At 43.8% G+C, this 144,179-nt stretch overlaps 4 protein-coding genes and 2 pseudogenes across 4 annotated transcripts; all 6 read left to right on the forward strand.

Moving 5' to 3' along the window:
• The first annotated feature begins 3,860 nt into the window (after positions 1-3,860).
• Positions 3,861-55,076, forward strand: LOC139311762 (zinc finger protein 107-like; annotated as a pseudogene).
• LOC139311759 (zinc finger protein 500-like) lies at positions 22,406-24,992 on the forward strand. Its single transcript, XM_070936263.1, has 3 exons — positions 22,406-22,413; positions 22,573-23,158; positions 24,156-24,992. The coding sequence occupies exons 2-3, from the start codon at positions 22,655-22,657 to the stop codon at positions 24,375-24,377; spliced, it is 726 nt and encodes a 241-aa protein (XP_070792364.1). The 5' UTR covers positions 22,406-22,413; positions 22,573-22,654; the 3' UTR covers positions 24,378-24,992.
• LOC139311758 (zinc finger protein 202-like) lies at positions 44,321-48,373 on the forward strand. Its single transcript, XM_070936262.1, has 3 exons — positions 44,321-44,867; positions 46,247-46,373; positions 48,225-48,373. Exons 1-3 carry the CDS (start codon positions 44,352-44,354, stop codon positions 48,371-48,373), a joined length of 792 nt encoding a protein of 263 aa, XP_070792363.1. The 5' UTR covers positions 44,321-44,351.
• An 11,368-nt stretch (positions 55,077-66,444) lies between the features above and the next one.
• Positions 66,445-117,549, forward strand: LOC139309844 (zinc finger protein 721-like; annotated as a pseudogene).
• LOC139311761 (zinc finger protein 558-like) lies at positions 77,421-86,508 on the forward strand. Its single transcript, XM_070936266.1, has 4 exons — positions 77,421-77,583; positions 77,777-77,889; positions 84,331-84,413; positions 86,346-86,508. Exons 2-4 carry the CDS (start codon positions 77,790-77,792, stop codon positions 86,487-86,489), a joined length of 327 nt encoding a protein of 108 aa, XP_070792367.1. The 5' UTR covers positions 77,421-77,583; positions 77,777-77,789; the 3' UTR covers positions 86,490-86,508.
• A 5,746-nt stretch (positions 117,550-123,295) lies between the features above and the next one.
• On the forward strand, positions 123,296-129,456 carry LOC139311740 (zinc finger protein 420-like). Its single transcript, XM_070936230.1, has 5 exons — positions 123,296-123,717; positions 123,982-124,084; positions 125,610-125,648; positions 127,018-127,144; positions 127,331-129,456. Exons 1-5 carry the CDS (start codon positions 123,296-123,298, stop codon positions 129,454-129,456), a joined length of 2,817 nt encoding a protein of 938 aa, XP_070792331.1.
• The last annotated feature ends 14,723 nt before the right edge of the window (positions 129,457-144,179 follow it).

The raw sequence follows: 144,179 nt of genomic DNA on the forward strand, positions 1-144,179 counted from the left end.
AAGGAAAATCCAGAATATTGAAAGGAATCGAATTTCCCCAATGGGAATGTTTCTCAAAGGCATCCAATTTGTTTTCAAAACAAAAAGTTACCTCAGAAATTGCAGAAGTGGGGAAATACAGGTAGTCCTCGACTTACGATCACAGTGAGTTGAGCCCAAAATTTGTTACTATGGGGTCATTAAAAGATGATGATGATGATGATATGTATTTTGGTAGAAACATACTGTGGTAGTACTGTAACTAAAGACTTGGCAGTTATATTAAATAAAGAAATAAATAATGTTTAAAATTGTCAAGGCAAATAGTTTAGGTTGCCAGCAAAGCAACCTAAAGGTTAAAGTAATACTTCAGAGATAAGTAGGCACAAAAGAGTATTTCTGAAATTAAAGACTACAAATTCTTTATTATTCAACGGAAACACTGAAATATCAATTTCTTGATAACTTCTGAAACACACTATTCTATGACAGGAGAAACATAAACCATTGGATAAACAAATATCAATATACATTCTTAAATTTTGTGATATAAAGTTGATATTAAAAAATAATCCAGCCTAAAAATTCTGGAACAGAGTTATATAAAATGTATACTCTTTTAACTGGGTACATTATCTCAGGGATCTATTAAATTCAATTCTTCCATTTGAACTCAACTGTTTACTAATTATTTTTTCTTCATATGCTTGATTAGATGCTAACAATATAAAAATAAGTGTGAAAACCCTCCACTCTTTTGCCTATCCCAAATCTTTTCCTAAACAGCTGAATTGGATGATATCTGAAACCTGATGTTTTGTACTAAGGTAATTTATTTTTTCATGCTTACAAAATAATTTTTTTCAAACAAACAAACATCCAAGTCCCCAATCATTTGAATGGCTGCTTTTGAACTTTGCCTATTTTTATAGCTAATCAAGGAAACAAGCAGCTATTGCATTGCATTACATTTTCTTCCAGTGGCCTCTGAATGTGGTTGGTCAAAATAGTTTCTCTTAGATATCCAATTGTGGGTTATTATATTAAAAAAGAAATTGGTCCATAAATTTAACACAGTGCCTGCTCAATAAATGTACCTGTGTATCACATAGCAATAGACTTACATATCCTCTATAGGGCTTTACAGCACTTTCTGAACAGTTTATAATGTCAACATATTGCCCCCAACAATCTGTGTCCACATTTTTACTGACTTCGGAAGGATGGAAGACTGAGTCCTTGAGCTGGTCAAGATTGAACTCCTGGCTGTGAGCAGTCAGCCTGCAATACTGCATTCTAGCCACTGTGCCACCATTGCTCCTATACATGTGTGGGTGTTTGTGTGTGGGTGTAAATCTGTATGTGTGTATATGTATGACATCCCAAAAAGGATTAGGATTAAGGGCTGGCTAATGCTCAACTATATTCACACATATGTACATAGCCATTTACACCTCTTTCCCACTCATATTTGTCTGTTCCAAACAAAAGGTAAGTCAGCATCCCCAACTAAACTCACAGATAATGATTAGGATTTTTTAAAAAACCCTAAAAACCCCTTTAATAAAATCTGGGGATCCCTTATCTTTACCAGCTGGGATTACATTTGAGACTATGCTTATTAGATGGCATCAAGTCCATTCTTCCTGAACCTACTACAGTCATTCAGATTGTTACAGTCACACTACAAGGCTAGTTCAACCTCCCGTTGTATGCAGATTCATCATCGTCTTGAATGAGACCAATCAATGTTTTATTCTCTTGGGGCAAGGGAGCCATCTCTAGTTTGTATTGCTCTCCAACATGCCCCATTGACACTTATTGTTGTTCCGGTTGTTCTTTATTGGCCAAGTGTGATTGGACACACAAGGAATTTGTCTTTGGTGTAAAAAAACATGTTTATGGCACTTCCTGTGGTAAACTTGTGATGTGGTTGAGTTTATTGTGCCAGACATATAAATGTGTTTCTGTGAGGACATGTGCAACTTTTCCTTGACTTATAACAGTTCATTTAGTGACCGTTGAAAATTACAACAGCACTGCAAAAAGTGACTGATGACCATTTTTCATACTCATGACCATTGCACATCCCCATGGACTGGGTGATCACAATTCAGACATTTGGCGACTGACTCATATTTATGACGGCTGCAGTCTCTGGGGCTTCATGTGATTTCCCCTTTGGTGACCTGGCAAGCAAAATCAATCGGGAACTAGATTCATTTAACAACCGTGTTACTAAGAAAACAGCCGCAGTGCTTCACTTAACAACTATGGAAGAAAGGTTGTAAGATAGGGGGGAAATTCAGTTAAGAACTGTCTCACTTAGCTGCAAAAATTTGGGCCTCAATGGTAATCATAAGTCGAGGATGACCTGTCTAAACTCAACTAGGTCTAGAATCTTGTCAGCCTTGCAAAAGCAGCTGGACCTGCAGGCGAAAGCCACAAGAAAACCCTATGAAAAACAGTCAAAGGAAAGAAAAACCATAAAAAACACCATAATCTGTGGGAGAAAGACCTGAGTTTTAAGGACAGACCCGTCTGCCACGCTGGCAGCCCCGAGGGATCCCTTTTGCTCCCGACGGCAAACGCAAAACTAGAGGAAGAACCGATTTCGGTTTCAGAAACTCGACGGATCGCGGACTGGATGGAAACGGGGCAAAGACTCGCTCGTTCGCACAACTGGCAGGCGGGATCCACGAGGGGGCGCTGTCAGGAGAGCAAGCGCTTCCCAACTCAGCCCAGCCTAGCGGGGAAGGAGGAGAAGCGAGTCCTCGGAGGAGAGGGAGGGGCCCATCACTCTGGAGGCCTCTAGGAACAATGCCTTTTTCTCTAACCCTTAAGATTGGCAACAGAAGAGTGCGCAGGTGCGAAGCTGCTCTCCAACTCAAAGGCGAGGGCGGTGCTGCGAGGTGGGTGGAGCCTGGAATCCCGGGCGGGTGGGAGGAGTATGGAGCTGGGCACTTGATCGCTTGCAGCCCGTCGACGGATCCAGGTGAGGAAACTCGGGATTTTTCAGCCATAAAAGGTTGGGAGGGAGCGAGGAAAGTCAGGCAGAGCTCCGTCTGGTTCAGCTCAGCCTTGCTTTCGCTTTGCAATTCCCAGGACGTCCCTAATTGCAGACGCCCCGCGGGGTTTGCAAAGCGCTTTCTTGCTTGCCTCCCTGGAAGGACGCATTCAACCTGCCAGCCTGGGACTGCTCCACCTCAATTCTCCACACACACCCCACCCCATGGCCCCCTTTCCCACCCTTGGTAGGCCTCGTGGCTGGCTGGTGCGAACCTTGTCCTGCAGGAAGGAAGGCAACACCCCCCCCCCCCCCGAAGTGTCTTGCAATGGGTTTTCCTGTGCAAACTATCAGTTTTGGGTGGAGGTGCTGGAGAAAGAGCCACAGCATTTTGGGGGTGCTGAGAAAAAGCCAGAGCGTTTTGGGGATAGGGCTGCTGGAGGAAAGACCAGAGTACTTTGAGGGGGTGGGAGTGCTGGAGAAAAAGCCAGAGCATTTTGGGGTCCCCACACTGGACCTGAGCTGACTGCCGAGCATTGGAGGTATCTCCAGCTTGGACTTTTTTGTGTTCTTTGGAAAGTTACCAGGGTGTTGTGGCAAAGAAGGTCATAAAACAGGCCAATATTCACTTAACAACTGCCTTAATTCACAACATAAATTTTGACCTCAATTGTGGTCCTATATCGAGTCCTACACGTACTTCCTTTTTGAAAAGTGATTGCATGTGTTGCTGGTGTGTGTGGGTGTGTTTACAGCAGTCCTTCCGTTAAATGTTTGTGAACAAGAACATCCTATCGACGTCTACGAAGGCAGCGCTCTTTTTTTTCCTCACTTTTTCTTTTCTTTTATTCGTTTCCCTTAGCTTGAAAACTGAAAACATTTATTTATTTTGCTTTGTGGGAGGATTCTTATCGTTTGAGGATCAAAGTCCCACATCTCCCGAAATGGCTCACAGTGGCTCTTCTTGCCATTCTGCTCCTCTGACCGAAAGTCCTTTTGCAAATCCAGGACAGACTTCGGATGGATGTGAACCAGCGTCTTGGTACACCCCAAAAACTGGCTCACGAGACCCAGAAGGATATAGATCCCGTGTTGCCTTGCTTGGCTCTACTGAGAAGTTCTGGGGAAGAATGAGGAAGGACAACGTCCTGCAAGGAGAAACCACCAGATGGGCTGGAGAACATCAACTTTGCCGGGAGTTCATATACAAAGAGACCGAGGCACCTCGAGAACTTTGCACTCGCTTACACCGTCTTTATCGTCGATGGCTGAAGCCAGAGAAAAACACGAAAACTCAGATGTTGGACTTGGTGGTCCTGGAGCAGTTCCTGGCCGTCCTGCCCCCAAAGATGGAAAGCTGGGTACGAGAGTGTGGAGCAGAGACCAGCTCCCAGGCAGTAGCCCTTGTGGAAGGTTTCCTCCTGAGCCAAGCAGAGGAGAAGAAGCAGGGAGAAATGCAGGTGAGACAAAAATCATGGTGCAGCTAATCCTCGACTTTCAACAATTCATTTAGTGACCATCCAAAGTTACAACAGCATTGAAAAAAGTGACTTATGACTATTTTTCATTCTTGGTCGCAGTAGCCCCATAGTCACCTGATCAAAACTCTGAGGCTGTGGCAACTGGTTTGTATTTATGATGGTTGCAGCATCCTGGGGTCACACGATCCCCTTTTGTGACCACCTGACTAAGCAAAGTCCATGGGGGAGCCAGATGCACTTAACAAACATATGACTAAGTTAACCCCTGCAGTGATTCACTTAGCAACTGTGGCAAGAAAGTCATAAAATGGGACAAAATTCACTTGACAAATGTCTCACTTAGCAACATAAATTTTGGGCCCAATTGTAGTTGTAAGTTGTACACCGCGTGAGAAGCAGTGCTGCTGAATTTTTAAATACAATAACTTCTGGGCACCAATAAGATTTTTCATATAATTATTGAAAAATTCTTCATCACTGAAATAGTTCTAGTGGCCTTTCCTATTGATTTCTCAGGATAGAATCATTGACTTACAACCTTTCGTTTAGTGCCTGTTCATAGCTATAACAGCGCGGAATTTTTTTTTCACAACTATGATCATTGCAGCATTCCCATGGCCACATGATCAAAAATTCAGATGCTTGGCAACTGGCTCATATTTATGATGATTGTGGTGTCCCAGGATCATGTAATTTCTTTTTGCCACCTTCTGACAGAGTCCACGGGGGAGCCAGATTCACTTAACAAACATATTACTAAGTTAACAACTGCAGTGATTCACTTATCAACTCTGGCAAGAAAAATTGTAAAATGGAGCAAAATTCACTTAGCAGTCGCCTCAGTTAGCAATGGAAATGTTGGGTTCAATTGTTGTCGTGTATCGAGGACTACCACTTTATAATTCCATGGTAAGACCACACTTGAAATACTGCAGCCGGTTTTGATCGCCATGATATAAAAAGAGATCTTGAGACTCTACAAACAGGGCAGAGAAGAGCGACAAAGTTGATTAGGGGACTGGAGGCTAAAACATTAAGAACAGTTGCTGGAACTGAATATGTCTAGTCTGATGAAAAGAAGGATTAGGGGTGACATGACAGCAGTGTTCCAATATCTCAGGGGTTGCCACAAAGAGGGAGTCAAACTATTCTCCAAAGCCCCTGAATAGAATAGATGGAAACTAATCAAGGGGAGAATCAACTTAGAACTAAGGAGAAATTTCTTACAGTGAGAACCATTAATCAGTGGGACAACTTGCCTCCAGAAGTTGTGAATGCTCCAGCACTGGAAGTTTTAAGGAGAGATGGGTACAACTATTTGTCTGAAATGGTCTAGGGTTTCCTGCCTGAGCAGGAGGTTGGACTGGAAGACCTCCAAGGTCCCTTCCAATTCTGTTTTATTCTACTTGTATGTGAGAAGCCCTCTCTTTTTAGAGTGAACTTGGTTGCTGCGGACCATAAAATCTTCTTCCCTCTTTTTCTTTTGACAGGTTCAGAATCCCTTCATGGAAGTGGATGCTCAAAACTCCCAACCACACGGAGACGTGTCATCTCTATCTCAGGAACTGGCCTTCGAAAGGATCTCCCAAGAAGATCCAGCTCAGATCACATCCGAAAGTAAAAAAAAACAACGGTTCTATATTTGTTATATTTTTATATTGGTGTACTCCACAAGGAAATACTGTATAACATGGTGCAGTTCAAAAGAAACATATTACGAAATATGGAGGCAAAGTACTGAGTATGTAGACCACTTACAGAGGGCTATAAAAGCACGATGAAACCGTATGCAAGTCTAAGTGCTGTTGGTAGTCCTATTGCTAACTCCACAATTGAGCCCAAACATTCTAAGCAAGACAGTTGTTAAGTGAATTTTACCTCATTTTACGACTTTCTTTGTCACAGTTGTTAAGTATCTATGGAGATTCTCAGTCATCCAGGTCATGGTTGTCCCAAAGTTGCAACTGCCTCTTGAAAAAGCAACTTTGGGACAGTTGTGAAGTGAATTACTGCAGTTCTTAAGTTAGCAACATGGTTGTGAAGTGAATCTGGCTTCCCCATTGACTTTGCTTGTCGGAAGGTCGCAGGCGATCACATGACCCCAGGACACTGCGAATGTCATAAATACATGCCAGTTGCCAAGCATCCAAAATTTGGTCACAAGAGCCTTTGTGGCGCAGCAGACTAAAGTCCTGTTAAGTAACACCAGCTGCCTGGAATTACTGCAAGTGCAAATCTCACCAGGCTCAAGGTTGACTCAGCCTTCCATCCTTTCGAGGTAGGTAAAATGAGGACCCGGATAGGCAATAAGCTGACTTTATATAAAAAAAGAACACCACTTGGGGGGGCCGAAAGCCCTACTAAGCAGGTATATACAAAAGTATGAAAGCTATTGCTTAACACATTGTAAGCCGCCCTGAGTCTCCGGAGAAGGGCAGCATATAAATCGAACCAATAAATAAATAAATACAATAAATAAATAAATGACTACAGGGATACTGCCACGGTGGTGTGAAAAATGGTCATCAGTCACTTGTTTACCTGCCGTTGCAACTTCAAACAAATCACTAAACGGTATAGGTTTCCCTTGTTTCTCATTCCTCCTGGATCCTATGGGGGTACAGATTACACCCCACGTCATTATTTCGTACTATCAATCGGGGGTTCCCTATCAGCTCACTCCCCAATATGGAACTTGGAATTAATATTTCCTTCCGATGATGCTCATTGTCAACATAAAAACTGTTGAGGAAGATTATTGGGGGTAATATGTTGATTGTAACCCGCTTAGAGAGCTGTAAAGCACTATGAAGCGGTACATAAGTAAGTGCTATTGATATTGCTTACTTGCAGTCCCACTTGTGTGAAAGAATGCTCCTTTTAATTTTTGTGTGTATACACACACACACACACAAACACACGAAATTATGGTATAGTTTTGCTCGAGAATGCAGTAGGAATGTTTTCAAAATGTCTTCTTCAATTTCTGTCTTATCAGGGAATGGAGCAACCCTGAAGTTTCCTGCAGAAACACCTTTGCTTTGTGGTGGAACTGAAACTGCTGTTGTCATTCCAACTCAGGTAGGAGGGATGAAGCTCGCCTAAAGTGTTAATACCACTTTATAATGCCTTGGTAAGAAAAACACTCGGAATATTGCATCTAGTTTTGATCACCACAATATAAAAAAGATGTTGAGATTTTGGAAAGAGTGGAGAGAAGAGCAATGAAAATGATTAGGGGACTGGAGGCCAAAACATACGAAGAACAGTTGCAGGAATTGGGTATGTCTAGTTTAATGAAAAGAAGGACTAGGGGTGACATAGGCCATCATGTGCAATAAAGATGATTAGGAGCATCATAGCATCAAGTTGATTAGAAGCACCTAAAACATATAAGAGGCCCCTTAGATATATATTTACTCTTTGCTGCCACAAAGAGGAGGGAGTCAAGCTTTTCTCCAAAGCACCTGAAGGCAAGATAAGAAGCAATGGATGGGAAAATCAAGGAGAGAAGCAACCTAGAAGTAAGAAATTTCCTGACAATGAGAACAATTAACCAGTGGAACAGCTTTTCTTTAAAAGTTGTTTGTGCTCCATCGCTGGAGGTTTTTAAGAAGAGACTGGACAACCCCATTTCTCTGAAATGGTAAAGGGTCTCCTGCTTGAGTGGAGGGGTTGGACTAGAAGACCTCCAAGGTCCTTTCTAACTCTGCTATTTTGAGGAGGATTCTTTTCTCCTTCAGTGTCCAAATGTGGTTTTGACAAGGAGCATTCCAAAGCAAGCTGGATTTGTCTTCCAAAGTTAGTTCCCTTAATTTGCTCCCTTCTAGCCATTTTTTTTCAGAGTAGGAGCAGTTTCCTGGAATCATCTGAACATTGCTGGCATCTCATGCTTCTAGAAGGCCTTTTCCAGCAACTTCATATAGCTGTTGAACTGTGTGTTCCTGTCAGAGACAACATAAGGAAGCTGTTAATGTATCAACTAGGATTGTCCAAGCACTGTGTTGAGGAAGTCACCTTCCAGGAAGCCCTGAACACTCTGATCAATGGTGCATCCAAGATTCATCCCATCAATTGTTCCAGAACCTACTGTTTGCTAGCAACCAAAACAAGTTTTAAAATCCTGCAGAATGAGTAATAAGAATAAAACATTTATTCAGATGTATTTTCAGTCAGAAACTTTTGAGTTTTGTCAGTTTTTTTCCCCAGGAAAGTTATCTGGAAAAACACTTACTTATACCAGACATCTAGTGGAATTTGCGCAGTAGAAAAGAGAACTGGGATCTATTTCCACTGGTTAAAACATGGAAACAAGACTTAGTTCAGGAGAAACGATTTTCCAGAAAGGAAAAGAGATCCAATGCCTATCCCACCAGCTGATCCAGAAAGATATGAGGGTTGTTATCACTGAATGAGTTTGGAGATCCTAACTCCTAAATCAGGTGATCCTCGACTTAGAATCATCCATTTAATAGAATGGAATCAGAATAGAATAAATGGAATGGAATGGAATGGGAATAGGATAGGATAGGATAGGACAGGACAGGACAGGACAGGACAGGATGACAGGACAGGACAGGACAGGACAAGACAGAAGAACAGAACAGAACAGAAGAGTTAGAAAGGACCTTGGAGGTCTTCTAGTCCAAACACCTGTTCAGGCAGGAAACCCTATACCATTTCTAACCAATGGTTGTCCAGTCATCATCATCTTTTAATGACCCCCATAATCCCTTGCAGGGTGGAGTCTGGGCAACTGAATGGAGCTGAGTGTTTACTAGCTGGACTCCCTTCTTGTTGCCAATGTGGAGTTCTATTTAGCAGATATATTCTCATTGTGCCCAGAGAGAGATGGTTGTCCAGTCTCTTCTTAAAAACTTCCACTTAGATCATTCTCAACTTCTGGAGGTAGTTTGTTCCACTGATTAATTGTTCTAACTGTCAGGAAATGACAGTGAGTAACAACAGTACTGGAAGAAATGACTTAGGACTATGTTTCACATTTATGACCGTTGCAGCATCTCCATTGTCGTGATGAAAATTAGGATGCTTGGCAACTGGTTTATGTTTATGACGGTTGCAATGTCCTGGGGTCATGTTATCCCTTTTGCAAATTTCTGATCAGCAAAGTCAAGGGGGAAGCCAGGTTCACTTAACAACCATGTTTTTAACAATTGCGGCAAACAAGGTTCTAAAATGGGGCCAAAACTGACTTAACAACTGTCTCGTTTAACAACAGAAATTTTGGACTCAATTGTGGTCATAAATTGAGGACTACCTGAACTCTGTGAAAATTGCCCAGAGTCACTCTGAGATTTGGGATGGGAGGTATCTATACTTGATAAATATTTATTTGTATGTGTGTGTGTAATTAAATAATTAATTAATTAATTAGATCTCAATCTCAGAGTGCTCTTGGGCGATTTTCAGGTGGTACAAGTAATCCTCAACTTACGACCTCTAGTACAACTTGGAACTGTACATTAAGAGGGATTTTTTTTTCAATTTCAGAATCACATGTCATTTGAAGATATAGCCGTATTTTTTTCCGAAGAGGAGTGGGCCCTGCTGAATCCTGATCAGAAATTGCTGTACAGGGAGATCATGTTGGAAAATGCAAGGAATGTGACCTGCATAGGTAAGTGTCAGGCCTGCCTCCATTCAAAACCCAAGAAGGAAAACCGTTGAATCCACTGAAGTAGAGAAGAGGTACTTTTACTGAGTTTGAAATGATAACCCTGAAGGAAAGGCAAGATCTGAGCCAAAAGGCGGGAAAGGTACATATTGAAAGTTTTCCCAAATCCCTCCTCCCAGGGACCCAGGCTGAATGTCCAATCCCCATCCCACATAGTGTCATGTGGGACACATCTTTAGGTGTTTTCGTCCATCTGGAGTTACAGGGCGGTGGTTGGCCTTGACTGGATGTAAACAACTCCATTCAGCAGCACAATAATTCCGGAGAGCAAACCTCCCTTTATATTCAGGTGGGCCTTCTTCACACCAGCTCACTTCCCAAACCCCAATGCCATGCCCTCCCTCCTTGTTACTATGGCAGGTAGTCATACAAACATTTATTTAGTGACTGTTTGAAGTTACAACGTCAGGTAAAAAAGTGACTGAAAATTTTTTCACATTTACGACTGTTGCAGTATCCGTACAGTTGTGTGGTCAACATTCAGACGCTTTGGCAACTGGCATGTATTTATGACGGTTGCAGTGTCCTGGGGTCATGTGATCACCTGCGACTTTCTGACAAGCAAAGTCAGTGAAGCCAGATTCACTTCAGAACCATGTTACTAACTTAACAACTGCAGTAATTCACTTAACAACCATGACAAGGAAAGTCGTTAAAGGGAACAAAACTCACAACAATCGTTTTGCTTAGAAATTTTGGGCTCAATTGTAGTGTTAATGATAGCACTTAGACTTATATACCACTTCATACTGCTTTACAGCCCTCTCTAAGGAGTTTCAGAGTCACCAACTTACCCCCAACAATCTGGCTCCTCATTTTACCGACCTCAGAAGGATGGAAGGTCAGGTAACCTTGAGCTGGTCAGAATCAAAAGAGTAGGGTAGGGTAGGGTAGGGTAGGGTAGGGTAGGGCAGGGCAGGGCAGGGCAGAGCAGAGCAGAACAGAACAGAACAGAACAGAACAGAACAGAACAGAACACCACTGTCCGCTCCCACAGAGGGTCTCCTCAGGATGCCATCGGCCAAAATATGTTGGCTGGCGACACCCAGGGGGAGGGCCTTCTCTGTGGGAGCCCCTGCCCTTTGGAATGAACTGCCCCCAGAAATGCATAAGATCTCCGATCTCCGTGTATTTCGCTGTGCCCTCAAAACCTTGTTGTTCTGCCAGGCCGGGCTATCAATGTAAAGATTTTAATTGGTTTTAAATATGGGATTTTAAATTTGGGGGTTTTATAATTGAGCCAATTATTTAATAATTTTAATTATTTTTAAATTTTGTCTGTCTTTTTGCTTTTAATCAGGCTGAACACTGCCCTGAGTCCTTTGGGAGAAGGGCGGTATAGAAATTAAATAAATAAATAAACAAAACAAACAAACAAACTTCAGACAAATGGTTATCCAACATCTTTTTAAAAATTTCCAGTGTTGGGGCATTCACAACTTCTGCAGGCAAATTGTTCCACATTAATTGTTCTCTCAGGAAATTTATCCTTAGTTCTAAATTGCTTCTCTCCTTGATTAGTTTCCACCTATTGCTTCTTGTTCTACCCTCAGGTACTTTGGAGAATAGTTTGACTCCTCCTTCTTTGCGGCAACCCCTGAGATATTGGAACACTGCTATCATGTTTCCCCAATCCTTCTTTTCATTAAACTAGACATACCCAGTTCTTGCAACCGTTCTTCATATGTTTTAGCCTCCAGTCCCCTAATCATCTTTGTTGTTCTCCTCTGCACTCTTTCTAGACTCTCCACATCTTTTTTACATCATGGCGACCAAAACTGAATGCAATATTCCAAGTGTGGCCTTACCAAGTCATTATAAAGTGGTATTAACACTTTACCTGATCTTGATTCTATCCCTCTGTTTATGCAGCCTAGGACTGTGTGGGCTTTTTTTGGCAGCTGTTGCCTACTGCTGGTTCATATTTAAATGATTGTCCACTAGAACTCTAAGATTTCTCTCACAGTTACTACTATTGTGTAGTATTGAGTGTTTTGAATTGAATTGAATTTTGAATTGAGTGTTGGCAATTCCTGCCAACTTGGTGTCATCTGCAAATTTGATGAGTTCCCCATCTATCCCCTTGCCCAAGTCATTGATGAAGACATTGAAGAGTACTGGGCCTGAAACAGAGGCTTGGGGTACCCCACTGCATACTTCCCTCCATATAGATCAGTGGTCACCAACTGGTGGTCCGTGGACCACTGGTGATCCGCGAGAAAATGTTGGTGGTCCGCAGAAAAATTATTTGCATTTTTTATATTGCACTAAATCAGGGGCCCTCAAACTATAGCTCCTGGGCTAGATACGTGCAATGAATGCTTGTGTTGCTGCAGAGAGTCCACCTTTGGGGTCTTTTTGTGCGGGTTCGATGGGGGCAGAAATTCCGACTCAGGGTCTGCTTCGGCCTCCTGGTGTGGGGTTTTGGGCAAAGGCTGGAGGGAAGTGACACTGGTGGCAAGGAGCCAGAGGGCCTCGTTCCAGTGGGACTGCATCATGGCCTGGAACTGGCTTACCATCTCAGCCTGCTGATGTACTCTTCGACGTCAATGAGGTGCTTCTGCTGAGCCTCCTCCTTGGCCAGATCCAAGTTGAACTGACCTGTTTGGCCAACTCTTTTTCGTGGTGGCTGCTTAGCTCCAACAACTGCTTTCTTTTGGGGCCCTAAGGAGCCCAGGTGGGCAGGTGAGGAGAAACTGGGAGGGGAGAGGCGAGTAGAGGCCGGCGAGGTGCCCCTCGATGTGAGTGACATCGAGTTGGCCATGCCCACCCAGTCACGTGACCACCTAGCAATGCCCATCCAGCTAGTCATTAGGCAGATCAAATTAGTGGTCCACGGGATTTAAAATGATGAATTTAGTGGTCCCTGAAGTCCAAAAGATTGGTGACCCTGATACACATGCAGTTCCATTGAGGACTACACATTGAGTGTGGTTGGTCTACTGGCAGTCAGCAGAATTAGCCTGCAATACTGCATTCTAACCACTGCGCCACCAGGGCTCATAAATTGAGAATAACCTGTAATGTTCAAATACAGGATGTGGCAATAGAGCTTGATCCCTGAGGGTGCCTTAGCTTGGGCTTTGAACATCTCATGAAAGTCACCTCTTGGTTTCTTCTTTTTGTCGCAATCAGGCGAAAGGTGGGAGAACGAGGACTCTAAGAAGGAGATGATAGAGCACTTGCCAACAGTCAACAATGAAATTGGAGAAAGGATGTTCCGATGTCAGTGGGGAGTCCAAAGTCCTGAGGAAAACCAGCTAAATGGAGAGCCAGAGAAAGCCCTCGCTTTTCATTGTGGAGATAACAATGCGCTCCAGGCTGAAAAAAATCACCAAGAAACCGGAATGTGTCCAGGCTGTGGAAAAATATTGAAGGAGGAATCAGGATTGTGTGGATATTGCAGAAGGCTGCCTGTCGAGGCACAACATGAAAACAGGGAACGGGCCTTTCCTCTTACTTTAGATCAAAATATATCGCTTGGGGAGAAATTATATAACTATGTGGAATGTGGAGAGAGCTTCAGCCAGAGTAGCCATCTCAGTAACCATCAAAAGAGTCACGTCCGGGAGAATCCATATCAATGCATGGATTGCGGGAAGAGCTTCCTTCAGAAAAGTCACTTTATGACCCATGAAAGGATCCACCAAGGAGAGAAACCACATCCATGCTTGGAGTGTGGAAAAAGCTTCATTAAGAGAACTTACCTCACTTCTCACATGAGAATCCACAGCGGGGAGAAACCCTATCAATGTACGGAGTGTGGGAAAGGCTTCTCTCGGAAAAGCAACCTTGCTTCCCATAAGAGGATCCACACAGGGGAGAAACCATATCAGTGCCTGGAGTGCGGAAAGTGCTTCTCTCAGAGAAGCAACCTTGCTTCCCATAAGAGGATCCACACGGGGGAGAAACCGTATCAGTGCCTGGAGTGCGGGAAGCGCTTCAGTGAAGTAAGTCATCTCACTACCCATAAGAGGATCCACACAGGGGAGAAACCATATCAGTGCCTGGAGTGTGGGAAGCGCTTCAGTGATGGAAGTCACCTCACTTCCCATAAAAGGACCCATACAGGAGAGAAGCCATATAAATGTCTGGAGTGTGGGAAGTGTTTTAGCATGAGCAGTTCCCTGACATCCCATAAAAAGACCCACACGGGGGAGAAGCCATACATATGTACGGAATGTGGAAAAAGCTTCATTACGAGAAGTTCCCTGACTTCCCACACGAGAATCCATACTGGGGAGAAGCCATATCAATGTCTGGAGTGTGGGAAGAGTTTTAGTGTAAGGAGTTCCCTTAGTTCTCATAAAAGGATCCACACGGGGGAGAAACTGTACAACTGTGTGGACTGTGGAATAAGCTTTAGAAATAGTAGTTCTGTGACTTCCCACAGAAGGATCCACATGGGAGAAACCATATGAGTGCACAGACTGGACAGAACTTTGGAGACCCCAGTTCTGAGGTTATGATCCTCGTAAAGAAATGTTAGAATTCTTTCTATGCCAAATATGATTGGATACGAAAGGAATTTGTCCTTTTCCACACAAGGAAATGTCATGGAAGTGGATCATGGGCTAAAATAAACTGGTGTGGTTGAAGGAAGGAAAACCAGGAATTATTGCCCGGTATCCCTCTATCAGGGAGCTGGGTGGTTAAGAAATTGGATGGATGGATGGATGGATGATGGATATATTATCTTTTCATTTCATTTTTTTTTTAGTTTTAGTTTTAGTTTAGTTTTATTTGATTTATATACCACCCTACTCCCGAAGGACTCAGGGCGGTGAACACAAGATAAAACACATAAATACAAAATTTAAAAGCAAAATAAAACCGAATTAAACAATTTGGCCTAAGACAGATTTAAAACACCCCAACAATTAAGCAGAACAGATTAAAATTTACATTTTAAAAGGGAAAAAGGGAAAGTTAGGCCAGGCCAGCCTGATGGAATAAAAAGGCCTTGAGAGCACGGCGGAAGGTGCACAGATCCGGGATCCTCCGTATCTCCGGGGGGGAGCTCATTCCAGATGGTAGGTGCCCCCACAGAGAAGGCTCTTCCCCTGGGGGCAGCCAGTCGACATTGTTTGGCCGAAAGCACCTGGAGGAGCCCCTCTCTATGAGAGCGTACTGGGCGGTGGGAGGCTACTGGTGGCAGCAGGCGGTCCCGTAGATAACCAGGTCCTAAGCCATGGAGCGCTCTAAAGGTGGTAACCAAAACCTTGAAGCGCACACGGAAGACCACCGGGAGCCAGTGCAGCTCGTGCAGGAGAGGTGTTACATGGGAACGCCATGTCGCTCCCATAACCACCCGCGAGGCCGCACTCTGCGCCAGTTGGAGCCTTCAGGTGCTCCTCAATTTTATAAGATTTAAGATGATAATATGGGGGATGACATCAACTGTAAGTTGTAATTCTTGGAAGAGTTACAACTAATTGAGTCTGTCATTTATACCTCAATAATTGTCTGGTTTGGCATGGCAACCAAACAGGACAGCTACAGATTTGAACGGATAGTTGCGGAAAAAACAATCACAACCAACCTGCCTTCCATTGAGCTGTACACTGCATGAACCAGAAAGAGGGCTGAGAAAATAGTTGGTCTCACAATAATGGAAGTCTAATTCCAGCAAGGATCTGGCATTTATAGCTATGTCTCCTGCTCATTTGTGAATGTTCCTAGTCAGTTTTGCAAATGAACTATGGCGTGGGGGCACCTTCCGTAAATGTATTATATGAATGTATTTAATAATAATAATAATAATAATAATAATTTTATTTCTATACCGCCCTTCTCCCGAAGGACTCAGGGCGGTGTACAGCCTATTTAAAAACACAAACAAAACAATGATATAAAATTTAAAATAATTAAATAAATGGCTCAAATTTAAAACCCCAATAAATTTAAATACCCCAATTTAAAACTATTGTATTGATAGTCCGGCCTGGCGGAACAACAGGGTCTTCAATGCGCAGCGAAACACCCGGAGGTCAGATATCTTACGAATTTCCGGGGGCAGTTCATTCCACAGGGCTGGGGCTCCCACAGAGAAGGCCCTCCCCCTGGGCGTCGCCAGCCGACATAACTTGGCTGACGGCACCCTGAGGAGACCCTCTCTGTGGGAACGAACTGGTTGGTGGGAGGCTATTGGTGGCAGAAGACGGTCTCGGAGGTACCCGGGTCCTATGCCATGGAGCGCTTTAAAGGTGGTAACCAACATGGGTTACTCATGGGCAACTTTAGATTAAGCAGGGGTGTGTTGGGAGAATTTCCGAGTCCCTGAGTCTAAAGTACCCGTTTAAAGGGCGTTTGTGTGTGTGTGTGTGTCTTTGTGTGTGTGCGCAGATCAGAAGCTTTTTAACTTCTACCAACCCTGTGACCCCAATTTCAATAATAAAGTGCAGGCCTTTATCTCAATTCTCTCTAGGCCCATGATGACGAACCTATGGCAGTGTGCTGGAAGTGGCACGCATAGCCATTTTTCCAGGCACATGAGCCGTTGCCAAACTTACCCGAAGCTGTGCATGTTTGGCACACGTGCGCAATTCAAGGGACCCAGCTGGTCTTCACAGCTCTCCTCTGCATGTTTGTACATGCGTTCAAGACGACAGGCATGCAGCGTGTGCTTGCGCAGATCACGTGTACATTGCATGCACATGCGCAAATGGTGAGATTGTGCAGTGTGCGTTGGGGCGCGTGCATGAAAGCTGCATGCGAAAGGTCTGCGCATAGATGGTGCCGTTGCGCACACAGCACATGGGGAGGAGCTGTGCATTAGCACATATAGCCTGCGAGCGCGCACAGTACGCGAAGCATGTTCCTGTTTGGCACTCGGTAAGTAAACGGTTCCCCACCACTGCTCTAGGCATTCCATTCCCTTGTTTTTTTCCTTGCCAAAATAGACCAATCTTTGCCCATATTTCATCTTAAACCAGGATGGGTAATCCTAGAAATAGAAAGCCAATGCATGAAAGTCAGTACTACAGGTAGTCCTCAACTTACGACCACAATTGAGCCCAAAAGTTCCGTTGCTAAACGAGACAGCTGTTAAGTGAATTTTGCCCCATTCTACAACTTGCCACATTTGTTAAGTGAAGCACTGCAGTCGGGAAAACTCCGGAGACAGCCTTGGAAGAATGAAACGGCTTTCTTGCTCGGTGCCGGTGGAAAAGAGACGGATCCGCCCAAGGCTTTTCCTCGCCGGGGACCTCGATCCCAAAAAAGGCCGGAGAGCCGCGGATGCAGCTGCGGACACGGACAACAAAGGCTCCGGGCATATTGGTTCTCTTCAGGCTTTCCAAGGGTTAAAGAGAGCGAGTTCTTCTCTCTAGAAAGACAATATTGAGGAGTGGGGACCCTTCCGGCCCTCCCTTTCGCTGTCCTGGCGGACTCCCCTCAGGAGAAAAAAAAACGCCTTTGAGGCATCTTGCGAACCTTCGGAAAAGAACCGTTGGAAGGGGCGGGGCTACGATTTCCCGCCTGTCTGTGAGGAAGAACCGAGTGACAAAGACGTCCTCCTCTTCTGGTAAAATAACAGTAGTAATATTACAATACTAATTTAATTAAAAAATAATAGTAGTGCCGAGGGATTCTGCCCTAAAGTCCTTTTCAAGGGTAGGACTTGAAGATACGGTACTAGCAAACAGTGTCCCTGAGGAATAGTGGTCTAAAATTGAGAAACGATGATTGCTGCGACATCTCTGAGGAGAAGCTGTGGCCGTCCTGAAGGAAAGAAAAATCCAGAATATTGAAAGGAATCGAATTTCCCCAATGGGAATGTTTCTCAGAGGCATCCAATTTGTTTTCAAAACAAAAAGTTACCTCAGAAATTGCAGAAGTGGGGAAATACTAATACTAAGAATATTTAGAATACTAATTCTAAGTCCTCGACTTAGAATCACAATGAGTTGAGCCCAAAATTTGTTATTATGGGGTCATTAAAAGTTGATGATGATGATGATGATGATATGTGTTTTAGTATAAACACGCTGTGGTAGTACTATAAAGACTTGGCAGTTATATTAAAAAAATAAATAATGTTTAAAAATGTCAAGGCAAATAGTTTAGGTTGCCAACAAAGCCAATGATATGGTTAAAGTAATACTTCAGAGATAGGTAGGCACGAAAGACTATTTCTGAAATTAAAGTCTGTACAAATTCTTTATTATTCATCCGGGAAACACTGAAAAATCAATTTCTGGATACCTTCTGAAACACACTATTCTATGACAGGATAAACATAAACCATTGGATAAACAAATATCAATATACATTCTTAAATTTTGTGATATAAAGTTGATATTAAAAAATAATCTACCCTAAAAATTCTGGAGCAGAGTTATATAAAATGTATATTCTCTTTTAGCTGGGTAAATTATCGCAGTGATCTATTAAATTCAATTCTTCCATATGAACTCAACTGTTTACTAATCTTTTCTTCATATGCTTGATTAGATGCTAACAATATAATGGTTAGGAAATTTAAATAAACCCTAAAAACCCCTTTAATAAAATCTGGGGATCCTTTATCTTTACCAGCTGGGATTACATTTGAGACTATGCTTATTAGATGGCATCAAGTCCATTCTTCCTGTACCTACTACACAAAGATATTAGCCTCCTTGTTGTAATTTGAAGCTCTCCCAAAAATTTCCTGTAATCGCCTTCATCTGGCCCATCTCTTTTATTCTTTCTTTTCCCCTTCCTTCACTCATTTTTTAGTAATCATTAGTAATCATAATCCACTGCCTTTCCATTTTGACATTGTGATAAAAAAAATGGAACCACTGAACTTCTTTCCACACTACAAGTCTGTAAATGGCCACTCCTTCAAGTGGCTCTTTTTATGAGATGTTCACTCTTCTGAATAAAGCTCCTTCAGTGTTATATGCTGGTAGGTTGGTTCTCCATTGGGTGGATCGTGTTATAAGAAGAGAGGGAAGTGCTGTTTCTTTCCACACTCCTGGCACTGATATCATTTCTCTCCCATGTGGATCCTCTTATGGACAGTAAGGGAACAACCGGCCAGGCCAAGCCGTGCCACTGCAGAGCCTGCGGCGCTTTCCCTTCAACCTGGGTGGTGGCACTTACCTAGGCGGGCCAGTGCTGGTAGGTCGCCACACTTGTAGACGCGCAGCTGGAGTGGAACATGGTGTGGGTAGAGAGGCCAATACAGCAATAGGCTTACCGGGGCCGCCTTGCTCAGCTTTGCTGCCTTTGTGCACTGTACATGGAAGGGGCCGCGGCCGCTCTCACCACCCTCACTCCCTGCTTGCTTGCAGATATCCAGCTGCCCAAAGCAACCCTGCTGCCATTTGCTTTCGTTTCGTGGCGGGAGAAGGAAGAAAGCAAACAGCAATGGCTCGGCAGTGCTCCGGGAGGGCAGGTGGACCGTGAACGTTCTGGGCCTTATGCACGTGCACATGCACACGTGAATGTGCTGCACTACCGCCATTCGCCTTCTTTCTTCTCCCGTTGTGAAACGAAAGCGAATGGCAGCGGGTTGCTTCGGGTGATTGCTTCGGGTAGGCGGAGGTCTGCAGCCAGCCGCGGAAGGAGGGTGGCGAGAGCAGCCCCTTCCAAGCGCAATGCAGAGGTGGCGGGCAAGGGAGTGCCAAGATGAAGAGCTACCCGCAATGGCGGATAAGTGCTACTGCCCAGGCAAAAGGGAAAGTGCTGCAAGTTCCGGGGTGGCACGGCCGGGCCTAGCCCTCTCCCCGCACGGGGGCCAGTGACTTCCACCTCTCTTGATCCACTTCTTCACCAGCAGGAAGCGGCGCCGTGGCTGAGCCTCCTTCCCCAGGAGCGCTGGATTCCGCAGGCTGTGTTCCTAGAGTAGTGCTGGCAGTCAGAGAGAGCAGGCAGGTGGCCAGGTGGGAAGCCAGTGGGCTGCTTCAGAGCCCCAAGCCCCTCGGAGCTGGGAGGGGTGGAAGGCGGCCTTTTCTGCAGCATCCCTGTCCCCTCTATGGATCACCCTGCAGGTGGGGGGGGGGCTCTGTCTTTGTAGAAATGGGACAGGTGGTTTGTACAGTGAATTGGCAGGGAGGGATACACAGCCCACTGGGATGGAGAAGGCTCCGAGGTTCACTTGGGCACTCAAGGCAGATGGCGGAGGGAAACTCAAAGTGCTCCTGGCTCTAACAGTGGGTGAAGTGATGTCAAGTTTGCCACGCCACACCCACCTGGTCACATGACCACCAAGACACGCCCACAGAACCAGTAGGGAAAATTTTTAGATTTCGCCACTGCCCACAACATCTGAAGGCAAGCTGTTTCACTGGTTAATTGTCCTGACTGTTAGGAAGTTTCTCCTCAATTCCAGGTTGCTTCTCTCCTTGATTAATATCCATCCATTATTTCTTGTCCTGCCTTCTGGCGCTTTGGAAAATAAATTGAACCCCTATTCTTTGTGGCAGCCCTTCAAATACTGGAATACTGCTATCTTGTCCCCCCCTAGTTTCTCCAGACTAGCCATACCCAGTTCCTGCAAAAAAAACTTTTTACATTTGAATAGAATAGAATAAGAATAAGAATAAGAATTATTAGAAATAAAATAGAATAGAATAGAATGGAATAGAATTTTATTACCCAAGTGTGATTGGACACACAAGGAATTTGTCTTGGTGCATACGCTCTCAGTGTACATAAAAGATGCGTTCATCAAGAATCATAAGGTACAACACTTAATGATAGTCATAGGGTACAAATAAGCAATCGGGAAACAATATCAATATAAATCAAGGATACAAGCAATAAGGTTGCAGTCATTAAGATTTTCCGGTCACACCATAAGGCTAGTTGTTCAACCTCCCATTGTATGCAGATTCATCATCATCTTGAATGAGACCAATCAATGTTTTATTCTCCTCTTTTGGGGCAAGGGAGCCATCTCTAGTTTGTGTTGCTCTCCAACATGCCCCATTGACACTTATTGTTGTTCCGGTTGTTCTTTATTGGCCAAGTGTGATTGGACACACAAGGAATTTGTCTTTGGTGTAAAGCAGTGTTTCCCAAACTTGGCTATTTTAAGATGCATGGACTTCAACTCCCAGAATTCCCCAGCCACTATGCCTCGTTGAGGAATTCTGGGAGTTGAAGTCCATACATCTTCAAAGGGTCAAGTTTGGGAAACACTGGTGTGAAAAAACATCTTTATGGCACTTCCTGTGGTAAACTTGTGATGTGGTTGTATTTATCGTGCCAGACATATAAATGTGTTTCTGTGAGGACATGTGCAACTTTTCCTTGACTTATAATAGTTCATTTAATGACCGTTGAAAGTTACAACGGCACTGTAAAAAGTGACTGATGACCATTTTTCATACTCATGACCATTGCACATCCCCATGGACTGGGTGATCACAATTCAGACACTTGGCGACTGACTCATATTTATGACGGCTGCAGTGTCCGGGGCTTCACGTGATTTCCCCTTTTGTGACCTTCTGGCAAGCAAAATCAATCGGAAATCAGATTTCATTTAACAACCGTGTTACTAAGAAAACAGCTGCAGTGCTTCACTTAACAACTATGGAAGAAAGGTCTTAAGATGGGGGAAAATTCAGTTAAGAACTGTCTCACTTAGCTGTAAAAATTTGGGCCTCAATGGCAATCATAAGTCGAGGATGACCTGTCTAAACTCAACTAGGTCTAGAATCTTGTCAGCCTTGCAAAAGCGGAGCTGGACCTGCAGGCGAAAGCCACAAGAAAACCCTATGAAAAACAGTCAAAGGAAAGAAAAACCATAAAAAACACCATAATCTGTGGGAGAAAAACCTGAGTTTTAAGGACAGACCCGTCTGCCACGCTGGCAGCCCCGAGGGATCCCTTTTGCTCCCGACGGCAAACGCAAAACTAGAGGAAGAACCGATTTCGGTTTCAGAAACTCGACGGATCGCGGACTGGATGGAAACGGGGCAAAGACTCGCTCGTTCGCACAACTGGCAGGCGGGATCCACGAGGGGGCGCTCTCAGGAGAGCAAGCGCTTCCCAGCCCAGCCCTGCCTAGCGGGGAAGGAGGAGAAGCGAGTCCTCGGAGGAGAGGGAGGGGCCTATCACTCTGGAGGCCTCTAGGAACAATGCCTTTTTCTCTAACCCTTAAGATTGGCTGTAGAAGAGTGCGCAGGTGCGAATCTGCTCTCCAACTCAAAGGCGAGGGCGGAGCTGCGAGGTGGGTGGAGCCTGGAATCCCGGGCGGGTGGGAGGAGTTTGGAGCTGGGCACTTGATCGCTTGCAGCCGTCGACGGATCCAGGTGAGGTAACTCGGATCTTTTCAGCTATGAAAGTGTTTAAAAGCAGTGTCTTCTCTGTCTTCCGTTAAATGTTTGTGAACAAGAACATCCTATCGATGTCTACGAAGGCAGCTCTCTTTTTTTCCTCACTTTTTCTTTTCTTTTATTCCTTTCCCTTAGCTTGAAAACTGAAAGCATTTATTTATTTTGCTCTGTGGGAGGATTCTTATCGTTTGAGGATCAAAGTCCCACATCTCCCAAAATGACTTCATGCCATTGTGCTCCTCTGACCGAAAGTCCTTTTGCAAATCCAGGACAGACTTCGGATGGATGTGAACCAGCGTCTCGGTACACGCCAAAAACCGGCTCACGAGACCCAGAAGGATATGGATCCCGTGTTGCCTTGTTTGGGTCTACTGAGAAGATCTGGGGAAGAATGAGGAAGGACAACGTCCTGCAAGGAGAAACCACCAGACGGGCTGGAGAACATCAACTTTGCCGGGAGTTCATATACAAAGAAACCGAGGCACCTCGAGAACTTTGCACTCGCTTACACCGTCTTTATTGTCGATGGCTGAAGCCAGAGAAAAACACGAAAACTCAGATGTTGGACTTGGTGGTCCTGGAGCAGTTCCTGGCCGTCCTGCCCCCAAAGATGGAAAGCTGGGTGCGAGAATGTGGAGCAGAGACCAGCTCCCAGGCAGTGGCCCTTGCGGAAGGTTTCCTCCTGAGCCAAGCAGAGGAGAAGAAGCAGGGAGAAACGCAGGTGAGACAAAAATCATCCTCGACATTCAACAGTTCACTTAGTGACCATCCAAAGTTACAACAGTGTTGAAAAAAGTGACTTATGATGATTTTTCATTCTTGGTTGCAGTAGCCTCACAGTCACCTGAGGCTCTGAGGCTGTGGCAACTGGTTTTTATTTATGATGGTTGCAGCATTCTGGGGTCACACGATCCCCTTTTGTGACCACCTGACTAAGCAAAGTCCATGGTGGAGCCAGATGCACTTAACAAACTTATGACTAAGTTAACCCCTGCAGTGATTCACTTAGCTACTGTGGCAAGAAAGTCGTAAAATGGAGCAAAATTTACTTAGCGGTCGTCTCCATTAGCAATGGAAATGTTGGGTTCAATTGTTGTCGTATATCGAGGACTACCACTTTATAATTCCCTGGTAAGACCACACTTGAAATACTGCAGCCAGTTTTGATCGCCATGATATAAAAAGAAATCTTGAGACACTACAAAAAGTGCAGAGAATAGCGACAAAGTTGATTAGGGGACTGGAGGCTAAAACATTAAGAACAGTTGCTGGAACTGAATATGTCTAGTCTAATGAAAAGAAGGATTAGGGGTGACATGACAGCAGTGTTCCAATATCTCAGGGGTTGCCCCAAAGAAGAGGGAGTCAAACTATTCTCCAAAGCCCCTGAACAGAATAGATGGAAACTAATCAAGGGGAGAATCAACTTAGAACTAAGGAGAAATTTCCTGACAGTGAGAACCATTAATCAGTGGAACAACTTACCTCCAGAAGTTGTGAATGTTCGCAACACTGGAAGTTTTTAAGGAGAGATTGGTACAACTATTTGTCTGAAATGGTATAGGGTTTCCTGCCTGAGCAGGAGGTTGGACTTGAAGACCTCCAAGGTCCCTTCCAATTCTGCTCTATTCTACCAGTATGTGAGAAGCCTTCTCTTTTTAGAGTGAACTTGGTTGCTGTGGACCATAAAATCTTCTTCCCTCTTTTTCTTTTGACAGGTTCAGGATCCCTTCATGGAAGTGGATGCTCAAAACTCCCGACCACACAGAGACGTGTCATCTCTCTCTCTGGAACTGGCCTTCGGAAGGATCTCCCAAGAAGATCCAGCTCAGATCACATCCGAAAGTTGTTATATTTTTATATTGGTGTATTCCACAAGGAAATATAACATGGTGCAGTTCAAAAGAAACATATTACGAAATATGGAGGCAAAGTACTGAGTATGTAAACCACTTACAGAGGGCTATGAAAGCACGATGAAGCCGTATGCAAGTCTAAGTGCTGTTGGTAGTCCTATTGCTAACTCCACAATTGAGCCCAAACGTTCTAAGCAAGACAGTTGTTAAGCGAATTTTACCCCATTTTACGACTTTCCTTGCCACAGTTGTTAAGTATCTATGGAGAGTCTCAGTTATTCAGTCATCCAGACAACAACATGGTTGTCCCAAAGTTGCAACTGCCTCTTGAAAAAGCAACTTTGGGACAGTTGTAATGTGAATTACTGCAGTCCTTAAGTTAGCAACATGGTTGTGAAGTAAATCTGGCTTCCCCATTTACTTTCCTTTTCGGAAGGTCGCAGGTGATCACATGACCCCAGGACACTGCGAATGTCATAAATATATGCCAGTTGCCAAGCATCCAAATGTTGGTCACGGGGATACTGCGATAGAAGTGTGAAAAATGGTCATCTGTCACTTTGTTTACCTACCGTTGCAACTTCAAACAATCACTAAACGGTATAGGTTTCCCTTGTTTCTCATTCCTTTTGGATCCTATGTGGGTATAGATTACACCCACATCATTATTTTTTACTATCAATCTGGGGTTCCCTATCACCTCACTCTCCAATATGGAACTTGGAATTAATATTTCAACATTGGGTCATTTATACCATGTACAGATCTACCTTGCTTCCCATGATGCTCATTGTCAACCTAAAAACTATTGGGGAAGATTATTGGGGGTAATATGCTGACTGTAATCCGCTTAGAGAGAGCTGTAAAGCACTATGAAGCGGTACATAAGTCTATTGATATTGCTTACTTGCAGTCCGACTTGTGTGAAAGAATGCTCCTTTTAATTTTTTTTGTGCACACACACACACACACACACACACACACACACAAATTATGGTATAGTTTTGCTTGAGAATGCAGCAGGAATGTTTTCAAAATGTCTTCTTCCATTTCTGTTTTATCAGGGAATGGAGCAACCCTGAGGTTTCCTGCAGAAACACCTTTGCTTTGTGATGGAACTGAAACTGCTGTCGTCATTCCAACTCAGGTAGGAGGGCTGAAGCTCGCCTAAAGTGCTAATACCACTTTATAATGCCTTGGTAAGACCTACACTCAGAATATTGCATCCAGTTTTGATCACCACAATATAAAAAAGATGTTGAGATTTTGGAAAGAGTGGAGAGAAGAGCAATGAAAATGATTAGGGGACTGGAGGCCAAAACATACGAAGAACAGTTGCAGGAATTGGGTATGTCTAGTTTAATGAAAAGAAGGACTAGGGGTGACATAGGCCATCATGTGCAATAAAGATGATTAGGAGCATCATAGCATCAAGTTGATTAGAAGCACCTAAAACATATAAGAGGCCCCTTAGATATATATTTACTCTTTGCTGCCACAAAGAGGAGGGAGTCAAGCTTTTCTCCAAAGCACCTGAAGGCAAGATAAGAAGCAATGGATGGGAAAATCAAGGAGAGAAGCAACCTAGAAGTAAGAAATTTCCTGACAATGAGAACAGTTAACCAGTGGAACAGCTTTTCTTTAAAAGTTGTTTGTGCTCCATCACTGGAGGTTTTTAAGAAGAGACTGGACAACCCCATTTCTCTGAAATGGTAAAGGGTCTCCTGCTTGAGTCGGGGGATTGGACTAGAAGACCTCCAAGGTCCTTTCTAACTCTGCTATTTTGAGGAGGATTCTTTTCTCCTTCAGTGTCCAAATGTGATTTTGACAAGGAGCATTCCAAAGCAAGCTGGATTTCTCTTCCAAAGTTAGTTCCCTTAATTTGCTCCCTTCTAGCCATTTTTTTTCAGAGTAGGAGCAGTTTCCTGGAATCATCTGAACATTGCTGGCATCTCATGCTTCTAGAAGGCCTTTTCCAGCAACTTCATATAGCTGTTGAACTGTGTGTTCCTGTCAGAGACAACATAAGGAAGCTGTTAACGTATCAACTAGGATTGTCCAAGCACTGTGTTGAAGTCACCTTCCAGGAAGCCCTGAAAACCCTGATCAATGGTGCATCCAAGATTCATCCCATCAGTTGTTCCAGAACCTACTGTTTGCTACCAACTAAAACAAGTTTTAAAACCCTGCAAAATCAGCAATAAGGATAGGATAGGATAGGATAGGATAGAATTAGAAAAAAACAATAGAAGAATAGAATAGAAAGAACAGAGCAGAAGAGAAGAGAAGAGAAGAGAAGAGAAGAGAAGAGAAGAGAAGAGAAGAGAAGAGAAGAGAAGAGAAGAGAGTTAGAAAGGACCTTGGAGGTCTTCTAGTCCAAACACCTGTTCAGGCAGGAAACCCTATACCATTTCTAACCAATGGTTGTCCAGTCATCATCATCTTTTAATGACCCCATAATCCCTTGCAGGGTGGAGTCTGGGCAACTGAATGGAGCTGAGTGTTTACTAGCCGGACACTCTTCCTGTTGCCAATGCGGAGTTCTATTTAGCAGAGATATTCTTATTGTGCCCAGAGAGAGATGGTTGTCCAGTCTCTTCTTAAAAACGTCCAGTTGGAGCATTCACAATTTCTGGAGGTAATTTGTTCCACTGATTAATTGTTCTAACTGTCAGGAAATGACAGTGAGTAACAACAATACTGGAAAAAATGACTTAGGATCATTTTCCACACTTATGACCGTTGCAGCATCTCCATGGTCATGTGATGAAAATTCGGACGCTTGGCAACTGGCTCATGTTTATGACGGTTGCAATTTCCTGGGATTATGGGATCCCCTTTTGCGACATTCTGACCAGCAAAGTCAAGGGGGAAGCCAGGTTCACTTAACAACCATATTATTAACAACTGCAGCAAACAAGGTTGTAAAATGGGGCCAAAACTGACTTAACAACTGTCTCGTTTAACAACAAAAATTTTGGAGTCAATTGTGGTCATAAATTGAGGGCTACCTGAACTCTGTCAAAATTGCCCAGAGTCACTCTGAGATTTGGGATGGGAGGTATCTATACTTGATAAAGAATTATTTATTTGTATGTATGTGTGTCATTAATTAATTAATTAGATCTCACTCTCAGAGTGACCTTGGGCGATTTTCAGGTGGTACAGGTAATCCTCAATTTACGACCTCAAGTATAACTTGGAACTGTACATTAAGAGGGATTTTTTTTCAATTTCAGAATCACATGTCATTTGAAGATATAGCCATATTTTTTTCCGAAGAGGAGTGGGCCCTGCTGAATCCTGATCAGAAATTGCTGTACAGGGAGATCATGTTGGAAAATGCAAGGAATGTGACCTGCATAGGTAAGTGTCAGGCCTGCCTCCGTTCAAAACCCAAGAAGGAAAACCGCCAAATCCACTGAAGTAGAGAAGAGGTACTTTTCCTGAGTTTGAAATGATGGTAGCGAAAGAAAGGCAAGATCTAAGCCAAAAGGCGGGAAAGGTACATATAGAAAGTTTCCCCAAATCCCTCCCCCCCAGGGATCCATGCTGAATGTCCAATCCGCATCCCACATAGTGTCATGTGAGACACATCTTCAGGTGTTTTCGTCCAGCTGGAGTTCAGGACGGTTGGCTTTGACTGGGTGTAAACCACTCCATTTAGCAGCGCAGTAATTCCAGCGAGCAAACCTCCCTTTATATTCAGGTGGGCCTTCTTCACACCAGCTCAATTCCCAAATCCCACTGCCATGCCCCCCCCTCCCCATTACTATGGCAGCCGCTAGCAAGCAAGCATCAAAAGGAAAACCCATGCTGGAGATCCAGCTAACACTAAGGTTCTCTTTCTACTTTTTTGGTCAGATGTAACTAGTTTGCCTGTTTCTCAGAAAATGCTGTTCCTTTCCTACAATGAAGGAGAATGTATTGATTCTCCCACCTGATCAGGCAGGCGGGGCTAAAAATCTTCATGCTGTCTCCTCTATAGAAGAGAGCAAACACCCTCCTTACCAAGTTTCTCTTTTGGGTGATAGCCTTAAGGAGTGCCTTTCATTTTCCTGGAATTTGGAAACCTTAATAGGCCCGAATTATATGGAGCACATGAAGTGTTAGTACCACTTCATAACGCCTTGATAAGACCAGACTTAAAATACTGCATCCAAGTTTTTCACCACGATATAAAAAAGATGCTGAGACTCTAGAACAGGTGTGTCAAACTGATGGCCCATGGGCTGGATGCGTCATGTGCAGGCCATGTCCACCCTAGCTCCGCAAAGTCAAGAAAACTTGAGCTGTCATGTGACATCAATATGATGCAGCGAATTTGACATCCATGCTCTACAAAGAGTGCAGAGATGAGCAACAAAGGTGGTTAGGGGACTGGAGGTTAAAACATGCTGGAATTAGGTATGTCTAATTTAATGAAAAGAAGGACTAGGGGTGACATAGCAGTGTTCCGATATCTCAGGGGTTGCCACAAGGAACGAGGTCAAGCTGTTCTCCAAAGCACCTGAAGGCAGGACGTGATTTTGATTCTATCCCTCTGTTTATGCAGCCTAGGACTGTGTTGGCTTTTTTGGCAGCTGCTACACACTGCTGGCTCATATCTAAATGGTTGTCCACTAGGACTCCAAGATCCCTCCCACAGTTATTACTGTTGAGCAAGGTACCACATATACTGTACCTGTGCATTTTGTTTTTCTTGCCTAAATGTAGAACCTTACTTTTTTCACCGTTGAATTTCATTTTGTTAGATAGCACCCAATGTTCAAGTCTGTCAAGATCCTTCTGTAGTGTGAGCCTATCTTCTGGAATGTTGGCTATTCCTGCCAGCTTGGTGTCATCTGCAAATTTGATGAGTTCCCTTTCTATCCCCTCATCCAAGTCATTGATGAAGATGTTGAAGAGCACTGGGCCTAAAACAGAGTCCTGGGGTACTCCACTGCGTACTTCTCTCCATGCAGATGCCGTTCCATTGAGGACTACACGTTGAGTGCGGCTGGTCAGCCAGTTACGAATCCATCTGGTGGTGATGCTGTCTAACCCTCATTTTTCTACTTTATCTAGTAGTCTACTTTACCAAATGCTTTACTAAAGTCCAAGTAAATTATATCGACAGCATTCCTCTGGTTCACTAATTTTGTCACTTTATCAAAGAATGCAATAAGATTAGTCTGGCATGATCAGTTTTTGACAAACCCATGTTGGCTTTTGGTTATTACTTGGTTTGCTTCTAGGTGTTCCGTAATTCGTTGTTTGATTATCTTTTCCAGAATCTTCCTTGGTATTGAGGTCAGGCTGATTTCCAGGATCTATTTCTTTTTCCTTTTTTGAAGATGGGAACTACATCAGCTCTTTTCCAATCCTCTGGCAGTTCCCCTGTGCTCCAGGATCTTTAAAAGATATAATTCAGTGGTTCTGAAATCTTGTCTGCCAGTTCCTTCAGAACCTTGGAGTGTAATCCATCTGGTCCTGGTGATTTGAACTCATCCAGGGTAGACAGGTGTTCACTTACCATTTTCTTCCCTATTTTAACTTGTGTTCCTAATCTGTTTTTTGTGGTGCTGCTTTTGATAGGTTGGACTGTTTTTTTCCTTTTGTGTAAAGACAGATGCAAAAAATGAGTTAAGTAGTTCTGCTTTCTCCCTGTTGCTTGTCACCTTCTTGCCACTTTCTCCCAGCAATGGGACAATTGTTTCCTTGACTTTTTTCTTGTTTTTAACAAGAAAGTTGGAAGAAGCTTTTTTTGATATTTTTTACTTTAGTTGCAAGCCTTTATTCATTGTGAGCCTTAGCTTGCCTCACCATCTTTACAGGTTCGGGCTATTTGCTGATATTCTGCCTTAGTTATTTGCCCCTTTTTCCATTTTTATATACGTTCTTTTTGTCTTTCAATTTGTTAGAGAGTTCTTTATGCAGCCATGCTGGTTTCTTTTGAGATCTATTATTTTTCTTCTTCATTGGTATTGTGCTAGACTGGACTTTTATAATCTCACTTTTCAAAGTTTCCCAAGCTTCTTGAGTTCTTTTTCCCTTGAGGATTCTCATCCATGGAATCCTTCTCAAGCTCTCTCTAAGTTTATTGAAATTAGCTCTCTTAAAGTCCAAGATTCTAGTTTGACTTTATTCTACTACTTGTGTTTGCATAATGTTGAATTCCAGTATTATGTAATCACTTGTCCCCAAGGTTCCTGTAGCTTCAACACCTTCTATCATTTTGTCTCTGTTAGTGAGAATTAAATCCAATATGGCTGATCCCCTTGTTCTCTTCCCTACTTTATGGGAAGTAAAGTTGTCTGCTAGGTTTGTTAGGAACCTGTTGGATCTTCCACTTGGTGCAGAGTTTGTCTCCCAATTGATATCAGGGTAATTAAAATCCCCCATTACTATTGTGATGTGCTTCCTACATACCTTAATTAGCTGACTAGCAAATAGTTCATTTACTTCTTCTGTTTGGTTGGGTGGCCTATAGTATAGACCAGTGATGGCTAATCTTTTTGCCATTGCGTGCCAAAAGCGGGAGGAGCGCAGGGGGGTTGCGCGCACGTGACTCCCCTGCTTTTGGCACGGGATGGCATGGTGGGCCCAGTAGGCCCTTTTTTCTCTCTCCCGAGGCTCCAGAGCCTTTCTAGGAGCCTGGGGAGGGCGAAAATGGCCTTTCCCATCCTCCTGGATGGGCTATTTCCAGCCTCCGGAGGGCCTCTGGGGGGTTGGGGAAGGCCGTTTTCACCCTCCCCAGGCTCCTAGAAAGGCTCTGGAGCCTGGGGAGAGAGAAAAACGGGCCTTCCCCATCCCCCCCGGAGGCCGGAAACAACCTGCTTCCTGACTTCTGGTGAGCCCAGAAGGCCCGAAAGTCAACTGGCTGGCGTGCACATGTGCGCTGGAGCTGAGCTCACGTGCCCACCGATATGGCTCCGCGTGCCACCTGCGGCACGCGTGCCATAGGTTCGCCATCATGGGTATAGACCTATGGCAATGTCATCCCCCCCCTTTAATATTGACCCAAATGCATTCAAGATAATTTTCATCATTGTTGTGCTCTAATTCTGTAGAGATGTAGTTATTTCTTATGTATAGTGCAACTCCACCTCCTCTTTTATTTTGTCTATTTCTTTTAAATAATTTATATTCCTCTAGCTGTATGTTTTATTTGTGGGTTTCATCCCACCAAGTTTCCATAATGGCAACAATATTATATCTGCCCTCATTTACTTGAATTTCTAATTCACCCTGTTTATTCCTCATACTCTGTGCATTGGTGTATAGACATTTGAGTCCATTTTGATTGACTCTATGTTTACTGTCTACATAACCTGTGTTGTGCCTGACTGCCCCTGCTTTATTGCCACCTGTTTGATTAATGCACATGGTATGGCACTCGCTATTAAATGCTTGGTTTTGGTTGACAGCAGGGGTGATAATCTTACTCGCACAGACATCTGTGTTACATCTATATTATTTGTTTGAAATGGTATAGTGTCTCCTACTTGAGCAGCACTTTTGGACAAAAGACCTCCAAGGTCCCTTCCAATTCTGTTATACTCTGTCATGTCTCCCTCCCATTTGCCCCAAGGCCTCTTTGCTGTACACTCCCAAACTGAAGACTTGCTTTCAGCAACCTCCTCAAAAACAAGCTAAAACCCAAATAATCTTACCCAACAGTTTTATGTTAACACTGAACATCATGGGAAGGAAGGTAGCTCTGTACATGATATTGCTGTCCCAAGGTCAAAATATTAGTTCCAAGTTCCGTACTGGGCACTGGGCTGACAGGGATAGTAAAAATAATACCCTGGGTGTAATCTGTACCCCATAGGGTCCAGGAGGAATGAGAACAAGGTGGTGCAGGATCCAGGAGGAATGAAACCTATACAGGTAGTCATCGGCTTAACAGACATTTGTTTAGTGACTGTTTGAAGTTACAATATCAGGTAAAAAAGTAACTGATGGCCATTTTTCACATTCACGACTGTTGCAGTATCCCTACAGTTGTTTGGTCAAAATTCAAACACTTTGGCAACTGGCATGTATTCATGACGTTTGCAGTGTCCTGGGGTCATGTGATCACCTGCAATTTCTGACAAGCAAAGTCAGTGGAGAAGCCAGATTCACTTCAGAACCATGTGACTAACTTAACAACTGCAGTAATTCACGACAAGGAACTCGTAAAAGGGGATAAAACTCGCTTAACAATTGTCTCGCTTAGAAATTTTGGGCTCAGTTGTAGTGTTAGAGCAGGGATCTGCAACCTTAAATACTCAAAGAGCCACTTGGACCCATTTCCCACAGAAAAGAGCCACAAAACCTGCGTGGGCGTGGCCAACTCAATGTCACTCACTTCCACCAGTCACATGACCCCCCCTAGCCATGTGTAGCCAGCCGGTCATTAGGGCAGAGAACCAGTTGTTAAAAAACACCAGGAACCACAAAATCCTTTTGACATCTCTCTCTCTACCCTCCCTCCCACTCTTCCCCTCTCTCTGTATCTCTCTGTCTCTGCCCTTGCCACTTCTCCATCCCCTGCCTTCACCCTTACCTTCTCAGGCCAGGCAAGGAGTGACTGGGAGGGGAAGGTGAGGGGTGGGGCCAGCCAGTGGTGGGATCACCTGACAGGGATCCACAGCAGAGGGCCCAAAGAGCCGTATGTGGCTCCGGAGCTGCAGGTTGCTGACCGCTGTGTTAGAGAGAGCACTTAGACTTATATACCACTTCACACTTCTTTACACCTCTCTAAGCAGTTTACAGAGTCAGCATCTTACCCCAACAATCTGGCTCCTCACTTTACTGACCTTAGAAGGATGGAAGGCTCAGTCAATTTTGAGCCGGTGAGAATCGCACTACTGGCAGTGAGCAGAATTAGCCTCCAATACTGCATTCTAACCACTTCGCCACCAGGGGTCATAAATTGAGAACTACCTGTAATGTTCAAATACAGGATGTGGCAATAGAGCATGATCCCCGAGGGTGCCTTTGCTTGGGCCTTGAACATCTCGTGAAACTTACCTCTGTGTTCTTCTTTTTGTTGCAATCAGGCGAAAGGTGGGAGAACGAGGACTCTAAGAAGGAGATGATAGAGCATTTGCCAACAGTCAACAATGAAATTACAGAAAGGATGTTCCGATGTCAATGGGGAGTCCAAAGTCCTGAGGAAAACCAGCTAAACGGAGAGCCAAAGAAAGCCCTCGCTTTTCATTGTGTAGATAGCAACACGCTGCTGGCTGAAAAAAATCAAGAAACCAGAATGTGTCCAGGCTGTGGAAAAATATTGAAGGAGGAATCAGGATTGTGTGGATATTGCAGAAAGCCGCCTGTCGAGACACAACATGAAAACAGGGAATGGGCCTTTCCTCTTACTTTAGTTCAAAATATATCGCTTGGGGAGAAATTATATAACTATGTGGAATGTGGAGAGAGCTTCAGCCAGAGTAGCCATCTCAGTAACCATCAAAAGAGTCACATCCGGGAGAATCCATATCAATGCATGGATTGCGAAAAGAGCTTCCTTCAGAAAAGTCACCTTATGACCCATGAAAGGATCCACCGAGGAGAGAAACCACAGCCATGCTTGGAGTGTGGAAAGAGCTTCATTAAGAGAACTTACCTCACTTCTCACATGAGAATCCACAGCGGGGAGAAACCCTATCAATGTGTGCAGTGTGGGAAGGGCTTCTCTCAGAGAAGCCACCTTGCTTCCCATAAGAGGATCCACACGGGGGAGAAACCGTATCAGTGCCTGGAGTGCGGGAAGCGCTTCAGTCGCAAAAGCCGCCTTACTTCCCATAAGAGGATCCACACAGGGGAGAAACCGTATCAGTGCCTGGAGTGCGGAAAGAGCTTCAGTGATGCACGCTACCTCACTTCCCATAAAAGGATCCACACCGGAGAGAAGCCATATCAGTGTCTGGAGTGTGGGAAAAGTTTTAGCGTAAGCAGTTCCCTGACATCCCATAAAAGGACCCACACAGGGGAGAAGCCATACAAATGTACGGAATGTGGAATGAGCTTCACTGTAAGCAGTTCCCTTAGTTCTCATAAAAGGATCCACACGGGGGAGAAACCATACAAATGTGTGGAATGTGGAAAGAGCTTTAGAAAGAGTAGTTCTGTGACTTCCCACCGAAGGATCCACACGGGAGAAACCATATGAGTGCATGGACTGTGGACAGAACTTCAGAGACCCCAGTTCTGAGGTTAGGATCCTCGTGCAGAAATGTTAGAATTCTTTATTGGCCAAGTGTGATTGGACACAAACTGAATTCGGTTTTTTTTCACACAAGGAAATGTCATGGAAGTGGATCATGGGCTAAAATAAATTGGTGTGACTGAAGGAAGGAAAACGAGGAATTATCGCCCCTTATTCCTATATCAAAGGGACATGGTGGCTCAGTGGCTAAGAGCTTGTCGATCGAAAGGTCGGCAGTTCAGCGGTTCAAATCCCGTTAAGTGCTGCTTAACGGGGTGAGCTCCCGTTACTTGTCCCAGCTTCCTCCAACCTAGCAGTTCAAAAGCACATAAAAACAAAATGCAAGTAGAAAAATAGGGACCACCTTTGGTGGGAAGGTAACAGCGTTCTGTGCGCCTTTGGCATTTAGTCATGCCGGCCACATGACCATGGAAACGTCTTTGGACAGTGCTGGCTCTTCAGCTTTGAAACAGAGATGAGCACCGCCCCCTTTTGTCGGGAACGACTAGTATATACATGCAAGGGGAACCTTTACCCTTATCAGGGAGATGGGCGGTTAAGAAATAGGATGGATGGATGGATGGATGGATGGATGGATGGATGGATGATAGATATATTATCTTTTCATTTGATTTTATAAGATTTAAGATGATAACATGGGGGATGACATCAACTGAAAGCTCTTGGAAAAGTTGCAACTAATTGAGTCTGTCATTTGTACCTGAATAATTGTCTGGGTTGGCACGGCAACCAAACAGGACAGATACACACTTCAACGGATAGTTGTGGGGAAAAACAATCACAACCAAACCTGCCTTCCATTGAGCTGTACACTGCATGAACCAGAAAGTGGGCTGAGAAAGTAGTTGGTCTCACAATAATGGAAGTCTAATTCCAGCAAGGATCTGGCATTCATAGCTATGTCTCCTGCTCATTTGTGAATGTTCCAAGTCAGTGTTGCAAATGAACTATAGAGGGGGGACAATCCTCACCTTCAGTTAGGGTAAGTGCTTAACAAAAATGGATTTTTATATGAATGTATTTGACTCACGGGCAACTTCAGATTAAGCAAGGGTGTGGGGAGAATTTCCCTGAGTCTAAAGTATCCTGTTAAAATGTGTGTGTGTGTGTGCGCGCGCGTGTGCGCGCACAGATCAGAAGCTTTTTAACTTCTACAACCCTGTATTGTGACCCCAATTCCAATAATAAAAGTGCAGGCCTTTATCTCAATTCTCTCTAGGCATTCCATTCCCTTGTTTTTTTCCTTGTCAAAATAGACCATCATTTCCCCCTATTTCGTCTTACCCTAACAAGGGTAATCCTAATAGAAAGCCAATGCCGTGAAAGTCAGTACTACAGGTAGTCTTCAACTTACAACCACAATTGAGGCCAAAATTTCCATTGCTAAACGAGACATCTGTTAAGTGAATTTTGCCCCATTTTACAACTTTTCTTGCCACATTTGTTAAGTAAAAAAAAAAAAAAGTGAAGCGCTGCAGTTATGACGTTAGTAACACAGGTTGTTAAGTGAATCTGGATTCCCCATTGACGTTGCTGGCTGGGAGGTCAGAAAATAGGATCACGGGACTCAAAGACTTTGCATAAATATGGTCATAAATATGAATCGTCAATTCTGATCACATGACCACAGGGATGCTGCAATGGTCGTTAAGTAATAGCCTCCAATAGCCTCCCACCGACCAGTCCGTTCCCACAGAGAGGGTCTCCTCAGGGTGCCGTCAGCCAAGTTATGTCGGCTGGCGGCGCCCAGGGGGAGGGCCTTCTCTGTGGGAGCCCCAGCCCTGTGGAACAAACTGCCCCCGGAAATTCGTAAGATCTCCGACCTCCGGGCGTTTCGCTGCGCATTGAAGACCCTATTGTTCCGCCAGGCCGGACTAGCAACACAATAGTTTTTAAATTGGGATATTTAAATTTATTGGGGTTTTAAATCTGAGCCACTTTATTTAATTATTTTAAATTTTATATTGTTGTTCTGTTTGTGTTTTTAAATAGACTGTACACTGCCCTGAGTCCTTCGGGAGAAGGGCGGTATAGAAATAAAATTATTATTATTATTATTATTATTAAGTGGAAAAAAAGGGTCATTTTCTTCAGTGCAGTTCGAACGGTTGTAAGTCGAGGACTACCTATTTGACCAGACACCTGAGCCCCCTCTTCCCCCTCCCACCATCTGCAACTGGGGCTTCCAGGATGAAAGCTTCATTCAACCGGCTCCCTTTGTCCTCTTGGGAATGCAATGCAGCCAGCTCTTCAAACCCTTCGTGGAAACCCCGGAGACAGCCTTGGAAGAAAGAAACGGCTTTCTTTCCCGGTGCCGGTGGAAAAGAGACGGATCCGCCCAAGGCTTTTCCTCGCCGGGGACCTCGATCCCCAAAAAGGCCGGAGAGCCGCGGATGCGTCTTCGTTCTCTCCAGGCTTTCCAAGGGTTAAAGAGAGCGAGTTCTTCTCCCTAGAAAGACAATATTGAGGAGTGGGGACCCTTCCGGCCCTCCCTTTCGCTGTCCTGGCGGACTCCCCTCAGGGGAAAAAAAAATGCCTTTGAAGCATCTTGCGAACCTTCGGAAAAGAACCGTTGGAAGGGGCGGGGCTACGATTTCCCGCCTGTCTGTGAGGAAGCACCGAGTGACAAACGTCCTCCTCTTCTGGTAAAATGACAGTAGTAATATTACAATACTAATTTAATTAAAAAATAATAGTAGTGCCGAGGGATTCTGCCCTAAAGTCCTTTTCAAGGATAGGACTTGAAGATACGGTACTAGCAAACAGTGTCCCTGAGGAATAGTGGTCTAAAATTGAGAAAAGATGATTGCTGCGACATCTCTGAGGAAAAGATGTGGCAGTCCTGAAGGAAAGGAAAATCCAGAATATTGAAAGGAATCGAATTTCCTCAATGGGAATGTTTCTCAGAGGCATCCAATTCGTTTTCAAAACAAAAAGTTACCTCAAGAATTGCAGAAGTGGGGAAATACAGGTAGTCCCCGATTTATGATCACAGTAAGTTGAGCCCAAAATTTGTTACTATAGGGTCATTAAAATGGTGGTGATGATATGTATTTTGGTAGAAACATGCTGTGGTAGTACTGTAGTACAGTAGTACAGTAGTACTGTAACTAAAGACTTGGCAGTTATATTAAATAAAGAAATAATGTTTTAAAAATGTCAAACCAAATAGTTTAGGTTGCCAACAAAGCCAATGATATGGTTACAAGTAATACTTCAGAGATAAGTAGGGACAAAAGACTATTTCTGAAATTGAAGACTGTACAAATTCTTTATTCAACAGGGAAACACTGAAATATCAATCCCTTGATACCTTCTGAAACACACATTCTATGACAAGATAAACATAAACCATTGGATAAACAAATATCAATATACATTCTTAAATTTTGTGATATAAAGTTGATATTAAAAAATAATCCAGCCTAAAAATTCTGGGGCAGAATTATATAAAATGTATATTCTCTTTTAGGTGGATACATTATCTCAGGAATCTATTAAATTCAATTCATATGAAGTCAATTGTTTCCTTTACTAATGATTTTTCTTCATATGCTTGATTAGATGCTAACAATATAAAAATAAGTGTGAAAACCCTCCACTCTTTTGCCTATTTCAAATCTTTTCCTAAACAGCTGAATTGGATGATATCTGAAACCTGATGTTTTCTACCGAGGTAATTTATTTTTTCATGCTTAAAAATATTTTTTTTCACAAACATATCCAAGCCCCCAATCATTTGAATGGCTGCTTTTGAAGTTTGCCTATTTTTATAGCTAATCAAAAAACAAGCAGCCGTAGCATTGCATTGCATTTTCTTCCAGTGGTCTCCAAATATGGTTGATCAAAATAGTTTCTCTTACATATCCAATTGTGGGTTATTATATTCAAAAAGGGATGCGGTGACTCAGTGGTTAAAATGCTGAGCTTTTTGATCAAAAGGTTGGCAGTTCAACGGTTCGAATCCGTAGTGCTGTGTAACGGGGTGAGCTCCCCTTACTTGTCCCAGCTTCTACCAACCTAGCACATATGTGTGAGGGGAACCTTTACATTTACCTTTACCTTTATATTAAAAAAGAAATTGGTCCATAAATTTAACATAGCGCCTTCTCAATAAATGTAGCAATAGCACTTAGACTTACATAACCTCTCTAGTGCTTTACAGCACTTTCTGAGCAGTTTATAACGTCAGCATATTGCCCCCAACAATCTGCGTCCACATTTTTACTGACCTCGGAAGGATGGAAAACTGAACTGGTCAGGATTGAACTCCTGGCTGTGGGCAGTCAGCCTGCAATACTGCATTCTAGCCATTATGCCACCATTGCTCCTATACATGTGTGTTGTGTGTGTGTGTGTATAAATCTGTATGTGTGTATATTGTCATGGTCAGATCACTCCCTCCTTCGCTTTGACCTTCGAACGGCCGCACCCCGCCGCAGGGAGGCGGAACCATTGAGGTGGTACCGCCCCAGGCGCCTGATGGATCCTGATAGGTTCCAGACGGAGCTTGGGCCATTTCCTGAGGCTCTGGCACACGGCTTGACTGAGGAGCTGGTGGCCGCCTGGGATAGGACGGCCGCTGGAGCTTTGGATCGGGTCGTGCCTTTGCGGTCTCTGACCCGGTGTCGATCTCGCCTGGCTCCTTGGTTCACCGAGGAGCTGAGGGAGATGAAGCGCCGGAAAAGACGCCTGGAGAGTGGTTGGAGGGCCAGCCATTCTGAATCTGACCGAACACTGGTAAGGTCTCATATTAAGACCTACCTGGTGGCGATAAAAGTGGCGAAGTATAACTATTTTGCCACTCTTATTGCGTCATCAGATAATCGCCCGGCCGCCCTGTTTAGGGTGACCCGCTCCCTGCTCCACCAGGAAGCGCGGGAGGACCCCTTGGAGGGCAGAGCCGAGGATTTTGTACAGTATCTGTATGACAAAATCGCTCAGATTCGGGAACACCTGGATTCTGACTGGGTAGATTCAGCGGGGAGCACAGAGGCAGGTCTTGTGAGTATTATCTGGGAAGAGTTTGATTCTGTGACGCCCGAAGACGTGGACAGGATACTGGGCAGACTGAGCGCAGCCACGTTTACTGGACCCGTGTTCCTCCTGGTTGGTGCTGGCCTCTCGGGAGGTTACACGAGGCTGGCTCCAGGGGATTATAAATGCTTCCTTGAGTGAGGGTGTCTTCCCTGCCGCCTTGAAAGAGGCGGTGGTGAGGCCTCTCCTCAAGAAGCCTTCCCTGGACCCGGCAGTGTTGGTAAATTATCGTCCAGTCTCCAACCTTCGCTTCGTTGCGAAGGTTGTTGAGAGTGTGGTAGCGCGGCAGCTCCCCCAGCACGGAAACGGCATTGGTCGCATTGGTTGATGATCTCTGGAGGGCTCGGGACAGGGGTTGTTCCTCTGTCCTGGTCCTATTAGACCTCTCAGCGGCTTTTGATACCATCAACCATGGTATCATGCTGCACTGGCTAGAGGAGTTAGGGGTGGAGGGCACCGTCCTACGGTGGTTCTCCTCCTTTCTCTCTGACCGGTCGCAGTCCGTGTTGACAGGGGGGCAGAGGTCGACCCCGAGGCCCCTTGTATGTGGGGTGCCACAAGGGTCGGTCCTCTCGCCCCTTCTGTTCAACATTTATGTGAAGCCGCTGGGTGAGATCATCCGTGGTTTCGGGGTGAAGTACCATCAGTACACTGATGATACTCAGCTGTACATCTCCACCCCGGACCACCCCAATGATGCCCTTGAAGTGATGTCCCGGTGCCTGGAGGCCGTGCGGATCTGGATGGGGAGAAACAGACTCAGGCTCAACCCATCCAAGACCGAGTGGCTGTGGTTTCCGACATCCCGATATAGTCAGTTGGTGTCATCACTGACTATTGGGGGCGAGTCATTGGCCCCCACGGAGAGGGTTCGCAACTTGGGTGTCCTCCTGGACTCACGGCTGTCTTTAGAAGAGCACATGACGGCCGTGGCCAGGGGGACTTTTTATCAGGTCCACCTGATTCGCCAGTTGCGTCCCTTTCTGGATCGGGACTCGTTAAATACGGTCACTCATGCTCTCGTTACTTCCCGCTTGGACTACTGCAATGCTCTCTACATGGGGCTCCCCTTGAGGAGCACCCGGAGGCTCCAGCTGGTCCAGAATGCGGCCGCGCGGGTGGTTATGGGAGCGACGTGGCGCTCCCATGTGACGCCCCTCCTGCGCGAGCTGCACTGGCTCCCGGTGGTCTTCGGGTGCGCTTCAAGGTTTTGGTTACCACCTTTAGAACGCTCCATGGCATCGGACCGGGGTATTTACGAGACCGCCTTCTGCTACCAATAGCCTCTCACCGACCAGTACGCTCCCATAGAGAGGGGCTCCTCAGGGTGCCGTCGGCCAAACAGTGTCGACTGGCGGCCCCCAGGGGGAGAGCCTTCTCTGTGGGGGCACCTACCATCTGGAACGAGCTCCCCCCAGAGTTACGGAGGATCCCGGACCTGCGCACGTTTCGCCGTGCTCTCAAAACTTTTCTATTTCAGCAGGCTGGCCTGGCCTAACTCTCCTCTTTTAAATTTTTTAATTCGTGATTTTATAAATTGGGTGTTTTAATCTGTGTTTCGGCCAAAATATTTAATAATTTTAAGGGATTTTTAATATTTGTATTATCTGTATTTTATCTTGGCTGTTCACTCCCTTCGGGAGTAGGGCGGTATAGAAATTTGATTAATAATAATAATAATAATAATAATGATATATGTATGACTGTCAAAAGTCACATCCCAAAAAGAATTAGGAGTAAAGGCTGGCTAATGCTCAAATATATTCACACATAGGTACATAGTCATTTACACCTCTTTCCTACTCATATTCAGTAGTTGTCTGCTCCAAACAAAAGGTAAGTCAGCATCCACAACTGAACTCACAGATAATGATTGGGAATAAAAAAAAAAACCCTAAAAGCCCCATTAATAAAATCTGGGGATCCCTTATCTTTACCAGCTGGGATTACATTTGAGACTATGCTTATTAGATGGCATCAAGTCTACTCTTCCTGGACCTACTACACAAAGATATTAGCCTCCCTCTTGTAGTAACTTGAAGTTCTCCCAAAGTTTTCCTGTAATCGCCTTCATCTGGCCCATCCCTTTTATTCTCTTCCCCTTCCTTCCTTCCCTCTTAACTCATTTTTTAGTAATCATAATCCACCACATTTCCATTTTGACATTGTGATAAAAAATGGAACCACTGAAGTTCTTTCCACACTACAAGTCTGTATATGGCCACTCCTTCAAGTGGCTCTTTTTATGAGAAGTTCACTCTTCTGAATAAAGCTCCTTCAGTGTTATATGCTGGTAGGTTGGCTCTCCCTTGTGTGGATCCTTTTATGAGAAGAGAGGGAAGTGCTGTGTCTGAAACTCTTTCCATACTCCTTGCACTGATACCGTTTCTCTCCCGTGTGGATCCTCCTATGTGATTTAAGGAACTGCTTACAGTGAATTTTTTTCCACAGTCCACGCAATGATACGGTTTCTCGCCAGAGTGGATTCTCCTATGTGATATCAGGGGACTGTTTCTGTGAAAGCTTTTTTTACAATCTGTGCATTTACATGGTTTCTTCCTTGAGTGAATCTTCTTGTGAATACTAAAATAACTGCTGTGTCTGAACCTCTTCCCACAATCCATGCATTGATACGGTTTCATCCCTATATGGATCCTTTCATGGGAAGTAAGAGAAGTATTTTAGCTGAAACTACTGCAGGCTGTCCTTGACTTACAACAGTTCATTTAGTGACCATTCAAAGTTACAATGGCACTGCAAAAAGTGGCATGGGCATTTTTCGTACTCATAACCATTGCAGCATCCACAGGGAGACGTGATCAAAATTCAGACACTTGGCGACTAACTCATTTATGACGGCTGCAGTGTCCTGGGGTTCACGTGATTTCCCCTTCTGTGACCTGGCAAGCAAAATCAACCAGGAAGCCAGATTCATTTAACAACTGTGTTACTAACAAAACAGTTGCAGTGTTTCACTTAACAACTATGGAAAAAAGGTCGTAAGATGGGGAAATTCAGCTAAAAACTGTCTCGGGTAGCCGCAAAAATTTGGGCCTCAATGGTAGTCATAAATCGAGGACGACCTGTCTAAACTAGGTCTAGAATCTTGTCAACTTTGCAAAAGCAGAGCTGGACCTGCAGGCGAAAGCCACAAGAAAACCCTATGAAAAACAGTCAAAGGAAAGAAAAAACGTAAAAAACACCATAATCTGGGAGAAAGACCTGAGTTTTACGTACAGACCCGTCTGCCACGCTGGCAGCCCCGAGGGATCCCTTTTGCCCCCGACCGCAAACGCAAACCGATTGCATTTGAACGAGAACCGATTTCGGGATCAGAAACTCGACGGATCGCAGACGGGGTGCAAACGGGGCAGAGTGGCTCGCTTTGCGCAGTTGGCGGGCGAGATCCATGAGGTGCTGCCCAGAGAGTAACCCTTCCCTTCCCAGGCGAGCGGGAAAGGAGCAGCAGCGAGCCTTCGCAAGAGAGGCAGGGGCCCATCACGAGGGAGGCCTTCTCTTTAACCCTTAAGATTGCCTGCAGAGGAGTGCGCAGGCGCGAACCTGCTCAAACCCTAAGTGGCAGGGGCGGAGCAGCGAGGAAGGCATAGCCCATGTTCTCCAGGTCGATGGGTGGAGCTTGAATCTGGGATTCGCCCTTACATTGTCTGCAGGAGAGTGCGCAGGCGCGAATCTGCTCTCCAACTCTTAAGGCGAGGGCAGAACTCCGAGGTGGGTGGAGCCTGGAATCCCGGGCGGGTGGGAGGAGTCGAGCTGGGCAGTCGATCCCTTGTAGCTCATCGCTGATCCAGGCGAGGCAACTCACCCCTTCTACGGATCTTTCCCTTCTCAAGGTTGGGGCGTCCCTTGAAGCCTTAAATTTGGATGCTTTTCTCTCCCCCCCCAACCCCCCAAATGTGAACGATAGGGGGAGGGAAGGGAGCGAGGAAAGTCAGGCAGAGCTCCGTCTGGTTCAGCTCAGCGTTGCTTTTGCTTTGCTATTTCCAGGAGGTCCCTAGTTGCGGACGCCCCGCGGGGTTTGCAAAGCGCTTTGTCGCTGGCCTCCCTGGAAGGAAGCATTCAACCTGCCAGCCTGGGGCTGCTCCACCTCAATTCTCCACTCACACCCCACCCCATGGCCCCCTTTCCCACCCTTGGTAGAGCTCGTGGCTGGCTGGTGCGGACCTTGTCCTGCAGAAAGGATGACAACCCCCATCCCCACCCGAAGTGTCTTGCAATGGTTTTTTCTGTGCAAACTATCCGTTTTGGGTGGAGGTGCTGGAGAAAAAGCCACAGCCTTTTGGGGGTGCTGAAAAAAATCCAGACCGTTTTGGGGATGTGGTTGCTGGATAAAACGCCAGAGCATTTTGGGGTCCCCACACTGGATCTGAGCTGAGTGCTGAGCATTGGAAGGTATCTCCAGCTTGGAAAATCTAGGACTTTTTTGTGTTCTTTGCAAAGTTACCAGGGTGCCGTGGCAAGGAAGGTCATAAAACAGGCCAATACTCACTTAACAACTGCCTTAATTAGCAACATAAATTTTGACCTCAATTGAGTCTTACATGTACTTCCTTTTTGAAAAGTGATTGCACGTGTTGGTGGTGTGTGTGGGTGTGTTTAACAGCAGTGTCTTCTCTGTCTTCTGTTAAATGTTTGTGAACAAGAACATCCTATGGACATCTACGAAGGCAACTCTTTTTTTTCTCACTTTTTCTTTCCTTTTGTTCCTTTCCCTTAGCTTGAAAACTGAAAGCATTTATTTATTTTGCTCTGTGGGAGGATTCTTATCGTTTGAGGATCAAAGTCCCACATCTCCCGAAATGGCTCACAGTGGCTCTTCTTGCCATTCTGCTCCTCCGACCGAAAGTCCTTTTGCAAACGCAGGACAGGCTTCAGATGGATGTGAACCAGCGTCTCGGTACACCCCAAAAACCGGCTCACGAGACCCAGAAGGAAATGGATGCCGTGTTGCCTTGCTTGGTTCTACTGAGAAATTCTGGAGAAGAACGAAGAAGGACAACGTCCTGGAAGGAGAAACCACCAAATGGGCTGGAGGATATCAATTTTGCCAGGAGTTCTTCTACAAAGAAGCCGAGGCACCTCGAGAACTTTGCACTCGCTTACACCGTCTTTATCGTCGATGGCTGAAGCCAGAGAAACACACGAAAACTCAGATGTTGGACCTGGTGGTCCTGGAGCAGTTCCTGGCCGTCCTGCCCCCAAAGATGGAGAGCTGGGTGCGAGAGTGTGGAGCAGAGACCAGCTCCCAGGCAGTGGCCCTTGCGGAAGGCTTTCTCCTGAGCCAGGAAGAGGAAAAGAAACAGGGAGAGATGCAGGTGAGGCAAAAATAATTGTGCAGCTACTCCTTGACTTACAACAGTTCACTTAGTGACCATCCAAAGTTACAACTTTGAAAAAAGTGACTTATGACCATTTTTCATTCTTCATTGCAGCATCCCAATGATCAAAATTGTGACGCTGTGGCAATTGGTTCGTATTTCTGACAGTTGCAGCATCCCAGGGTCACACGATTTCCTTTTGCAACCACCTGACTAAGCAAAGTCCATGGGGGTGCCAGATTCACTTAACAAATGTATGACTAAGTTAACCCCTGCAGTGATTCACTTCGCAACCGTGGCAAGAAAGGTTGTAAAACGGGGCAAAACTCACTTGACAAATGTCTCGCTTAGCAACATATATTTTGGGCCCAATTGTAGTTGTAAGTCAAGGACTACACAGCGTGAGCAGCAATGCTGCTGAATTTTTAAATACAATAACTTTTTCTTATCTAGCTATATATATATGAATGACTCTCTTTGTGTGTGTATGTTCCAGCATAACTCTGGAATGCCTCGAGCAATTTCAGCCAAACTAGGTACACAGATCACTTGCTCTCTGGAAAAAAAACTCCTCTCTGGTAAAACACCCCAACATCCCTCGTGGGATGTGTGTATCAGTGTGTGTGTGTGTGTGTGTTCCAGCATAACTCTGGAACGCCTGGGCCTCCAAAATGAAAAAGAATGAATTTATAGTGTCAAATCAGAGTACTTTTGACAGTGATAGTGTGCATTTTGGATTCAAGTTCTGTTAAGATACAGCCTGATGTGCCTTAAAATGGCATCTACTGTATAGCACAGTGGAGTTGCCATGGTAACGGCTTCACAGTGCTCCACAAGGGGGCTCCTTCTGGTAAGGAGGATTGGTTCTTAAAAAAAACACACATGCACAGAAACAATAGGTCCACAGCTTCAAGCAAAGAGGGCAAGTTGTCCGGGAGGTGCCTGCTAATGCAGATAATCACCTCAAAGGCTGTTCCCTGTAGAATTTTTCCTAGGCTGTTGGCAATGGCAATTAGGTCTCTAATTCTCACCACAGTGCTTGAAGCATCTGCATACAATACAGGATTGGGATAAATAAATTCCTGGGCAACAGGAATTGCCACAGGACAGTAAAAACAATTAACCAGTGGAACAACTTGCCTCCAGAAGTTGTGAATGCTCCAACACTGGAAGTTTTTAAGGAGAGATGATACAACTATTTGTCTGAAATGATGTAGGGTTTCTTGTGTGAGCAGGGGGTTGGACTTGATGACCTCCAAGGTCCCTTCCAATTCTGCTCTATTCTATTCTACCTGTATGTGAGAAGCCCCCTCTTTTTAGAGTGAACTTGGTTGCCGCAGACCATAAAATCTTCTTTCCTCTTTTTCTTTTGACAGGTTCAGGATCCCTTCATAGAAGTGGATGCTCAAAACTCCCGACCACACAGAGACATGTCATCTCTCTCAAAGGAACTGGCCTTCGGAGGGATCTCACAAGAGGATCCAGCTCCGATCACATCAGAAGGTAATAAATGCTTCTTCATTTGTTACATTTTTATATTGGTGTACTCCATAAGGAAACATAACGGGGTGCAGTTGAAAAGAAACATATTACAGAATGTTATTCATTCATTGAGCACATTGGTTCAGCTTGGAAGCTTACTCCAGTGTTTCTCCAGGGTCCCAATAAGCAAATATTTAACCAACAAAGGCCCCTTTGAACTGCTAGCATTCCCAGACAGAGATGCCTCTTTCAAGGCATGTAACATCATCTCTTCCAATGAGGCATTGAGCACCCTGATCCAGCCAATCAACTCCTACCAAACTCCCAAATAGCACTAGCAATAGCACTTAGACTTATATACCACTTCATAGTGCTTTACTGCCTTCTCTAAGCAGTTTACAGAGTCAGCCTATTGCTCCCAAGAATCTGGATCCTCATTTTACCGACCTCGGAAGGATGGAAGGCTGAGACAAACTTGAGCCGGTGAGGATCGAACTCCTGGCTGTGGGCAGAGTTAGCCTGCAATAAATTTTAACCACCACGTCACCACAGCTCCAAATATAAGGCAAAAGTCCCGTCTAATGGAAATTGTATTGTTCAGCAGCTGCCCAATTCTTTGAAGTCCTGGGAAAAAATGAACCCAAGATACAATCTTAAAATCTCTCTTTATTTCAGTAGATTCTTAAATCCAGATTTAAGGAACCTCATAGTTCACTGGGCCTTCAGGGATTGACAGAAGCCCTTGTCTCTCATGACAAGAGAGCCACTTCAAAGCCTAACCATTTAGGCCTCTTTAATTCACTCCTTGCCACCTACACAGTTAATCAGAGAGGCCTTATCGCGATGGTGGTGCAGTGGTTAGAATGCAATATTGCAGGCTAACTCTGCTGACTGTCACCCTTCCCAGGTTGTTGGGAGCAAAGTGCTAACTCTCTAAACCAGGGGTCCCCAATCTTTTGGACCTCACGGACCACCAAGTTCATAATTTTAAATCCCACGGACCACTAATACGAATCCAGTGCGCCGCTTTCTGAAGCGCCTGGACTCCCAGTGACAGGATGGGATCTTTCAGGCACTCTCCCTCCTCTCTCTCTCCTCTCGTTTTTTCTTTCTCTCTTCCCCTCTCTCTCCCTCTCTCTCTTCCCTCTTCTCTGATTCCCTCTTCCTTTTTCTCTCTCTTTCATTCTGTCTCTTTCTCTCTTTCTCTTTCATTCTCTCTCTCTCTCGTTCTCTCTCTCGTTCTCTCTCTCTCTTTCTCTCTTTCATTCTGTCTCTCTCATTCTGTCTCTCATTCTCTGATTCTTTCATTCTGTCTCATTCTCTTTCATTCTTTCTCTTTCATTCTCTCATTCTGTCTCTTTTTCTCTCATTCTCTCTTTTTCACTCTGTCTTCTCTTTAATTCTCTGTCTCTCTGTGTGTCTCATTCTGATTCTCTTTGATTCTCTGATTCTCTTTCATTCTGTCTCTCTCTCATTCTCTGATTCTGATTCTGTCTCTGTCTCTTTCTTTCTCTCTCTCTCTCTTTCTTTCATTGTCTCTTTCTCTCTTTTTCTCTCCCCCCTCTCATTCTCTCTCTCTCTTTCATTCTCTTTCTCATTCTCTCTCCCGCTCTCTCTTTCTCTCTCTCTTTCTCTCCCCCTCTCTCATTCTCTCTCTCTGTCCCCCCTCTCTCCCCCTTTCTCATTCTCGCTCTCTCTCCCCCTCTTTCTCATTCTCTTTCATTCTCTCTCTCCCTCTCTCTCTCTCTCTCTCTCTCTCTCTCTCTCTCTCTCTCTCTCTCTCTCATTCTCACTCTCTTGTTCTGATTCTCTCTCTGATTCTCTTTCCCTCTCCCATCTCATGGGCCATCTTATGTGTCTTGGGGCTGAGAGGAAGTCAAGCATCTCCCCGAGAGACCGAGGTGTGCGGAGCACCAACAAGGGCCAGAAGAAACAGCCGCGAGATCCAGCAAGAAATGAAGCTTCGCTCCCGCTCTGGAATATGGAGTGAATCTCCATCGCCCCTCACTCCCAAGGAGTGACTGGAAAGGGAGGGCGAGGGGCGGGGGACAGCCACTGGTGAGTTCAGCCGAGAGGAAGCTACAGCAGGGGGAAGAAACAGCGCGGGGTTGCCGCCACCCGTTGCTTTGGTCCACCTGCACCGCCACCCCCCCCTTGCACCATTAGCTCATTCCGGCCGGTGAGGGCTGCGCTGCATAGTTGCAAATTGCACAAACCTCCGTCTACAGCAGAGATTTACAGCCCCACCATGAGCTGCCTGGCCAGTCCCATATTCCAGAGCTCCAGTCACAGGACTGGCCATTGCTCATCCTGGAGCAGCTCCTGCACCCTGGACCACCAAAATTTTCTCACGGACCTTGGTGACCACTGCTCTAAACAACTTAGAGAGGGCTATAAAAGCAATATGAAGCAGTATATACTGTAAGTCTTAAGTGCTATTGGTAGTGCTATTGCTAACACCACAACTGAGCCCAACATTTCTAAGCAAGACAGTTGTTAAGTGAGTTTTGCCCCATTTTATGACTTTCCTTGCCACAGTTGTTAAGTGTCTATGGAAATTCACAGTCATCCAGGTCATGGTCATCCCAAAGTTGCAACTGCCTTTTGAAAAAGCAATTTTGAGACAGTTGTGAAGTGAATTACTGCAGTTCTTAAGTTAGAAACATGGTGGTTAAGTGAATCTGGATTCTCCATTGACTTTGCTTGTTGGAAAGTCTCAGGTGATCACATGACCCCAGGACACTGTGAATGTCATAAATACATGCCAGTTGCCAAGCATCCAAATTTTGGTCACATGACCACAGGGATACTGCCACGGTAGTAAGTGTGAAAAATGGTCCTCAGTCACTTGTTTACCTGCCGTTGCAACTTCAAACAATCACTAAGCAGTATAGGTTTCCCTTGTTCTCATTCCTCCTGGATCCTATGGGGGTACAGATTACACCCACGTCATTATTTCTTACTATCAATCTGGGGTTCCCTATCAGCCCACTCCCCAATATGGAACTTGGAATTAATATTTGCTTCCGATGATGCTCATTGTCAACATAAAAACTGTTGAAGATTATTGGGGGTAATATGCTGACTGTAACCCCGTTAGAGAGAGCTGTAAAGCACTATGAAGCGGTATATAAGTCTAAGTGCTATTGATATTGCTTACTTGCAGTCCCACTTGTGTGAAAGAATGCTCCTTTTATTTTGTGTGTGTGTGTGTGCATCTATTTATCTATCTATGTGTATGGTATAATTTTGTTCTAGAATGCAGTAGGAATGTTTTCAAAATGTCTTCCTCTATTTCTGTCTTATCAGGGAATGGAGCAACCCTGAGGTTTCCTGCAGAAACACCTTTGCTTTGTGGTGGAACTGAAACTGCTGTCGTCATTCCAAGTCAGGTAGGAGGGCTGAAGCTCGCCTAAAGTGCTAGTACCACTTTATAATGCCTTGGTAAGACCAACACTCAGAATATTGCATCCAGTTTTGATCGCTGCAATTTTAAAAAGGTACCGAGACTCTGCAAAGAGTGCAGAGAAAAGCAGTGAAATTGAATAGGGGACTGGAGGCTAAAACATATGAAGAATGGTTGCAGGAATTGGGTATGTCTAATTAATGAAAAGAAAGACTAGGGGTGACATAAGCCATCATGTGCAATAAAGATGATTAGGAGCATCATAGCATCAAGATGATTAGAAGCACCTAAAACATATGAAGAATGGTTGCAAGAATTAGGTATCTCTAGTTTAATGAAAAGTGTTACAATGTTTCAGGGGCTGCCATAATGAAGAGGGAGTCAAGCTATTCTCCAAAGCCCCTGAAGGCAGGATAAGAAGCAATGGGTGGAAACTAATCAAGGAGAGAAGTAATCTAGAACTAAGAAATTTCCTGACAATGAGAACAATTAACCAGTGGAAGAGCTTTTCTTTAGAAGTTGTGGCTGCTCCATTGCTGGAGGCTTTTAAGAAGAGACCGGACAACCATTTCTCTGAAATGTCTCCTGCTTCAGTGGAGGGTTGCAATAGAATGGAATGGAATGGAATGAGAATGGGATGGGATGGGAGAGGAGAGGAGAGGAGAGGAGAGGAGAGGAGAGGAGAGGAGAGGAGAGGAGAGGAGAGGAGAGGAGAGGAGAGGAGAGAATTAGAAGAAAAAAATAGAAGAATAGAATATTAGAATAGAATAGAACAGAACAGAAGAGTTAGAAAGGACCTTGGAGGTCTTCTAGCCCAAACACCTGTTCAGGCAGGAAACCCCATAATCCCTTGCAGGGTGGAGTCTGGCCAACTGAATGGAGCTGAGTGTTTACTAGCCGGACGCCCTTCCTGTTGCCAATGCGGAGTTCTATTTAGCAGAGATATTCTCATTGTGCCCAGAGAGAGATGGTTGTCCAGTCTCTTCTTAAAAACGTCCAGTTAGAGCATTTACAACTTCTGGAGGTAATTTGTTCCACTGATTAATTGTTCTAACTGTCAAGAAATGACAGTGAGTAACAACAGTACTGAAAAAAATGACTTAGGACCATTTTCCACACTTATGACCGTTGCAGCATCTCCATGGTCATGTGATGAAAATTAGGATGCTTGGCATCTGGCTCATGTTTATGACGGTTGCAATTTCCTGGGATTATGGGATCCCCTTTTGCAAACTTCTGACCAGCAAAGTCAAGGGGGAAGCCAGGTTCACTTAACAACCATGTTATTAACAACTGCAGCAAACAAGGTTGTAAAATGGGGCCAAAACTGACTTAACAACTGTCTCGTTTAACAACAAAAATTTTGGAGTCAATTTTGGTCATAAATTGAGGACTACCTGAACTCTGTCAAAATTGCCCAGAGTCACTCTGAGATTTGGGATGGTTGTGGTATCTAAGCTTGATAAATTTGATTTATTTGTATTTATTTATTAAGCTTAAATACCATCCATCTCACTTTCAGAGTGACCTTGGGCGATTTTCAGGTGGTACAGGTAATCCTCAATTTACGACCTCTAGTACAACTTAGAACTGTACATTAAGAGGGATTTTTTTTTCAATTTCAGAATCACATGTCATTTGAAGATATAGCCGTATTTTTTTCCGAAGAGGAGTGGGCCCTGCTGAATCCTGATCAGAAATTGCTGTACAGGGAGATCACGTTGGAAAATGCAAGGAATGTGACCTGCATAGGTAAGTGTCAGGCTTGCCTCCGTTCAAAACCCAAGAAGGAAAACCGCCGAATCCACTGAAGTAGAGAAGAGGTACTACAAATCCTTCCCCCACCAGGGATCCAGGCTGACTGTTCAGTCCCCATCCTACATAGCGTCATGTGGGGCACATCGTCCCCGGGACAATTGGCCTTGACTGGATGTAAACCACTCCATTCAGCAGCGCAGTAATTCCAGAGAGCAAACCTCCCTTTATATTCAGGTGGGCCTTCTTCACACCAGCTCACTTCCCAAACCCCAGTGCCATGCCCTCCTTCCCTGTTACTATGGCTTTTAGCTAGCAAGCATCAAAGGGAAAACTCATACTGGAGATCCGGCTTGACAGTAAGGCTCTCCTTCTACTTTTCTGGTTAGACGTAACCAGCTGACCTGTTTCTCAGAAAATGTTAGTCTGTTCCTTTCATACAATGAAGGAGAATGTATTGTTTCTCCCACCCAATCAGGCAGGCAGGGCTAAAAATCTTCATGCTGTTCTTTTTTGGGTGGTAGCCTTAAGGGAGGGCCTTTCATTTTTCTGGAGTTTGGAAATCCTAATAGGCTCGAATTACGTGAAGTGTTAGTACCACTTCATACTGCCTTGATAAGACCACACTTCGAATACTGCATCCAGGTTTGTCACCATGATATAAAAAAAGATGTTGAGACTCTAGAACAGGGATGTCAAACTGGCAGCCCAAGGGTTGGATGCATCACGCACAGGCCACGTCCACCCCAGCTCCGCAAAGGGAAGAAAACGTGATACGTCATGTGACATCAACATAATGAGGCAATTTGGCTTCCGTGCTCTAAAGTGCAGAGAAGAGCAACAAAGTTGGTTAGGGGACTGGAGGCTAAATTAGGTATGTGACATGATAGCAGTGTTCCGATATCTCAGGGGCTGCCACAAAGAACGGGGTCAAGCTGTTCTCCAAAGCACCTGAAGGCAGGACAAGAAGCAATGGGTGGAAACTAACCAAGGAGAGAACCAACTAAGAAATAAGGAGACGTTATCTGACAGAACAATTAACCAGTGGAACAACTTGCCTCCAGAGGTTGTGGGTGCTCCATCACTGGAAGTTTTAAAGTGATTGGACAACCATTTATTTGAAATGATAAAGGGTCTCCACTTGAGCAGCGATTTGGACAAAAGACCTCCAAGGTCCCTTCCAATTCTGTTATTCTCTGTCATGTCTCCCTCCCATTTGCCCCAAGGCCTCTTTGCTGTACACTCCCAAACTGAAGACTTACTTTCAGCAACCTCCTCAAAAACAAGCTAAAACCCAAATAATCTTCCCCAACAGTTTTATGTTGACACTGAACATCATGGGAAGCAAGGTAGGTCTGTACATGATATCGATGTCCCAAGGTTAAAATATTAGTTCCAAGTTCCGTGCTGGGCACCGGGCCGACAGGGATAGTAAAATTAATACCCTGGGTGTAATCTGTACCCCCATAGGGTCCAGGAGGAATGAGAACAAGGTAGTCCAGGGTCCAGGAGGAATGAAACCTGTACAGGTAGTCATACAAATATTTGTTTAGTGATTGTTTGAAGTTACAACGTCAGGTAAAAAAGTCACTGATGGCCATTTTTCACATTTACGACCGTTGCAGTATCCTTACGGTTGTTTGGTCAACATTCAGACACTTGGCAACTGGCATGTATTTACAATTGTTGCAGTATTCAGGGGTCATGTGATCACCTGCGACTTTCTGACAAGCAAAGTCAGTGGAGAAGCCAGATTCACTTCAGAACCATGTTACTAACTTAACAATTGCAGTAATTCACTTAACAACCATGACAAGGAAACTCGTATAAGGGGACAAAACAATTATCTCGCTTAGAAATTTTGGGCTCAGTTGTAATGTTAGAGAGAGCACTTAGATTTGTATACCACTTCACACTGCTTTACAGCCCTCTCGAAGCAGTTTACAGAGTCAGCATCTTACCCCCAACAATCTGGCTCCTCATTTTACCGACCTTAGAAGGATGGAAGGCTCAGTCAATTTTGAGCCGGTGAGAATCGAACTACTGGCAGTCAGCAGAATTAGCCTGCAATACTGCATTCTAACCACTTCACCACCAGGGCTCATAAATTGAGAACTACCTGTAATGTTCAAATACAGGATGTAGCAATAGAGCTTGAACCCTCGGTGCCTTAGCTTGGGCCTTGAACATCTCGTGAAACTCACCTCTGTTTCTTCTTTCTGTCGCAATCAGGCGAAAGATGGGAGAATGAGGACTCTAAGACGGAGATGATAGAGCACTTGCCAACAGTCAACAATGAAATTGGAGAAAGGATGTTCCGATGTCAACTGGGAGTCCAAAGTCCTGAGGAAAACCAGCTAAACGGAGAGCCAGAGAAAGCCCTCGCTTTTCATTGTGCAGATAACAATGAGCTCCAGGCTGAAAAAAATCACCAAGGAACCAGAATGTGTCCAGGCTGTGGAAAAATATTGAAGGAGGAATCAGGATTGTGTGGATATTGCAGAAGGCTGCCTGTCGAGGCACAACATGAAAATAGGGAATGGACATTTCCTCTTACTTTAAATCAAAATATATCGCTTGGGGAGAAATTATATAACTATGTGGAATGTGGAGAGAGCTTCAGCCAGAGTAGCCATCTCATTAACGATCAAAAGAGTCAGGTCTGGGAGAATCCATATCAATGCATGGATTGTGGGAAGAGCTTCCATCAGAAAAGTCACCTTATGACCCATGAAAGGATCCACCGTGGAGAAAAACCACATCCATGCTTGGAGTGTGGAAAGAGTTTCATTAAGAGAACTTACCTCACTTCTCACATGAGAATCCACAGCAGGGAGAAACCCTATCAATGTACGGAGTGTGGGAAGGGCTTCTGTCGGAAAAGCCGCCTTATTTCCCATAAGAGGATCCACACAGGGGAGAAACCATATCAGTGCCTGGAGTGCGGAAAGAGCTTCAGTGATGCAGGCTACCTCACTTCCCATAAAAGGATCCACACTGGAGAGAAGCCATATCAGTGTCTGGAGTGTGGGAAAAGTTTTAGCATAAGCAGTTCCCTGACATCCCATAAAAGGACCCACACAGGGGAGAAGCCTTATAAATGTACGGAATGTGGAAAGAGCTTCACTGTAAGCAGTTCCCTTAGTTCTCATAAAAGGATCCACACGGGGGAGAAACCGTACAACTGTGCAGAATGTGGAAAGAGATTTAGAAAGAGTTGTTCTGTGACTTCTCACAGAAGAATCCACACGGGAGAAACCATATGAGTCCACGGACTGTAGACAGAACTTCAGAGACCCCAGTTCTGAGGTTAGGATCCTCATGCAGAAATGTTAGAATTCTTTATTGGCCAAGTGTGATAGGACACAAGTGGAATTCGTGTTTTTTTTTTTACACAAGGAAATGTCATGGAAGTGGATCATGGGCTGAAATAAATTGGTATGGCTGAAGGAAGGAAAACGAGGAATTATCGCCCTGTATCCATCTATCAGAGAGATGGGCGGTTAAGAAATTGGATGGATGGACGATACATATATTGTTTCATTTCATTTTATAAGATTTAAGTTGATAAAATGGTGGATGAGATCAACTGAAGGCTCTTGGAAGAGTTACAACTAATTGAGTCTTTCATTTGTACTTCAATAATTGTCTGGTTTGACACAGCAACCAAACAGGATAGGTACAGACGGATAGTTGTACCTAACGGATAGTTAGGACTGCAAGATAAAACAATCACAACCAGCCTTCTACTGAGGATACACTGCATGAACCAGAAAGAGGGCTGAGAAAATACCTATAGACCCCTCACATCCTGCACAGAATCAATTTCATCTTCCCCCCCTCAGGACTCTGCTATAGGGTATTGCATACCAAAGCAACCAGACAGAAAGATAGTTTTCTTCCTCCCCCATGCCATCACACTTCATTCCCACAGAACTCTCTTATTTTTCATATTTTCTCATTTTTCTCATCTTTCCAATTATCTTCTCCTTTTGGTTCCTTATGATTTATCAATTATTTGTAACAATAGAATAGAAATAGAATAGAATAGAATAGAATAGAATAGAATAGAATAGAATAGAATAGAATAGAATTCTTTATTGCCCAAGTGTGACTGGATTAATGATTGTAACTATGATTTGTGATTCATTGCTTTTTATATGTACAGTGTGAGTTTATGCACCAGAGACTTCTCTTCTGTTCTGTTCCACTCCTACTCTACTCTCATTCCCATTATCCTATCCCGGGGTTGGCAACCTTTAAACCTTAAAGGTCCTAACCGGAAGCCCCCCATTCAATTCTGGAGCCAACTGGAAGTCTGGTTCCCCTACCATAGAATCTCCTCCTAGCGTGGTGTCCTTTTTCCTCTGCCAACCGGTAGTCCGGTTCTCCCACCATAGAGTCTCTTCCTAGCGCGGCGTCAGTTTTCCTCTACCCATCCTAACCAAAAGCCATATCAATTGTGGAGCAAACCGGAAAATCTGCCCCTTGCCATAGTGTCTCCTCCTGGCATCCCGTGCTTTTCCCTCTGTAACCGGAAGCTCCTCAAAATTGTGGTGCCAACTAGCAACAGCTGCAGCGGAAGGATGCAAAAACCACATGCGGCTCCAGAGCCGTGTGGTGCCTAGTCCTGTCCTGTCCTATCCTATCCTATCATTGACAAATATCTATAAACCTGTTGATCATCAGAGGAAGTAGATGTAGGGAATAATATGGTAGACAGGATCAAAAATCTTGAAATAGCTATAGGTTATTAGAGACAAGTACCTATAAATCTGATCATTATAAGCAGTAAATGGAGGAACAATTAGTAGGACTTGGCACTTTAGTCTTTCCTTGCGTATGAATACTGAATTTGCATATTTCTACATACCGGGTCTGATTTTCTTAATTCCGACTTCACTTACACAGTAACCAAGTTGGAAAGGACCTTGAAGTCTTCTAATCCAACCTCCTTCTGAAACAGGAGGCTTCCAATTCTCAATTCTTTCTCTTTCATTGGTTCCTTCTGGGTCACTTGATCTCTCTCCAGTAAGAGTACTTAATTTGCATTTGTTTATATATTGGATCTCCTGTTTATAATTTGGTTGCAAAAATGTATACTATCTCCTGTTTATTAAAGAAATATTGAGGTTGGACAGCACTACCAGTTCTCTTTTATTTAGTTTTCTTCTTTGCCATTCTCAGGTAATGGAGAAAACTCCATCGTGGTTGTGAGACACAGATCAACCGGACAACTTCAAATTTTCTTTCACAATCTAATCTCTCAGAGAAGGATCATTTGTTTATTCCCTTTTTTTGCCATGGGGATTGTGTCTGCAGAGGACCCGGTCCCAGTTTGGTCTTCCTTCCTGTTCCCCTGCCTACTCAATGTTAGCTATAGCTCTAGTACTTAAGACTTATATACCGCTTCACAGTGCTTTACAGCCCTCTCTAAGCGGTTTACAGAGTCAGCTTATTCCCCCCAATAATCTGGCTCCTCATTTTATCCACCATGGAAGGGTGGAAGCTGAATTGACCTTGAGCCAGTCAGGATTGAGCTGCTGACAATCGGCAGAGTTAGCCTGCAATACTGCATTCTAACCACTGTGTCACTAGGGTTCATGTTGCTGTTTGATTGGCAACTGTGTATGGTTGATGGATGTATTACCCTGTCAGTTGGGGGGAATGGGACTTGCAGGGAGGTTAAAGAACGAACATGGGGGTTTATAGACTGCCTTGGTAACCCCCTGTACAGGTAGTCCCCAACTTACAACATTAATGGAGCCTGCCCATTCATGCTGGAAGGTGGGGAGTACATTAAATGAAGCACCTAACTAACGATCTCCCTGTCCCTGCTTTCCCCAATGCATTCGTTAACCAAATGCATGGGTCGTTAGATAGAGCATGGAGTGACTTGGGGATGGGAGAAATCGAGGGAGGCCTAGTGCAGGAACAAGTGCTCCCAGGAGGCCTCCCCTACTCTCTAAGACAGGGGTATCAAAGTCAATTTCATTCAGGATTGTGTTTACCTCGGGCTGGGTGTGGCCAGGATGGGCATGATCAGTGCAGCGTCACTTGTCTCGGGGGCCTGAGCGCTCTGCCAGTGAAAGTGTGACCCACCTGAGCTCTGTTTTCATTGGCAAAGGGTTGCAGGAGGTCATTGCAGCCAAAAATCAATTTTCACTGGCAGGGGCACCGCGGGCCAGTCCTTGGCTATTTCTAGGGTGGCCCTGTGTGCCAGTAAATAGAGGTATGTTTGGGACTCGATCCAAATCAAACAAGTCATCTGATACCCAGTGAGCTGTTTTTATATCATAAACCCACAGATCCACATTGGAATTTCCTGATCTTTCATTACTTCTTCCTGCTTTATTGAAGATGTGCACAGTTTAGGTTAACATCCCATAATAAGCATGGGAGGGTGCACTTAATTAGCTAAGCTCTCCACCACTGCATGTCTTTTTTAACATGCCAATAATCAACTTTTTACCTCTGGACCTTTGCCTGGACTTTCTTTTCTTTTTTCCCCCTCATTTCTTTTTCTTCCTTTCTTCCTTCCTTCCTTTCTATATTTTCTTTTTTTTCTTTTGTAGTAAGTACATCCCAAAAGGACAGTGCCAGAAACCTCAGAAAACAGTGCCAAGAGACTCAAACCAGCCCTTCCCCCTTTAAGAAAACCAAGAAGCACCAGCTGAAAGGAAAACTCAGAGCAGCCCTGCTAAGGGCTGTTACAGAAGTAACAGAGCTGACAACAGAAACACTTAAGTAGAGCCATTAAGATAAGGGGAATCAGGCTAAAATAACTCACCAAGGCAAAACTAGAACTCCCTTTTTCCTGCCCCCTTAAAGGATTAACCAGCAGGGTAGAAAAGACAAAGATCCTGGGACAGGATTAACTCATTAAGGCAGGAAGACAAGATCCAGGGCGATCACTTTAACTAGAGGCACACAAATAACCCCATCAAATTGTAGGAGCTTCAACTAAATCAAGTATAAGAAGGCATGGGTTTGCCTCCCCCAATCTGCTTGCTAGCCAGGAATGCTTGAGCTGTCACTACTTCTTGCCCTCCTGAATGAAAGGATTCCACTTTCTGGCAGCTTGCTTCTCTGAGTCTGTTTCTTCTCAGCATCTGATTGCTTCCCAGCTGGGGAACGAACGAGAGATATTTCTTCTAACACTTCCTTTTTCTCTTTCTTTTCCTTCCTTCCTCTCTCCCTCTCTCCCAACCAGCCTCTCCCTCTCTCTCTCTCTCTTTCTTTCTTTCTTCTTCCTTTCTGTAGGAAGAAATATCCTTCTGGGTTCAGCTCCAAGCGAGGAAAAAGACACTGGAAACATGAAGACTGTTTGGAAAGACGGTTTAATGGTGGACAGGATCACATGGCTCAGGTTCCTGAACAAAAAAGGGTGAGATGCTGCGAGTCCCCGGGTTTTATGCTCTCTCTGGCTTTGAACTTCCTGGGGCCCCGAAAGAGTATCCTGATTGGTTGTCAGACTCCCAGGGGGTGGAGGTCTTAGCTAGCCTTGCTGGCTGATGTAATCTTCCAGGTGCCATGTGGTGAGTTTCTGTTGCTAGATGGGTCCTATTGTGTTGCAGATGAGGGTCCATTGACAAAGATTGAGTTTCTGCCTCTGGCTCATTGACAAAGGGCAAGAAGGTGGGAGCTGCTTTGTCTTTTAAAACCTGCTTCTCCATTTCTCATCCAGGGAAACGTAATGTAGGAAGTTAGCACCCACCCCTTTCCTAGAAGAATGAAATATTTTGGGAAATATTAAAAAGGCAGAATATTATGTTTCCCTGGATGAGAAATAGAAAAGCATGTTTTAAAGACAAAGCAGCTCCCACCTTCCTACCCCTCGCCCTTTGTTAATGGGCCAGAGGCAGAAACCCAATCCTTTGTCAAAGGACATTTGCAACACAATGGGGCCCATCTAGGACAGAAACTCACCACATGGCACCTGGGAAGATTACATCAGTCAGCAAGGCTAGCTAAGACCCCCACCCCCTGGGAGTCTGACAACCAATCAGGATACTCTTTCGGGGCCCCAGGAAGTTCAAAGCCAGAGAGAGCATAAAACCCGGGGACTCGCTGTATCTCACCCCTTTTCTGTTCAGGAACTCAAACCATGTGATCCTGTCCACCATTAAACCATCTTTCCAAGCAGTCTCCATGTTTCCAGTGTCTTTTTCCCCACTTGGAGCTGATCCCAGAAGGATATTTCTTCTAACAATAATATTCTGCCTTTTTAATATTTCCCAAAATATTTCATTCTTCTAGGAAAGGGGTGGGTGCTAACTTCCTACATTTCTTTTTCTATCTTTTCTTTTCCTCCCTTCCTCCTTCCCTTCCCTTCCCTTCCCTTCCCTTCCCTCCCTCCTTCCTTCCTTCCTTCTTTCCTTCCTTCTTTCCTTCCCTTCCCTTCCTTTCCTTCCTTGTTAACTTCACTTTTTTCAGTAATGGGGCCCACGTGCATAATTCTACAGCACAGTTACAAATCCCCATCCGCCAGGAAAACTAACATTTCCTGTAACTGGAGCATTTGTGGACAAACGCTTTAGCTTCTGGTAAGTGTCAGTGTAGATCAGAGGTCCCCAAACTTGGCAGCTTTAAGACTTGTGGACTTCAATTCCCAGAACTCTCCAGCCAGCTATGCTAGAGTCCACAAGTCTTAAAGCTGCCATGTTTGAAGACCTCTGGTGTAGAGCCTTACCCACTTTAGTTTTGTTGGAAGAAAAATCCAACTGGTTCAGTTCCAAGCGGGGAGAAAGACACTGGAAACAAGGAGGCTGATTGGAAAGATGGTTTATTGATGAACAGGACCACATGGGTTTGAGGTTCTGGGCCGCTGAACACATGGAGTGGAGAGTGAGAGGTATTTATACCCTCTCTTGGGCCTTGCCCTTGAGCTTCCTGTTCCTGTGGCAAGAACATGTATTCTATTGGTTGCTGTAAGGCAGGGCTCCCCAAACTTGGCAGCTTTAAGACTTGTGGACTTCAACTCCCAGAATTCTCCAGCCAGCATAACATAGCTGGCTGAAGGATTCTGGGAGTTGAAGTCCACAAGTCTTAAAGCTGCCATGTTTGAAGACCTCTGCTGTAAGGTGTCACTGCTAACTTTGTGGGCTATTTGAATCCCAGGCTTGATTGAAGGCCAAAAAACATGAAGCCGACCCAGAGGAAGATGGAGAGACAACTTCAAAGAGACACTACAACAGCATCAAATAACCTTTGAGGCTGCCAGAAGTGCCAAAACCAGAATGTTGTATCTCCCTCGACACCTGAAGTGGAAAAAGAGGAAGTTAAAAAGAAAAAAGAAAACTAAAACTTAATTGAGGGTTGCAAAAGTCCTTTTTTCTTCCTTATTGGTTCTCTTTCCAAAACTTCTGGTCTCCAATTCCCTCTCTTCTTTCAACTTTCCTGCTCCTTCATTTGAGACGCTCCATTATAGGGATCTAGGAGCTGCAGGCGTTAGGAATCTCTGCATTTCCAACAGGTAGTCCTCCACTTACAACAGTTCATTTAGTGACCATTTGCAGTTACAACGCTACTGAAACAAGCGACTTCTGAACGTTTTTCACAGGACCATTGCCGGGGGAACCACATGGTTATGGGATCAAAATTCCCTTCCCTGCTCCCGTCCCTGGGTTTCCTCCCCTCCCTCTCTCCCCTGTTTCTCAGACTGCCTCGGGGTTGGACTAGAAGACCTCCAAGATCCCCCCCAACTCTGTTATTCTGTTAAAGGACGAGTCCCTTCTAACTGTGCTGCTCAGCATCGCTTTCCCTTCCCTCCCCCCGTTCCCTGGGCTTCGTCCCCTCCCTCTGTTCCCCTTTCTCTGATTGCCTCGGGAGAAGCAGCCCTGGACTCCCTGCCCAGCTGAGCATCCCACGCGGGACCGCTTCCCCCGTTGCAAAAGGCAGGGCGCAGGCAGGGGGACCCCCGAGTGGGCGGCGCCCTCCCCCCCTTTAGAGAATGGGAGGAGCTGGACGGGGAGGGGAGGAGCTATAAGAGCTTCCTGCTTGGGCTCTGCAAAGTCCTGGCTGGGGCCGTTCCGAGAAGGGGGATCCACGTGCGTGGCCGGGAAGGAAGGGAGGGAGCGTGGCTGCGTGGAAAACGCATCGCGGATCCGTTCCTGCGCGCATCTTTTTGGGAAGCGGAGTCCGGGCGAGGAAGAGAGCCGCCTCTGTACCAGGTAAGATGCTCCCTCTTTCCTCCCTCCCGTCTTCCCACCTGGGGAAATGCTTGGACAGGAGACCCTTCAAGGCAGCTTTTTGGGGCGCTCCTAAGATCGCTCCTGCAGCCCCCACCTTCTCCTTGGGGAGATTGGTCTGCCGGCCCTTCCCGATCGTTTCCCGTAACTTCCTTTTTTTTTTTTTCCCTCTGGGGCTGTTGCAGATCCAGAAGTTTAATGGCTGCTAACCCGGCCGGAGGGAAAGGGGGCGATCCCTCCCAGGAGCTGCTGTGTCGGGGAGCTGCTCAAGACGAGGCACCTCAGGAGAGAGCATCGGGTAAAGGCTCCTGCTGATGCCCTTTAATCCTCAGGATTGACTTTGCCCGAGTTAATTTCATTCCTGACTTAATTTCATTCGTGAATTCCTTTTCATTGTTTAATTGAACGGTGTTTTTAAAGTCCTGGGTGCATTTAAACAGGTACCATCACCCTTTTCCTATAGGCCAGCCTGTCTCGACCTTGGCGACTTTTAAGATATGTGGACTTCCAGTCCCAGAATTCTCCAGCCAGCATAGGATGGCTGGCTGGGGAATTCTGGGAGTTGAGGCCCATGTATTTTAAAACTGCTAAGGTTGAGAAACCATGCTACAGGCAGGGCAAATCCCACCTGCGAAAATAGTTTTCCTTTCTCCTCGGATGATCTGATAGGCAGGGAGAGTGGATGTTATGTGGGTCAGGATTGTGATGTTCTAGAGTCCAGAGAAGAGCAACAAAGAGGATTAAGGGACCGGAGGCTAAAACACATAAAGAACGGTTGTTGGAATTGGGTATGTCTGGTGTCAGGGGGAAAAACCTGATTATGAGCATAGCTGCACTTGTAAGGAATTGAACAGACAGTACATCATAAGACATCTCACTTAGAATCCAGAGGTTTATGAAATTTAAAATTATAACAAGCAGCAAATACTTACACAATAACCACATTGCAATGAGGGTCAATAGGCAACCAGTCAAAAGTTACTCACTGTCCAACATGCCATTATATACCACAAAGCACAAGACCCCCAAAATTCTGCCACGTTGTCACAGCAACTGAGGCAGTTTTCTCTTCCTCTAACCACAATGTCACAATATTGTTATTTTGACATGCATTATTTATTTATTTATTTAATTACTTATTTAATTAATTAATTTATATACCGCCCTTCTCCCAAAGGGACTCAGGGCGGTGTACAGCCAGCATAAAACCCACAAATATAAAATTTAAATTACAGCCTGATAGTTCCCTCTTTTCCCTCGATCAGCTACCAACAGTATTGAGACATACTATTTCAGTGAAGAGGTTAAATTTCAGGTACTTAAATATTCTTTGGTCAAAACCCAAAGCCTCAATAAATAGGCCTGAAACTTTGGTCAAGGTTAAATATTTTCTTTATGCCAGTAAGGAGTTGCTGAGATGACAGGGAGTATTTTTATCTGAAAAGAGCAGACTGACCCAGACAGATGCATCCTGTTGCTGACTTCTGCATTTAACCCCAAATGTCATATATAACGAGTGCTATGTATAATTATACCCCAATATATTCATGTTATTTCCTCTTTTCTTGTTATCTATTACTAAATGTCTGGACTAGACATCTTTCGTTTCCTCTAAGACCAAATATGTCTTAATGCAACCTCGACAAATGTATACGTAGTCTAAAAGTATAAAAGCAACACCTCTGTACACCCTTCGGGGTTCAGACAATTTGCTGTGTTAACTGCTGTTTGAACCTTATGCATAATAAACCTTTCCTGCATTGAAGAGCTTAGTCTGGTCTCGTGAATTTCCTACAACATCAGCATGCTTGCAGGTTACAACTTTTTTATAGATACATTAGTACTGAATACCATGATTTTAAACAGATTATACAGATTAATCTTGAACACAATAAACCTTGCCAAAGGAATGTCAAGTCAATAGGCATCTGTAAAGAAGCCTACATTATGATTAGTTTCCCCTCACACTAGTTTAATGAAAAGAAGGATTAGGAATGATAGTGTTGTAGCGCGGGAATAACGAGAGGCACAAGCAAGCAAGTGACAACAGCTCTTTAATATAGAGTGAGACTTCAGCAAAAACTCTCTGGCAGCAGCCCTCCTTATATACACTCCAGGAGAGACTGTTAGCCAATCAGCAACACTTAAATATTTGGAACTCCCGCTTAAATGTATCAATACATAACACCCCTCCATTCCCAGAAGGCACTATTCATTCAACTATTTACATAATTACAAACAAAGTCTCGCAGGTGACCAGGGCGTGTTCTCGCTCGGGTCGACCTGCGCAGTTCAGTATTGGGTGAGGCGTCGAGCCAGTCAGAGGGACTCTTTGTTTCTCCTGGCTCTGCCAATGGAACCTCCTGGATTTCCTCGGAGGCATGGTTTTCCCTGGCTGGGAGTGTCGACTCGTCGGGGCGGCGCTGGAGCCATGGCTTGTCAGCTAAGTATTCCCTCGAACTCGGGCTTGAGCTAGCTGTTTGGGGAAAATCGTTGTAGTTAGGCTTTGTTATTTTCGGGCTATCATAGACCTCGCTATCTATACGTTTGCGTAATTGGTCTATGTGGCGTTTCCAGAGTTTGTCGTGGCCGACATCTACTGTGTAAGATTTTGGGCCGGTAATTCCTACGATGGTTCCTGCCATCCACAATGGTCCGCTGGCATAGTTCCTGGCAAAGACCGGTATTCCGATTTGGAACTGTCTCAGCCCCGCTACTTCTCCCTTATAATTCCCATGTGTATAATTTGGGTGCAATCTATCTAATACACACCTCAACTTTCTGCCCATTAGTAATTCGGCAGGACTGCGCCCCGTGGCAGTGCACGGTGTGGCATGTTGGATTGCCAGAAATTGATCTATTCTAGTCTGCCAATCTCCTGCATCTAGCCTGGACAACGCTTCTTTGGCCGTTCTCACAAAACGTTCCGCAAGGCCATTCGAAGCCGGATGGAACGGAGCTGATAGGGCATGATGAATGCCCAATTCGGCCAGATAGCCCTCAAATTGAGTCGTGGTGAATTGGGGCCCATTGTCGGATACGAGAGTATCCGGCAATCCATGAGTTGCAAAAAGTCTCCGAAGAGTCTTAATGACTGCTTCGGCTGTGGTCGAGGGCATCAGGATGATTTCTAACCATTTAGAGAAAGCGTCTACCACAATTAAAAATGTTTGCCCGTGGAACGGCCCGGCAAAATAAATGTGGATCCTCCCCCATGGCCCTTTTGGTTTCTCCCATTCCCTGACGGGCGCTATGGGAGGATCGGGGCAGGACTCCTGGCAAGGGCTGCACTTTCCGACCCACTCAGTGACATCCCTATCCATTTGTGGCCACCAGACGTAGCCCCTCTCTATGGGAGCGTACTGGACGGTGGGAGGCTATTGGTGGTAGCAGGCGGTCCCGTAAATAACGAGGCCCTAAGCCATGGAGCACTTTAAAGGTGATAACCAATACCTTGAAGCGCACCCGGAAGACCACCAGGAGCCAGTGCAGCTCGCGCAGGAGCAGTGTTACATGGGAGCGCCATGCTGTTCCTGTCACTACCCGCGCTGCTGCGTTCTGGACCAGCTGGAGCCTCCGGGTGCCCTTCAAGGGGAGCCCCATGTAGAGAGCATTGCAGTAGTCAAGGCGAGAGGTGACGAGGGCATGAGTGACTGTGCACAGGGGAATCCCGATCAAGAAAGGGCCGCAACTGGCGAATCAGTCAAACCTGATAAAAGGTCCCCCTGGTTACAGCTGTCAGATGTTCCTCCAAGGACAGCTGCATATCCAGGAGGACTCCCAGATTGCGAGCCCTTTCTGTGGGGGCCAAAGACTCGCCCCCAATAGTCGTCTCGTTGGGGGCGAGTTGTAGGTGTCTCGTTTTTGAATTTCGCGCGGATTTTTCACGCCGCCATCTTTGACTGGCTGTTTTGAATGAGCCGCTTCGGGTTGGCTGTGGCGGTCACGTGGCCAGGATTGGCTGTGAATGATGGCTCTGCAGACTCTCGCCAAGTGTCCCTTCTTTTCACAGCGCCTGCAAACAGCGTCTCGGTACTTGCAGGTCTGTCTCTCGTGTTTTCCGCCACAGCTAGAACAGTATTTTTGACAACTGTTCATTTCTGTCTTTTTGTGTTCAGTGTGGCAGATGTCCTCGTCGGACTCTCCTTCTGAGCTGGATCTGACGTCCTACCGATGCACTGGTGGAGTTTTGGGAGTGTCTTTGCTTGCCAATGGTCGTTGCAAGGCTTCAGTGGCTTTTGTAGAGGCTTCGTGAGCCCTGACCTTGTCTAGGACTCCAACCAGTGTCAAGTCGGGTTTAGTGAGTAGTCGCCTTTGCAGTCTCGTATCCCAAACGCCGCATATTAGCTGCTCGAGCAGCACGTCGTCTAAGTCTCTATAGTCAAAATGCGTTGCGGTTTTACGAAGGCTCGCCATGTACGCGCTGACCGACTCTCCCTCTTTCTGCACACGTTGTCTGAATTCGTAGCGCTGCACGAACTTGGAGGGCACCGGAGCGTAGTGCGCTCGGAGAGTCGCCATCAGTGTGTCCCAGGGAACGGTCTGGACTGGCGTTGGCTCGCAGAGGGACTCCGCCATCTCGAACACGTCCGGTCTGCATTGACTTAGGAATAGGGCTGTCTTCCGATTAGCGGAGAGTCCTTGCATGTCGCTGCCTTTGAGGGAGCACTCGAACCTTGTCATGTAGGATGCCCATTTCTCACGGGCAGGATCGAAGGGCTTGGGCGGAACGTAGGCAGACATGCCGGTATGTCTCCTGTAGTTCGCTTCGTCACCCTAGCTGAAGCTCGAGGGTCTCACTGGTTCGCTTTTTGTGGCCTCAATCCCACCTTCGTCGCCAATGTTGTAGCGCGGGAATAACGAGAGGCACAAGCAAGCAAGTGGCAACAGTTCTTTAATATAGAGTGAGACTTCAGCAAAAACTCTCTGGCAGCAGCCCTCCTTATATACACTCCAGGAGAGACTGTCAGCCAATCAGCAACACTTAAATATTTGAAACTCCTGCTTAAATGTATCAATACATAACAGATAGGATAGCAATATTCTATTAGTTGAGGGGTTGACACAAAGAAGAGGGAGTCAACCTAATCTCCAAAGCACCTGAAGGCAGGATAAAAAGCAATGGGTGGAAACTAATCAAGGAGAGAAGCAACTTAGAACCAAAGAGAAATTTCCTGACAGTGAGAACAGTTAATCAGTGGAACAACTTGCCTCCAGAAGTTGTGGGTGTTATCCAACAGTGGAGGTTTTAAAGAAGAGATTGGACAACCATTTGTCTGAAATGGTATAGCAGGCGTGTCAAACTGGCGGCCTGCAGGCCAGATGCGTTACATGCAGGCCACGCCCAACACAGCTCTGTGAAGGGAAAAACTCATGAAACGTGACGTGGCGAGTTTGACACCTGTGGTATAGTGGTTAGAAGGCCTCTGTTATTCTGTATTCTGAAATGGCTGAAATACAGGACATGTGTGGGGACGGGGGATATGGAAACCACACCATGCTTGCTAACAATATATCGCTACAGGATGTGGGCATAGCTACTTTGATACTTCCATAATGTGTCTAACTGCCAAACAACCAGCTGTATTTCCTGCTTAGTAAATATACAGGTGTGCTGAAAAAGTAATTCAGGCTCTTTCCCAGCCTTATGGGAGGACCCACCTTTGTCCAAATTTGAATACAGGTATTCCTTGACTTACAGGTACAACTGAGCCCAAAATTTCTGTTGCTCACCGAGATAGGAGCTAAGTGAGTTTTGCCCCCTACTACGACCTTTCTTGCCCCAATGGTTAAGTGAACCACAGTGCAATAGGGAATTCTATTGACCTGGCTTGTCAGAAGGTTGCAACAGGATCACATGACCCCAGGACACTGCAAGCGTCATAAATATGAGACAGTTGTTGCCAAGTGTCTTTTTTTTTAAAGTTTTTTATTTTTATTTTTCATAATTTCCTTGACTATGATATATGACACAACGTGTTAAAGCAGCTTTTAATATTCCTGAAGTATTGCAGGTAATTTCATATTAATGCTGGACCTAGTCCAAATTCCCTGAGATAATGGCAACCCAGGGAACTGGATCAGGGACAGCATCAGTCGTAAGCAGGTACGGGTCCCCGTTTTCCAAGTTTCTCACAGAAGGTTGCAAAAGGTGATCACATGACCCCGGGACACTGCAACCGTCATAAATATGAGCCAGTTGTTGCCAAGTGTCTGAATGTTGATCATGTGACCATGGGGATGCTGCCAATGGTCATAAGTGTGAAAAACAATCATGTCATTGTTTCCAGTGCCATTGTAACTTCAAACGGTCACTCAATGAATGGCTGTAATTTGAGGACTAGCTGTAGATGCATGGCTCAGAGAGAATTGGACTCTGCCTCTTTGTTGGTGCCAGGCCAGACCTAGAACTCCTGATTAACAACTCAGCAGATACGGGATGGGATCTACTTGAGGCTCCAGAGTCAACCTCTGTGGTGTTTTAATACGTAAATTCATGGCTGAGATAATCTGCCTCTGAATCCAATCCCTGGTCCTTCCACATCATTCAGTTTTCCTCACAACCCAACGTTAGCAGCTTCTATGTATTGTTCTTGTGGCTTCAAAGTACTTAAATAAACCGATTCCCTACTTAGGATAAAGATATGGATGTAAACTTGCCCTTGTTCACTGTAGCTTCACCAATATAGTTAAGGTGTTTGATAGGAAATTATTCCTTTGCTTTTATTTTCACTCCTAGACACTCTGATGGCCTCATCTTCATCTCCTGGAACCTCAGGTCTGTTTAGCAGAGGATTAACAGCGGTTGAACTTCCAACTCAGGTAGGAGGATTCTCCCCTTACTTAAAAGTGCCAGTCTGATTTATTGAAGAAGCCCCCAATAAAAGAAGGCAAGAGAAGAAACAATGGATGGATATTAACCAAGGAGAGAAGCAACCCAGAATTAAGGAAAAAATTTTTGTAATAGTGAGAACAATTACCCTGTAGAATGGCTTGCCTTCAGAAGTATTGGTGCTTCATCACTGGAGGCTTTGAAGAAGAGACTGGGCAGCCATTTGTCTGGAATGGTATATAGGATCTCCTGCTTGAGCGGGAGGTTGGGCTAGAAGACCTCCAAGGTCCCTTCCAACTCTGTCATTCTGTTATTTATTTATTTATTTTATTTAATTTATTTTATTAAATTTCTATACCGTCCTACTCCCGAAGGACTCAGGGCGGTGAATAGCCACGAAGTAAAACACATAAATACAAAAAATTAAAATCGAATAAAATGAATTAAATAATTTGGCTGAATTTAAAATACCCAATAATTTAAAACAAATTTAAAATTTACACTTAAAAGGGAGAAGATATAGGCCAGGCCAGCTTGATGAAATAGAAGAGTCTTGAGCGCGCGGCGGAAGGTGCGCAGATCCGGGATCCTCTGTATTTCCGGGGGGAGCTCATTCCAGATCATAGGTGCCCCCACAGAGAAGGCTCTCCCCCTAGGGGCCGACAGCTGACACTGTTTGGCCGACGGCACCCGGAGGAGCCCCTCTCTATGGGAGCGCCGGGAGCCAGTGCAGCTCGCGCAGGAGAGGTGTTACATGGGAGCTCCACGTTGCTCCCATAACCACCCGCACAGCCGCACTCTGCGCCAGTTGGAGCCTCCGAGTGCACCTCAAGGGGAGCCCCATGTAGAGAGCATTACAATAGTCCAGACGAAAGGTGACGAGGGCATGAGTGACTGTGCGTAGGGAGTCCCGATCTAGAAAGGGACGCAACTGGCGGATCAGGCGAACCTGATGAAAAATCCTCCCGGTCACGGCCGTCAAGTGCTCTTCTAAAGACAGCCGTGAATCCAGGAGGACGCCCAAGTTGCGAGCCCTTTCCGTGGGGGCCAATGATTCGCCCCCAATAGTCAGCGATGGCACCAGCTGACTATATCGGGACGTCGGAAACCACAGCCACTCGGTCTTGGATGGGTTGAGCCTGAGCCTGTTTCTCCCCATCTGTTATATTCTGTTATTCTGTTACATTATCTGGTTAAAAAGCACACCCAGAGAGCTCAGCTATTTCAGTGCACAGCTCCCCATGCTTCTTACGGGATATAAGTTTAAACTGCGCAAACCTTCAGTAAAACAGGAAAAAGTAACAAAAGATCATGTGAAGCCATGTCGCCCAGTACGTGTGGCCATGCCTGTTTGTCTTCCAGGTTTCTGGCATGCATGCGTGTGCAACAATCAGCTGTCCTTTGCACACGCGGCAGTGCTGAAAACCGGCTTACGCATGCACGCTGGCCAGCTGGTTGTCAGGTGCCCATGCGTGCCAGAACCCAGAAGTTCAGCTTTTCCAGAGCGCAATCCTTTTGCGTGCATAGCAGTTCCAATAACCTGCACAGGCATGCTAGACCCCGGAAGTTAGGCTTTTTTATAGCACGGTCCCGACAAGCATACGAGCATGCATGCATTGTTTTCACGCGACAAGGTTCACCATCACTGCTGTAGCTCATCAGTGGAAAGCGAAGGAATATGGGGTTGCAGAATCGGCCAAACCAATAATACATTACATTACTGTCCTAGATGTGTCTGTAGCCAGAGGCTCTTTGCAATTTATGTTTTTGGAAAGGTTCTCCAGAGAAGATGCAAATTTGCCCTATTTGGAAACTCTGCAGATGGAATATGTTCATCAAGAAGAGGACTTGCAAGTAATTTATTGAAGTTTTCATTGTTAAGAATGCTCATGGAATATAATTAATTTTTTTTCTTCTCCCTGTGTCAGAATTTGGTATCGCTTGAGGATGTAGCTGTGTTTTTCTCCGTGGAGGAGTGGGCCCTGCTGGATTCTGAGCAAAAAGCCCTGTACCAAGAGGTCATGCTGGAAAACGAAAGGAACATAATCTCCTTAGGTAAGGGATTCTTTTAAGATATTGAAATTTAGTAGCTGTAACAGTGGAGTTCTACAAGGAGTCAGAACACACAATTACAGCTGATTGGTTGGAGAAAGCTGTCTCCTGCATGAGGCAATCTATTCTGTGATTTTGTTGTTTTTTGATCTATAATGATGACAATTAGGAGCGTGATAGGGTCCAAAGGTTTATCACAGGGATTTTTACTCCCTGCAGTCATCTGGTCGGAAAGAGTGCTTACAACCAGATGACTGCAAGGAATTATCAATCCTTCCATCCTCCATCCTTCAATCAGAACTGATGAAGCTTCTGGGATGAGAAGGGAAACATCTTCAAGGAAAAAAGAAAGTCCAGTTGCCTTTAGAAAAAGCAACTTTGGGATAAAGATGAATGAACACCTCAGATGGGAACCAGTTTTGTTCAAGTAAAAACCTCTTCACGGAGAAGAGGATGAAGTTCAGTTTCAGGACCAAGTCCCTCAATCTATCTACCTTCTCAGATTAAAATTAAACCAATTGGTTCTCCATCCTCAGCAGTATAGTTGAGGACCTCTCCCTCACCCCCAAATTTAAATGCCCTCATCCAAATGTTCAGGTTTTCATTCTGTACCATTGGGGACAAGCAGGCTCCAAAGGACAAGCTTTGAACCAGTGGGAGTTTGATCATTCAAATACAGCAATAGTGCTTAATCCGTTTCACGCCTAAGTTTGTGTTAATTTCCCTTTTTTTTTTCCTGTTGCAAGCAGGTGACGGATGGGAGAGGGAGGATTCTGGCCAAGAGGCAGCAGCACCTTTGCCAAAAGAGAAAAAGGAAGTTGCAGAAAACCAGTTAATGGTTGAGCTGCAGAATTGCTCTGGTTTCCCTTGTCCAGATCCCAATGTCTTATTGGACGGAGATGATTGCCAAGAAAAAGGAGAGTGTTCAAGGTGTGGGAAAACACTCCTAGATGAATTGGGATTATGTGAGTGTTGCCAAAGCCCTGATGGAGAGAAACAAGATGAAAGCAGGCAACACTGCAGAGGGACCCTTCCTCCTCCTTTACATGAAAGCATACAAGAAGGAGGGGAAATGTACAAATGTACGGAGTGTGCAGAAAGCTTCAGTACAAGCCATTCTCTTTCAATGCATAAAACGATTCACAAAACAGAGGATCCACACAAATGTCTGGATTGTGGAAGGACCTTCAGGCAGAAAAATCATCTTAGTTCACATAAAAAGGTCCACGAAGAGAGGAAGCAGCATCAATGCATTAATAGGGGAAACAGCTTTGGAAGCAGCGCCTCCCTTACTTCCCATCAAAGCAGCCACAGAGAGGAGAAATTGCATCAATGCAGGGAGAGTAGAATGAGGTTTACTTGGAGCAAGGAACCAAATTCCTGGAAAAAAAGGTCCACTGGGAATAAATCGTGTAAATGCCTGGAATGTGGGAAGAGCTTCCGCTCTGCAAGATACCTCACTTCCCATAATAGGACCCATACAGGGGAAAAGCCGTATCATTGCACAGTGTGTGGGAAGAGCTTCACCCGAAAAGGCGATTTCAATTTACACAAGAGGGTACACACCGGAGAAAAGCCATATAAGTGCACAGAGTGTGGAAAATGCTTCAGCAGAAGTGGTGCTCTATCCGTACATAACAGGATGCATAAAGGGGAGAAGCCTTATGAATGCCTGCACTGTGGAAAAAACTTCAGTCGAAAAGGTCATCTTAAGTCCCATGAGAGGATCCACACTGGGGAGAAACCATATCAGTGCCAAGAGTGTGGAAAATGCTTCAGTGATTCTGGAGAACTGACAATCCATAAAAGGATTCACTCAGGGGAGAAACCGTATAAGTGCACGGAGTGTGGCATGAGTTTCAGGAGAAGTAGTCACCTTGGTATCCACAAGAGGACCCACACTGGGGAGAAACCATACACATGTTACGAGTGCGGAAAAAGCTTTAGTCTAAATAGTTCACTCAAGAGCCATAGAAGGCTTCACTCAGGGGAGAAACCCTATAAATGCATGGAGTGTGGAAAATGTTATAGAGACAGTGGCCAGCTTACCTCCCACATGAGGATCCACACAGGAGAGAAGCCATTTAAATGCATCGACTGTTCAAAGAGTTTCCGACTCAGTGGTAATCTTACACTCCATAAAAGACTCCACACAGGGGAGAAGCCATATCAGTGTGTGGAGTGTGGAAAGAAATTTAGAACCTGCGGTGAGTTTAATCGACATAAGAAGACGCATAGCAGGAAAAGACGATGCTAATTGGTTCGTGTTGATTCTCAAAATTTGCTTCATGCTGACAGACGTTTTGCAGGAGATTCTGTAGAAATGCATGGAGTATGGGAAGGGCTTCTGAAGCAGCAGAAACGTCTTGTTCCATTAAAAAGAAGAGTTTTCTTGTAGAACTAGGAATTAACTTTTGGATATTAGATCTTTGTGCTAGAGTAGAGTAGAATAAGATTAGAAAGAATAAGAATAAAAATAGAATAGAGATAGCATGTCATGGCATAACATAGCATAGGATAGGATTCTTTATTAGCCAAGTTTGATTGGACATACAAGGAATGTGTCTCCGATGCATATGCTATCAGCGTACATAACATACAACAAGTGATCAACTTTTGTCAGTGCAAACACCAAAGATAGGTAGGGATTTGGAAACTAACACATCCAGATGGAGATTCTCAGGCATCCAGGTTGCGGTTGTCCCAAAGGTGCTTTTATCAACAGGCAACTGGACTTTTTTTTTCCCCCTTGAAGAGATTTCCCTTCTCATCCAAGAACTTTCTTCAGTTCTGAACTGAAGAAGCTTCTTAAATGAGTAGCGAAATGTCTTCAAGAAAAAACAAAATCCAGTTGACTTTTCAAAAAAAGCGCCTTTGGGATAACAGTTTCAGACAACATTAGGGTGCAGAAAGCTGGCTTAGACATCATATAGGGAAGATGCTGAAATACTTTAAGAGCAAACATTGCCACCTAAGTGGTGAGGTCCCTGTTTCGTAATGTTGGAAGAATCAAACAGTGGTCCGCTACACCCATATGGAGAAAGTCACACCAGTTCAAAGAGAAATAGGATCTTCACTGAGCACTTCGGTGGGAGAAAGTGACGGAAGAGAATGAAACATTGAACCAATACAAGAGTCGAGAGTTTTGTCAAAAGTCATAACTGGAGGGATGGCGCTGTGTCTGCACCAGCTAACATTGGTTGTGTTTAACTGATTTCTAGTCTGAGATACGAAATTGATTGTGCTTGACTTTATTAGTGCCCTAACGTGTATAGTAGCTAAAGGCTTAGCTTACACATCTCAGATATAGGCCCTTTTTGGACAATTTAGGGAACAAGCTTTAGAAAATAGAGGCAGCCCTTGACTTATGACCACAATTAAGCCCCACATTTCCATGGCTAAGCAAGGCAGTTGTTAAGTGAGTTTTGTTCCCTTTTACAACCTTTGCCACAGTTGTTCAGTTAGTAACATGGTTGTTAAATGAATCTTAATTGACTTTGCTTGTCAGAATGTTTCAAACAGTGATCACATGACCCTGGGACACTCCAGCTATTAAAAATACAGGCCAGTTGCCAAATGTCTGAATTTTGATCACATCACAAAGGGATGCTGCAACGGTGGTGTGAAAAAAATCATAAATCATTTTTTTCAGTGCCGTTGTAACTTTGAATGGTCACTGAACAAATGATTGTAAGATGAGGACTAATTGTAAAGCAGCAATTGATTATTTGTTATTAAGGCAGAGTCATGAATGTTAAGAATGTGTTGTTTCAGTGTAACTGACAATCGCCAATTCATTGAAACCCACCTTGGAAAACATAGGGAAGGAATTTCTTAACCTCAAAATCGGTCAGGGCCTAGACTAGGGGTCTCCAAAGGTATTTTAAGACTTGTGGACTTCAACTTCCAGAATTCCTCTGGCACAGATGTTGGCACACATGTTATCATGCTGGCTGGGGAATTCTGGGAGTTGAAGTCCATAAGTTAAAATCTCAAAAAGGGGGAAGATGGCGAAGAGGCCTAAGATTCCTTGGAGAAGGATGAGGTTTCCCAGGGAACAAGACCAAATGCACAGTTTGGCCTCTGACAGTTAGAAGACCAGAGTCTCATCAGGGATGAGGGACCTTGGTCATTTTTTCTTCAACTCCCAGAATTCCTGAACAGCCATGCTTAAAAATCATGTTACTTTTCTTGCTGGGGAATTCTAGGAGTTGAAGTCCACAAGTCTTAAAAGTTGCCAAGTGTGGAGACCCTTGCTTAAGACTTATGGAATCTTATGGAACAGTGCTACATTAAGCAAAAGATATGCATAACATGCCAGAGAGAGAGAGAGAGGGAGGGAGGGAGGGAGGGAGGGAGGGAGGGAGGGAGGGAGGGAGAGACCCAAAACTTCAGTTTCCACTTGGTAGCATGTTACCTAACTGATCTACATTATTTGTCACAATATCTGTTCCTCTATTTCTGTGAAATACAGAAAAACAGCAACCCACATAAAGAGTGAAACAGAGACCATGAACAAGTAAGAAGCAGATTTATTAAATATATATATATATAAAGCTATATATATATTTCAAGCTTTTGCAAAAGGGTTCTCCCACGAAAGAGAGAGAACGTCTGATCACTTCGCTTACATGGTTTATATACAGTTTTCGCGATACAGCAACACAATGTAAATGTCCCCTTAGGGAATTGTTTTCAGGTCTTATATAACAATTTTGGCTCTCTGCACATGTTCCACCCTGGAGTTCCCCTCCAAAAATACCCTCCGAAAATACCCAACACAAATGTTTCCATGCTGATTGGTATTCTTCTTAATAGATCATTAGGCTGTTCCTCATTTAGATCAGCCCGACCGGATTTAGAATGTACCCGAAACTTTTATTTCCCCAAAACAAGCAGTTCTTCAAAACAAGCATCACAGAAACATTACAGTTCCCTTTTTCCTTTCCATAATCTACTGCTTACTCATGTCCTAATTATCAGGTTACATAAATCAGATTATATAAAGGTTGAATATGGCGTTACTTCGGTTATGCTTTTTACAGGAATAATTCATTTTCTCTCAATTTCTTTTTGGCTTGTATTGCAAGATAAGATGCTGAGACTTTGGAAAAAGTTCAGAGAAGAGCAACTAAAATGATCAAAGGCCTGGAGACTAACACATTAGAATGGCTGCAGGATTTGGGTATGGCTAGTCTAAAAAAAAATTAGGGACAACATGATACCAGTATTGTAGTATTTGAGGGGCTGCCCCAAAGAAGAGGGGGGTCAGTTTATTCTCCAAAGCACCAGAGGGCAGCACAAGAAACAATGGTTGGAAACTAATCAAGGAGAGAAGCAACCTGGAATGAAGGAGAAACTTCCTAACAGTGAGGACAATTAACCAGTGGAACAGAAGTTGCCTTCAGAAATCGTGGGCGCTCCATCACTGGAGGTTTTTAAGAAGAAACTAGATAGTCACTTATCTGAAATAAGTGGTTCTCCTGCTTGAGCAGGGGGCTGGACTAGGAGACCTCCAAGGTTCCTTCCAGCTCTATTGCTATTCCAATCATTTTTACAAACCGAAGTGAGCCTTACCCACTTCCAGAGAAAGACACTGGAAACAAGGAGGCTGATTGGAAAGATGGTTTATTGATGAACAGGACCACATGGGTTTGAGATTCTGGGCCGCTGAACAGATGGAGTGGAGAGAGAGAGGTATTTATACCCTCTCTTGGGCCTTGCCCTTGAGCTTCCTGTTCCTGTGGCAAGAGCATGTATTCTATTGGTTGCTGTAAGGCAGGGCTCCCCAAACTTGGCAGCTTTAAGACTTGTGGACTTCAACTCCCAGAATTCTCCAGCCTGCTATGCTATGCTATGCTGGCTGGAGAATTCTGGGAGTTGAGGTCCACAAGTCTTAAAGCGGCCAAGTTTGAAGACCTCTGCTGTAAGGTGTCACTGCTAACTTTGTGGGCTATTTGAATCCCAGGCTTGATTGAAGGCCAAAAAACATGAAGCCGACCCAGAGGAAGATGGAGAGACAACTTCAAAGAGACACTACAACAGCATCAAATAACCTTTGAGGCTGCCAGAAGTGCCAAAACCAGAATGTTGTATCTCCCTCGACACCTGAAGTGGAAAAAGAGGAAGTTAAAAAGAAAAAAGAAAACTAAAACTTAATTGAGGGTTGCAAAAGTCCTTTTTTCTTCCTTATTGGTTCTCTTTCCAAAACTTCTGGTCTCCAATTCCCTCTCTTCTTTCAACTTTCCTGTTCCTTCATTTGAGACGCTCCATTATAGGGATCTAGGAGCGGCAGGCGTTAGGAATCTCTGCATTTCCAACAGGTAGTCCTCCACTTATAACAGTTCATTTAGTTACAACGCTACTGAAAAAAGCGACTTCTGAACGTTTTTCACAGGGATCAAAATTCCCTTCCCTGCTCCCGTCCCTGGGTTTCCTCCCCTCCCTCTCTCCCGTTTCTCGGACTGCCTCGGGGTTGGACTAGAAGACCTCCAAGATCCACCACCCCCAACTCTGTTATTCTGTTAAAGGAGGAGTCCCTTCTAACTGCTGCTCAGCATCGCTTTCCCTTCCCTCCCCCCGTTCCCTGGGCTTCGTCCCCTCCCTCTGTTCCCCTTTCTCTGATTGCCTCGGGAGAAGCAGCCCTGGACTCCCTGCCCAGCTGAGCATCCCACGCGGGACCGCTTCCCCCGTTGCAAAAGGCAGGGCGCAGGCAGGGGGACCCCCGAGTGGGCGGCGCCCTCCCCCCCTTTAGAGAATGGGAGGAGCTGGGCGGGGAGGGGAGGAGCTATAAGAGCTTCCTGCTTGGGCTCTGCAAAGTCTTGGCTGGGGCCGTTCCGAGAAGGGGGATCCACGTGCGTGGCCGGGAAGGAAGGAAGGAAGGAAGGGAGCGTGGCCGCGTGGAAAACGGATCGCGGATCCGTTCCTGCGCGCATCTTTTTGGGAAGCGGGAGTCCGGGCGAGGAAGAGAGCCGCCTCTTTGCTATGGAGCGCCAGGTAAGAAGCTCGCTCCTTCCTTCTTCCCACCTGGGGAAATGCTCGGACAGGAGACCCTTCAAGGCAGCTTCTTGGGGCGCTCCTAAGACCCCTCCTGCAGCCCCCACCTTCTCCTTGGGGAGATTGGTCTGCCGGCCCTTCCCGATCGTTTCCCCCAACTTCCTTTTTTTTCTTCCCTCTGGGGCTGTTGCAGATCCAGAAGTTTAATGGCTGCTAACCCGGCCGGAGGGAAAGGGGGCGATCCCTCCCAGGAGCTGCTGTTTCGGGGAGTTGCTCAAGACGAGGCACCTCAGGAGAGAGCATCAGGTAAAGGCTCCCGCTGAGGCCCTTTAATCCTCAGGATTGACTTTGCCCGAGTTAATTTCATTCCTGACTTAATTTCATTCGTGAATTCCTTTTCATTGTTTAATTGAACGGTGTTTTTAAAGTCTTGGGTGCATTTAAACAGGTACCATCACCCTTTTCCTATAGGCCAGCCTGTAACTTTTAACTTGGCGACTTTTAAGATATGTGGATTTCCGCTCCCAGAATTCTCCAGCCAGCATAGGATGGCTGGCTGGGGAATTCTGGGAGTTGAGGCCCATGTATTTTAAAACTGCTAAGGTTGAGAAACAATGCTACAGGCAGGGCAAATCCCACCTGCGAAAATAGTTTTCCTTTCTCCTCGGATGATCTGATGGGGAGGGTGAACATTATGTGGCCCAGGATTCTGATGATCAAGAGTCCAGAGAAGAGCAACAAAGAGGATTAGGGGAGTGGAGGCTAAAACACATAACGAACAGTTGTTGGAATTGGGTATGTCTGGTGTCAGGGGGAAAAACCTGATTATGAGCATAGCTGCACTTGTAAGGAATTGAACAGACAGTACATCATAAGACATCTCACTTAGAATCCAGAGGTTTATGAAATTTAAAATTATAACAAGCAGCAAGTACTTACACAATAACCACATTGCAATGAGGGTCAATAAGCAACCAGTCAAAAGTTACTCACTGTCCAACATGCCATTATATACCACAAAGCACAAGACTCCCAAAATTCTGCCACGTTGTCACAGCAACTGAGGCAGTTTTCTCTTCCTCTAACCACAATGTCACAATATTGTTATTTTGACATGCATTATTTATTTATTTATTTAATTACTTATTTAATTAATTAATTTATATACCGCCCTTCTCCCAAAGGGACTCAGGGCGGTGTACAGCCAGCATAAAACCCACAAATATAAAATTTAAATTACAGCCTGATAGTTCCCTCTTTTCCCTCGATCAGCTACCAACAGTATTGAGACATACTATTTCAGTGAAGAGGTTAAATTTCAGGTACTTAAATATTCTTTGGTCAAAACCCAAAGCCTCAATAAATAGGCCTGAAACTTTGGTCAAGGTTAAATATTTTCTTTATGCCAGTAAGGAGTTGCTGAGATGACAGGGAGTATTTTTATCTGAAAAGAGCAGACTGACCCAGACAGATGCATCCTGTTGCTGACTTCTGCATTTAACCCCAAATGTCATATATAACGAGTGCTATGTATAATTATACCCCAATATATTCATGTTATTTCCTCTTTTCTTGTTATCTATTACTAAATGTCTGGACTAGACATCTTTCGTTTCCTCTAAGACCAAATATGTCTTAATGCAACCTCGACAAATGTATACGTAGTCTAAAAGTATAAAAGCAACACCTCTGTACACCCTTCGGGGTTCAGACAATTTGCTGTGTTAACTGCTGTTTGAACCTTATGCATAATAAACCTTTCCTGCATTGAAGAGCTTAGTCTGGCCTCGTGAATTTCCTACAACATCAGCATGCTTGCAGGTTACAACTTTTTTATAGATACATTAGTACTGAATACCATGATTTTAAACAGATTATACAGATTAATATTGAACACAATAAACCTTGCCAAAGGAATGTCAAGTCAATAGGCATCTGTAAAGAAGCCTACATTATGATTAGTTTCCCCTCACACTAGTTTAATGAAAAGAAGGATTAGGAATGATAGTGTTGTAGCGCGGGAATAACGAGAGGCACAAGCAAGCAAGTGACAACAGCTCTTTAATATAGAGTGAGACTTCAGCAAAAACTCTCTGGCAGCAGCCCTCCTTATATACACTCCAGGAGAGACTGTTAGCCAATCAGCAACACTTAAATATTTGGAACTCCCGCTTAAATGTATCAATACATAACACCCCTCCATTCCCAGAAGGCACTATTCATTCAACTATTTGCATAATTACAAACAAAGTCTCGCAGGTGACCAGAGCGTGTTCTCGCTCGGGTCGACCTGCGCAGTTCAGTATTGGGTGAGGCGTCGAGCCAGTCAGAGGGACTCTTTGTCTCTCCTGGCTCTGCCAATGGAACCTCCTGGATTTCCTCGGAGGCATGGTTTTCCCTGGCTGGGAGTGTCGACTCGTCGGAGCGGCGCTGGAGCCATGGCTTGTCAGCTAAGTATTCCCTCGAACTCAGGCTTGAGCTAGCTGTTTGGGGAAAATCGTTGTAGTTAGGCTCTGTTATTTTCGGGCTATCATAGACCTCGCTATCTATACGTTTGCGTAATTGGTCTATGTGGCGTTTCCAGAGTTTGTCGTGGCCGACATCTACTGTGTAAGATTTTGGGCCGGTAATTCCTACGATGGTTCCTGCCATCCACAATGGTCCGCTGGCATAGTTCCTGGCGAAGACTGGTATTCCGATTTGGAACTGTCTCAGCCCCGCTACTTCTCCCTTATAATTCTCATGTGTATAATTTGGGTGCAATCTGTCTAATACACACCTCAACTTTCTGCCCATTAGTAATTCGGCAGGACTGCGCCCCGTGGCAGTGCACGGTGTGGCATGTTGGATTGCCAGAAATTGATCTATTCTAGTCTGCCAATCTCCTGCATCTAGCCTGGACAACGCTTCTTTGGCCGTTCTCACAAAACGTTCCGCAAGGCCATTCGAAGCCGGATGGAACGGAGCTGATAGGGCATGATGAATGCCCAATTCGGCCAGATAGCCCTCAAATTGAGTCGCGGTGAATTGGGGCCCATTGTCGGATACGAGAGTATCCGGCAATCCATGAGTTGCAAAAAGTCTCCGAAGAGTCTTAATGACTGCTTCGGCTGTGGTTGAGGGCATCAGGATGATTTCTAACCATTTAGAGAAAGCGTCTACCACAATTAAAAATGTTTGCCCGTGGAACGGCCCGGCAAAATAAATGTGGATCCTCCCCCATGGCCCTTTTGGTTTCTCCCATTCCCTGACGGGCGCTATGGGAGGATTGGGGCAGGACTCCTGGCAAGGGCTGCACTTTCCGACCCACTCAGTGACATCCCGATCCATTTGTGGCCACCAGACGTAGCCCCTCTCTATGGGAGCGTACTGGACGGTGGGAGGCTATTGGTGGTAGCAGGCGGTCCCGTAAATAACGAGGCCCTAAGCCATGGAGCGCTTTAAAGGTGATAACCAACACCTTGAAGCACACCCGGAAGACCACCAGGAGCCAGTGCAGCTCACGCAGGAGCTGTGTTACATGGGAGCGCCATGCTGCTCCCGTCACTACCCACGCTGCTGCGTTCTGGACCAGCTGGAGCCTCCGGGTGCCCTTCAAGGAGAGCCCCATGTAGAGAGCATTGCAGTAGTCAAGGCGAGAGGTGACGAGGGCGTGAGTGACTGTGCACAGGGGAATCCCGATCAAGAAAGGGCCGCAACTGGCGAATCAGTCAAACCTGATAAAAGGTCCCCCTGGTTACAGCTGTCAGATGTTTCTCCAAGGACAGCTGCATATCCAGGAGGACTCCCAGATTGCGAGCCCTTTCTGTGGGGGCCAAAGACTCGCCTCCAATAGTCGTCTCGTTGGGGGCGAGTTGTAGGTGTCTCGTTTTTGAATTTCGCGCCGATTTTTCACGCCGCCATCTTTAACTGGCTGTTTTGAATGAGCCGCTTCGGGTTGGCTGTGGCGGTCACGTGGCCAGGATTGGCTGTGAATGATGGCTCTGCAGACTCTCGCCAAGTGTCCCTTCTTTTCACAGCGCCTGCAAACAGCGTCTCGGTACTTGCAGGTCTGTCTCTCGTGTTTTCCGCCACAGCTAGAACAGTATTTTTGACAACTGTTCATTTCTGTCTTTTTGTGTTCAGTGTGGCAGATGTCCTCGTCGGACTCTCCTTCTGAGCTGGATCTGACGTCCTACCGATGCACTGGTGGAGTTTTGGGAGTGTCTTTGCTTGCCAATGGTCGTTGCAAGGCTTCAGTGGCTTTTGTAGAGGCTTCGTGAGCCCTGACCTTGTCTAGGACTCCAACCAGTGTCAAGTCGGGTTTAGTGAGTAGTCGCCTTTGCAGTCTCGTATCCCAAACGCCGCATATTAGCTGCTCGAGCAGCACGTCGTCTAAGTCTCTATAGTCAAAATGCGTTGCGGTTTTACGAAGGCTCGCCATGTACGCGCTGACCGGCTCTCCCTCTTTCTGCACACGTTGTCTGAATTCGTAGCGCTGCACGAACTTGGAGGGCACCGGAGCATAGTGCGCTCGGAGAGTCGCCATCAGTGTGTCCCAGGGAACGGTCTGGACTGGCGTTGGCTCACAGAGGGACTCCGCCATCTCGAACACGTCCGGTCTGCAGTGACTTAGGAATAGGGCTGTCTTCCGATTAGCGGAGAGTCCTTGCATGTCGCTGCCTTCGAGGGAGCACTCGAACCTTGTCATGTAGGATGCCCATTTCTCGTGGGCAGGATCGAAGGGCTTGGGCGGAACATAGGCAGACATGCCGGTATGTCTCCTGTAGTTCGCTTCATCACCCTAGCTGAAGCTCGAGGGTCTCACTGGTTCGCTTTTTGTGGCCTCAATCCCACCTTCGTCGCCAATGTTGTAGCGCGGGAATAACGAGAGGCACAAGCAAGCAAGTGGCAACAGCTCTTTAATATAGAGTGAGACTTCAGCAAAAACTCTCTGGCAGCAGCCCTCCTTATATACACTCCAGGAGAGACTGTCAGCCAATCAGCAACACTTAAATATTTGAAACTCCTGCTTAAATGTATCAATACATAACAGATAGGATAGCAATATTCTATTAGTTGAGGGGTTGACACAAAGAAGAGGGAGTCAACCTAATCTCCAAAGCACCTGAAGGCAGGATAAAAAGCAATGGGTGGAAACTAATCAAGGAGAGAAGCAACTTAGAACCAAAGAGAAATTTCCTGACAGTGAGAACAGTTAATCAGTGGAACAACTTGCCTCCAGAAGTTGTGGGTGCTATTCAACAGAGGTTTTAAAGAAGAGATTGGACAACCATTTGTCTGAAATGGTATAGCAGGCGTGTCAAACTGGCGGCCTGCAGGCCAGATGCGTTACATGCAGGCCACGCCCAACACAGCTCTGTGAAGGGAAAAACTCATGAAACATGACGTGGCGAGTTTGACACCTGTGGTATAGTGGTTAGAAGGCCTCTGTTATTCTGTATTCTGAAATGGCTGAAATACAGGACATGTGTGGGGACGGGGGATATGGAAACCACACCATGCTTGCTAACAATATATCGCTACAGGATGTGGGCATAGCTACTTTGATACTTCCATAATGTGTCTAACTGCCAAACAACCAGCTGTATTTCCTGCTTAGTAAATATACAGGTGTGCTGAAAAAGTAATTCAGGCTCTTTCCCAGCCTTATGGGAGGACCCACCTTTGTCCAAATTTGAATACAGGTATTCCTTGACTTACAGGTACAACTGAGCCCAAAATTTCTGTTGCTCACCGAGATAGGAGCTAAGTGAGTTTTGCCCCCTACTACGACCTTTCTTGCCCCAATGGTTAAGTGAACCACAGTGCAATAGGGAATTCTATTGACCTGGCTTGTCAGAAGGTTGCAACGGGATCACATGACCCCAGGACACTGCAAGCGTCATAAATATGAGACAGTTGTTGCCAAGTGTCTTTTTTTAAAAAAGTTTTTTATTTTTATTTTTCATAATTTCCTTGACTATGATATATGACACAACGTGTTAAAGCAGCTTTTAATATTCCTGAAGTATTGCAGGTAATTTCATATTAATGCTGGACCTAGTCCAAATTCCCTGAGATAATAGCAACCCAGGGAACTGGATCAGGGACAGCATCAGTCGTAAGCAGGTACGGGTCCCCGTTTTCCGAGTTTCTCACAGAAGGTTGCAAAAGGTGATCACATGACCCCGGGACACTGCAACCGTCATAAATATGAGCCAGTTGTTGCCAAGTGTCTGAATGTTGATCATGTGACCATGGGGATGCTGCCAATGGTCATAAGTGTGAAAAACAATCATGTCATTGTTTCCAGTGCCATTGTAACTTCAAACGGTCACTAAATGAATGGCTGTAATTTGAGGACTAGCTGTAGATGCATGGCTCAGAGAGAATTGGACTCTGCCTCTTTGTTGGTGCCAGGCCAGACCTAGAACTCCTGATTAACAACTCAGCAGATACGGGATGGGATCTACTTGAGGCTCCAGAGTCAACCTCTGTGGTGTTTTAATACGTAAATTCATGGCTGAGATAATCTGCCTCTGAATCCAATCCCTGGTCCTTCCACATCATTCAGTTTTCCTCACAACCCAACGTTAGCAGCTTCTATGTATTGTTCTTGTGGCTTCAAAGTACTTAAATAAACCGATTCCCTACTTAGGATAAAGATATGGATGTAAACTTGCCCTTGTTCACTGTAGCTTCTTCACCAATATAGTTAAGGTGTTTGATAGGAAATTATTCCTTTGCTTTTATTTTCACTCCTAGACACTCTGATGGCCTCATCTTCATCTCCTGGAACCTCAGGTCTGTATAGCAGAGGATTAACAGCGGTTGAACTTCCAACTCAGGTAGGAGGATTCTCCCCTTACTTAAAAGTGCCAGTCTGATTTATTGAAGAAGCCCCCAATAAAAGAAGGCAAGAGAAGAAACAATGGATGGATATTAACCAAGGAGAGAAGCAACCCAGAATTAAGGAAAAAAATTTTGTAATAGTGAGAACAATTACCCTGTAGAATGGCTTGCCTTCAGAAGTGTTGGTGCTTCAGCACTGGAGGCTTTGAAGAAGAGACTGGGCAGCCATTTGTCTGGAATGGTATATAGGATCTCCTGCTTGAGCGGGAGGTTGGGCTAGAAGACCTCCAAGGTCCCTTCCAACTCTGTCATTCTGTTATTTATTTATTTATTTATTTATTTTATTAAATTTCTATACCGTCCTACTCCCGAAGGACTCAGGGCGGTGAACAGCCACGAAGTAAAACACATAAATACAAAAAATTAAAATCGAATAAAATGAATTAAATAATTTGGCTGAATTTAAAATACCCAGTAATTTAAAACAAATTTAAAATTTACACTTAAAAGGGAGAAGATTTAGGCCAGGCCAGCTTGATGAAATAGAAGAGTCTTGAGCGCGCGGCGGAAGGTGCGCAGATCCGGGATCCTCTGTATCTCTGGGGGGAGCTCATTCCAGATCATAGGTGCCCCCACAGAGAAGGCTCTCCCCCTAGGGGCCGACAGCTGACACTGTTTGGCCGACGGCACCCGGAGGAGCCCCTCTCTATGGGAGCGCCGGGAGCCAGTGCAGCTCGCGCAGGAGAGGTGTTACATGGGAGCTCCACGTTGCTCCCATAACCACCCGCGCAGCCGCACTCTGCGCCAGTTGGAGCCTCCGAGTGCACCTCAAGGGGAGCCCCATGTAGAGAGCATTACAATAGTCCAGACGAGAGGTGACGAGGGCATGAGTGACTGTGCGTAGGGAGTCCCGATCTAGAAAGGGACGCAACTGGCGGATCAGGCGAACCTGATGAAAAATCCTCCCGGTCACGGCCGTCAAGTGCTCTTCTAAAGACAGCCGTGAATCCAGGAGGACGCCCAAGTTGCGAGCCCTTTCCGTGGGGGCCAATGATTCGCCCCCAATAGTCAGCGATGGCACCAGCTGACTATATCGGGACGTCGGAAACCACAGCCACTCGGTCTTTGATGGGTTGAGCCTGAGCCTGTTTCTCCCCATCTGTTATATTCTGTTATTCTGTTACATTATCTGGTTAAAAAGCACACCCAGAGAGCTCAGCTATTTCAGTGCACAGCTCCCCATGCTTCTTACGGGATATAAGTTTAAACTGCGCAAACCTTCAGTAAAACAGGAAAAAGTAACAAAAGATCATGTGAAGCCATGTCGCCCAGTACGTGTGGCCATGCCTGTTTGTCTTCCAGGTTTCTGGCATGCATGCGTGTGCAACAATCAGCTGTCCTTTGCACACGCGGCAGTGCTGAAAACCGGCTTACGCATGCACGCTGGCCAGCTGGTTGTCAGGTGCCCATGCGTGCCAGAACCCAGAAGTTCAGCTTTTCCAGAGCGCAATCCTTTTGCGCGCATAGCAGTTCCAATAACCTGCACAGGCATGCTAGACCCCGGAAGTTAGGCTTTTTTATAGCACGGTCCCGACAAGCATACGAGCATGCATGCATTGTTTCCACGCGACAAGGTTCACCATCACTGCTGTAGCTCATCAGTGGAAAGCGAAGGAATATGGGGTTGCAGAATCGGCCAAACCAATAATACATTACATTACTGTCCTAGATGTGTCTGTAGCCAGAGGCTCTTTGCAATTTATGTTTTTGGAAAGGTTCTCCAGAGAAGATGCAAATTTGCCCTACTTGGAAACTCTGCAGATGGAATATGTTCATCAAGAAGAGGACTTGCAAGTAATTTATTGAAGTTTTCATTGTTAAGAATGCTCATGGAATATAATTAATTTTTTTTCTTCTCCCTGTGTCAGAATTTGGTATCGCTTGAGGATGTAGCTGTGTTTTTCTCCATGGAGGAGTGGGCCCTGCTGGATTCTGAGCAAAAAGCCCTGTACCGAGAGGTCATGCTGGAAAACGAAAGGAACATAATCTCCTTAGGTAAGGGATTCTTTTAAGATATTGAAATTTAGTAGCTGTAACAGTGGAGTTCTACAAGGAGTCAGAACACACAATTACAGCTGATTGGTTGGAGAAAGCTGTCTCCTGCATGAGGCAATCTATTCTGTGATTTTGTTGTTTTTTGATCTATAATGATGACAATTAAGAGCCTGATAGGGTCCAAAGGTTTATCACAGGGATTTTTACTCCCTGCAGTCATCTGGTCGGAAAGAGTGCTTACAACCAGATGACTGCAAGGAATTATCAATCCTTCCATCCTCCATCCTTCAATCAGAACTGATGAAGCTTCTGGGATGAGAAGGGAAACATCTTCAAGGAAAAAAGAAAGTCCAGTTGCCTTTAGAAAAAGCAACTTTGGGATAAAGATGAATGAACACCTCAGATGGGAACCAGTTTTGTTCAAGTAAAAACCTCTTCACGGAGAAGAGGATGAAGTTCAGTTTCAGGACCAAGTCCCTCAATCTATCTACCTTCTCAGATTAAAATTAAACCAATTGGTTCTCCATCCTCAGCAGTATAGCTGAGGACCTCTCCCTCACCCCCAAATTTAAATGCCCTCATCCAAAATGTTCAGGTTTTCATTCTGTACCATTGAGGACAAGCAGGCTCCAAAGGACAAGCTTTGAACCAGTGGGAGTTTGATCATTCAAATACAGCAATAGTGCTTAATCCGTTTCACGCCTAAGTTTGTGTTAATTTCCCTTTTTTTTTTCCTGTTGCAAGCAGGTGACGGATGGGAGAGGGAGGATTCTGGCCAAGAGGCAGCAGCACCTTTGCCAAAAGAGAAAAAGGAAGTTGCAGAAAACCAGTTAATGGGGGAGCTGGAGAATTGCTCTGGTTTCCCTTGTCCAGATCCCAATGTCTTATTGGACACAGATGATTGCCAAGAAAAAGGAGAGTGTTCAAGGTGTGGGAAAACACTCCTAGATGAATTGGGATTATGTGACTGTTGCCAAAGCCCTGATGGAGAGAAACAAGATGAAAGCAGACAACACTGCAGAGGGACCCTTCCTCCTCCTTTACATGAAAGCATACAAGAAGGAGGGGAAATGTACAAATGTACGGAGTGTGCAGAAAGCTTCAGTACAAGCCATTCTCTTTCAATGCATAAAACGATTCACAAAACAGAGGATCCACACAAATGTCTGGATTGTGGAAGGACCTTCAGGCAGAAAAATCATCTTAGTTCACATAAAAAGGTCCACGAAGAGAGGAAGCAGCATCAATGCATTAATAGGGGAAACAGCTTTGGAAGCAGCGCCTCCCTTACTTCCCATCAAAGCAGCCACAGAGAGGAGAAGTTGCATCAATGCAGGGAGAGTAGAATGAGGTTTACTTGGAGCAAGGAACCAAATTCCTGGAAAAAAAGGTCCACTGGGAATAAATTGTGTAAATGCCTGGAATGTGGGAAGAGCTTCCGCTCTGCAAGATACCTCACTTCCCATAATAGGACCCATACAGGGGAAAAGCCGTATCATTGCACAGTGTGTGGGAAGAGCTTCACCCGAAAAGGCGATTTCAATTTACATAAGAGGATCCACACCGGAGAAAAGCCATATAAGTGCACAGAGTGTGGAAAATGCTTCAGCAGAAGTGGTGCTCTATCCGTACATAACAGGATGCATAAAGGGGAGAAGCCTTATGAATGCCTGCACTGTGGAAAAAACTTCAGTCGAAAAGGTCATCTTAAGTCCCATGAGAGGATCCACACTGGGGAGAAACCATATCAGTGCCAAGAGTGTGGAAAATGCTTCAGTGATTCTGGAGAACTGACAATCCATAAAAGGATTCACTCAGGGGAGAAACCGTATAAGTGCACGGAGTGTGGCATGAGTTTCAGGAGAAGTAGTCACCTTGGTATCCACAAGAGGATCCACACTGGGGAGAAACCATACACATGTTACGAGTGCGGAAAAAGCTTTAGTCTAAATAGTTCACTCAAGAGCCATAGAAGGCTTCACTCAGGGGAGAAACCCTATAAATGCATGGAGTGTGGAAAATGTTATAGAGACAGTGGCCAGCTTACCTCCCACATGAGGATCCACACAGGAGAGAAGCCGTTTAAATGCATCGACTGTGGAAAGAGTTTCCGACTCAGTGGTAATCTTACACTCCATAAAAGACTCCACACAGGGGAGAAGCCATATCAGTGTGTGGAGTGTGGAAAGAAATTTAGAACCTGCGGTGAGTTTAATCGACATAAGAAGACGCATAGCAGGAAAAGACGATGCTAATTGGTTCGTGTTGATTCTCAAAATTTGCTTCATGCTGACAGACGTTTTGCAGGAGATTCTGTAGAAATGCATGGAGTATGGGAAGGGCTTCTAAAGCAGCAGAAACGTCTTGTTCCATTAAAAAGAAGAGTTTTCTTGTAGAACTAGGAATTAACTTTTGGATATTAGATCTTTGTGCTAGAGTAGAGTAGAATAAGATTAGAAAGAATAAGAATAAAAATAGAATAGAGATAGCATGTCATGGCATAACATAACATAACATAGCATAGCATAGGATTCTTTATTAGCCAAGTTTGATTGGACATACAAGGAATGTGTCTCCGACGCATATGCTGTCAGCGTACATAACATACAAAAAGTGATCAACTTGTGTCAGTGCGAACACCAAAGGTAGGTAGGGATTTGGAAACTAACACATCCAGATGGAGATTCTCAGGCATCCAGGTTGCGGTTGTCCCAAAGGGGCTTTTATCAAAAGGCAACTGGACTCCCCCCCCCCCCCCCCCGTTGAAGAGATTTCCCTTCTCATCCAAGAACTTTCTTCAGTTCTGAACTGAAGAAGCTTCTTAAATGAGTAGCAAAATGTCTTCAAGGAAAAACAAAATCCAGTTGACTTTTGAAAAAAAGCGCCTTCGGGATAACAGTTTCAGACAACATTAGGGTGCAGAAAGCTGGCTTAGACATCATATAGGGAAGATGCTGAAATACTTTAAGAGCAAACATTGCCACCTAAGTGGTGAGGTCCCTATTTCGTAATGTTGGGAGAATCAAACAGTGGTCCGCTACACCCATGTGGAGAAAGTCACACCAGTTCAAAGAGAAATAGGATCTTCACTGAGCACTTCGGTGGGAGAAAGTGACGGAAGAGAATGAAACATTGAACCAATACAAGAGTCGAGAGTTTTGTCAAAAGTCATAACTGGAGGGATGGCGCTGTGTCTGCACCAGCTAACATTGGTTGTGTTTAACTGATTTCTAGTCTGAGATATGAAATTGATTGTGCTTGACTTTATTAGTGCCCTAACGTGTATAGTAGCTAAAGGCTTAGCTTACACATCTCAGATACAGGCCCTTTTTGGACAATTTAGGGAACAAGCTTTAGAAAATAGAGGCAGCCCTTGACTTATGACCACAATTAAGCCACACATTTCCATGGCTAAGCAAGGCAGTTGTTAAGTGAGTTTTGTTCCCTTTTACAACCTTTGCCACAGTTGTTCAGTTAGTAACATGGTTGTTAAATGAATCTTAATTGACTTTGCTTGTCAGAATGTTTCAAACGGTGATCACATGACCCTGGGACACTCCAACTATCAAAAATACAGGCCAGTTGCCAAATGTCTGAATTTTGATCACATCACACAGGGATGCTGCAACGGTGGTGTGAAAAAAATCATAAATCATTTTTTTCAGTGCCGTTGTAACTTTGAATGGTCACTGAACAAATGATTGTAAGATGAGGACTAATTGTAAAGCAGCAATTGATTATTTGTTATTAAGGCAGAGTCATGAATGTTAAGAATGTGTTGTTTCAGTGTAACTGACAATCGCCAATTCATTGAAACCCACCTTGGAAAACATAGGGAAGGAATTTCTTAACCTCAAAATCGGTCAGGGCCTAGACTAGGGGTCTCCAAAGGTATTTTAAGACTTGTGGACTTCAACTTCCAGAATTCCTCTGGCACAGATGTTGGCACACATGTTATCATGCTGGCTGGGGAATTCTGGGAGTTGAAGTCCATAAGTTAAAATCTCAAAAAGGGGGAAGATGGCGAAGAGGCCTAAGATTCCTTGGAGAAGGATGAGGTTTCCCAGGGAACAAGACCAAATGCACAGTTTGGCCTCTGACAGTTAGAAGACCAGAGTCTCATCAGGGATGAGGGACCTTGGTCATTTTTTCTTCAACTCCCAGAATTCCTGAACAGCCATGCTTAAAAATCATGTTACTTTTCTTGCTGGGGAATTCTAGGAGTTGAAGTCCACAAGTCTTAAAAGTTGCCAAGTGTGGAGACCCTTGCTTAAGACTTATGGAATCTTATGGAACAGTGCTACATTAAGCAAAAGATATGCATAACATGCCAGAGAGAGAGAGAGAGAGAGGGAGGGAGGGAGGGAGGGAGGGAGAGACCCAAAACTTCAGTTTCCACTTGGTAGCATGTTACCTAACTGATCTACATTATTTGTCACAATATCTGTTCCTCTATTTCTGTGAAATACAGAAAAACAGCAACCCACATAAAGAGTGAAACAGAGACCATGAACAAGTAAGAAGCAGATTTATTAAATATATATATATATAAAGCTATATATATATTTCAAGCTTTTGCAAAAGGGTTCTCCCACAAAAGAGAGAGAACGTCTGATCACTTCGCTTACATGGTTTATATACAGTTTTCGCGATACAGCAACACAATGTAAATGTCCCCTTAGGGAATTGTTTTCAGGTCTTATATAACAATTTTGGCTCTCTGCACATGTTCCACCCTGGAGTTCCCCTCCAAAAATACCCTCCGAAAATACCCAACACAAATGTTTCCATGCTGATTGGTATTCTTCTTAATAGATCATTAGGCTGTTCCTCATTTAGATCAGCCCGACCGGATTTAGATGTACCCAAAACTTTTATTTCCCCAAAACAAGCAGTTCTTCAAAACAAGCATCACAGAAACATTACAGTTCCCTTTTTCCTTTCCATAATCTACTGCTTACTCATGTCCTAATTATCAGGTTACATAAATCAGATTATATAAAGGTTAAATATGGCGTTACTTTGGTTATGCTTTTGACAGGAATAATTCATTTTCTCTCAATTTCTTTTTGGCTTGTATTGCAAGATAAGATGCTGAGACTTTGGAAAAAGTTCAGAGAAGAGCAACTAAAATGATCAAAGGCCTGGAGACTAACACATTAGAATGGCTGCAGGATTTGGGTATGGCTAGTCTAAAAAAAAATTAGGGACAACATGATACCAGTATTGTAGTATTTGAGGGGCTGCCCCAAAGAAGAGGGGGGTCAGTTTATTCTCCAAAGCACCAGAGGGCAGCACAACAAACAATGGATGGAAACTAATTAAAGAGAGAAGCAACCTGGAATTAAGGAGAAACTTCCTAACAATTTAGGACAATTAACCAGTGGAACAGAAGTTGCCTTCAGAAATCGTGGGCGCTCCATCACTGGAGGTTTTTAAGAAGAAACTAGATAGTCACTTATCTGAAATAAGTGGTTCTCCTGCTTGAGCAGGGGGCTGGACTAGGAGACCTCCAAGGTTCCTTCCAGCTCTATTGCTATTCCAATCATTTTTACAAACCGAAGTGAGCCTTACCCACTTCCAGAGAAAGACACTGGAAACAAGGAGGCTGATTGGAAAGATGGTTTATTGATCAACAGGACCACATGGGTTTGAGATTCTGGGCCGCTAAACACATGGAGTGGAGAGTGAGAGGTATTTATACCCTCTCTTGGGCCTTGCCCTTGAGCTTCCTGTTCCTGTGGCAAGAGCATGTATTCTATTGGTTGCTGTAAGGCAGGGCTCCCCAAACTTGGCAGCTTTAAGACTTGTGGACTTCAACTCCCAGAATTCTCCAGCCTGCTATGCTATGCTATGCTATGCTATGCTATGCTATGCTATGCTGGCTGGAGAATTCTGGGAGTTGAGGTCCACAAGTCTTAAAGCTGCCAAGTTTGAAGACCTCTGCTATAAGATGTCACTGCTAACTTTGTGGGCTATTTGAATCCCAGGCTTGATTGAAGGCCAAAAAACATGAAGCCGACCCAGAGGAAGATGGAGAGACAACTTCAAAGAGACACTACAACAGCATCAAATAACCTTTGAGGCTTCTAGAAGTGCCAAAACCAGAATGTTGTATCTCCCTTGACACCTGAAGTGGAAAAAGAGGAAGTTAAAAAGAAAAAAGAAAACTAAAATTTAATTGAGTTGCAAAAGTCCTTTTTTCTTCCTTATTGGTTCTCTTTCCAAAACTTCTGGTCTCCAATTCCCTCTCTTCTTTCAACTTTCCTGCTCCTTCAACTGATATAGGGATCTAGGAGCGGCAGGCGTTAGGAATCTGCATTTCCAACAGGTAGTCCTCCACTTATAACAGTTCATTTAGTGACCATTTGCAGTTACAACGCTACTGAAAAAAGCGACTTCTGAACGTTTTTCACAGGACCATTGCCGGGTGAACCACATGGTTATGGGATCAAAATTCCCTTCCCTGCTCCCGTCCCTGGGTTTCCTCCCCTCCCTCTCTCCCCTGTTTCTCGGACTGCCTCGGGGTTGGACTAGAAGACCTCCAAGATCCCCCCCAACTCTGATATTCTGTTAAAGGACGAGTCCCTTCTAACTGTGCTGCTCAGCATCGCTTTCCCTTCCCTCCCCCCGTTCCCTGGGCTTCGTCCCCTCCCTCTCTCCCCTTTCTCTGATTGCCTCGGGAGAAGCAGCCCTGGACTCCCTGCCCAGCTGAGCATCCCACGCGGGACCGCTTCCCCCGTTGCAAAAGGCAGGGCGCAGGCAGGGGGACCCCCGAGGGGGCGGCGCCCTCCCCCCTTTAGAGAATGGGAGGAGCTGGGCGGGGAGGGGCGGAGCTATAAGAGCCTCCTGCTTGGGCTCTGCAAAGTCCTGGCTGGGGCCGTTCCGAGAAGGGGGATCCACGTGCGTGGCCGGGAAGGAAGGAAGGAAGGAAGGGAGGGTGGCCGCGTGGAAAACGCATCGCGGATCCGTTCCTGCGCGCATCTTTTTGGGAAGCGGGAGTCCGGGCGAGGAAGAGAGCCGCCTCTTTCCTATCGAGCGCCAGGTAAGATGCTCCCTCTTTCCTCCCTCCTGTCTTCCCACCTGGGGAAATGCTTGGACAGGAGACCCTTCAATTCAGCTTCTTGGGGCGCTCCTAAGATCGCTCCTGCAGCCCCCACCTTCTCCTTGGGGAGATTGGTCTGCCGGCCCTTCCCGATCGTTTCCCATAACTTCCTTTTTTTTTTTCCCTCTGGGGCTGTTGCAGATCCAGAAGTTTAATGGCTGCTAACCCGGCCGGAGGGAAAGGGGGCGATCCCTCCCAGGAGCTGCTGTGTCGGGGAGCTGCTCAAGACGAGGCACCTCAGGAGAGAGCATCAGGTAAAGGCTCCCGCTGATGCCCTTTAATCCTCAGGATTGACTTTGCCCGAGTTAATTTCATTCCTGACTTAATTTCATTCGTGAATTCCTTTTCATTGTTTAATTGAACGGTGTTTTTAAAGTCTTGGGTGCATTTAAACAGGTATCATCACCCTTTTCCTATAGGCCAGCGTGTCTCAACCTTGGCGACTTTTAAGATATGTGGACTTCCGCTCCCAGAATTCTCCAGCCAGCTGGCTGGGGAATTCTGGGAGTTGAGGCCCATGTATTTTAAAACTGCTAAGGTTGAGAAACAATGCTACAGGCAGGGCAAATCCCACCTGCAAAAATAGTTTTCCTTTCTCCTCGGATGATCTGATGGGGAGGGAGAGTGGATGTTATGTGGGTCAGGATTGTGATGTTCTAGAGTCCAGAGAAGAGCAACAAAGAGGATTAAGGGACCGGAGGCTAAAACATATAAAGAACGGTTGGTGGAACTGGGTAAATGATAAGAAGGACTAGAGACATGATAACAGTGTTCCAATATCTCAGGGGCTGCCACAAAGAAGAGGGAGTCAAGCTATTCTCCAAAGCAGGACAAGAAGCAATGGGTGGAAATTAATCAAGGAGAGAAGCAACTTAGAACTAAGGAGAAAATTCCCGTCAGTGAGAATTAAATTTCTCAGTTTGTCTAAATCTCACATCACAATAATCGAATAGTCTTCGCCCAAAATTGGAAAAATAAAGATATACCAACGGAGGATAAAGTGATTAGTAAAATGATGGAATGTGCAGAAATGGACAAGCTTACAAAGGAGATACAAGAAAAGGATGAAACGGATTGCTATTTAGTATGGGATAAATGGTATAATTGGATGGAGGGGAAAAGAAAAAGATATGGAAATAAATGAGAAGTAATAAATTACAGATAGGAAATTAAGTACCAATTTAGCTTAATAGTAAATCAAACATGTAGATGAAGAGAACACATAGAGACGATGTATTAGGAATATAGGTATAAGAGATATGTTAAAATAAGAAAGAGAAAATGTATAATTATGAATATAGACTCCCGATGCGACAAGTTGAAAAGAAGATGTAAAGATGGATTTTTGTTTATTTGTTTGTGTGTTTTGTTGTTTGTATGTTTGTTTGTATTTTCTTTAAAAAACTTTAATAAATTTTTTTTAAAAAAATAAATTTCTCTGTTTGAATCAATAGGAGACACTGTGAACAATACAAGGGCTTTGTTAGAACTTTTGCAAAAGTCAGATAAGTTTTGGCTGCACATTTCGTTTCCCAAACACTCTATCTTCCTGATAGTTGCTACATCAAAACACCATTAATTTGAGCATGACAGCTGCTTTCCTGCCATTGTTAGAGTGACCTGACTTGGAAAGTACTAATCAATTTATAGCCTTGTTATTTCCCTAAAACTTTGATTCTTATGCAATTCAGTAGCTAATGTCTCACACCTGGTTTTTCAGGTTATACAGAGGATAAATATGGCATTATTCTTGCTCTTCTCTCTACAGCGGAGTGTGGTATAGTGTGGTATAGTGGTTAGAAGGCCTCTGTTATTCTGAAATGGCTGAAATACAGGACATGTGTGGGGAAAGGGGATATGGAAACCACACCAGGCTTGCTAACAATACATCGCTACAGGATGTGGGCATAGCTACTTTGATACTTCCATACTGTGTCTAACTGCCAAACAACCAGCTGTATTTCCTGCTTAGTAAATATACAAGTGTGCTGAAAAAGTTATTCAGGCTCTTTCCCAGCCTTATGGGAGGACCCACCTTTGTCCCAACCTGAATACAGGTAGTCCTTGACTTACAGGTGCAACTGAGCCCAAAATTTCTGTTGCTCAGCTAGATAGGAGCTAAGTGAGTTTTGCCCCCTTCTACGGCCTTTCTTGCTCCAGTGGTTAAGTGAACCACACTGCAATAGGGAATTCTATTGACCTGACTTGTCAGAAGGTTGCAACGGGATCACATGACCCCAGGACACTGCAAGCGTCATAAATATGAGACAGTTGTTGCCAAGTGTCTTTTTTTAAAAAAAAGTTTATTTTTATTTTTCATAATTTCCTTGATTATGATATATGATACAACGTGTTAAAGCAGCTTTTAACATTCCTGAAGTATTGCAGGTAATTTCCTATTAATGCTGGACCTAGTCCAAATTCCCTGAGATAATAGCAACCCAGGGAACTGGATCAGGGACAGCATCAGTCGTCAGCAGGTACGGGTCCCCGTTTTGCAAGTTTCTCACAGAAGGTTGCAAAAGGTGATCCCATGACCCCGGGACACTGCAACCGTCATAAATATGAGCCAGTTGTTGGCAAGTCTCTGAATGTTGATCATGTGACCATGGGGATGCTGCCAATGGTCATAAGCGTGAAAAACAATCATGTCATTGTTTCCAGTGCCATTGTAACTTCAAACGGTCACTAAATGAATGGCTGTAATTTGAGGACTAGCTGTAGATGCATGGCTCAGAGAGAATTGGACTCTGCCTCTTTGTTGGTGCCAGGCCAGACCTAGAACTCCTGATTGTCAGGGCGTTGATTAATCCCATTCTACTTTTGGGATAATCGCACCTGATTACGAGGGGAGGATCGAGACTTTTCCTTGCAAGTATACTTTAAGAAAACAAAACCCGAAGATATTTCTTCCAAGAAAACTCATTTATTTGTTATAAAGAAAATAAAACACCTCACTAACTAAGAAAATTAATTGTTACATTTTTGCAAAAGTTCATGCCGGCTATTTCTCAGCCGGACCTTTCTGGCAAGAGAACAAAGGAAAAGTGTGTGAAGGAATGTGGGGTGGACATGCGCAGTTTAGTTTACTGATAACAATTCTTGGCTGGTTTCACTCTCTTCAGAAGTTAGGCCTCATTCAAGAGAGGAAATTGACACCTTAGCAAACGCCCGGGTTTATAACTATAAAAGGTTATATTGGCACAGATTTGATGTCAAATCTGTCACCACTTATTTGGGCTCAGACAAAGCCAGACACCTAGCAAGGGAAATCTCCCAATCTAAGCCCGGAGACAACACCCCAATGCCAGTTTATACAGAGCTAACTTCTACTCTTAAGAACTTAATGATCCAGAACGATAGAAAAGTAGATGGGATCTCTAGAAAGTGGTTTGATGATGATTGCCATAACTTGAGGTCAAATCTAAGAGCCGCAGTTAAGAAAGTTAACCGATCCAGACAGGATGGTGATTATTCAAATATGGTTCAACTCAGGAGAGCATACAAATCCCTACTGAAAAACAAGAAAAGTAGCTATAACACCAGGATGTGGAAAGAGGTAGAAATGGCAGCGAAATCCCAATTCCCTACGATCTTTTGGCATAAGATAGCCGGTATATTAAAACAACGTTCCCCATTTATGGACACTGATATATCAGCAGTAAATTGGGAGAAGCACTATCTTGCTTTATTTGATGGTAACAATACAACAAATGTCTTGCAATTGGATATCCTCCAGCAAGAATTAAGGAAATGTCCGGAATGGACACCAGTTACCCCTACCGAAGTTAAGCATATAATTCAATCCTTAAAGGCTGGGAAGGCCCCTGGAGAGGACTTGTTGCCTCCTGAACTCTTTAGGTCCAACATTGACTTTTGGGTACCGGTGCTGGTAGCACTGTTTACTTATATCGATAAAGTAGGGATAATCCCTGAAGGGTGGAGGTTAGCTATAGTTTTTCCAATTTTTAAGAAAGGTGACATAGCTGCCCCATCCAACTACCGACCCATCAGTCTTCTTAATATAATTTCAAAAATGTATACGAAACATCTCCTAAATAAAATAGAGGACTGGTGCTTGGATAAGGAAATTCTGGCAAATGAGCAGGCAGGTTTTAGATCAGGTAGGTCTACCATAGACAATTGTTTTGTCCTTTCCCACTTAATTAATAAATACAAGACCCAGGGGAAAAAAAATAAAAATAAAAATAAAAACAAAAAAAAACATAAAAAAAAACAATTCTTGGCAAGCTAAGGAAAGTCTGATAGTCCAGAAATAATGAGCTCAGCTGGTAAATAAAAAAACGCAGTGACACTGATTAACAACTCAGCACATCTCCCTGAATACGAGATGGGATCTGCTTGAGGCCTCCAGAGTCAAACTCTGTGGTGCTTTATTGCATACATTCATGGCTGAGATAATCTGCCTCTGAATCAGGGGTGAAATGCTCCCAGTTCGGACCGGATCGCCTGATCCGGTAGCAATGGTGGTGGGTGGTTTGGAGAACCGGTAGCAAAAATCCCTGCACCCCCCCCCCCCCGCACCTTCCACACTGTTCAGTTTTCTTCTCACCTAAAATTAGCAGTTTCTATGTGTTGTTGCTGTGGCTGCAAAGTACTCAAATAAATTGTTTCCCTAGTTAGCATAAAGATATGGATGTAGACTTGCCCTTGTGCACCGTAGCTTCAAGAGTATGGTTAGGATATTTGATAGCAAATCATTCCTTTGCTGTTTTTGTTTTCACTCCTAGACACTCTCATGGCCTCGTCTTCATCTCCTGGAACCTCGGTTCTTTGTAGCGGAGGATTAACAACTGTTCAGCTTTCAACTCAGGTAGGAGGATTCTCCCTTTCCTTAAAGTGCCAGTCTGATTTATTGAAGAAGCCCCCAATAACAGAAGGCAAGAGAAGAAACAATGGGTGGACATTAACCAAGGAGAGAAGCAACCCAGAATTAAGGAATTTTTTTTGTAATAGTGAGAACAATTAACCAGTAGAATGGCTTGCCGTCAGAAGTTTTGGGGGCTTCATCACTGGAGGCTTTGAAGAAAAGACTGGATAGCCATTTTTCTGGAATGGTATAGGGTCTCCTGCTTGAGCAGGAGGTTGGACTAGAAAACCTCTAAGGTCCCTTCCAACTCTGTCATTCTGTTATATTCTGTTATTCTGTTACATTATCTGGTTAAAAAGCACACCCAGAGAGCTCAGCTATTTCAGTGTACAACTCCCCATGTTTCTCATGGGATATTAGTTGAAACTGCGCAGACCTTCAGTAAAACGGGAAAAAGGAACAAAAGATCAGCAAATTTTAAAATGTACAGTTGTGTGCAAAAGCCTCAGATCACCATTAGGTGCAGTGGTGGAATTCAATTTTTTTTTACTACCGGTTCTGTGGGCATGGTGTGACTTGGTGAGCATGGCTTGGGCATGGCAGGGGAAGGATACTGTAAAATCTCCATTCCCACCCCGCTCCAGGGGAAGGATACTGCAAAATCCCTATTCCTTTCCCCCTCCTGGGGGAAGGATATTGCAAAATCTCCATTCCCACCCCACTCTGGGGTCAGCCAGAAGTGGTATTTGCTGGTTCTTTGAACTACTCAAAATTTCCACTACAGGTTCAGAACTTGTCAGAACCTGCTGGGTTTCACCCCTGGTTTCCATCCATTGCCTGTTGATGTGGGTGAAGGAGGAGAGTGCAAAAGTTGGCTTGAAACTCAACATTAAGAAAACTAAGATCATGGCATCTGGCCCTCTCAATTCCTGGCAATAGATGGGGAAGAAATGGAGGTAGTGTCAGATTTTATTTTCCTGGGCTCCAAGATCACCGCAGATGGGGACTATAGCCAAGAAATCAAAAGGCGCTTGCTCCTGGGGAGGAAAGCTATGGCAAATCTAGACAGCATTCTAAAAAGCAGAGACATCACCCTGCCAACAAAAGTGCTTATAGTCAAGGCTATGGTTTTCCCAGTTGCAATGGATGGCTGTGAAAGGTGGACCATAAGAAAGGCTGAGCGCCAAACAATTGAGGCCTTTGAACTCTGGTGCTGGAGAAGTCTCCTGCGAGTCCCTTGGACTGCAAGGCGATCAAACCGGTCAGTCCTAGAGGAGATCAGTCCTGACTGCTCTTTAGAAGGCCAGATCCTGAAGAGGAAACTCAAATACTTTGGCCACCTAATAAGAAGGAAGGACTCTCTGGAGAAGAGCCGAATGCTGGGAAAGATTGAGGGCAAAAGAAGAAGGGGATGACAGAGAATGAGGTGGCTGGATGGAGTCACTGAAGCAGTCTGCATGAGCTTAAATGGACTCCGGGGGATGGTAGAGGACAGGAAGGCCTGGAGGAACCTGGGATTGTGATGGGTCAGACAAGACTTCGCAAGTAACAACAACATTGTTTGTCTTGCCTTCTGGTCCTTTGGAGAATAATTTGACTCCCTCTTCTTTGTGGCAACTCTCAAATACTGGAATACTGCTATCATGTCACCCCTAGTCCTTCTTTTCTCTAACTGGCCCTACTCAATTCCAGTTCCTGCAACCGTTCTTCATACGTTTTACTCTCCTGGGCTTCAATCATCTTAGTTGCTCTTCTCTGCACTTTTTCCAAAATCTCCACAACTTTTTTGTAATGAGGTCACCAAACTGGATCCAGTATTCCAGGTGTGGCCTTACTAAGGTTTTATAAAGTGCTACTAACACTTCAAATGAAAGCCCAAAGTGAAAAGTAAAGCCCAAGCTTTACTCTTGCACAGAAATGAAATGTTGAACCCCACTTTCCTTGATTTGGCATCATTAATTGGCTCATTGCATTGGGTAAAATTAACTCAATATTGGATTGGGCCAAGACATCCAAGCTCTAGCCCCGTGATGGCGAACCTATGGCATGCTTGCCCAAGTGTCACGTGAAGACATGTCACCCGGCACGTGTGGCCTTGCCTGTTTGACTTCCAGGTTTCTGGCATGCATGCGCATGCGACGATCAGCTGTCCTTTGCATGCACGGCAAAGTGCTGAAAACCGGCTTGTGCATGTGTGCTGGCCAGCTGATAGACAGGTGCGCATGCATGCCAGAACCCAGAAGTTGAACTTTTCCAGAGTGCGATCCTTTTGCGCGCACGGCAATGCTGGAAACCGGCCTGCACATGTGTGCTAGAGCCCGGAAGATAGGCTTTTCTGGAGCGCGGTCCCGATGAGCATACAAGAGTGCACGTGATGTTTCCGCGTGACCTTTTCAGCCGAAAAGATTCGCCATCACTGCTCTAGCCCATTAGTGGAAAGCAAAGGAATACGGGGTTGCAGAATCAGCCAAACCAATAATGCATTACTGTCCTAGATGTATCTCTAGCGAGAGGCTCTTTGCAATTTATGTTTTTGGAAAGGTTCTCCAGAGAAGATGCAAACTTGCCCTACTTGGAAACTCTGCAGATGGAATATGTTCATCAAGAAGAGGACTTGCAAGTAATTTATTGAAATGTTCATTGTTAAGAATGCTCATGGAATATAATTAATTTTTTTTCTTCTCCCTGTGTCAGAATTTGGTATCGCTTGAGGATGTAGCTGTGTTTTTCTCCGTGGAGGAGTGGGCCCTGCTGGATTCTGAGCAAAAAGCCCTGTACCAAGAAGTCATGCTGGAAAACGAAAGGAACATAATCTCCTTAGGTAAGGGATTCTTTTAAGATATTGAAATTTAGTAGCTGTAACAGTGGAGTTCTACAAGGAGTCAGAACACACAATTACAGATGATTGGTTGGAGAAAGCTATCTCCTGCATGAGGCAATCTATGCTGTGATTGGTTAATATGAGTGTAAAGGGGGAGTGTCCTTGTTTCCCGCCTTTTTTCCTCTGTGTGCTCTTTTTACCTCATGATGTTTCTGTTAGCCTGACTTTTTTGTTTACTGTTAATATTGATGTCAAATATATTAATTTGCATTAAAATACAAGCTCCTGTCAGCATCTCTGACCTTTTTGGACACCTGTTGCACAATTCCCAGACGGATTCTCTTTCCTCTTGACTGAAACGGTGGTGGACATGAGCAGCTGATCTGTTTATCAGATAAAATGCTAATTTTTTCACCTTATGCATAGATAAGAGTGTCCTTATCTACATTTCTAGGATATAACTACGAAAAGAGTGGTCTGTCTCATCTGCCAGGTCCTCTGCAGATGAAATCTTCTGACATGATCTTCTAGCCCACAGATCTGCAACCTTAAACGCTCAAAGAGCTATTTGGACCCCTTCCCCACAGAAAAGAAAACACTGGGAACCACAAAACCTGGATGGGCGTGGCCAATGTGACGTCACTCACTTCTACCAGTCACATGACCACCACCCCAGCCGCGCCTACCCAGTCAATCATTAGGGCAGAGAACTGGTTGTTAAAAAACACCGGGAACCAGAAAACCCTTTTGACAGCTCGCTCTCCCTCCCTCCCTCCCTCCCGCCCCCCCCCCTCTCTCTGTATCTCTCTGTCTCTACCCTGGCTGCTTCTCCATCCCCTGCCATCGCTCTTACCTTCTCAGGCCAGGTGAGGAGTGACTGGGAGGGGAGGGCGAGGGGTGGAGCTAGCCAGTGGTGGGATTACCTGACAGGGAGCCACAGCAGAGGCCCCAAAGAGCTGCATGTGGCTCCAGAGCCACAGGTTGCTGACACCCGTTCTAGCCTAATTATCTTGTTTATTGTAAATATTGATGTAAAATACGTTAATTTAGATAAAATTTGTGTCAGCATCTCTGACTGCATTTGGATACCTACTGCGCAATTTTCTGACAGAGTCTTTTTCCCTGGACTGAAAGGGTAGTGGACGTGAGCAGCTGATTTGTTTCTCAGATAAAATGGTAATTTGTTTGATGTATGCAATAGATAAAAGTGTCCTTCTACATTTCTACTCCTACTTAAAGGCCATAAAGTGGCCTTAAACCTCCTCACTGTCTCCATGAAGTTCCCATCCTAGCCAGTTTCTGATCGTGCCTATCCCACTTTCTAGAGAGCTTTTTAGAAGTTGCTTTCATTTTGTTGTTTTTTTGGTCTATAATGACGACACTTAAGAGCCCCATGGGGTCCAAAGGTTTATCACAGGGATTTTTACTCCCTGCAGTCATCTGGTTGGAAAGAGTGCTTATAACCAGATGACTGCAAGGAATATCAATCCTTCCATCCTCCAACATTCAGTCAGAACTGAAGAAGCTTTTTGGATGAGAAGGAAAACATCTTCAAGGAGAAAAGAAAGTCCAGGTGCCTTTAGAAAAAGCACCTTTGGGATAAAGATGAATGAACACCTCAGAGTGAAAACCAGTTTTGTTCAAGTAAAAACCTCTTCATGGAGAAGAGGATGAAGTTCAGTTTCAGGACCAAGACTCTCAACCTTTCTACCTTGTCAGTTTAAAATTAAACCAATTGGTTCTCCATCCTCAGCAGTTTAGCTGAGGACCTCCCCCTATCCCCCAATTTTAAATGCCCTCATCCAAAATGTTCAGGTTTTCATTCTGTACCATTGAGAACAAGCAAGCCCCAAAGGACAAATCTTAAATCAACTTAATACCAAGCAAAGCACAAGCTGTGAACCAGTGGGAGTTTGGAGCAAGTTTGATATTATTCAAATACAGCAGTGGTGCTTAATCCGTTTCACGCCTAAGTTTGTGTTAACTTTTCTTTTTTTTTCTGTTCCAAGCAGGTGACGGATGGGAGATGGAGGATTCTGGCCAAGAGGCAGCAGCACCTTTGCCAAAAGACAAAAAAGAAGTTGTAGAAAAGCTGTATGGAAAGCAAAGTTCTGAGGAAAACCAGTTAATGGGGGAGCTGGAGAATTATACTGATTTCCCTTGTCCAGATCCCAATGTCTTATTGGACACAGATGATTGCCAAGAAAAAGGAGAGTGTTCAAAGTGTGGGAAAACACTCCGAGATGAATTGGGATTATGTGAGTGTTGCCAAAGCCCTGATGGAGAGAAACAAGATGAAAGCAGACAACACTCTAGAGGGACCCTTCCTCCTCCTTTACATGAAAGCATACAAGAAGGAGGGGAAATGTACAAATGTACAGAGTGTGCAGAAAGTTTCAGTACAAGCCACTCTCTACATTCACATAAAAAGATTCACAAAGCAGAGACTCCACACAAATGTCTGGATTGTGGAAGGACCTTCAGCCAGAAAAATCATCTGAATTCACATAAGAAGGTCCATGAAGAGAGGAAGCAGCATCAATGCATTAATAGGGGAAACAGCTTTGGAAGCAGCGCCTCCCTTACTTCCCATCAAAGCAGCCACAGAGAGGAGAAGTTGCATCAATGCAGGGAGAGTAGAATGAGATTTACTTGGAGCAAGGAACTGAATTCCTGGAAAAAAAGGTCCACTGGGAATAAATCATGTAAATGCCTAGAATGTGGGAAGAGCTTTGGCTCTGCAAGTGACCTCACTTCCCATAATAGGACCCATACGGGGGAAAAGCCGTATCATTGCACAGTGTGTGGGAAGAGCTTCACACGAAAAGGCCATTTCAATTTACACAAGAGGGTACACACAGGAGAGAAGCCGTATAAATGCATAGAGTGTGGGAAATGCTTCAGGACCTCTGGTGACCTTACTTCCCATAAGAGGATTCACACAGGGGAGAAACCCTATAAATGCCTGCACTGTGGAAAAAGCTTCAGTCAAAAAGGTCATCTTAACTCCCATGAGAGAATCCACACAGGGGAGAAGCCCTTTCAGTGCATGCAGTGTGGAAAGCGCTTTGCCAGATCTGGTGGCCTTCATGCCCACGAACGGACCCACACAGGGGAGAAACCGTACAAATGCCTGGAGTGTGGAAAGAGCTTCCGTAAATCCAGCCACTTAACATCCCATAGAAGTGTCCACAGTGGAGAGAAACCGCATCAATGCACCGAGTGTGGGAAGCGCTTCAGTCAAACAAGGCACCTTACTGTCCATAAAAGGACCCACACAGGTGAAAAGCCTTATAAGTGCACCGAATGGGACAAATGCTTCACTGATTTGGGGGCTCCCTCTTGTCACAAATGGCTCCACAACGGGGAGAAACCATATGAATGCTGCACGTGTGGAAAGAGCTTCAATGCAAAAAAAAGCTATATCCTACATAGCAGAACCCACACTGGGGAGAAACCATATCAGTGCCAAGAGTGTGGAAAACGTTTCAGTTATCCCAGAAGACTGACAATCCATAAAAGGATTCACACAGGGGAGAAACCGTATAAGTGCACGGAGTGTGGCATGAGTTTCAGGAGAAGTAGTCACCTTGGTGTCCACAAGAGGATCCACACTGGGGAGAAACCGTATACATGTTATGAGTGCGGAAAAAGCTTTAGTCAAAATAGTTTACTCAAGAACCATAGAAGGCTTCACTCAGGGGAGAAACCCTTTAAATGCCTGGAGTGTGGGAAATGTTGTAATGAGAGTGGCCAGCTTACCTCCCACATGAGAATCCACACAGGAGAGAAGCCGTTTAAATGCACTGAGTGTGGAAAGAGTTTCAAAGACAGCTGGAATATTACAATTCATAAAAGAATCCACACAGGGGAGAAGCCATGTCAGTGTGTAGAGTGTGGAAAGAAATTCAGAAGCTGCGGTGACTTTAATCGACATAAGAAGATGCACAGCAGGAAAAGATGATGCTAATTGGTTCATGCTGTTCTCAAAATTTGCTTCATGCTGACAGACATTTTGCAAGAGATTCTGTAGAAATGCATGGAGTATGGGAAGGGCTTCTGAAGCAACAGAAACATCTTGTTCCATTAAAAAGAAGAGTTTTCTTGTAGAACTAGGAATTAACTTTTGGATATTAGATCTTTGTGCTAGAGTAGAGTAGAATAAGATTAGAAAGAATAAGAATAAAAATAGAAGAGAGAAAGCATGTCATGCCATAACATAACATAGCATAGGATAGGATTCTTTATTAGCCAAGTTTGATTGGACATACAAGGAATGTGTCTCCGACGCATATGCTGTCAGCGTACATAACATACAACAAGTGATCAACTTTTGTCAGTGCGAACACCAAAGATAGGTAGGGATTTGGAAACTAACACATCCAGATGGAGATTCTCAGGCATCCAGGTTGCGGTTGTCCCAAAGGAGCTTTTATCAACAGGCAACTGGACTCCCCCCCCCCCTCCCGTTGAAGAGATTTCCCTTCTCATCCAAGAACTTTCTTCAGTTCTGAACTGAAGAAGCTTCTTAAATGAGTAGCGAAATGTCTTCAAGGAAAAACAAAATCCAGTTGACTTTTCAAAAAAAACGCCTTTGGGATAACAGTTTCAGACAACATTAGGGTTGTCTTAGGGAAGATGCTGAAATACTTTAAGAGCAAACATTGCCACCTAAGTGGTGAGGTCCCTATTTCGTAATGTTGGAAGAATCAAACAGTGGTCCGCTACACCCATGTGGAGAAAGTCACACCAGTTCAAAGAGAAATAGGATCTTCACTGAGCACTTCAGTGGGAGAAAGTGATGGAAGAGAATGAAACATTGAACCAATACAAGAGTCGAGAGTTTTGTCAAAAGTCATAACTGGAGGGATGGCGCTGTGTCTGCACCAGCTAACATTGGTTGTGTTTAACTGATTTCTAGTCTGAGATACGAAATTGATTGTGCTTGACTTTATTAGTGCCCTAACGTGTATAGTAGCTAAAGGCTTAGCTTACACATCTCAGATACAGGCCCTTTTTGGACAATTTAGGGAACAAGCTTTAGAAAATAGAGGCAGCCCTTGACTTATAACCACAATTAAGCTCCACATTTCCATGGCTAAGAAAGACAGTGGTTAAGTGAGTTTTGTTCCCTTTTACAACCTTTGCCACAGTTGTTCAGTTAGTAACATGGTTGTTAAGTGAATCTTAATTGACTTTGCTTGTCAGAATGTTTCAAATGGTGATCACATGACCCTGGGACACTCCAACTATCAAAAATACAGGCCAGTTGCCAAATCTCCGAATTTTTTTATTTTTATTTTTCAAAAAAGGCAGATTTATTCAAACACATATTGCTGGAATACCAAAGGCCAAATTATGGCTTTAGTGTTCTTGCTGATTTATAAATATGTAATTAGTACTGTGACAAAATGTACAATGTTGAAAAAGAAACTTGGCTTTCTCAGGTTGAACTGATATACAAAACAATGGATTAAAATTTTGATCACATCACACAGGGATGTTGCAACAGTGGTGTGAAAAAAATCATAAATCATTTTTTTCAGTGCCGTTGTAACTTTGAATGGTCACTGAACAAATGATTGTAAGATGAGGACTAATTGTAAAGCAGCAATTGATTATTTGTTATTAAGGCAGAGTCATGAATGTTAAGAATGTGTTGTTTCAGTGTAACTGACAATTGCCAATTCATTGAAACCCACTGTCAGCCTTGGAAGCCATATTAGGCCAGAAGCTTCAATGCTGCCATCTCCTCACATGTGGGAAAGTAGGAGAGGGGATTTAGGAGCCGGGAGTTAGTAGACAAAATAGCGTTCTTGTCCTATCGGTCAAGGTCAAGGTGAGCCAGCATCTGGAGGAGGAGTGGTCAGAGGCTGGCTTGAGATGGAACGGACGATGATTGGAGCATGTGACGGAAAGGGGAGAAAGGGGTTGGTTTTGGGAGCTTTGTATTATTGAAGGAAAACCCGGGTTTTTCAGATTCGGGATTTCCCAGATGTCCCAGTTTCCTTATTGCTAGTAAAGAGAACTTTGGAAAATGCCTGCTTCAGTGTCTTTACTGGGAGTTGGGGGTTTTCTGGAACGCTGACACCCACCTTGGAAAACAGGGAAGGAATTTCTTAACCTCAAAATCGGTCAGGGCCTAGACTAGGGGTCTCCAAAGGTATTTTAAGACTTGTGGACTTCAACTTCCAGAATTCCTCTGGCACAGTTGTTGGCACATATGTTACCATGCTGGCTGGGGAATTCTGGGAGTTGAAGTCCATAAGTTAAAATCTCAAAAAGGGGGAAAATGGCGAAGAGGCTTAAGATTCCTTGGAGAAGGATCAGGTTTCCCAGGGAACAAGGCCAAATGCACAGTTTGGCCTCTGATAGTTAGAAGACCAGAGTCTCATCAGGGATGAGGGACCTTGGTCATTTTTTCTTCAACTCCCAGAATTCCTGAACCAGCCATGCTTAAAAACCATGTTACTCTTCTTGCTGGGGAATTCTAGGAATTGAAGTCCACAAGTCCTAAAAGTTGCCAAGTGTGGAGACCCTTGCTTAAGACTAATGGAGTCTTTTGTCATTTGTAGTGCCTTCCTGCTGTAAAATCTTTAAGTATCCAATACGTTGAAAAGAGAGAAAGAATTATGGTCAATATTTGCTTGCTCTTCAAAAAAAGGATTACAAGTATTACGAGACCCTTGAATCTTCTAAATAAAAAGTTAAAAACTCAAAATGTACTATGGGACAAGGCACAAATAGGAAAGATTAGAACAGCTAGAAAAAGTAGAAGTATGCTGGAAATAGGAAGTATCACGGAAAGCTATGTTATTATTACTGCCAAAGCGACATTTACAAAAGTATTGAGGTTTCTCTATGCACGTTAAGATAGATTTAAATAGCTTGGCTTAGCTCTGTATTACATATATCGTTATGCAGGAAGACTAAGATGTTAGTGTAAAACAGGCAGGAATTAATGTAAAGATGAGATGAGAAAATTCCTTCTGGCTCTGATTTGTAAATTGTGGGGCAAATGCTGTGTAAAGCCCCCCAGTGGACTTGGGTGGGGTATAAAGGCTTTGAGGGAGATTTACTTGTGTTACTTTTTCTGCAGAATAAAATTTTTGCTTACAATCTTGTCTTCAATGTGTTCAATTGGAGGCATGGGCACATCTGGTAACGCGCCTGGAACAGGAAAGGTAAGGAGAAGCAAAAGTGCCTTTGAGTCCAGAAGGAGCTCTTTCCTTCTTTCAACCAGATGGCAAGAGCAATTCTTGAGGAGGAAATGGGGAATACGCCAGGAAACCTTTCTCTGCAAACTTCAAGCAGGCTCTCTTAGGCTTGGAGCTGTTTTACTATAGGAGAAATAGTTTGTAGAGGTAATTGATTTAAGATCACAAGTGAGCCCAAAACCTTTGTTGTTAAGTGAGATGTTTTGAAAGTGAATTTTGTTCCATTTTGTGACCTTTCTTGCTACGATTCTTTTAAAAAAAAAATAATTTGTATTAAACAGTTTTTTAAAAAAAAACAAAAGAAAAAAACAAAAAGATATTTACATCTTCTTTTCAACATCTTCACATCAGTAACCCATATTTATACATTTTCTGTTTCTTATCTTTATCTTTTATACATATATTTCTAGTATATCATATATATATATTCTCTTAATCTAAATATTTTATTTACATTTCACATAAACAGGTATCTAGTTTCCTTTCCACAATTTATATCTTCCCATTTGTTTCCATATTCCTCCACCTAATTTAACCATTGTTTAGTTTTCTTTTTTCCCCTTTCTCCTCCAACCATTTATACCATTTCTCCCCGACTAAGTAGTATTCTGTTTCATCTTTCTTGCTATGATCCTTAAGTGAATCACTGCAGTTGTTGAATTAGTTGTTAACACAGTTAAGTGAATCTGATTCTTCCCATGGACTTTGCTCGTCAGAGGTCACAAGAGGCGATCATGTGACCCCTGGACACGACAACGGTCATAAATGTGATTCAGTTGCCAAGTGTCTGGATTTTGATCACGTGACCATGGGGATGCTGCAACCGTCCTAAGTGTGAAAAAGGGTCGTAAGATACTTTTCTCAGTGAAACTTCAAGCAGTCATTAAATGAACCATAGTAAGACGGGGACTACCTGTACTGTGTACTAGCAGTTTTTCTTGTGAACTCCATATACCAGGGGCCTGCAACCTTAAACACTCAAAGAGTCATTTGGACCCATTTCCCACAGAAAAGAAAACACCAGGAGCCACAAAACCTGGGTGGGTGTGGCCAACTTGATGTCACACACTCCCACCCAGTCACATGACATACCCCCCAGCCACGCCTACCCAGGTTTTCTGGCTCCCAGTGTTTTCTGTGGGAAACAGGTATCTCTGTGGGTGTGGGGGTGGGTGTCTCTCTCTCTCCCTCTCTCTTTCTCCTCTCTCAGGCCAGGCGAGGAATGACTGGAAGGGGAGGGTGAGGGGTGCGGTGGGGCCAGCCAGTGGTGGGTTCAGCCAATAGGGAGCCACAGCAGCGGGATGAAAGAGCCACATGCGGCTCCAGAGCCGCAAGTTGCTGATACCCGCCATATACTTATAAATGGAGGGATTACATCTTTCCGAGCTCAGGCCTTTTAAATAGTTAAATATTAAATATTTCTTAGCTGAGAGGTTTTTTTCCGCTTCAGAATGGAATGGTTAATGGAACTCTTATGGATATTAAAAGGGTCTTTTGACTCTATTTATTGGGGATAATATCAAAAGAAAGCAGTTTTTGTTGTTTTTTCCCCTCTTGTATCTTTATTCTACTTTTAGGGGAAGATATTTTGGACTGAATGGTGGTTGTCTACATCTCAAATTCATATTGCACTCAGATACGCCCCATCAACACTTCAAACACAGGTTGTCCTCGACTCACAACCACCATTCGGCCCAAAATTTCTGTGGTGAAGTGAGAAACTTGAGAAGTCAACTTTGTCCCATGTTACAATATTTCTTGTCGTAGTTGTTATGTGAATCACAACAATTGTTAACATTAGTAATACGGTTGTGAAATAAATCTGGCTTCCCCATTGACTATTCTTGTCCGAAACTTCACATGACCCTGAGACATGGCAACCGTCATAAATATGAGTCAGTGGTCAAGCGGCTGAATTTTTATCATGTAACCATGAGGATTTTGCAAAGGTCTTCAGCGCTAGGGACGGACATAAGTCACTTTTTTCCAGGGCTGTTGTAGCTTCAAAGGGCTGCTAAATGAATGGTCCATGAGTCGAGGACTACTTGTAAAGCAGCCATTATTTCTTGTTATGGCACAACTGTGAATGTTAGTCATTTTAGGAGATATGTTGTTAGTTGAGGACTGCCCTGTTAGAAAAGCAGCCTCCTTTTCCTGCCTACTCCAGTTTTCTTCCAAATGGGCAATTCCCTTCTACATGTGCTATTCACACATTCTCCCCTCCTCCCATTCCTAGGCTTCGTCCTCTCCCTCTCTCACCTCTTTCTCTGGCTGCCTCGGGGTTGGACTAGAAGACCTCCAAGGTCCCTCCAAGCTCTGTTATTCTGTTAAAGGGCGATTCCCTTCTACCTTTGCTGCTCCGCATCTTCTAACCTTTCCTCCTCCCATCCTGGGCTTCGTCCCCTCCCTCTCTCCCCTCTTTCTCTGGCTGCCTGGGGCAAAGAAGCAATTAACTCGCTGCCCAGCTGATCATCTCGCGTGGGGGGGGGAGTAGGGGGCAGGCACGGGGACCAATGAGAGGAGCTGGACGGAGAGGGGAGGAGCAATGAGCACTTCCATCTTGGGCTCTGCAAACTCCTGGCTGGGGTCGTTCCGGGGAAGGGGGTACACGTGTGTGGCCGGTGGCGATCGCGGATCTTTTCCTGCGCGCATCTGTTCGAGAGCGGAGTCCGGCCGAGGAAGAGAGCTGCCTTTTTCCTATCGAGCGCCAGGTAAGAAGTTCCTTCCTTCCTCCCTCCCTTTCTTCTTCCCATCTGGGGAAGTGCTTGGACAGAAGACCTTTCAATGCAGCTTCTTGGGGCGCAATGTCCAAATCTGAATACAGGTAATCCTTGAGTTAGGATCACAATTGAGCCCATAATTTCTCTTGCTTGCCGAGATAGTGGCTAAGTGAGTTTTCCCCTTTATGACCTTTCTTGCTACAGTTGTTAAGTGAACCACACTGCGGTTGTTAAGTTAGTAACACGGTGGTGAAGGGAATCTGGGTTCTCTATTGACTTTGCTTGTCAGAAGGTCACAAAAGAGGATCACATCACCCCGCGACACTGCAACAGTGATAAATATGAGCCAGTTTCCCAGTGTCCCAATTAGACTCTGTCTCTTAGTTGGTGCCAAGCCCGACCTAGAACTCCTGACTAACAACTCAGCACTAATCCCTGGATATAGGATGGGATCTGCTTGAGGCCTCCAGAGTCCAGCTCTGTGGTCCTTTAATGCATAAATTCATGGGCTAGAGAACTGCCTCTGAATCCAATCCCTGGTCCTTCCACACCTCTCAGTTTTCTTCTCACCCAGGGTGAGCTTCTAGGTATTGTTATTTTGGTTGCAAGGGACTCACATAAAGGGGTTCCCTGGCTGGCATAGAAATAGGTTAAACTCACCCTTCTGCAATGTATGCTGAAGAATATCCTTAGGATGTTTGATAGCAAATTATTCCCTTGCTGTTTTTTTTTCACTCCTAGACATTCTCATGGCCTCGTCTTCATCCCCTGGAACCTCAGTTCTTTGTAATGGAGGATTAACAACAGTTGAGCTTTCAGCACAGGTAAGAGGGTTCTCCCCTCCCGAGATGTGCCAATCTCCCAATAAAAGAATAACACAATTGGAAGGGATCTTGGAGATCTTCCCACTGTTTCAAGTAGGAGACCCTATGCCATTTCAGACAAGCGGGTATCCAGTCTCCCCTTAAAAACCTCCAGCCCACAACTTCTGAAGGCAAACCGTTCCATTAGTTAATTGTTCTCACTGCCAGGAAGTTTCTCCTTAATTCCAGGTTGCCTTTCTCCATGATTTGTTTTGAATAATTTTTTCTTTTCCTGCTTTTTGGTGCTTTGGAAAAATAACTTGAGCCCCTCTTGCATGTGGCAGCCCCACAAATACTGGAACACGGCTATCATGTCTCCCCTAGTCCTTCTTTTCTCCAGACTAGCCATATCCAGTTCCTGCAATCGTTTTTCATATGTTTTAAGTCTCCAGGCCTTTAATCCTTAGTTGCTCTTTGCACTTTTTCCAAAGGCTCCACATCTTTTTTTGGTAATGTTGTGACTAAAACTGAACTCGGTATTCCAGATATGGTCTTTACTAAGGATTTTTAAAAAGTGTTGACCATGAAAGCCTAAAGTAAAAAGTAAAGTCCAAGCTTGACTTTTCCACAGAAATTAAATGTTATACCCCACTTTCTTTGATTTGGCATGATTCATCCACTCACCGCAGTGGGTAAAATTAACCCAGTGTTGGATTTGGCCAATATATCCAAGGTCAAGCATATCAGTGGTCAGCAAAGGAATATGGCATTGCTGGAGATGTATCTCCAGCCAAAGACACTTCGTTTCTGTAAACATTCTCTAGAGAAGATGCTCTGTCAGGGAATTACGCAGAAGCTGTTGAGATTAAGTCAGAGAACATAACCAGGACTTGTAGTCCTTTATATAAATATAAATCTATTTAACCTACCAATTTACCGCAGTCGTTGTCATCATCCAGAAAAGGAAGAACATAAGATAGTCAGGAACATCCTGAGGTAAATCTAAAACACAGAAGGAAAAAAGGAGGGAAAAAAGAGAAACGCCCCCTTTATACTTACAGCAACCAATCAGAGCGTAGATTGCATCCTGCATGAGTCAGCACTCTCTAACTAATCTGTTACAATTGTGTTGTGGTTTATTGAAGACTTTACTGTTCCAGCTATTAAATTCAATATCCTAACATGCTTGTTTGCCCTACTTGGAAACTGTGGAGGTTTTTCATTAAGAAGAAGACTCACATGTAATTCATTGAAGTGTTCATTGTTAGGAATATTCATGGAATATGTTGTGGTTTTTACTCTTAACTAATCAATTACAAATGTGTTGCGGCCTATTGTACATTTTACTGTTCCAGCTACTAAGTTCAATATCACACACCAGTGATAGCTAACAGTCCTTATCCGGACTGAGTGCCCAAAGCACGTGCGCCCAAACCCCTAAAATGCATTGCGCGTGCAGCCCCCGCACACCCCACACCCCTCCGTGCATGCACGTGGCCCCTTGCACATGCCCCTCCGTATGCGTGGCAGAGACCCGAAGACCAGCTGCCCGGCGGGAGGTTCGCACGCATGTGCAGTGGAGCTGAACTGGGGGGACAGCTCACGTGCCCACAGAAAGGGTGCTCTGTGCCACCTCTGGCACGTGTGCCATAGGTTCGCCATCAGGGTCCTACATGCTCGTTTGCTCTACTTGGAAAATCTGCAGTTTGTTCATTAAGAAGAAGACTCGAATGTAATTCATTGAAATGTTCATTGTTAGGAATGTTCATGGAATATGTTGTGTTTTTTTCTTCTCCCTGTGTCAGAATGTGGTATCATTTGAGGACGTAGCTGTGTTTTTCTCCATGGAGGAGTGGGCCCTGCTGGATTCTGAGCAAAAAGCCCTGTACCAAGAGGTCATGCTGGAAAACAAGAAGAACATGGCCTCCTTAGGTAAGAGATTCTGTTAAGATATTGAAATTTAGTAGCCAAAGGTCAAATCGTATATTGACTTAAAGTGGGATTTGTTGTCTAGTTTGGAAATAAACAATTACCAGCCAAAATTTCCAAGAGTCAAAAACTTCCAATGGTAATTTTATTCTTCACTTTGCAACATGCATGGACAAGGCACATGCAGGTACCCTAAATCATCAATACATTTGCCTTATATTCCCTAGTACCTTTACAAATTGACCTCCCACCTCTTCTTCATTAGCTTAGTAATAATGATGTTACAACATATCCAGAGTGTCTAAAGTGAGCTGGCTTGAGTTAAATTTTAAATTGATTTTAAATTGGGTTGTTTTAATTTACGGCCAAAATATTTAATTATTTTATACTGCTTTTAAATTTTGTATGTACTGTTTTTTACTCTGGCTGTTCACCGCCCTGAGTCCTATTTGGAGAAGGGCGGTATAGAAATAGGAACAAATAAATAAATAAAATAAATAAATAAAATAAATAAAGTGAATACATTATCTCTCCCCCCCCATTACATCTCCCACTACTCTAATTCTATCTCCCCCATTTACAAATTTCCTTATTTACGAATTTCCTTTTATGGTCCTAGTTCCTAGGTGTTTTCTTTTTCTTTTCTTTTTTTTGAAAAATATTTTTTTATTTTTTTTCAACATATTAAACATAAAATATATCTTTGAGAGCGAGAATTTGGTCCGGTAATAAATAAGTACAATTGCTCACACTTCTTTAACAAGCTCAATTCCAAATTCATCCGTTTGCATCTTTTAAAATAAAAGTCAAACCAAAAAATTTTATTGCAGATTCTAACATCTTAATCTAGATATTTAGTATTCTATTGTATCACCATAAATCTTAGTTCCCAAATAAACACAGCTCTTTTTTATATGCAATTTTTAGTTTCCAAATAAACACAATTCTAATTTTTATATCATTTTATAAATCAAAATTCCATATATATTCCTTAATTTCAAGACTCATTTCATCAAATCTCTATCTTAACATCTATTAATTTACATCTAATTTTCATAGGCTTTTCATCAATTACATTTCTCTTTTTACATAAAGTCATTTCAAACTCAGTTCACATTATTTAATTATCATCCATCATCTTCTTTTTCACCCCAGCTGATTTCCAACATTTTTATCTTTAGACTATTTTCAGCATATTCTCCTCTACGTCTCCATCTATTGTTTGGCTGATTTCCAGCATTTCTTGTTTTCTCTAGAGTAACTATCATATCAATAAATTCTGCTTATGGGTGGTTCATAAGGCCTCTGATCCTAGCTCCTACGTACAATTCTCAAGCTTAAACCTAGCTGATGAGATTAGAAACATATACAATGTATTTTCATCAAAGGCCAACAGGTCGTCTCACAAGAGTGTAAAAACAATACAACTCTGTTTTCACATTAATAACAAGCATAGCATCATGTTTTGAACAAATGGGAGTTTGGAAGAATATTGATACTGTTCAAATACAGCAATGGTGCTTAATCCCTTTCGCACCTAAATTTGTGTTAACTTTTCCTTTTTTTCTATTCCAAGCAGGTGACGGATGGGAGATGGAGGATTCTGGCCAAGAGGCAGCAGCACCTTTGCCAAAAGACAAAAAAGAAGATGTAGAAAAGATCCATGGAAAGCAAAGTTCTAAGGAAAAGCAGTTAACAGGGGAGCTGGAGAATTGTTCTGGTTTACCTTGTCCAGATCCCAATGTCTTATTGGACGGAGATGATTGCCAAGAAAAAGAAGTGTGTTCAAGGTGTGGGAAAACACTCCGAGATGAATCTGGATTATGTGAGTGTTGTGAAATCCCTGCTGGAGAGAAACAGGATGAAAGCAGGCAACACTCCAGAGGGCCCCTTCCTCCTCCTTTACATGAAAGCATACAAGAAGGAGGGAAAATGTACAAATGTACGGAGTGTGCAGAAAGCTTCAATACAAGCCGCTCCCTTGCATCACATAAAAAAATTCACAAAGCAGAGGATCCACACAAATGTCTGGATTGTGGAAGGACCTTCAGGCAGAAAAATCACCTTAATTCACATAAGAGGGTCCACGAAGAGAAGCAGCATCATCAGTGCATCACCTGCGGAAAGACCTTCAGAATCAGCAGCTCCCTTACTTCCCATCAAAGAATCCACAAAGAGGAGAAGTTGTATCAATGCAGGGAGGGTGGAACGAGGTTTACTCAGAGGAAGAGACTGAATTCCCGGAAAAAAAGTCCCACTGGGAATAAATCATGTAAATGCCTGGAATGTGAGAAGAGCTTCTGCTCTGCAACTCTCCTCACTTACCATAATAGGATCCATACAGGGGAAAAGCCGTATCATTGCACGGTGTGTGGAAAGAGTTTTGCACAAAAAGGCAAATTCAACTTACATGAGAGGATCCACACTGGAGAGAAGCCGTATAAATGCATAGAGTGTGGAAAATGCTTCAGGACTTCCAGTGAGCTTACTTCCCATAAGAGGATTCACACAGGGGAGAAACCCTATGAATGCTTGGAGTGTGGAAAAAGTTTCAGCAGAAGTGGTGCTCTAACCTTACATAACAGGATGCATAAAGGGGAGAAGCCTTATAAATGCCTGCACTGTGGAAAGAGCTTCAGTCAAAAAGATCATCTTAAGTCCCATGAGAGGATCCACACAGGGGAGAAGCCCTTTCAGTGCCTGCAGTGTGGAAAGCGCTTTGCCAGATCTGGTGGCTTTCATGCCCACGAACGGACCCACACAGGGGAGAAACCATACAAATGCCTGGAGTGTGGAAAGAGTTTCCGTATATCCAGCCACCTAACTTCCCATAGAAGGATCCACAGTGGAGAGAAACCTTATCAATGCTTCAAGTGTGGGAAGTGCTTCAGTCAAACAAGTCACCTTACTGTCCATAAAAGGACCCACACGGGTGAAAAGCCTTATAAGTGCACCGAATGTAACAAATGCTTCACTGATTTGGGGTCACTCTCTCGTCACAAAAGGCTCCACACCGGGGAGAAACCATATGAATGCCGTACATGTGGAAAGAGCTTCAATGAAAAAAAAAGCTATATCCTACATAGCAGAACCCACACTGGAGAGAAACCATATCAGTGCCAGGAGTGTGGAAAATGCTTCAGTGATCCTGGAAAACTGACGATCCATAAAAGGATTCACACAGGGGAGAAACCCCATAAGTGCACAGAGTGTGGCATGAGTTTCAGAAAAAGTAGTTACCTTTGTATCCACAAGAGGATCCACACTGGGGAGAAACCATACACATGTTACGAGTGCGGAAAAAGCTTTAATCATAATAATTCACTCAGGAGCCATAGAAGGATTCACTCAGGGGAGAAACCCTATAAATGCCTGGAGTGTGGGAAATGTTATAGAGAGAGTGGCAGGCTTACCTCCCACATGAGGATCCACACAGGAGAGAAACCGTTTAAATGCATCGACTGTGGAAAGAGTTTCAAAGATGGCAGGAATCTTACGCGCCATAAAAGAATCCACACGGGAGAAGCCATATCAGTGTGTGGAGTGTGGAAAGAAATCCAAGACCTGGAGTGAGTTTAGTCACCATAAGAAGACGCACAGCAGGAAAAGATGCTAATTGGGGTATCTATAGAGAATTAACGATATTATCTTAGGCGGCAATTCTTTATATATCCAGATCTTTCTTCCATACAATTGTGGAGTAGAATTAAAGGATTTTTGCACAATATCATTTCTTATTTCTTTATCTGTGAAATAAATCACCACATCTCTAGGCAGTTGCCTTTGCTTTGCAATCCAAGAATTTACTCTATAGGCCTTGTCAATCTTACAAGATACCTCCTCAGGATGAACCTTTAAAATCCCAGCCAGAAATTCACAAAATGTTTTACAGGTAGCATCTTCCCCCAGCACGATTGGCTAAAATGTTTAGCAACACATCCCCAAAACATTGGAAATGTAAACAATTACCAGGCACATATTACCACATGTGGACCTGTAAAAAAGCAAGGAGATTTTGGTTACAAATTCAGATGTGGCTAGAAAAAATGATTGGACAACGTATAGAATTCAAACAAGAACTATTTCTATTAGGTATTATAACAAGCTTATAGCAAAGGGTCAATATACCTAATACTTCACATCCTAACACAGTGAGAATGGTGTATGCACAGCAATGAAAAAGTGAAAACACCCCTTCAAAAAGGAATAAAATAAGATGAGATATTATATATGTATTAGAATGAATACGTTGGTTAAAAAATAATTGTATAAGACTAGCACTGTGTAAGTTGTATATATGTTATTTTTCTTTCACTTTGGTTTTTATGGTGGATGAAATGCCAGGACAGTCACACTGTGGTCGATATACTTATATGTAAATAATTAAAAAGAAATTTTAAAAATCCACACACGGGAAAAGCCATATCAGTGTCTGGAGTGTGGAAAGAAATTCAGAACCGGGAGTCTCTTTAATTGCCATAAAAAGATGCACAACAGGAAAAGATGATGTAAGGCGTAAAGGTGTAAAAATCAAGCTAGGGTGGGGTGGTGGAGCTGCCTCATGTGCCCCACATCCGCTTATCTGAGGACTGCCGTAGTCAGGCCTCCCATGCCCTGACACCTGTTGCGCCACTGCTTGACTCTTGTTCAGATGCCGTGTGGCTCATTGTGCCAGTGCCGCTTGTGCCTGGACACCACATTGCTTATTGCGCCCATGCCACCACTAGCGGCAGAACTCATTGTGCTGGGGCTGCCACTTGCATGTGCAATGGCACAACAATGTGGAAGATGCCAAGTAGGAGCGCAACAGGTGTCGGGGCATGGGAGGTGTGGCTGCAGTGATCCCAATATAAGCGGGTAAGACCTGGTGCTTATTTTGGAGCCGAAAAGAAAATAAGACCGGGTCTTATTTTCGGGGAAACATGGTATGTAAAACTAAAAAGTTTTGCTTTGATGTTAAGGGGATTCGGAAGTCAATACCATTTTCTTTTATCCTCCTCTTTTCCACATTTCCTCTTCTCCTTTCCTTTCTCTATTTTCCCTTCTTTTTGCTTTTGTATTTTTTTTGTATGTTAATATCATAAATCGATAAAATTGTTATAAACATAAAAAACAACAACATATGATTAACTTTTGTCAATGTGAACGCCAAAGATAGGTAGGGATTTGAAAACTTAACACATCAAAGATGTATATGGAGATTCTCAAACATCTAGGATGCGGTTGTCCCAAAGGTGCATTTATCAAGGGACTTTCTTTGTTTTTCCTTGAAGATGTTTCACTTCTCATCCAAGAAATTTCTTCAGTTCTATTGTGATGAGAAGCGAAACATCTTTGAGGAAAAACAAAAAAGTCCAGTTGCCTTTTGAAAAAAAGCACCTTTGGGATAAGACATTCAGACAACATTAGGGTGCAGAAAGCTGGCTTAGATATCGTGTAGGGTAGATTGTGAAATATTTAAAGAGGAAACATTCCAACCTAAGTGGTGAGGTCCAGATCTGTTGTTGACCACCCATATTTCCCTAATGTTGGGAGGAATCAACCGGGGGATCTACTATACTCATGTGAAGGAAGTCACGCCAAAACAAAGAAATAGGATCTTCAGTGAGCACATCACTGGGAAAAAGCGACTCGAGAATGAATTGAACCAATACGAAACTCGAGAGTTTTGTCAAAACTGGAGAGATGGTGCTGTGTCTGCACCACCTAAAATTGGTTGTGTTTAACTGATTTCTGAGATACAATTGATTGTGGTTGGGTTTTTTTTAATTAACGACCTAACATACAGTAGTTAAAGGCTTAGCTTATACATTTCAAATATTGGCTGTTTTTGGTCAGTAAATTGGACAATTTAGGGAACCAGCTTTAGAAAATACAGGCAACCCTTGACTTATGACCACAGTTAAAGCCCAAAATTCCTATTGCTAAGCAAGACAGTTGTTAAATGAGTCTGAACCCCATCTTGGAAAACAGGGAAGGAATTTCTTAACATCAAAATTGGTCAGGACCTAGATTGTGGGCCTCCAAACTTGGTAACTTTAAGACTTGTGGACTTCAATTCCCAGATTTTCCTTGGTAGAAAGGTACCATGCTGGCTGAGGGATTCTGGGAGTTGAAGTCTACAAGTCTTCAAGTTGTGAAGTTTGGAAACCCCTGGCCTAGATTTACAGAATTATGGTCTGTTGTTGTTTCTAGCGCCTTCCTACTATAAAGTCTTTAAGTGTCCAGTATATTGAAAATGGAGAAAGAATTATAGTCAATGTTTCCTTGCTCTTCAAGAAAAAGATTACAAGCATGACACACCTGAATATTCATAATAAAAGTTAAAATCTCAAAAGAGGGAAGATTGAAAAGGCTTAAGATTCCGTGGAGAAGGTTCAGTTTCCCCAGGGAACAAGGCCAAATGCACAGTATGGCCTCCAACAATTGGAAGGCCTTCTCAAATTCTTGAAGTTGAAGTCCACAAATGATAAAAAGACCAAGGTTCCCCACCCCTAGTCTAAATAAAAGGATCCATGGAGATTTAGGTTAAACTTAGAATAAAGGTGTAAATGCTTCAGCTTTCTAAACCAGAACCCCAAATGTACTAAGGGACAAGACAAAAGGCAAGAATAGGAAATATTTGCACTTGTATACCTCTTAAAAAAAAGAAGTATGCTTTTAGAAAAATAGAGTTGAGGTTTCTCTGTACTCAGGACAGATTAAAAATAGCTTGGATGAGCTCTGTCTTACATACACCAGTATGTAGGAAGGCTACGATTTTAGTGTAAAACAGGCAGGAATTCCTGTAAAGGGAGATGAGAAAATTCCTTCCGATTCTGAGTTGTAAACTATCTGGTAAATGCTGTGTAAAGCCCTCCAGTGGACTTTGGTGGGGTACAAAGGCTTTGAGGGAGATTTCCTTGTGTTACTTTTTCTGCAGAATAAAATTTTTGCTTACAATCTTGTCTTCAATGTATTCAATTTGAGGCTGGGCACATCTGGTAACGTGGCTGGAGCAGGAAAGGTAAGGAAAACCAAAAGTGCCTTTGAGTCCAGAAGGATCTTTTCCCTTTTTCAACCAGATGGCAAGAGCAATTCTTGAGGAGGAAATGGGGAATACGCCAGGAACCCTCTCTCTGCAAACTTCAAGCAGGCTCTCTTAGGCTTGGAGCTGTTGAACTAGGAGAAATAGTTTGTACACGTAGCCCTTGAGTGAGTGAGCCCAAACATTTGTTGTTAAGGGAGACGATTGGTAAAATGAATATTGCTCCATTTTGTGACCTTTCTTGCTACAGCTGTTAAGTGAATCACTGCAGTTTTTGAATTAGTAACGGATATTAAACGAATCTGGTTTTTCCCATAGACTTTGCTCATCAGAAGGTCACAAGAGGTGATCACGTGACCCCTGGACACTACAATGGTCATAAATATGATTCAGATGCCAAGTGTCTGAATTTTGATCATGTGACCATGGGGATGCTGCAATGGTCATCAAGTATGAAAAAGGGTCGTAAGATACTTTTTTTTCAGTGCCATTGAAAGTCTGAACGGTCACTAAATGAACTGTTGTAAGACAAGGACTACCTGTACTGTGTACTAGCAGTTTTTCTTGTGAACACTATGTACTTTTAAATGGAGGGATTACATCTTTCCAAGCTCAGACCTTTTAAATAGTTCAATATTAAATATTTGCTAGCTGAGGCATTTTCTGCTTCAGAATGGAATGGTCAATGGGACTCTCTTATGGAGCATTAAGGGGGTCTTTTGACTCTGCATTTATTGGGATAAAATCAAAAGAAAGCAGTTTCGGTTGTTTTTTCCTCTCTTGTATCTTTATTCTCCTCTTTTGAGGGAAGTGTTGGAAGAAAAATCCATCTGGGTTCAGTTCCAAGTGAGGAAAAAGACACTGGAAACATGGATACTGCTTGGAAAGATGGTTTAATGGCGGACAGGAATCAGATGGCTTGAGTTCCTGAACAGAAAAGGGGTCGAGATGCTGAGAGTCCCTGGGTTTAATGCCCTCTCTGGGCTTTGAACTTCCTGTGGTACAGGAAGAGTGTCCCGATTGGTTGTCAGACTCCCAGGGGGTGGGGGTCTTAGGTAGCCTTGCTGGCTGATGTAATCTTCCCAGGTGCCATGTGGTGAGTTTCTGTCCTAGATGGGTCCCATAATCCATTGTTAGTTTCTGTTGCTATGGTGTTGCAGATGAAGGTCCATTGACAAAGATTGAGTTTCTGCCTCTGGCCTATTAACAAAAGGGTGTGGGGGCAGGAAAGTGGGAGCTGCTTTGTCTTTAAAAACATGCCTCTCCATTTCTCATACAGGGAAACATAATATTCTGCGTTTTTAATATTTCCCAAAATATTTCATTCTTCCAGGAAAGGGGTGGGTGCTAACTTCCTACATAGTCATAAGTGGAAGGAGATGGGTGGTGGGATCAATGAGAAGATTAATAAAGTGCAGACTTAGTAAATAGTTTGACAGTGTTGAGGAAATTATTTGTTTAGCAGAGTGATGGCGTTTGGGAAAAAACTGTTCTTTTGTCTAGTTGTTCTGGTGTGCAGTGCTCTATAGCCTCTTTTTGAGGGTAGGAGTTGAAACAGTTTATGCAAGGGGTCTGTAAATATTTTCACAGCCCGCTTCTTGACTCGTGCAATATCGAGGTCCTCAATGGAAGGCAGGTTGGTAGCCATTGTTTTTTCTGCAGTTCTAACTATCCTCTGAAGTCTGAGTCTGTCTTGTTGGGTTGCAGAGCCAAACCAGAGAGTTATGGAGGTGCAGATGTCAGATTGCAGATGATTGACTTTGCTTGTCTGAAGCGTCACATGACCCTGAGACCCAGCAACCGTCATAAACATGAATCAGTAGTCAAGCGCCCGAATTTTGATCACATGAGGATTCTGCAACGGTCTTTAGCGCTAGGGACGGACATAAGTCATTTTTTCCAGGACCGTTGTAGCTTCGAAGGGCCGCTAAATGAATGGTTGTTAAGTCAAGGACTAGTTGTAAAGCAGGCATTATTTGTTGTTATGGCCCAATCATGAATGTTAGTCATTTTAGGAGATATGTTGTAAGTTGAGGACTGTTCTGTTAGAATCAGTGCAGCAGGCAGCCTCCTTTTCCTGCCTACTCCAGCTTTCTTCCAAATGGGAGATTTCCTTCTAAATGTGCTGGTTCACACACTCCCCTCCTCCCATTCCTGGACTTTCTCCTCTCCCTCGGGGTTGGACTAGAAGACCTCCAAGCTCTGTTATTTTGTTAAAGGGCGATTCCTTCCTAACTTTGCTGCTCTGCATCCTCTTCCCTTCCCTCCTCCCAACCTGGGCTTCGTCCCCTCCCTCTCGCCCCTCTTTCTCTGACTGCCCCGGGCAAAGAAGCAATGGATTCGCTGCCCAGCTGACCATCCCATGGGGGGATGGGGGGAAGGGGAAGGGGCAGGCAGGGGGATTCCCCCCCCCGAGTGGGCGGCGCTCTCCGCCCTTTAGAGAATGGGAGAAGCTGGACGGAGAAGGGAGGAGCTATAAGAGCTTCCAGCTTGGGGTCTGCAAACTCCTGGTTGGGGTCGTTCCGGGGAGGGGGATCCACGTGCGCGGCCGGGAAGGAAGGAAGCGCATCTTTTCCTGCCCGCATCTTTTGGAACCAGAACAGAGTTCCTTCCTTTCTTCCTTCCTTCTCCCCACCTGGTAATCCTGGAGGAAAATACTTGGCTGGGGTCATTCCGAGAAGGGGGATCCACGTGTTTGTCCGGCGGCGATCGCGGATCTTTTCCTGCGCGCATTTCTTGGGGAGCGGAGTCCGGGCAAGGAAGAGAACCGCCTCTTTCCTATCCAGCGTCAGGTAAGAAGCTCCTTCCTTCCTTCCTTCTTCCCACCTGGGGAAATGCTCGGACAGGAGACCCTTCAATGCAGCTTCTTGGGGCGCTGCTAAGATCGCTCCTGCAGTCCCCACTTTCTCCTTGGGGAGATTATTATTATTATTATTATTATTATTATTATTATTATTATTATTATTATTATTATTATTATTATTATTATTATTATTATTATTATTATTGTTCCTGATCGTTTCCCGTCCTTTTCCTTTTCTCTGGGGCCGTTTCAGATCCTGGAGGCTGGGAGTTCAATGGCTGCGAGAAAAGGGGGCGATCCCTCCCAGGAGCCCTTGTTTCGAGAGGAGCCGCCTCCGGAGGGAGCATCGGGGAAAGGCTCCTTCTGATGCCCTTTAATCTCTTTGCCCTCGTTGCTTTCATCCCTTCAATTCGTTTCCATTCTTCAATTTAACTGGGTTCTTAGAGTCTTGGGTGCATTCATCGGCCTTTTCCTGTGGGCCACTGTTTCACAGCCTTGGCAACTTTGTGGTATGTGGATTTCTGCTCCCAGAATTTCCCATGTGTGTTGAAATCCACATATGTTACAGCTCCCAAGATTGAGAAACGTTGCTGCAGGCCAGGGGTGGGGAACTAGGGCCCTTTAAGGACTGGTGGACTTCAACTCCCAGAATCCCCGAGCCAGCTGTGTCAGGAATTCTGGGAGTTGAAGTCCAGCAGTCCTTAAAGGGGCCATACTTCCCCACTTCTGCTGTAGGCTATTCCAAAGGGCAAGTCCCAACTGCGGAAAAAAGAGCTTTTGTCATCTTCCCTGATTATCTGATAAGGGAGGGTGGACATCAGGATTCTGATCATTAAGATTCTTACATTGAAATGGCCGAAAGAAAGGAGATATGTCCCGAGTGTAGAGAAGGATGATAGAGAAACCACAATAGGCTTGCTAAAAATCCTTATGGCTACAAGATGTCGGCATGGCTACTTTGAAACTTATTGTATCTCCTGTCAAACAACCAGGTGTATTTCCGGCTTAAGTAACTTAAATATAAAAGCGTGCTGAAGAAATAATTCAGGGTTATGAATTATGAACTAGCCTTATGAGGGAACCCAACTTTCTCCAAACTGGAATACAGGTATACTTGATTTACAAGCACACTTAGAACCAACATATCTGATACTAAGCGAGATAGTTGTGAAGTGAGTTTTGCCCCCATTTATGACCTTACTTGCCACAGTTGTTATGTTGAACATCTGCCGTTGTTGACTTAGCAATATGGTGGTTAATTGAATCTGGCTTCTCTCTTGACTTTGCTTGTCAGAAGGTCGCAACAGAGGATCACAGGACAACAGGATGCTGTGACCTTTCATAAATAGGAGTCAGTTGCCAAGCATCTGAATTTGGGTTGCGTGACCATGAGGATGCTGCAACGGTTGTGTGAAAAGCGGTCATGAGTCACTTTATTTCAGTGTTGTTGTAACTTTGGTCACTAAATGAAAGGCTGTAATTCGAGGACTACCGGTGTATGTGTGACTCAGAGAGAATTGGGCTCTATCTCTTTGTTGGTGCCAGGCCAGACCTGATTAACAACTCAGCATAAAACACTGGAAATGGGAGGGGATCTGCTTGAGGCCTCCAGAGTCCAGCTCTGTGGTCCTTTAATGCATAAATTCATGGGGCCGAGAGCGTCCTCTGAATCCAATCCCTGGTCCTTCTGCACCTTTCAGTTTTCCTCTCACCCAGTGTCCCCTTCTATGTGTTGTTGCTGTGGCTGCAAGGTATACAGATAAACCGATTCCCTAGTTAGTATAAAGATATGGAGAATCGCCCTCCTGCACTGTACCTTCAACAATATGGTTAGGATGTTTGATAGCAAATTATTCCCTTGCTGTTTTTTTTCACTCCTAGACACTTTCATGGCCTTGTCTTCATCTCCTGGAAGCTCAGGTCTTTATAGCGGAGGATTAACAGCCGTTGAGCTTCCAATGCAGGTAGGAGAATTTTCCTCTCCCTTAAAATGTCAGCCTGATCTGTTGAAGAAGCCCATAATAACAGAATGACAGAGTTGGAAGGGACCTTGGAGGTCATCTAGTCCATCCCCCTAGTCTAGCAGGAGACCCTTTAAGAGTCTTCTTTAAAAACTCCAGGGATTAAGCACCCAGAACTTCTGGAGGCAAGCTGTTCCACTGGTTAATTGTCCTCAGTGTCAGGAAGTTTCTCCTTAATTCCAGGTTGCTTCTATTCTTCATTAGTTTCCGTCCATTTTTTCTTGTCTTGCCTTCTGGTGCTTTGGAGAATATTGACCCCCTCTTGTTTGTGGCAGCCCCTCAAATATTGAAAAACTGCTATCATGTAACCACCAGTCTTTCTTTTCTCTAGACTAGCTATATCCAGTTTTTCATATGTTTTCGTCTTCAGGCCTTTAATAATCTTACTTGTTCTTTGCATATTTTCCAAAATCTCAACATCTTTTTTGTAATGTGACCAAAACTGAATGCAATATTCCAAGCATGGCCTTACTAAACTTTTATAAAGTGGTAGTAATAGTAAGCCCAAGGTGAAAAGTAAAGTCCAAGCTTTACTTTTGTACAGAAATTAAATGTTAAATCCCACTTTCCTTGATTCGGCACAATTCATCGGCTCACCAGCGTGTACAATTAATCCAGTGTTGGATTCGGCCAACATATCTAAGGTCAAGCCCATCAGTGGTCAGCAAAGGAATATGGGGTTGCTGCTCCTATGGAATAATGTTTTACTGGCCAAACCAATAAAACATTAACTAGTTGTATCTCTTGCCAAAGACACTTTGTTTCTGTAAAGCCTGTCCGTAGATGTTCTGTCATGAAATTCTACAGAAGCTGTCCAGATGAAGCTGAAGATACTGACACAGACTTGTAGACTTTTATATCAATATAAATATATTTAACAAACAAATTTACCGCAGTCTTTGTCATCATCCAGAAAAGGAAGAACATAAGATAGTCAGGAACATCATGAGGTAAATCTAAAACATCATGCAGAACACAGAGAAGGAAAAAAGGAGGGAAAAAAGGGAAACGCCCCCTTTATATTTACAGCAACCAATCATAGCATAGAGTCAGCACTGTCTAGCTACTCTATTACAATTATGTTCTGGTCCATTGTAGACTTTATTGTTCCAGCTACTAAATTCAATATCCTAACATGCTCATTTGCCCTACTTGGAAACTGTGGAGGTTTTTCATTAAGAAGTAGACTCAAATGTAATTCATTGAAGTGTTCACTGTTAGGAATGTTCATGGAATACGTTGTGGTTTCTCTCCTCTCCCTGTGTCAGGACATGGTATTGCTTGAGGACGTAGCTGTGTTTTTCTCCGTGGAGGAGTGGGCCCTGATGGATTCTGAGCAAAAAGCCATGTACCAAGAGGTCATGCTGGAAAACAAGAGGAACATGGCCTCCTTAGGTAAGAGATTCTGTTAAGATATTGAAATTTAGTAGCCAAAGGTCAAATCTTACTTAATAACAAGCATAGCATCATTGAACAAATGGGAGTTTGGAAGAATATTGATAAGTGTTCAAATACAGCAGTGGTGCTAGATCCCTTTTGCATCTAAGTTTGTCTTAACTTTTTTTTTTTTTCTGTTGCAAGCAGGTGACGGATGGGAGATGGAGGATTCTGGCCAAGAGGTAGCAGCACCTTTGCCAAAAGACAAAAAAGAAGTCGTAGAAAAGATGTACGGAAAGCAAAGTTCAGAGCAAAACCAGTTAACAGTTAAGCTGGAGAATTGCTCTGGTTTACGTTGTCCAGATCCCAAAGTCTTATTGGACGGAGATGATTGCCAAGAAAAAGGAGAGTGTTCAAGGTGTGGGAAAACACTCCGAGATGAATCTGGATTATGTGACTGTTGCAAAAGCCCTGCTCGAGAGAAACAAGATGAAAGCAGGCAACGCTCCAGAAGGACCCTTCCTCCTCCTTTACATGAAAGCATACAAGAAGGAGGGGAAATGTACAAATGTACGGAGTGTGCAGAAAGCTTCGATACAAGCCGTTCCCTTGCATCACATAAAAAAATTCACAAAGCAGAGAATCCACACAAATGTCTGGATTGTGGAAGGACCTTCAGGCAGAAAAATCATCTGAATTCACATAAGAGGGTCCACAAAGAGAGGAAGCAACATCACTGCATTAATAGGGGAAACAGCTTTGGAAGCAGCGCCTCCCTTACTTCCCATCAAAGCATCCACAGAGAGGGGAAGTTGCATCAATGCAGGAAGGGTAGAACAAGGTTTACTCAGAACAAGGAACCAAATTCCAGGAAAAGAAGCCTGACTGGGAATAAATCATGTAAATGCCTGGAATGTGGGAAGAGCTTCCGCTATGCAAGTGACCTGACTTACCATAATAGGATCCATACAGGAGAAAAGCCGTATCATTGCACGGAGTGCGGAAAGAGCTTCACACAAAAAGGCAATTTTAATTTACATAAGAGGATCCACACTGGAGAGAAGCCGTATAAATGCACAGAGTGTGGAAAATGCTTCACTGCGCCAGGTACCCTTACTTCCCATAAGAAGATTCACACAGGGGAGAAACCCTATGAATGCTTGGAGTGTGGAAAAAGTTTCAATAGACGTGATATGCTAACTAAACATAATAGGATGCATAAAGGGGAGAAGCCTTATAAATGCCTGCACTGTGGAAAGAGCTTCAGTCAAAAAGTTCATCTTAAGTCACACGAGAGGATCCACACAGGGGAAAAACCATTTCAATGCACGGAGTGTGGAAAGAGCTTCCATTGCTCTGCAAACCTTATAGCCCATCACAGAATCCACACAGGGGAGAAGCCCTTTCAGTGCCTGCAGTGTGGAAAGCGCTTTGCCAGATCTGGTGGCTTTCATGCCCACAAACAGACCCACACAGGGGAGAAACCATACAAATGCCTGGAGTGTGGAAAGAGCTTCCGTGACTCCAGCCACTTAAAGTCCCACAGAAGTGTCCACAGTGGAGAGAAACCACATCAATGCACCGAGTGTGGGAAGCGCTTCACTAATCCACGGAGTCTTACTCTCCATAAAAGGACCCACACGGGTGAAAAGCCCTATAAATGCACTGAATGTGACAAATGCTTCGCTGATTTGAGTGCTTTCTCTCGTCACAAAAGGCTCCACACCGGGGAGAAACCATATGAATGCCGCAGGTGTGGAAAGAGCTTCAATGTAAAAAGAAGCTATATTGTACATAGCAGAACCCACACTGGAGAGAAACCATATCAGTGCCAGGAGTGTGGAAAATGCTTCAGTGATTCTGGAGAACTGACGATCCATAAAAGAATTCACACAGGGGAGAAACCATATAAGTGCACGGAGTGTGGCATGAGTTTCAGAATAAGCAGTAGCCTTGGTATCCACAAGAGGACCCACACTGGGGAGAAACCATACACATGTCATGAGTGTGGAAAAAGCTTTAGTCAAAATAGTTCACTCAAGAACCATAGAAGGCTTCACTCAGGGGAGAAACCCTATAAATGCCTGGAGTGTGGAGAATGTTATAATGAGAGTGGCAGTCTTACCTCCCACATGAGGATCCACACAGGAGAGAAGCCGTTCAAATGCATCGAGTGTGGAAAGAGTTTCCGACTCAGCAGTCATCTTACAGTCCATAAGAGACTCCACACAGGGGAGAAGCCGTACCAGTGTGTGGAGTGTGGAAAGAAATTCAGAACCTGTAGTGACTTTAATCGACATAAGAAGACACACAGTAGGAAAAGTCGTTAATTGGTTTGTGTTGATTCTCAAAATTGGTGTATGGAAAAAGGGTTCCAACATAGTAGAAGGTTTTGATCTATTAAAAATAATTGTTTCCTTGTATAATCAGGAATTAACTTTTGGATAATATGTTTTCCCCTGTTATCCAGCTGTGTCAGGTATTCTGGGAGTTGAAGTCCACTATTCCTAAAAGGGCCATACTTCCCCACTTCTGCTGGGCAAGTCCCAGCTTTGAAAAGAGTTCCTATCATCTGATAAGGAAGGTGAACATTATATAAACATAGAATAACATACATAGAATTGGGAGGGACCTTGGAGGTCTTCTAGTCCAACCCCGTTTGAGGAGGAGGAGTCTATACCATTTCAGACAATTGGCTGTCCAGTCTCTTCTTAAAAGCCTCCAGTGAGGGACCACCTTAGTCAGGATTCTGACAATCAATATTCTTACGCTGAAATGACTGAAATAAAGACCTATGCCCCATATCTGGGGAAGGTGATAGAGAAACCACAACAGGCTTGCTAAAAATCCTTATCACTACAGGATTTGGCCATGGCTTCTTTGGTACCTTCCTTACTGTATCTCCTGTCAATCAAAGAACTATATTTCCTGCTGATATAACTTAAATATAAAAGCATTAAAGAAATTCTGTCAGGTCTTTTCAAGCCTTTGTCCAAATCTGAATACAGGTAATCCTTGATTTAGGACCGCAATCTGTTGTTGTGATGAAGGAAAACGCACAGGCAGGAAGAAGGTTAATGGGAAGGCACCCAGAACAGCTTCTGGGAGCTCCCTTTTATTGTTCTCTATAGTCTTCGTGGCAGAAGCTGATTCATTGATCAAAGTTCACTTGTAGTTGATTGGCTAAACAAAGCTCATGATTTTTCTGCTGCAAAACCATGTGACCTGCGTACGTGACAAACCTCATGTCTCACATTTCCTGAGGAAGGGTCTTTAAGGATCATTGTGCTGATGTTTGCATTCCTCAGCGTGGTTTGCCAGCTACTGTGAAAGCAACCACCCCCACAGCAATAGAGCCCAAAATTTCTGTTGCTTGGCGAGATAGTTGCTAAGTGAGTTTACCCCCTTTTATGACCTTTCTTGCTACAGTTGTTAAGTGAACCACACTGCGGTTGTTGAGTTAGTAACATGGTGCTGAAGGGAATCTGGCTTCTCTATTGACTTTGTCAGAAGGTCACAACAGAGGATCACATGATCCCGGGACACTGCAGCCGTTACGAGTATGAGCCAGTTTCCCAGTGTCCCAATTGGACTCTGTCTCTTAGTTGGTACCAGGCCAGACCTAGAACTCCAGACTAACAACTCAGCATGACTCCCTAGATATGGGATGGGATCTGCTTGAGTCCTCCAGAGTCCAGCTCTGTGGCCCTTTGATGCATACATTCATGACTGAGAGAGCTTCCTCTGAATGCAATCCCTGGTCCTTCCACACCTCTCAGTTTTCTTCTCACCAGGGTGAACTTCTATGTATTGATGTTGTGGCTGCAAGGGACTCACATTAAGGGGTTCCCTAGTTAGCATTGAAATAGGCTAAAATTACCCTTCTGCACTGGATGCGCAAGAATATCCTTAGGATATTTAATGGAGGATTAACAATGGTTGAGCTTCTATGCAGATAGGAGTATTCTCCCTTCCCTCCCCTCCCCAGATGTGCCAATCTCCCAATAACAGAATAACACAATTGGAAGGGATCGTGGAGATCTTCTAGTCCATCCCCGTTTCAAGTAGGAGACCCGATACCATTTCAGACAAGCGGGTGTCCAGTCTTTTCTTAAAAACCTCCAACCTACAACTTCTGAAGGCAACTGTTCCATTAGTTAATTGTTCTCACTGTTAGGAAGTTTCTCCCTAATTCCAGGTTGCCTTTCTCCATGATTAGTTTCCATCCATTGTTTCTTGTCCTGCCTTCTGGTGCTTTGGAAAATAAGTTGAGCCTCTCTTGTTTGTGGCAGTCCCTCAAATATTGAAACACTGCTATCATGTCACCCCTAGTCCTTCTTTTTCCCAGACTAGCCATATTCAGTTCCTGCTATCATTTTTCATGTTTTAGTCTCCAGAGCTTTAATTATCTTAGTTGCTGTTCTCTGCACTTTTTCCAAAATCTGAACATCTTTTTTGTAATGTGGTGACCAAAACTGAAAGTAGTATTCCAGCTGTGGCCTTACTAATACTAATAAAGCGGTACTGATACTAAGCCCAAGGTAAAAAGAAAAGTCCAAGCTTTACTTTTCCCCACTTTCCTTGATTTGGCATGATTCATCCACTCACTGCAGTGGGTAAAATTAACCCATTGTTTGATTGGGCCAACACATCCAAGGTCTAGCTCATCAATGGACAACAAAGGAATATGGGTGTCAGGGTTCCAAGTAACATCCCTAATGAAAGAAGACTCCGATGCTTGAGATTCCTCAAAGTTCCATTTTATTAAAAATGTCATATTGGCACCTCTGAGAAAACCCCAATCTGAAAGTTTCCAGGTTTTCCTCACCCAAACGAAAGTTCAAGTCCCTGCCCAGCACCCACATGTCCAATCAAGCACCGTCTCAACTGGAGGTGCCTCCCAGTTACACCACTCCAGGTGCAGGGCAAACTGTCCTTGAGTCTCTGGGAAAGGAACGTTATTTTGACTATATCTACTTCATCCCATATAATCCCCCCTCCCATTTTCCCACAGCATAAATGTGGCAGGCCTGAAGGCCCAATGCAAAAGATGGCTTCCAGGTTTGACAATGGGGTTGCTGCTCCTGTGCAATTGGCCAAACCAATAAAACATTAACTAGATGTGTCTCTAGCCAAAGATACTTTGTTTCCATAAACGTTGTCCAGACAAGATGTTCTGTCACGAATTGTGCAGCAGCTGTCAAGATGACAGCAGTCAAGATGACGTTGTAAACACTGACACAGTGTTTGTATATAAAGGACTAGAAAGACTTGTAGTCCTTTATATACAAATAAATATATTTAACCTAGAAATTTACAGTAGTCTTTGTCATCACCCAGAAAAGTAAAAACATAAGCTAATCAATAACACAGGAACAGCATGAGGTAAATCTAAAACATCATGCAGAACACACAGAAGGAAAAAAGGAGGGAAAAAAGGGAAACACCCCCTTTATACTTACCGCAACCAGTTGCGGCAGCTTGAGTTCAGACGCCATGTGGCTCGTCGCGCCACGTGGTGGGACACTACATTGCTTATCGTGGTCATGCCGCCACTAGCGGCAGAATGCTGCAAGCTCATTGTGCTGGTGCAGCTGCTCACATGCACAATGGCACAACACAACGCAGAAGATGCCAAGTAGCGGTGCAACTGGTGTTGGGGCATGGGAGCCGTGGCTGCAGTGGTCCTAAGGTAATGGGGTAAGACCTGGTGCTTATTTTGGAGCCGAAAATAAAATAAGACCAGGTCTTATTTTGGGGGAAACACGATATGTAAAACTGAAAAGGTCTGCTTTGATGTTATTACTGAAGGGAGTCGGAAGTCAATGCCTTTTTCTTTTATCCTTTTTCACATTTTCCCTTCCCCTTTCCTTTCTCTATTTTCCCTTTTTGCTTTTGTATTTTTTATTTTTTGTATGTTATATCATAAATCAATAAAAGGTAAAAAAAACCCACAAAAAACACATGGCATAGGGCCTAGCTATCTTTGAAACCGCCTGCTGCTACCGACGACCTCCCATCGACCCGTGCGCTCCCACAGAGAGGGCCTCCTCAGGGTGCCATCAGCCAAACAATGTAGGCTGGTGACCCCCAGGGGGAGAGCCTTCTCTGTGGGGGCACCTACCCTCTGGAATCAGTTGCCCCCAGAGATAAGGAGAATCCAAGACCTCAGTGCCTTCCGCTGTGCCCTTAAAACCCACTTTTTCCAGCAAGCCGGGCTGGCTTAGGAAGAAATTCTTTAAATTTTTAAATTTTTTAAATGTTTAATTGGTTTGTGGTTTTTTAAATTTTTGGGCCAAATTTATATAGATTTTAATTGTTTTTAATATTTGTATTTCATGTTTTGTAATTCTGGCTGTGCACCGCCCTGAGTCCTCAGGGAGAAGGGCGGTATATAAATTGAAAATAAATAAATAAATAAATAAAATAAATAAATAAATAAATAAATAAATAAATAAATAAATAAACAAACAACACGATTAACTTTTGTCAATGCAAACGCCAAAGGTAGGTAGGGATTTGAAAACTTAAGACATCAAAGATGTATATGGAGATTCTCAAAAATCCAGGTTGCGGTTGTCCCAAAGGTGCATTTATCAAAAGGCAACTGGACTTGCTTTGTTTTTCCTTGAAGACGTTTCGTTTTTCATCCATGAAGTTTCTTCAGTTCCATCCTGATGAGAAACGAAACGACTTCAAGGAAAAACAAGAAATTCCACTTGCCTTTTGAAAAAAGCACCTTTGGGATAAGACATTCAGACAACATTAGGGTGCAGAAAGCTGGCTTAGACATCGTATAGGGAAAATGGTGAAATATTTCAAGAGGAAACATTCCAACCTAAGTGGTGAGTTCCAGACCTTTGTTGTTGACCACCCATATTTCCCTAATGTTGGAAATAATCAACCAGTGGGTTTACTACACCCATGTGGAGAAAGTCACACCAGAAGAGAAATAGGATCTTCAGTGAGCATGTCACTAAGGGACAACACAAAAGTAGTACACCGTTAGAAAAACTGGAAGTATCATGGAAAGTTATGCTATAATACTGCTGAAGCGACATTTACAAACATGTTGAGGTTTCCCTGTGTACTTACCTTTACTACCGATTCGCAATGAGCCTGCCTGCGTGCATGCACACAAGATGTTAGTGTAAAACAGGCCGGAATTACTGTAAAGGGAAATGAGAAAATTCCTTCTGACTGAGTCGTAAATTGGGTTGCAAATGCTGTGTAAAGCCCTCCAGTGGACTTTGGTGGAGTACAAAGGCTTTGAGGGAGATTTCCTTGTGTTACTTTTTCTGTAACACAATCTTTTTCTTACAATCTTGTCTTCAATATATCCAATTGGAGGCGTGGGCACATCTGGTAATGCGGCTGGAGCAGGGTAGGTAAGGAAAACCAAAAATGACTGAGTCCAGAAGGATGTCTTTCCTTCATTCAACCACTTTGGAAGTGCAATTCTTGAGGAGGAAATGGGGAATACGCCAGGAACCCTCTCTGCAAACTTGAAACGTGCTCTCTTAGGCTTGGAGCTGTTTTACTATAGGAGAAATATTTTGTAGAGGTAGTTATCAACTTACGACCACAAATGAGCCCCAATTTTTGTTGTTAAGTGAGACGTTTGTTAAGTTAATTTTGCTCCATTTTGTGACCTTTCTTGCCTCAGTTGTTATGTGAATCACCAGTTATTAAATTAGCAACATTGTTGTTAAGTGAATCTGGTTTTCCCATTGACGTTGCTTGTCGGAAGGTTGCAAAAGGTGATCACGTGACCCTGGGACACTACAACGGTCATAAATGCGAATTGGTTCCCAAGTGTCTGAATTTTTTTTAAAATAAATTTTATTAAAGCATTTTGTTATAGTTCAAAAAAGAAAAAGAAAAATCAAAAACAGATGTATAATAATTTTTCTATCACGGTGTAACATCACCAAAATAACCCTATATATATATATACACACCAATAATCAGAGAGTAAAAATAGAAAATATTTACAGATTCTTGTATAGAAATTTACATTTCCAATACTTATTAATTACCATAAATATACCATCATCTATAATTATAATCCAATATTATCCTTTGTCTCTCTCCTATCGTTTCTGGGTCCAATCATACCACATATTCCAACTACCATAAAAGTCTGAGTCTCTTAATTAAAACGCTGATGTTTATGTTTTAAAATTTTAAAAGTTGGAGGGAGGAACAACGGAGGGGGAAAATGTAGAAATTTAACTATTGAATATTTAAGGTTTACTTTTTGTTATAAGATTTCAAAATATCTGAATTTTGAGAAAAGTAGGAGGGGGAAAATGTTTATGTAAATGAATTGAATACCTTATTGATATATTAAGAGATTTTTTAAGGTTTGAATGCTTAATATTTGTTAATGGTTTTAAAACTCTTAGAGTTATTGGATTATATGCTACTTTGAGTCTATAAAAAGGGAGGTTGATGAAATTGTAAAAGGGGAGTTAAGGGGTCTTGGGAGCTATTAAATCTTGCAGTTAGCTAGTTTATTTTAGCGAATGTTTGGTGAAATCTATGCCCTGTTTTTGTTCTGGGAAGTCGTGGGTGGTGGGTGGTGAGGAGGGGTTGAAGATTGAGTTTAGAGATGGATTATGGATTAGAAAAATCTTTTTTTCTTCTTCTTGATGATAGTTCGAATGATTGCTTATATTGTATACTTGTTTGATCATAAGATAAAAACCTTTTAAATTAAAAAAAAAAGTCTGAGTCTCTTTTACCCTTAATAATCAGTTTTGTTAGTCTATCTGACTCTGCACATTCCATGATTTTATAAATTATTTTTGAGTCCATTGGTAAGTCTTCATTCTTCCATTCATTCTTGTGCGAATGCCAGTGTCTGAATTTTGATGACATGACCATGGAGATGCTGCAACGGTTGTAAGTACAAAAAACGGACATAAGTCACTTTTTTCAATGCCGTTGTAACTTCGAACGGTCACTAAATGAATGGCTGTAAGTCGAGGGCTACCTTTACAGTTTAGTAGTTTTTCTTCTGAAATTCATATACTTTTAAATATTTCCCGCCTCAGACCTTTTAAATAGTTAAATATTAAACACTTCTTAGCTCAGAGGTTTTCTTCAGCTTTGGAGTGATAAAGTTAATGGGATTCTCTTCTGGATCATCAAGGGAGCCTTTGGCTTAGCGTTTATTGGGGATAATATTAGAAAAAAGTTAATGTGCGATTCCCCCCACCCTTTTCTCTATAGAATAGAATAGAATAGAATAGAATAGAATAGAATAGAATAGAATAGAATAGAATAGAATAGAATAGAATAGAATAGAATTCTTTATTGGCCAAGTGTGATTGGAACCACAGAAGGAATTTGTCTTTGGTGCATATGCTCTCAGTGTACATAAAAAGGCAAGATACACTGTTATCTTGTAAAAAAGATACACTCGTCAAGAATCACAAGGCACAACATCCAGTGACAGTCATACGGTACAATAAGCAATCAAATCATACTAGGGAACAATCAATATCAATATAAATCGCAAGGCTACAAGCAGCAAAGTTACAATCATGCAGTCACAAGTGGGAGGAGATGGGCAACCGGAACAATGAGAAGAGCAATAGCAATAGTAACGCAGCCTGATGTGAATAGTTTGACAGTGTTGAGGGAATTATTTGTTTAGCAGAGTGATGGCGTTTGGGAAAAAACTGTTCTTGTATCTAGTTGTCTTGGTGTGCAGTGCTCTATAGCGTCCTTTTGAGGGTAGGAGTTGAAACAATTTATGTCCAGGATGCGAATGGGAGGAGCTGGACGGGGAGGGGAGGAGCTATAAGAGCTGCCAGTTTGGGATCTGCAAACTCCTGGCTGGGGTCGTTCCGGGAGTGGGATCCAGATGCATGGCCGGGAAGGAAAGAAACGTGGCCGGCGGCGATTGCGGATCCTTTCCTGCGCGCATCTATTGGGAAGCGGAGTCCAGGCGAAGAAGGGAGCTGCCCCTTTCCGATTGAGCGCCAGGTAAAAAGCTCCCTCCCTCCTTTCCTGGGAAATGCTCATGCTTCTTCGGGCGCTGCTAAAATAGCTCCTGCAATCCCCATTTTCTCCTTGGGGAGATGATGATGATTATTTTTTTTTCCTGGCCCTTCCTGGTCGTTTCCCGTCCTTTTCCTTTTCTCCGGGGCCGTTTCAGATCCGGGAGGCTTGGAGTTCAAGGGCTGGGAAAGCGGCGGGGAGAAAAGGGGGCGATCCCTCCCAGGAGCCCTTGTTTCCAGAGGAGCCGCCTCCGGAGGGAGCATCGGGGAAAGGCTCCTTCTGATGCCCTTTCATCTCTTTGCCCTCGTTGCTTTCATCCCTCAATTCGTTTCCATTCTCCAATTTAAGTGTGTTTTTAAAGTCTTGGGTGCATTTAAGAAGTCTTGGGTGCGTTTAAAAAGGTATCACCCTTTTCCTGTGGGCCATTGTTTCTCAAACCTGGCAACCTTATGACATGTGGGCTTCAGCTCCCAGAATTCCCCATGCGTGTTGAAGTCCACATATCTTACAGCTCCCAAGATTGAGAAACGTTGCTGCAGGCTAGAGTTAGGGAACTAGGACCCTTTAGGACTGGTGGACTTCAACTCCCAGAATTCCTCAGCCAGCTGTGTCAGGAATTCTGGGAGTTGAAGTCCACCCGTCATAAAAGGGCCCTAATTTTCCTCTTTTAGAGTAGGCTATTCCAAAAGGCAACTCCCAGCTGTGAAAAAAAGAGCTTTTGTAGTCTTTGTTGATTATCTGATAAGGGAAGGTGAACATTATAGAAACATAGAATAAGAGTTGGTACTTTAATAAGGTGACCAGATTTTAACATTGGTAAAGCGGGACACCCACCATTTTGTGGGTGTGGCTTGGAGGTCATGTGACTGGGTGGATGTGGCTAGCTGGTCATGTGACTGGGTGGCCATGGCTATGTGTATAGAAAAAAGTCATTTCTGACAGGTCCTCGCACTTTTGACTGGTCCTCACACTTATGACCATCCTCACATTTATGCCCGTGCAGCATTCTTAACAACCATGTCACTCATTTCACAACTGCTTCTCTTCACCATGGTGATAAAATAGGGCAAAAAACATAAAATGTGACGACAGTCGTAAGTTTGAGGACTGGTCAAAAGTGCGAGGAACAGTCAAAAATAACTTTTTCAGCCCTCTGAGTAGTCCATATGCATTAAAGGATTACAGCAATAGAGAGGGATGAAGGAATGGAAATTAGAGTAGGAGTGAGGGTAAGAGAGGGAGGAAGAGAGGAGGAGAAGGAGAAAGAAAGAGGAAGTAGGGAGGAGAAAAAGAGGGTGGGGGGAAGAGAAAGTAAGAAGGAAAGAAAAGAGAGAGGTGGTAGGTTTGAGGAGAAAGATTGCTGTACAATAAAAAAGATGAAAGGGAAGAAAGCCAACCCCAAACAAATATAAAGATATTAAGATAAAGAATGAATTGTTAAACTTTAAAGAATAAAAGAGAACAAATGTGAATAAATAGCAATAATTAGAAACACACATACAAACATACAATGTATTGAACAGAATATTTGGCTGGTTCACAAATTTAAACAGTGTTTAGTCATTTCAATTAAATTTACAATTTCTATATTTCCTTTTTGCCATATTTATTCCTCATCTATTTTTTAAAAAAAACAATATTACCCTTCATCCTCATCTCTAATCTTAATCAAATTCAATTTTTCCCTTCTATTCTATATTATACCTCTTCCCATTGTCATCTATTTTTATATCCATCCTCACATTGGTTAATTATGTAATTATGTAATACAGTTGTTTAATATAAATTCAACATTTTAATATAAATCAATTAGTTATATAACTATCTTTTTTGTATATTAATATGAACATGAATATTCCAATTATTTCCATGCAATCCAATTTCTTACAAATCAATTAATTATATTTACCAATAATAATAAACCAAATAATTTCCCCCATATATTCCTCCAAACCACAACTTAACCATTCCTGCTTTCAACACAATATACAATTAATAGTATCTCAATTATTACAATTCCCTAGTTAAATAGAGCTTTTTTTCTTTTGTGTTTTAAAATCTTGAACTCTCCTCTTTTGCCCTAAATTTCCCATTGTTTGCAGTTTTGCACCTACCTATTTTGGTGAGGAAAAAGAAAAAGAAATCTTTCTCTGCCTCATTTTGCCACGTTGCAGCAAAGACCCTTCTTTACTTTCAGTTTCGCTTTTTCAGCATAGTTAGGGGAAAAGAGCCTTGGTAGTACAGGGGTTTAAGGCACCCTGTTATTAAGCTGGTTATTAAGACCAGCTGCCTGCAATTACTGCAAGGTTCGAATCTCGCCAAGGCTCAAGGTTGACTCAGCCTTCCATCCTTTCTAAGGTAGGTAAATTGAGGACCCAGTTGTGGGGGCAATAAGCTGACTTTGTATAAATATACAAAAGGATGAAGGCTATTGCTGAGCACATTGTAAGCCGCCCTGAGTCTCCGGAGAAGGGCGGCATATAAATCAAATAAAAATAAAAATAAAAAAAAATAAAAGAATCTCCAGCACTCTGCAGCTAGCAACTACAGAGCCCTGAGCAAAACAGCTGAGAGCAAATCAGCTGAGAGTGGGGAAGCCGAGCTAATCAATTTGTGCTAATTAACCTATGCTGAAGCTTTAAGGGGCTGTTTTTTCTATTTTTGCAGGCATCGGTCTACTCATTTGTTTTCTTTTAACACTGATCAGCTGTAGGGTGGCCCTTTGAAGCCCCGCAGCAAGAGTTTAGTTTTTTTCACTCTAGCCATCAGCTGGGACTCAAGAGGCAGCCGGGAGCAACCCACCACTGCGCCGTGCATTCTTTCCAAAAATTGGGACTTTTTTAAAACGCCGCAGGACGCGGGACAAATTGTTCAAAAGTGGGACTGTCCCGCCAAAAGTGGGACGTCTGGTCACCTTATACTTTAATGCACACATTCATGGCTCAGAGAGGTTCCTCTGAATCCAATCCCCTGGTCCTTCCACACCTTTCAGTTTTCCTCTCACCCAGGCTGAGCTTCTTTGTATTGTTATTATGGCTGCCAGGCACTCACATTAAGTGTTTCCCAAGTTAGCCTAGAAATAGGCTAAAATCAGCTTTTTGCATTATATGCTCAAGAATATCATTAGGATGTTTGATAGCAAATTATTCTTTTGCTGTTTTGTTTTTTTCACTCCTAGACACTCTCATGGCCTCGTCTTCATCTCCTGGAACCTCAGTTCTTTGTAGTGGAGGATTAGCAGCGGTTGAGTTTCCAACGCAGGTAGGAAGATTCTCCTCTTCCTTCCCCAGATGTGCCAATCTCCCAATAACAGAATAACACAATTGGAAGGCACCTTGGAGATCTAGTAAAACCCTGTTTCAAGCAGGAGACCCTATACCAGTGATGGTTCATCTTTTTGGCACCGAGTGCCCAAAGCATGTGCGCATCCCCCGCACACGCACACCGTCCCCCTGTGCATGCACCCCATCCTCCGTATGCGCCTCCCCGTGCATGCACAGCAGAGACCCAAAGATCAGCTGGCTGGCAGGAGGCACACAAACATCTACGGTGGAGCTGGGGTGGGGTTGGCGGCTGGCGTGCCTGCAGGGACGGCTCTCTGTAGCACGTGTGCCATAGGTACACCACCACAGCCCTATACCATTTTATACAAGTAGGTGTCCAGTCTCTCCTGAAAAACCTTCAGCCCACAATTTCTTCTTTTTTTAAAATAAATTTTCATTCATAAACATTTTTGAAAAACAGTGCATTGTCAGAGTATCATTTATAAATAGATCAAAGCAGGGGTGGGTTCTACTTACCTTTACTACCGGTTCGCAGCAGGAGCGTGCGTGCGCATGTGCAGAAGCTTTTGTGCATGCGCAGATCACCCATGACGACGGTGTGGTGGGTGAGCGGAGCCTCCTGCCTGTTTTACTACCGATTCTATAGAACCGGATCGAATCGGGAGCAATCCACCACTAGATCAAAGCCAAAGAGAGTTGGTAGTAAATCTTAGGACACAAACTAATAACAATAGTAATAATATAATAGCAGTAATAATAATATAACCAAAAAGTTTAAACTAGGTTTCTTCTTACATTAGCTTATTTACATTTTTATCAATTACTATATTTATAGTTATATACCTCCTTACTTTCAATATTAATAATATAAACATTCATAATCTTACTTTCTCTAATTTCTACCTCTTTTCTCTATATTCATTCATAAAATTTATTCCATGTCCGATAGTATTCTGAATCTTCTTTATCTTTAATTTTTAAAATTAGTCTGTCCATTTCAGCACAGTCCCAAATTTTTCTAATTACAATCTCGTCTGGTGAGATGTTCATATTTTTCCAGTATTTAGCATATGTAATCCTTGCTGCTGTCAGTATATGTAAGACTAAATATGTGGTCACTTTATCATAATCCTCTGATAGTATACCTGTGAAACATGTTTCTGGTTTAAACACAATATTTTGTTCAGTTATCATTTCCAGCCAGTTATGTATGTTCTCCCAATATTTTCTTGCTTTACCGCATGTCCACCACATATGGTAATAGGTGTCTGGGGTACGGTTACATTTCCAGCATTTGGCATATAGGTTACTGAACATTTTCGCCAATCTTAAATGCCACCTGTAAAACATCTTATAGAGGTTTTCTTTGTATGCCGAGGCCATAGTCAATGAATAATTTCTGTTCCAAAGTTTTTGCCATTTCTCTAATTCTATATTATAGCCGGGTTTTTTTGCCCAAGCAATTTCTTCCTCCATTTTATAGTTCAGTAAATAATTATATTTTTTTTAAATCAGGTTTTTCATCCGTCCCCATTAAAATGTTGTCAACTTTCTCATATCTTAACTGAATCTGGAAATACGGCCACCAATCTTGATCTACCCCTTGGTTCTGTAGTTATTGCCTAGATTTAAGTTCACCCCTCTCATTTAAAATATCTTTATAAAGTACATTTTTTTCCAGATTAATGAGGTTTGGCTATATTAATGCCTCCATTGTGAAAGCCAGATTGGTATTTTCTTATAATGTTGTGATTTAATTTTTTCCCATGTTAAGCAACACATTCCTAACATAATGCCTCTGAAAATATTTCTGCACCGTGCTTCTACCATACCAAAGAAAGGCGTGCAAACCTAATTGCAGATCATGTCCTTCTAATAATAATAGCCTTCTGTGTTTCAGGTTTACCCATTCTTTTAACCATGTAAGAGCTGCTGCCTGATGGTATAGTTCCCAATCTGGGAGTCCAAAGCCCCCATTAATTCTAGATTCCTGTAACATTTTCAATTTTATTCCCGGTTTTTTACCTTGCCAAGTATACTTCAGAGTCATTTTATTTACTGTAGTTCATCAAAAATTTTCTTTTCTAACTTTATTGGTATTCTTTGAAATAAAAAGAGCAATTTTGGTAATATGTTCATTTTTACAACTGCTGTTCTCCCTATCATAGATAACTGTAAATTCTTCCACCTTTCCTGGTCCAATTTAATTTGGTGTATCAATTTTATATAATTATCATCTTTGGTTGTCACACACCTTGCTGTTAGATGGATACCAAGATATTTAACCTTTTTTGTTATCTGTAAACCAATTTTTTCTGTCAATTCCTTTTTTTGTTTGTAAGATTTTTGACTAATACCTTAGTTTTATCTTTGTTTATTTTCATCTCTGCCACCTCTCCATATTCCTCAATTTTCTTTATCAGTTTGGGGCCAGCAGTCCAGAACTTCTGAAGGCAACCCATTCCATTAGTTAATTGTTCTCACTATCAAGAAGTTTCTCCTTACTTCCAGGTTGCCTTTCTCCTTGATTTGTCTCCATCCATTGTTTCTTTTCCTGCCTTTTGGTGCTTTGGAAAATAAGTTGAGCTCCTCTTGTTTGCGGCAGCCCCTCAAATATTGAAATACTCTATTTCTTGAAATACCTCTAGTCCTTCTTTTCCCTAGACTAGCTATATCCAGTTCCTGCAATTGTTTTTCATATGTTTTAGTCTCCAGGCCTTTAATTATGTTAGTTGTTCTTCTCTGCACTTTTCCCAAAATCTGAACATCTTTTTTTTGCATTGTGGTGACCAAAACTGAACTCAGTATTCCAGACTTGTAAACTTTTATATAAATATAAATCTATTTAACCTACCAATTTACCGCAGTCGTTGTCATCATCCAGAAAAGGAAGAACATAAGATAGTCAGGAACATCCTGAGGTAAATCTAAAACACAGAAGGAAAAAAGGAGGGAAAAAAGGAAAACGCCCCCTTTATACTTACAGCAACCAATCAGAGCGTAGATTGCATCACACATGAGTCAGCACTCTCTAACTAATCAATTTCAATTGTGTTCTGGCCTGAAGTACATTTTACTGTTCCAGCTACTAAATTCAATCTCCTAACATGCTTGTTTGCCCTACTTGGAAGCTGTGGAGATTTTTCATTAAGAAGAAGACTCATTAGGAGCCTGAGTGGCGTAGGAGGCTAATGCCTCCTAAAGCAGCATTTAACATCCAGCTGCCTGCAATTACTGCAAATTCAATTCTCCCCAGGCTCAAGGTCGACTCAGCCTTCCTTCCTTTCTAAGGTGGGTAAATTGAGGACCCAGTTTGTGGGGGCAATAAACTGACTTTGTATAAATATACAAAAGTATGAAGGCTATTGGTTAACGCATTGTAAGCCGCTCTGAGTCTCCGGAGAAGGGCGGCATATAAATCAAAAAAATAAATAATAAATAAATAAAATAATTGCAGTGTTCATTTTTAGGAATATTCATGGAATATGTTGTGTTTTTTTCCCCTCCCTGTGTCAGAATTTGGTATCATTTGAGGATGTAGCTGTGTTTTTCTGCATGGAGGAGTGGGCCCTGCTGGATTCTAAGCAAAAAGCCTTGTACCAGGAGGTCATGCTGGAAAACAAGAGGAACATGGCCTCTTTAGGTAAGGGATTGTGTTAAGATATTGTAGTGCAAATTATATTTTTTTAAATTAATGCATGTGAAGCCCTCCAGCATGATTATTTGTTTTATGTTGCTGTATTCTTCTCTAAACTGCT

Source organism: Pituophis catenifer, unplaced genomic scaffold, assembly GCF_029215685.1.
Source record: "Pituophis catenifer annectens isolate HBS135680 unplaced genomic scaffold, rPitCat1.0.hap2 SCAF_2, whole genome shotgun sequence".
Taxonomy (NCBI): domain Eukaryota; kingdom Metazoa; phylum Chordata; class Lepidosauria; order Squamata; family Colubridae; genus Pituophis; species Pituophis catenifer.

Excerpts from the sequence above, each read along its gene's own strand:
- LOC139311740 (XM_070936230.1), top strand. The coding sequence starts at position 123,296 with ATGGGGGGAAGGGGAAGGGGCAGGCAGGGGGATTCCCCCCCCCGAGTG. Across the intron at positions 124,085-125,609 it reads GGAGGGAGCATCGGGGAAAG|ACACTTTCATGGCCTTGTCT; the intron begins GCTCCTTCTGAT and ends TTTCACTCCTAG. Across the intron at positions 125,649-127,017 it reads TTCATCTCCTGGAAGCTCAG|GACATGGTATTGCTTGAGGA; the intron begins GTCTTTATAGCG and ends TCCCTGTGTCAG.
- LOC139311759 (XM_070936263.1), top strand. The coding sequence starts at position 22,655 with ATGACTTCATGCCATTGTGCTCCTCTGACCGAAAGTCCTTTTGCAAAT. Across the intron at positions 23,159-24,155 it reads AGAAGCAGGGAGAAACGCAG|GTTCAGGATCCCTTCATGGA; the intron begins GTGAGACAAAAA and ends TTCTTTTGACAG.
- LOC139311761 (XM_070936266.1), top strand. The coding sequence starts at position 77,790 with ATGGCTGCTAACCCGGCCGGAGGGAAAGGGGGCGATCCCTCCCAGGAG. Across the intron at positions 77,890-84,330 it reads ACCTCAGGAGAGAGCATCAG|ACACTCTGATGGCCTCATCT; the intron begins GTAAAGGCTCCC and ends TTTCACTCCTAG. Across the intron at positions 84,414-86,345 it reads CGGTTGAACTTCCAACTCAG|AATTTGGTATCGCTTGAGGA; the intron begins GTAGGAGGATTC and ends TCCCTGTGTCAG.
- LOC139311758 (XM_070936262.1), top strand. The coding sequence starts at position 44,352 with ATGGCTCACAGTGGCTCTTCTTGCCATTCTGCTCCTCCGACCGAAAGT. Across the intron at positions 44,868-46,246 it reads AGAAACAGGGAGAGATGCAG|GTTCAGGATCCCTTCATAGA; the intron begins GTGAGGCAAAAA and ends TTCTTTTGACAG. Across the intron at positions 46,374-48,224 it reads AGCTCCGATCACATCAGAAG|GAAGTCAAGCATCTCCCCGA; the intron begins GTAATAAATGCT and ends TGGGGCTGAGAG.